Consider the following 144,179-nt stretch of genomic DNA (forward strand, 5'->3'; position numbering starts at 1 on the left):
TAATTCTGAGAGATGATGGGCAGAGTGGGAGTGGGGAAGGGGAAATCAGTCAATGTTCCATGGAGTTTCCCTGGAAATGCTGAATGATACCTTGGGAAGAAAACCTTGTGGCCCTTGTGGTCGTAACACAATGACACACAGATGAGGGATGCTCACCCACAATGGGTAATTCCACAGACCTCAGGCAGAATGACTCACACGGGGGCCAAACAGAGAAAATATCTCCATTATAGTATTTTATGATGGTTACACATTACAAATGTATTTAACTAACTGTAAATGTCATACGATGGCTCCCAAAAGGAATTCTTTGCTTTTAGAAAAATGAATATACTTTTCTGTTTTTCTGAAGAGGTCAAAAGGTAGAATCTGAGTAATCAACTTAAGACAGAATGCTATGGCTTGAATGTGTCCCCCAAAATTCATCTCTTGAAGCCCTGATTGCCAATGTGATGGTATATGGAGAGGGGCCTTTGAGAGGTAATGGGTCATGAGGAAGGGGCCCTTATGATGGGACTAGTGCCCTGTAAAGAAGAGACACCAGATGACTTACTCTCTCCACCATGTAGGGCAAAGAGAGAAGGTGGCCACACGCAAGCCAGGAAGCTCGCCCTCACCAGGAGCCAAATCTGTGCAATCTTGGACTTCCAGTCTCTAGGACTGTGGGAAATAAATGCTGGTTGTTCAAGCCACCCAGTCTGTGGTATTTTATTATGGCAGCCTGAGCTGACTAAGAAACGGAACTACTGCAGTTAATTCTTGGAAGAGTGAAAATGGAATAATCTCCAAACATCACAGCCCAACCAAGCTACAGAGAAGACAAAGTGACAAAGGGAGATAAGTGCTCTAGCTGTGACTCTCCAACTAACGTAACATGTGATTTTAGGCCAGGCTTCCCTTTTCTGGCTCTTACTGTATTCAGCTATAATATAAGTGGTTGGACTTAACTGCCTTGAGCCCCTCTAGTTCCTTCAGACTTCCCTTCTGTTTATTGTTGGTGGAGTTGTTATGAACTATACCTTTACCTAGCCTAAAAGGGCGAATTATATTTGTCCAAAGAGACTGAACAATTAAACTTGGAAAAAAACTTATTTTTCTGATTGATCCATAATTATACATATTTAGGGGGTACACAGTGATGTTTTGATACATATAATATATAGTATGACCAGATCAAGGTATTTAGCACATCCATTATCTCAAATATTTATCATTTCTTTGTGTTGGAAACATTTAATATCCTCCTTCTAGATATTTAAAACTATATATTATTGTTAACTATAATCATCCTACAGTGGGATAGAACACTATAACTTACTTCTCCTATCTAGCTGTAACTTTGTATCCTGTAACAAATATCTTCCTATCCTTATTCCCCTACTTTTCCCAGCCTCTACTATCCTCTGTTCTACTTTTGACACGAAAGTAAGTTCTTTCTTGAAAGTATGTTCTTTCTAAGAAATGTTGTGAGATTAACATTTTCTTGGCTTCCACGTATGAGTGAGAGCATGTGGTGCTTAATTTTGTTCCTGGCTTAATTTCACTTAACATAATGTCCTCTAATTCCATCCACGTTGTGTGAATGACAGGATTTCCTTCTTTTTTTATGGCTGAATAGTATTCCACTGTATATTTCACATATTCTTTATTCATTAATCTGTTGTTGGATACCTAGGTTGCTTCCACGTTTTGGCTATTGTGAACACTGCTGCAATAAACATGGGGGTGCAAATGTCTCTTCAAAATACTGATTTCTTTTCCTTTGGCTAGATTCCCAGTAATGGGATTGCTGGAGTATCTGGTAGTTCTATTTGTAGTTTTTGAGGAACTTCCATATTGTTCTCCACAGGGGCTGTTCTAGTTTACATTTCCATCAGTAATGTATGAGTTCCCTTTTCTCCATATTCTCACCAGCATTTGTTATTTTTTGTCTTTTTGATAATAGCCATCCTAACTGGGGTGAGATGTTACCTCATTGTGGTTTTGGCTTGCATTTCCCTGATGATTAGGGATGTTGAACATTTTTTCATATATTTATTGGCCATCTGTATGTCATCTTTTGAGAAATGTTTGTTCAGATCATTTGTCCATTTTACAATCACATTGTTTTTTGCTGTTGAGGTGTTTGAGTTCCTTGTACATTCTGGATATTAATGCCCTGCTGGATAAATAGTTTGCAAATCTGTAGGTTGGTCTTTTCACTTTGTTGATTGTTTCCTTTGTTATGTAGAAGCTTTATAGCTTTATATAAACACATGTCTTTATTTTTTTGGTTTTGTTGCCTGTGCTTTTGATATCTTATTTGTAAAACTTTTTCTCAGGCCAATGTTTTGAAGTATTTCCCCTATGTTTTCTTCTAGTAATTTTTTAGTTTTGGATCTTACATTTGGGTCTTTAATCCATTTTGAGTTGGTTTTTGTATAGAGGGACAGGTGGGAGTCCAGTTTCAGTCTTCTGCACGTGGATGTCCAGTTTTCCCAGCACCATTGACTGAAGAGATTCTCCTTTCCCAGCGAGTGTTCTTGGCACCACTGCCAAAAATTAGCTGACTGTAGGATATGTGGATTAATTTCTGGGTTCTCTATTCTGTTCCATTGGTCTATGTGCCTATTTTTATCCCAGTACCATGCTGTTTTGGATTCTCTATTTCTAAACAGTTCTCATTTATCTGCAAGCTATGCTATTTCTTAATTTCAATAACAAATTTTCCTAAACTTGGGGCTGACTGCAAGAGGTTTCTGGGGCTTTGGCACAATCATGAGTGGTTAATTGTTAAGTGCCTGAGGGCAGGTTTGGTTGCCAGACAGCCAGTTTTAAGTTTTTAAAGAACTGAAACGTTAGGGCTGGTTCAGCAGCACCTGTATCTCTCTCGTCATTTAGCGCTGCTTGTGGTGAGCTTGTGCCAGCAACAGGTGTTCAGGCTCAATTGTCATCGCAGGTAGGTGGGCAAGACCAATTAGGCAGTGCAGAATCATTAGTGTGTGTAATTATTCCAGCTTCCCTATGAAAGGCTGGCCGTGGGAGAGATAGATGGACAGTAGAGGGGTCTGGCTGTCTGGGTGGGTGGAGGAAGGTGGGAGTGTTTCACGGAATTTCACAGTCCCCTTGGCAAACATAACTTGAGCCATTAGACTGATCTCATCCATCTTGATGTTATTTCCCTCAGCAAGCAATAACCTCAGCTTTCCATGGCCTGTGGTTTCTGTGAGTCGGGAATGAATTCCCTCACTCTGAGTGAAGGTGTCCAACTGGAAACAGAAAAAGAAGAAGTATTTAGCCCATAAAGGCTTTTTGTCATCAGGGAGTGGCCAGAATTTGGAGGAGTCCCATGGATAAAGGTCACTTTGGACACCAGTATAGGCTGGAGGGGCAATGAATCAGTCAGTCAGGCATTCTTATAACCAACACTTATTAAGCATCTGCTGTGTACCAGGCCCTATACTAACTGTTTCATATACTGGAGATGCACAACGGTGGTTCTTGTGTTCCAGGAATTTATATATTAACAAGAAGGATGAAAGCAGAAACTATTAGACTTAATAACATGGATTGCAGGTATTCAACCACCTTGGCTTATTTAAAGAAAACGGCAATTTCTTAAGAGTCAGCCATGTGCTGTGACTTAAATATCAACATGCTTTGGGCATCCAGAGGAAAAAGTGACCAATTTAAATGTTAAGAGAGTTGTGAAAAAGGGTTTACTAAGGAGATGACATTTAACTTTGGCCTTGAAGAGATAATAAGATTTTGAAAATATTTTAAGAAGTGAGTTGAAAAGGAAGGACATTGCATGTATCCCATGAACAGTTATGGAGCATCTCCTCGGTGCAGCATGGCATAATATGCTTGAGAGACAATGTTCGGCCTATATAACTGATAGTCTCTGTCTTCTGGGAATTTACATTCCAAAGAGGGAGGTAGATCCTACGGAATAAATATCCAATTAATCATTTGACTGCAGTTCTGAGAGGTGCTACAAAGAAGCAAAGTCTGCTGTGAGAGAAAATAACTGGGGGCCTGACTTGGTCCGTGTGGCCCGGATAAACCTTAGGTGGATTCTCCAGGATAAGGAGGAATTAACCAGAATAAGATACTAGTCGTAGACAGCATTCCAAACAGAGAAGTTAGCATTTGCAAAGGCCCACCGTAGGCCAAGGAGGCAGCATTTTACCTCTTTGGGATTTTAAGATTCTGAAGAGTATGTTTCTCTCTGATACAATCACATTTCTAGGGCTCTGCCTCTCCCTAAATATACCCTAGGAGACCTGGATTCTAGATGCAGCCAAATCACTAAGTAGGTGATAAGCAAAGATATTTAAGCTAGGAGTCACTAATCATAAAATGACTGAAATAGATCATTCCCACAGCAGCTTATAATGTTGTAGATCTAAAATGGTTTTATAAACAGATGCCTGAGGAAGGATAGCTCCAAGTGCTTAGGCTGGGGCTTGCATTTTATGAAATTCCTATTTTCAGATAAAAATTTTAAGTGGAATTTCTTTTTGTTTCCTAGCTTGACTCAGCAATAGGAAACATTTTCAAGAATGCTTATGGTCATAAACTTTGCTTTGGTCTGGTGATGTTAGTAGTGCTCCTATGTTCTGCTCCATCATTCCTTCCCTTCACCTGCAATCTAATGGTCATCTTAGTTTATTCTTAGACCTCCCAGATGTTCACCACTGCCCCCCTCCAAAAGACCTCCAGAAAAACTTGCTCATTAGAAAAAAACTGAGTTTGTTAGACTTACTGCAATATGAAAGAACACCATCTTTTTTTTTTTAAGATGGAGTCTTGCTCTGCATCTCAGGTTGGAGTGCAGTGGTGTGATCTCAGCTTACTGCAACCTCTGCCTTCTGGGTTCAAGCGATTCTCCTGCCTCAGCCTCCTGAGTAGCTGGGATTACAGGCGCCTGCCACCACACCCAGCTAATATTTGTATTTTAAGTAGAGATGGGGTTTCACCATGTTGGTCAGTCTGGTCTCAAACTCCTGACCGCATGATTTTCCCCACCTTGGCCTCCCAAAGTGCTGGGATTATAGGCATGGGCCACTGTGCCCAGTCTGGAAGAATGCCATCTTGACAGAGTGTTGGCAGTATCTCTAAAAGGATAAGTATGTTACAGGGTTTTAGAACTTGGACAGGGGGACGTTAAAATCATGTCCTGAAAGGTAGAGAACAAGTTGAGATTGGGTAGAGTTGATGACATGTTAGCTTTGGGTTAATGAGACCAGTGAGGAGAGATCTTGAGGTATGTCTTACTGAATGAGCTCTTAGTCTTGTTAAGTAAGCTATTTTATTGGTTCGCCATCTTATCTTTCAGGAACAAATATTTTCTGGAGCAAGTCACTAAGATTTGTTTTGTCCAGACACAGTCTTGTTTATTGATAAAGAGGAGCATTTATTTAGTCCCAGAACTGTTTAGCATAAGTGTGAGAAAACATGTTGGTTTCATTTCTCACAGGCCAGTCAGCTAAAGGGGACACACGTCTGGTAGAAGGAAAATTATTTAATAAAATGAAAACTGAATAAAAATGAAAGTAAAGTAAAGTAATTAAGGCTGTTGGTTTTTTCCAATCGTTCTAAGATTTTCAGCCTCCTTTTCGGATTCTTGCTGATTCTCCTTAGGCCTTACGCCCAGGAAGCCCTAGGGGAAATGGGCTGAAAACTGTTGGGAGCTCTTACCTGAGTGAGTACCAGAGTCACCCACAGTTGTGGGGCACAGGCACTTTGCAAGTGTCTCCCCTCCCAGACACGTGTGGATCACCTCCGCAGGGCTCAGCATGCTGGTGGAGGAGCTCCCAATGGGCTCCCGATGGAGAAACAGTGCCCAGAGTCTGCTAGCTGAGGTCAAAATGGAGACAGGGCCGGGAGCAGTGGCTCATGCCTGGAGTCCCAGTACTTTGGGCAGCCACTGCTGGAGAATCACTTGTTGCCCAGGATTACCCGGCAATATAGCAAGACCCTGTCTCCACTAAATAAAAACAAAAACCTGAGTGAGACTGGTCTGGGTTGCTGGAGAGGTGAATGGATTTGGGAGGGAAATAAGAGGCTGGACAGCTGGTGCAGCCCGAAAGTCTCTGTGCCTCTTTCACAGATTCTTTGCTTCTTGTAAACCAAAAATAAAATTCTAATCTCCCACCCCCAACCATCTGAATGCCCTCTTTAGCCAGGGCACCCTAAGATTTAACCTGAAAGACTGGTTGAGGCTGTGACGGGAAGTGAGGTTTGGAAATGCCTCATTAAACCTCTCTAGCATTAAAGCGGACCTTCAGTCTGGCAAGCAACATGTATAATCTGTTCTCTCTGAAGCCTGCTACCTGGAGGCTTCATCTACGTGACAAAACTGTGGTCTCTATAACCTCTTATCAAAACCCAGACATTCCTTTCTATTGATTCCAGCTCTTTGGATAAACTCTTTCAACTAATTGCCAATCAGAGAAATTTTAAATCTACCTATAACCTGGAAGCCCGCACCCGCACCTTCAAGTTGTCCTACCTTTCTGGACCAAACCAATGTAAGTCTTAAATGTATTTTATTGATGTCTCATGTCTCCCCAAAATGTATAAAATCAAGCTGCACCCCACTCGCATTGGGCACATGTTGTCAGGATCTCCTGATGGCTGTGTCACGGGTCATGACCATTTATATTTGGCTCAGAATAAATCTCTTCAAATATTTTACAGAGTCTGACACTTTTCATCCACACTCTTCTTCATGTCTAGCCACTTGCAGTCTTCAGTGAAGGACCGGATGCCATCACCTTAAAAATGAGGTGGTCGGCCGAGTGTGGTGGCTCACGCCTGTAATCTCAACACTTTGGGAGGCTGAGGCGGGCTGGTCACCTGAAGTTGGGAGTTCAAGACCAGCCTGACCAACATGGAGAAACCCCATTTCTACTAAAAATACAAAATTAGCCAGACATGGAGGTGCATGCTTGTAATCCCAGCTACTTGGGAGGCTTAGGTAGGAGAATCACCTGAACCCAGGAGGCGGAGGTTGCGGTGAGCCGAGATCATGCTATTGCACTCCAGCCTGGGAAACAAGAGTGAAACTCGGTCTCAAAAAAAATAAAAAATAAAAAATAAATAAAAAATAATGAGGTGGTCACCCTCCATGGATAATAGAAATGAGTCTGCAGGTTACAAGACCATTGTACTCCACAGTCATGCTCTGACTATAAGATCTTCAACTAAAAACAAAATTCCATGGATTGATTGGTTCACTCATTTATTTAACAAATACTTTGCACACCCAAAGCAGCTAGCTGTATACCAGGCTCTGGGAACTTACAGTGAGTAGCACCAGCCGTCCTGCCTCAGGAGGCCTGGTCTAGGGGCTGCGCATAAGGACAAGGACAATGTGGCTTGAGAAGTTTGTTGAAAAGAAGCACGGAGGTCAGAACTCATGGGAACAGCATTTGACACAGACATGGGGCTAATGGGACCAGGGGTGGGAAGAAGCCATATCAGACTATTTATTTCAGAAAAAGTTGGACTTCAGTTTTGAAATCTAACAAGTTCACTGGCATCCTTGTGACAATTGTCTCACTTCTGAATCCAAATTCTTAGCTAAGGCATAAATAGCCTTAGCCTGGGCTTGTCACCAGATGAAGTCCAATACCTTCACCTCCAGTATTTTCTAAGGAAAATATGTCCTTATGTCTCTCTCGGGGGAATCTCCTTCAGGACAGACGTGTTCTAGAGCTGTCCCTGTGGGTGGCACCCAGGTTTTCACAGTGCAAGTAACGCACCCTCGGGAGATTCAGGATGGGTGAGAGGCACCCAGTGTTTTCATAAAGCAGAAGTTGGCTGGGGGAAGAAAAGAGTTCGGAAATGTGAACTACAGAAGCAGGTATATTATGAGGCAGAAGGAATACACATCTAAGTTGAGAATCTGAACATTAATTCCCTTAAAACAGTCAATGCTTGGCTAGTCCCTAGAAAAATGTTCATGGACCCCTATTTAAAGAATATTCATTTTAAAAGAACTCTCATTTGCAAACTTAGCTGGGAAGCACTCCATTCATTCCTTATTTAGAATGCAGGAGTCATCCCTCTTCCAAGTTTAAGGACCTGCCTTCTCTCCTTTTAAAAGAACATACATGTTTAGCCCAAAGAGTGGGCTGGGGTAAAGATGCCAAAGCCCACAGGCTGAATTCCCATTTCTCTCCTCCCACCCTGCGCAGCTTCCCTCACCTGAACTGTGGAGACTTCTAAAGCAGGGGCACCACTCTGCCTCAGGTCAGTCCTTTGGGGAAATTGGTAAGGTTAATTGAGCCTCAGGCTGTTTCCATGACAGCACAACAAATGGTGTGGTTCATAGAATCACAGTTCTGCTACAGCTGAAAGAATTTCAACCTGTCCAACACTTATTTTATAGGTATAGAAACTGAAGCCAGAGACATGGGTGACTGATGTTCCCCACATGTCGCAGCTTGTCATTGGCAGAACTGGGGCTGCGAGACAAGGCTCCTGATTTTCAAAACTGGGGCTGCACCTGCAGAAATGAGTTATTTGACACACAGGGAAAGAACAAATGGGTGGACTGACTGTATTGTTCACTTTTCACCTAACTGCCCCGCTGTTCTTTAGAGAAGCTTGTGATTTCTTCATCTGGGAAACCAGATGACCATGTACATCTCAGGGATTTTCAGAGGAACTGCAGCTGCAGATGACTGAATAACTCTCCTAAGAGTCAGTTTTTCACAACCTTGATCGCCCCTCAAGTGGCCTCAGAGTCCCCAGGATTTCTACTGGACTAGAGCTGGACAAGAGTCTGAAATGCTTCTAATTATTCCAAATTACAGATGCTTCAAAATGAAAACCCTGAGCAAAATCAGCTGCTTCTCTGGAGCTTTTTCATTTAATTTGGACTTAACTGCTCATTCCCCAGTTTGTACCTGCTGTAAATTCCAGAGGATCAGAGCAGGCCAGCCATGACCAATTCCCAATTAAAGACCCCCATCAGCTGCACCTGACTCAGACGTAAAACAGCCCTCCATGATTCTGGGAGAGGCCAATACCTGTTGTCTCAGTCTGCTTATGCTGCTATAGCAAAATACCTTAGACTGGGCAATTTGTAGGTAACATACATTTATTGCTGACAGTTCTGGAGGCGGGAAAGCCCAAGATCAAGGAGCTGGCAGGTTCGGTGTCTGCTTTTGTCTCTGCTTCCAAGATGGCACCTTGTTGCTGTGTCCTCACGTGGCCACAAGCAAAAGGGTAAAAGGACTTAGACAGTTTTCCCAGCCCTTTCTTTTTTTGTTTTTTAATTTTTATTTTACTTTAAGTTCCAGCCCATTCATAAGGTCACTAATCCCATTCACAAGGGATCCACCCTCAGGATTTAATCAACTCCTAAAGGCCCCACTCTTAATACTATCACATTGGTGTTCAGGTTTCAGCATGAATTCTGGAGAGGACACGCGCATTCAGACCACAGCCTCTTGTTGAGTGGGACTTCAGAATTGGAGAAAAACACATCCCCCTTGCTTGGACATCATCGACTTCCCATTCCTCTGCCTGAAAGGATCCTGAGATGTGCCTACAGACATCAGCATGATGGCTCATCTGAAACAGCCTCCGTGGAGCGTGCAGATGAATCAAATCTAAAGAGCGAGGAAAAAACAGAAATGAGTAATTGGTGAATTTAGGAAGAATGGAGAGTTCATCAGGGTAATCAGAAACAGTTTTAACTTCAAAATTAGCAATCTCGTTTCCTGAATCCATGGGTAATGATGTCTCATCATTTTAGAAATGCCTATAATAAATCCTTTAAAAATAAATTCCAGTAACTTTGAAGAAAAATAAGAACCCAAATGAATATGACAATTATCTAGAGTTTAAAAATATTAGGATGAGAAGCAATTTTTAGAAATCATCTGTAAAATGCAGATAATACACATACCAGTTAGAATTTTGGTGAAGATGAAATGTTAGAATGAATGTAACTCACTTAGCCAGAGCCTTGCATATACTATTATTATTTCAGCAAATATGATCTGATCACTTTATGGGCCAAGGAAAGATGTGAGGTCTGGAGAGATTGACTTGTCTGTGGTCAGAAAGCTGCCACTGAACAACCCAAGATTAACATCCTTTACGGCGATGCCCAGTATGGAATCCTTTCTGCTTTGCACAGTTCCAACACCCAGCAAGTTTACATCAACATATTTTAACTCAACCCCAAAACTCTAGAAAATGCTAAGGAAGATGAGACTTTCTCAAAGACGCCTGGTACATTTCAGTCACTACACATTGTTTAAAGTTGCTGGAGGAATCATGGAAGACTTTGTTTCCACCAGAGCCTTGGGCATTCACATTGGCGAGGGGGCTGCTCAGGAGGGCCTTTGGGAAGGAGAATTGGGAAGAAGGTGGTTAAGGCTTATATGGTAGGTGATGCCGTTCGAAAAGGACGTGATGAAGCCTTCTCTTTTACCCCAAATTTCCAGAAAACTCACCTACAGTGGATATTTACTTTGGCCTCCCTCAGAATCACTGGAGTGTGCTTCATATCAGAATTCTGAGGAGCCGATTAGGGAGAGAATGTGAGTTGGCAAAGCATGGGGTTGGCTGGCCAGGTTTGTCCTACCAGAATCTCCACAAGGGGCTCTTTAATGGAGAGAAGCAGAGGTAGACCATGCAACTCATGCACCTATTAAAACTTTCCTAATAACATATAAGTCCTCTAACTTTTTTTTAGCTTGGAAAAAAAGCTTTTAAATACATTTTTACTAAGATATTCTATTAAATTCAATCTTTTAAATATGGGTATATCTTTCCCCCTCATATTCATCGGATTTGGCTATTTTTTTATAGCTTTAGATCCTTTCTATTCAAGTTTATGTTTAGCTGCTATTTAAAATTTTTTTTTATTCTTGTTTTTCCCTCCTCCCATCCTCCCCGGTACTGTGGTGGATTTTAAAGAACACACTTTTGGGGAGGATTGGAAGAAAAGGCTGAGGCTAGAGCTTGCTCAGTCATACTTACCTAATCACAGCCATTCATCCTTCACAGCATTCCATTCCCTTGTGTGTGTGTGTCTGTGTGTGTGTATGTGTGTCTATCTATACATGAAGGCTGAGATATGTCAACTTTCGAAAAAAAGATGGGTAAATTGCATGTATTTACAATTTTGCATTGTGTTTCTTTGTTTTCTAAATGTCAGCTGAGGCCTCTCTGCCTCTCTTGAGATTAGGCAAAATTAGCAAGAATTTCCCACCACTATTGCCAATGGATTTCTGAAGTTCCACTAATATTTCTTTGAATTCATGGGGAGGGGGCAGAGTGAAGCTGTGTTCTTAAGGCCTCTTCTGTGTCCTGGGCTACTTCTTTCCTGCTTGTCACTTTGGCTCCATTTATATCCCATAAAACTCTTATCCATTGTAGAAATTAAAGAAACCAAAATACTCTCACATAAAAAATTAAGGTGAACAGAGAAGACATTTCTACAGCTTTTAGGAGGAGGGAAAGGGGTATTAAAATGGATGCGTGACATAGAAACACAAACAGCCGCACATAGAAGAGTAGGCCTTACCATTCTTCAAATGTGCTTTGGCCACACTGTCGCCAGAACATTCCACCGGTCTTCCTGCCCTGGTACAAACCCTTACTATTTCCTTGGCTCTTCTCTTATCCTTCCTTTTAAAAACAAATGCTGAAAATGTCTCATTTCACGCAGAGCCCCCTCTCCTTTCTCCGGTGTGTTAGCTCTTAGCGAAGGAGCCTTACACATGTTCTTGCCCAAAATCTCTAACCAAGGGGAATTCTAGGCTGCCCCTGTGAAGGTAGCTGTCTTTTGACTAATATTATTTTTGTGTTTACTTCATGTTTAGTCCACATACTGGCTATTTTGTATAGCTTTAGATGAAAACTATATACTATATATCTATAAAATAGCAGAAAGCATTCGGATTGCGAGTGCTTTTGGATTCAGCATTGTTCCTCTGATTATCTGGTAGGTGTTGTTAACATACTGTCTGTTTTCTCTCTCTAAACCCCCACAGGAAACAGGGTAGGCCTCTTGGGGTGTCTGGCAAACGGGGAAGTGGCAGGATTCAGGTCCACAGAAGTAGAAATGAGGGTTTCCCCACAGGTGATCAAGAAAGGCAAAAGCCCAGTGGCTCATCTGAGCCAATAGCTCTTGCAGAGCACCAAGGATTATGCTGGGGAACCAAGGTTAGTTGAGAAATTCAAAGATCAGGAATAGTGTTTAAAAAGAAACAAAAAAGTGTGCCTGCGTGTGTGTGTGCGCGCGCGCGCGTGTGTGTGTGTGTGTTGGGGAAGGGGCTTGGAGGCAAAGCCGAGGATTAGAGGCCAGGCAGAGCTAGAATAGCCTGGAAGGACATAGGAACATCTATAACTTGCCGTTTTAGACAACATGCAAGCAGAGGGCTGCTCCATCCCTCACAGGGACGTACAGGTACTCCTGGGCACCCTTTTGTCCATAGGAAGCCACGGCTCCTGTTCGAGTTTCCTGTTGTCAGGATTCACTGGCATTGTGTTCCTTTCTCAGCATCAGTCACACCTTTATGATTGTTGTTGTTGGGGCAATATTAAATGTTTGGAGACTCCCAAGGGACTTTTACGGGGAGCAAGTTGTATTTTGAAATCTAAGGAGTATACTCTGACTTGAAGACTAGTTGTAAAGGCAGTTTTATACCAGCAGATGTGTCTTGTGATGCCGAATCATTCATCACTATAAAATTTGTAAATTACAGAACTCATTTATTAGTTTCTAGCTGAACCCTTATATTCAGGCATTTCTTAAAAGATTCTCTTGCCTTTGTATTTTAATTAAAGAGTTTCTACATTTTGTTTTTGAAATATTTGTTTTTCTGATTATAAAGGTAATATATGTTCATCTGCATTCAAATAATATAAAAATAGATAACTTAAAAAGTTGAAATTTCTCTATAGTCCTATATCTCTAGAGAAGGTTGTAAGCAGTTGGGCATATTTATGTAACTATATCAAAATTTATATTTTATATGTCAATATATTTATATTTATTTAGCAATGTAACTTTATATAAATATGCTCATATAAATATAAATATATTGTCTAAATATATCTATATTAATGTAAATATATATCTATCTTTATAAATCAATCAGTTCTACATGAATTTCTAAACTCAATGATATATATTAGATATCTTCACATTGATGCTGATAGATCTACCTTATTTCATTAGTAGTTGAATATTCCATTGTGTGATAATTTTAACATAAATTAACCATGATTTTATATGCAGTCCATTCTTATTGAATATTTGTATTATATTCAATCCTGCACTAAATATATTTTCACCCATTCATTACGAATTCATGAAGTATTTCCATAGAGAAAATGGAATTGCCAGGTTAACAAGTATACATCTTTAAATTTTTATTTTATTTTATTTATTTGTTTTTTATTTTTGAGACAGGATCTCACTCTGCTGCCTAAGCTGGAGTGCAGTGGCACAATCATGGCTCACTGCAGCCTCAGCCCCCTGGGCTCAAGCAATCCTCCTGCCTCAGCCTCCTAACTAGCTGGGATTTCAGGTGTGCACCACCACACCTGGCTAATTTGTTTATTTTGTGGAGAGCCAGTGTTTTGCTCTGTTGCTCAGGCTGGTCTTAAACTCCTCAGCCCAAGTAATCCTCTCGCCCCAGCCTCCCAAAATGTTGAGATTACAGGCATGAGCCACTGATCCTGGCCCTAAAATTTAAATATGTACTACAAAACTGCTCTACACCAGTGTTACGCCAGTTGATACTCTCATGAAATGATTGTTTCTTCACCTCTGACCAATATGGACTGTTTTTCAACCTTGTAATTGTTTGCCATTGATATCCAAAATGTGGAATGTTTTAAAATTCTTTTTTATTATAATGAAAATAAATATTTTTCATATATTTACCAGTCATTTGTACTTTTATTCTATTAATTTCTTGTTTATGTACTTTGCTTGTGTTTCTACTGGAGTTTCTGTTATTTTTGTATGTATTTGTAAGACTTTTTTCATTATTGTACATATTCGCCCATTCAATCATTTAACAAACATGGAGATTCCATTATAATCCAGATATTGTGGTGATTTCTGGGTATTCAGTGGTGAATAAAATACTCGTTGTCCCTGGCTGTATGTAGGAAGGGACAGACTTAAGGCAAATAAACAAATACATATCTTATTATAAAGTGTGATTTATTCATTCGTTCAATGAATTATCGAATGTCTGCTAAGTGGCGGCATGGCAGAGCACAGGAGCAGTTCTCACCACTGAGTAGTTTACAGTACAATTGTTATGAATTCTACATGATGATATGAGAGTATTTATTAGGAAGATTGCACCAACTCTGATAATCCAAGAAGGCATCTCTGATAAAATTGTATTTGAGCTGAGAAATGGATGAGAGGCCTCAGGGAGGAAAGAGAGCATGTGAAGAGACCCGTGCCAGAAAGAAGCACAAATACAGCTAAAGAGTAGGAGGAAGGCCAGCAGAGCTGTAGCACAGAAATTAAAGAAGAGAATGACTAAAGGGAAGATTGATCTGTGAATTGGGGCTCGAGCAGGCAGGCCCTCCGGGGCTGTGATAACATTTTAAGAAACACAAGTTGAAAAAACCGCAAATGTCCTAATATTTATGACAAAAACCACAAGTCTGCACACACATTTTGTATTCACATATATGCATATAGATGCATCTGCAGAGCCTGGGATTGGGTGGGCTTGTCAAGGGAGACTTAACTCTTACCTTCTTTTTATTTTTTAAATTTTATTTTAAAGTAAATACAGTGTAAACATATAATTGAAAATACATCATTTTAAGGGGAAAATTTTCCATAATGTTTTAAAAAGGCACCAATCACAGACAATTGAAGGGGCTCCAGATGGGCTTTACGTAGGAGGCTGCATTTTTGCAAGGACTTGAAAGCAAAAATGGGTAGAGGCCAGTCGCGAGCGAGTGTGTGGGGATGGAGATGTCAGGACATTGTCGGGATATGGTGGGTAAGCCAGGATTTAGATGCGTGAAGGGATATGGCTGGAGAGGATATGGCTGGAGAGGCAGCTTGAGGAGACCTTGGATTCAAGTTGTTTTTAGTGTATTCCATGAACAAGAGTTTATTGAAGACTTTTGACCAAGACAGTGACATTGTCATAGTTATGATTTGTGAATTCCAACCTGGCACAGGCATCTGAGATGATGTAAAAAGAAGCAAAACTCTAAATGGGAGAACTAGTGAAAGGTGAATGTAGCAATTTGGCTCAGATTTCCTGATGTCTTGCTCTCCACAGTACCAGTAAAAATAAGAAAGCAAGAGAGACATTTGCAAATGGAGTTTGACAGTGAAGCAAATTTGGAAATAATAATTTTTTTTTCTTTATGGAGTAATAAAACAGCCCCTTTGTACCTCGTATATTGATAAGTCCACAGAGCCTGACTGTACCAATCAGCTGATAGAATTTTTCTTAGTCCATTTGGGCTGCTATGACTAAATACCTTATACTGAGTAATTTATATACAATGGATATTTGTTTCTCACAGTTCTAGAGGGTGGGAAGTCTCAGATCAAGGCACTGGCAGATACTTTGTGTATGGTGAGGCCTTATTGTCTGCTTCCAGGATGGTGCCTTCTTGCTGTGTCCTCACGTGGTGGAAGTTGAACAGCAGAAGGGGTGAGCTCACTCCCTCAAGCCCTTTTATAAGGGTACTAATTTTGCTCACGGGGCAGAGCCCCCATGGCCTAATTGAAGTGGTGTCATTGTCTGGGGTAAATACCCAAGATTTGTTGTGTCATGGCCACAGAAAACCGGATGCGGACACACCAGAGTGAGGTTAAGAGTTCAAGTTCAATGCACAAAAGAAAGAGAAGAGCTCTCTGTGGCAGAGGGGGCCCGGAGAAAATGCGTTGCCAGTTCTGCAGTGAGATGCAGAAGGTTTTATAGATGGGCTTGAGGAGGCGGTGTCTGATTTACATGGGACACGAAAGATTGGTTGGACCAGGTGTGCCATTTACATAGTGTGTGAAAAGCTGGCCACCCCACTCTAATCTTTTATTATGCAGATGGGTTCTCTACCAGGCCAGTGCCATGTTGCATACTTCTTTACTGTCTGGTGGCAAAGAAAAGGGAAGATGGAGCCTCCATGTTGAACCTACTTGGCTTCCAGGTAGCCCTTTTCTATTGGCACAGTTGTCAGCATCCACCTGTGCAAGCTTCCAGCTTGCTTATCTATGTCTGCAGCTCAATTTTTCAGGCTGCTCTTTGCTAGAAGAGAAATGATTCGGAGGCTGCTTTTTGTTAAAGGGGAAACCTTGCTGAGGATGCATTTGCCCTCACTATCTGGGTAAATAATGTATTTATTGTATCATAATCACCCCCTACACGACCCAACTTTTATGACCATCACTTTGGGATTTAAGTTTCAACATATGAATTTTGAAGGACACATACATTCAAACCATGTCAGAATTGTAAAACCAAGATAATGTGGCCTCAAGTATGGGCCACATTTTAAAATCGCATGTATGTTATATCCACAAGGTCCAGCAGCATTATAGGAAGAAGCAAAGGAATCAAACTACTACATTATTGAAAGCAAGAGGTAGCATTTCATATGCTTAGAGGTTCACCTTAAAACCAAAGCATCATACATAAAGGCATCTGGTTATGCGAGGTGAGGCTGAAGTTCGATTTCACCAGGTCTGCTTCTGGGGCCGTCCATCCACATGAACAGGGTGCCAAAAACTCCAAAAGAAGGCGAGTGAAAAACAACTGGGCAGAGCCTTATCTCCAATCAGTTGTGAAGATGAGACCAAAGAGATCGTTTTCTCTGGATGCCTCTCTACCCTTCCGTAAGATTTAGGTCATCAAAGCCTTAGAGCTCCTTGTAGTGTCTGCTAAGAAATCCTTTGTGTGTGTGTGTGTGTGTGTGTGTGTGTGTGTGTGTGTGTGTGCACCAATGTTAAGAAATACTTATGCGAAAATTGTATAAGGTAGGTCCGTGAGAGATTGTATATCAGTCACTGAATATTTTAAATAGAGGGAATTTTAAGCAGGGAATAGGCTCACAGGGGCTGGATGAGCTGAGAAACCAAATAGGTGTCAAGGAGGTAACCCAGAGATTACAGCAGCAGGAAACCACTATCACTTATGGGGCTGGACGTAGAAAGAAAAAGGATGGCGCTCTTAGATCCAGAGAAGAGTCACCTCAAAGAAGCTGAAACCACTGCAAACCAGGAGCCAGGGAGGAAACACAGCCTGTGTCAGAGATTCCAGCCAAGGCAGAGAGGAAGGAGGAGGGATACCACCTCCTTCTCTCCTCCTGCCCTCCAGTCTCCTGCCAGTGTCCTCATGGCTGGACCGTCAGAGCCCAGCTGACAAGGGAGTTTGGGAAATATAGGCTGCAGGAGTTGGCCGTGTGATACAGTGAAGATGGGGAACAGGGAAGAAAGGTGAGCTGGCAAACAGCCCCAGTACTGACATGGTATCATTATTTCATCTTGTTTAGCACAGTTTCACTAATTTGAGTTTTCCGTAGATTATTACTCTATCATTTCCTTCATCGTTGGGCTCTTCCTTTCTTTGCTTTGTTTTCCTTCTACTTCTATTCATTTCATAATTTCTTAGCTAATGAGGAAGCAAAATCCTAGTTGTCTGGGATACAGGCTCATTTCTCCGTTTCTAGAGAGAACCACTTTGTCTTAAAGTAGAGAATGGATTAGAGGTAGAAAGGGTGAGAGTGTCCGCTCCATGGAGCCTGCGCTCACCCACTAACTAGGTGTATATTGTATCAGGAGGTGAATGTAGACAATGAACCAGGGCAGGTTAGGAAGGAAAACGGATTAAGTAGAGGTGACTCACTAAAAGTTGTTAAGATGAGACTGGCCTTCCCATTGGCTGCTCCTTCTCTAAGTATCAGGTGTCCTGTGCTCTTCTCTACTCTACAGCCTCCTCCACAATCCCACAACAGAAACTCCGTTACCAAACACGCAAGCAAACAGATACAAGCAGTGTCTATGCCTTGAGCAAAGACTACAAGCTTTTTATACTGTCCTGTGGGTCTAGTTGAGTAGTCCTCTTCCAGAGGTACTTGCATTTAAAATTTTATCACAAGTTATGCAGTGAAATACCTCTCAAAGCATATCAGCTGCTGGTCTGCTATTCTGCAGGGCAGGCCCTGGTTCTGAAGGAGGTTCTGGGAGGACAGAGTGAGAGGGAGGCTAGGGTGGACTATTGGGGAGCCGAGAGTCAGACAGCCAGGAGAGCTGTGCCGGGTGCTCAGAACACCACATTTGTCATGGTTAATGTTAGGTGTCAACTTGACTGGATTAAGGGGATGCCCAGATAGCTGGTAAAGCATCACTTCTGGTGTGTCTGTGAATGTGATTCCAGTAGATACTGGCATTTGAATCAGTGGACCAAGTAAGGAAGATCTGTCCCCAACCATTGTGGGTGGGCATCATCCAATCAGCTGAGGGTCCGGATAAAACCGGTGGAGGCAGAAGCCAAATCTTCACTGTCTGTCTCTTGTGAAGCTGGGACACCCTCTTCTTCTCCTATCTTTGGACATCAGAACTCCAGTTCTCTAGCCTCTGGATTCCAGAATTGCGTTAGCAGCCATTTGTGTCCTCAGGCCTTCAACCTGAGAGTAACACCATTGACTACCCTGGTTCTGAGGCCTTGGACTTGAACTCAACCATGCTACAGGACTCCCTGGTTCTTCAGCATGCAGACAGCCTATGGTAGGACTTCTCAGCCTCTATAATCATAAAAGCCAGTCCCCTGATAAATCTTCTATTTATTATCTATCTATCTATCTATCTATCTATCTATCTATCTATCTACCTACCTACCTACCTATCTATCTGATCTATCTGTCTGTCTATCTAATCTATGTATCCTATTGGCACCCTACTCTCTCTGGCCTCTTGGATTGTAAGTCACATGTCTTAAGAACTGAAATTCTTGGTGGAGTAGATTTTCTGCATTGGATAAGAAAATGAGGTTAGTAAAGCCCCTTAATGAGATTTACCAGATGCGGTTAGAGGGAGAGTGGTTAGAAACCATACCACTGAAAGCTGCCCAGCTAGCTGAGTCTATCCTGCAGAATCAGGGTGGGCTCAGTGCCAAGGAAGGCAGAGGGAAAGAAGTAAAAGAGACTAAGTGATAAGGTTATATAAATAAAAATAGAAGGGAAAACACTGCCTTATCCAAAAAGAACACACTTACATTTTGATTTTATGTAATATACCTCCTGATCCACAAAGAGAATTCCCTAACCTCCCAATGCTATGTGATACCAGGCAAGACTAATCCCTGAGCCCTGGTCAGAACAGCACTCAGAAAAACATCTGTATGGATTTGCTGGCTTTCCTTAACGGAGGGCCAGCTCAACCCCTTCAGGGCCTTGTGAAGCTAAATTGCTATCAGGCTGTGTGGGGAAATGAAAGAAGGTTCTTCCTCTATTACAAATGGGCTCTGTTCTTCCAGACTAGGGCTGCAGAGTATTGGCTGAGGATAACAGCAGTTCAGGTTAGGAGTGAGGACTTGGGTACAGAAGATCTTAAACTGGACTCTGCCCTAGAGAGAGAATCCATGAAGCACCAAGGACTTGTCCCACTCTTGGATGCCCCCACAGGAAAATGGCCCGAGCAGTTCTTTTTGCAGACAGTGGATACGCGGGGAGGAGTCAGTGAGGCCAACCCTGTTGTCTTGGTCACAGTTGGGTCAAGAAACAAATTTCGCTCAACAGGAACAACAAGGAAGTAATGATAGACCAATCAAATTATCTCTTGGGAAGTGAGAATGTGTGATGTGCCTGAAGAGGAGGGCCCATCAGGCTTAGACTCTGCTGGAAAAAGGACATCAATGGGTCTTTTTTCCAGCTCCTCGTGCAGCTCCTCCTGGCTTGTCTCCAGCATGGGAAGACTGAATCCTAGTGTGCTGTCCAGATGCTCTGAGGCTTTCTCAGCTGCTCCAGTTCCCCGTGTAGCTGGACAATGACCCTCGGCCCCAGAGCTAATCTGGGCATGAAGTGTTCCTGTGATTCCAAGTCCACTAGTAGGATTTTAAAACATTTTCCACTGGAAGATGATGATTAGCCACTGTCGCTTCTCATGATCACCCTCCCTCCTCCGTGCATATATCCCTAGCTTCTTAATGATCTATAAAGCTTCTAAAATGCCATCTTAGCTTAAACATCTTAAACCTTTTCGGAAATCTAATGACTACAAGGGACTACAGCAGAGTCTCTGTGGAACATTTGAGGTCATCCTCTCCAATCAGTGGCATTTTTCAGAGGACCTGCACCTTCCTGACATGGACCCCCAAAGCTATAGGTACCTGGCCCTGAGTGAGAGGCGGAGCAAGTTTCTCCCTGAGCCTTACATCACCCACCCCCACCCCACCATGGCAGTGAGCAGGAGGGTGTGACAATCTGAGGGCCTAGGTGGTTATCATCTTGACCTAAGTTTCCCTTGATATGACTTAGCTACACGGGCTTTGGAAAAAAATGAAAACAAAAACAAGGCAACCTGGTGAGAAAGTCTGAGACGGGATTGCTTCTCGGCCTTTTGGATAAGTCAGGTGGAGAAAGCCTGTAATGGGAACTGGAACAAGTCACTCTGGGGACTTGTCTGGTGAGGTTTGTCGCTGGCTCCTGTGCGGGTGGACCCTGGAGCTCTGCTCCCTGCCTGCTTAATCCTACTTCCATCACTGAGGAAAACAAACATTTTGGCCATATTTACACAGCATTTGAATCACATTTGAAGTAATAATTCCAGGTCATATGACTAGAAGACTAGTGATAGCAAAGAAACAAGCACAACCAGTAGATTATGGGTGTGGCCATGCAACGGGCTCCTGAAGGTCATTTCATTCACCCCCAAGTCTCTACCTGTCCTAAGATTCCCAGAAAGAGGGAAGGACTGGAAGGAAGCACATTATTTTTAAGTGTCAATTTTTTAAACGGAGAATCTAATTTTCTGGAAGCATTATTGGTTAGACTTTAAAGGAAGGATTTATGTTCCTATGAATTGTGTAGAAAGGAATTTTAATAACAGAGAGGCAGTGTGAGGCAACATGGGCTGAGATCGTAATTCAGGGACGAAAAGGCTTTCCAGGAGGGATTAGCAGGCACTGCAAACTCTCTCTGTCACAAGAAAGCACTTCTATGTGCTGGAGTTCTGTAGTGAATACAGTTACAGGCATTTATTCACACAGTTAATAAATAACCCATTGCTTGCCCTTGCATCAGTAATAACCAAGATCTGAATGCTAGGAATCCATACCTTGCTGGGTGCAATTTGATTATGTGGAGCAGGGTTTCTCCACTTCAGCCTCAGCACTAGTCATATTTTGAGCTGGGTCATCCATTGTTGGGGTGGGAGCAGGGGTGTTGACTTGTGCACTATCCAATGGTTAGCAGCGTCCCTGGTCACTCTCTAATACCACTGGTACCCCTGCTCTACAGTTGTGAAAACCGAAATGTTTCCCAACATTGCCAAATGTCCCCTCAGGGACAAGTCCCTCTCCTCCCCCCATGTTGAGAACCACTCATGTAGAGGAATGACATCTTTTTCTCCAATGCTCCCCAACAAGTAAGTTAGCTCTTTGGGGAGTTGCAGAGGGGCAGACGACGTCATTCCCAATAATGCTGATCCCCAGCAGGCTAATGGGAGTGGGACGTGCTAACCACGTGCCTGCCTGAGTTAATGATTCCAGTCTGGACAGGAGGAGTGGAAGGTCACTATGGCAGCAGTCAGTTTCACTCCCATCGCAAGCACCTGGGTTTCCCATGAACAGTCCTGATCAAGTGCTGAGTGGGCCAGATCCTGCTGAGGCTGAGAAAATATGAATTCTGGATTCAAAACATTAAAACAACTCATTGGCAACAGGCAGTGGCTAGAACAGAGATGAATAATGACACCACCTCCCTAGAAGAGCCCTCTTATTTTTGCAGGAAAGAAAGCTCCGTGTGCCGAAGCAGAGGAATGGAGAAATGTCCACATTTAAAAATGTTCCCCAAACATGTGACATTACCCCCAAGGGCTCTGAACAGAGGCATAGAACATTAAAAACAGACAAACAAATACCTCTTGGCTCTATACAGTGGATGCTTGCTCTACATTTGAAAAAAAAAATGTTTCTGTGGTCAGCAACATCTGAGTGCTGTTGGATGAGGTAACCCTGGGGTTGCCATGGAGACACATTTCCTAGTGGTGCCTGCATCATGAAGCTGCATGATGTTGCTTCTCATCTGCAGCTGAACGCCTCGATATTGAGGGAAAAGAGTCATTTGCAAACCAAGACATACCACAAAGAGAACAAAGCTGTTGCAACAGGGGAACTCCCCAAGCCCTTTCCATCAACAGATCTCAGAGATCAATGTGGACTCAAGGAGACTGATGTGGGGACAGCAGTAGTTTCTGAGTATGCAGCAAAGGTGAGACAGAGGCAGAGTAGAATAGAATATGCGTGAAACAGACATGCGAGTCTCCACCAAGCTAGCAGCCCACATCCAAAGAGGCATCTGCTTTGAGCACCCCTTTTTTGAAGTAGAACCTGCCCCCTATGGTCTGTCTTGCATTTTGGATTCACAAAAGAGGAAACATTTCTATGGCCACAAATAGACTAGAAAAACACTTTTAAAATCCACATCCTTGTCAACACTTAATATTTTCCATTTTCTTAAATCATAGCCATCCCAGTAGGTATAAAGAGGAATCTCAGGCAGGGCGCGGTGGCTCATGCCTGTAATCCCAGCACTTTGGGAGGCCGAGGCAGGAGGATCATGAGGTCAAGAGATTGAGAACATCCTGGCCAACATGGTGAAACTCTGTCTCTACTAAAAATACAAAAAATTAGCTGGGCGTGGTGGCATGCACCTGTAGTCCCAGTTACTTGGGATGCTGAGGCAGGAGAATTGCTTGAACCTGGGAGGCAGGGGTTGCAGTGAGCCGAGATCATGCCACTGAACTCCAGCCTGGCGACAGACCAAGACTCTATCTCAAAAAAAAAAAAAAGAAGAAGAAGAAGAAGAATAATCTCATTGTGGCTTTTATTTGCATTTTTCTAATGGCCATGATGTTGAACATTTTTATATGTTTATCACCATTTATACATTTTCTTTGAGGAAATGTCTACACATTCTTTAATTGGGTAGTTTCTTTTTATGTTGTTGAGTTAGGAGTTCTTTATATATTCCTGAATATTAGACACTTACCAGATATATGATTTCCAAATATTTCCTTTCATCCCACAGGTTGTCTTTCATTTTCTTAATAATGTCCTTTAATGCACAAAAGTTTTACATTTTGATGAAATCCAATTTACTTTTTTTTCATTTGTTGCTTGTGTTTTGTTGGCATATCTAAGAATCCATTGCCAAATCCGAGGTCATGAAAATTTACCCCTATATTTTCTTTTAAGGGGTTCATGGTTTTTTACTCTTTAAAAAAATTCAACTTTTATTTTAGATACAGGGGGTGCATGTGCAGGTTTGTTACATGGGTACATTGTACTGCATTCATGGGGTCTGAATTCTGCTAAGGTACATTTCATAAGCGGTCAGGCCGTGGTGCCTAACTCACACATATGCAAGTGGTGACAGGACACTGCGGCATGGGTGTTTCTCACAAGGAGCAAAGTTGAGGGGGTCCAAGACAGGTGCATGAACGTTTCTAGAAGAAACTCAGGACACTGCCAGGCCCAGTGGCTTTCTCTCCAAGGATGAACTCACACCCAGGGAAGACTGGAATCAGCCTTCAACAAGTGGTGCCTTATGGTTGATGTATCTGTTTCCAATAAGCCAAGTTTCACAGTCTGTCAGTGGGCTGACTGCAAAGTTATAAACGTTGATCTCATAAAAAAGAAACATGAGTGGTTGACACATCACGTTGTATCTGTGTCGTTCTGTGCTCTGGCAGCTAGACGAGCCCTCACTTACAGCAGCGGAGGTGACATAAAAGCAGAGTAATCGGATTTTAATTATAATGGGGATTTCTCCACCCCGTGGGGCTCTGGAGGGCAGGACTATTGTGACTTCTGGTATCCAGGGAAATTTATTTTCCTGCGCCACTGGTGAGATGCACCTTGTAAATGCCTCCCAAAGAAATACTGCAGAATAGATGCTTTCTGGCTCTTAATAACCAGAGTGAGAACTGATAAAATATTTGAAAGCAATGATGACTGAAGATATACATAGACTCTAAAAATAACATTTTTAAGCTCTCAAGACTTTACCAAATCAAAGGATTTGTCTGCAAATACGATGGCTTCGGTCTCCACTCTATGGTATGTCTAGTTGCTAGAAGAGGCAGAGAAGGAAGAGCTCATCTGAAGAACAACTCCTCCCCTGAATGCCCCCTACATTTGAGGCTCTGCCTAACTTTGCTTCCTGGCAAGATATACTTCCATCCCTGGTCTCCCTGTTGCTTTCAAGATTTTATCCCAACCAATGTTCTAGCCAGGGATGCAAGGGAGAGAATCTCCCATCTCTGATGCAGGGAACAGAACTGTCCACAACCTAAGGGGACAGAACCACTCATCACCTGGTGCAGGAGACAGGACTGTCCGTCATCTGAAACAGGGATGGAATTACCCATCACATGAAATGCAACACAATCTTCCATCACTAGATGCAGAGGACAGAACCACCTATCAATCACCTGATGCAGGGGACGGAATCACCAATCACGTGATGCAGAGGACAGACCCATCCACTACCTGATGCAGGGACAAGGCCATTCAAAACCTGAGGATACAGAGAATTACCCTTAAACCTCTGCCTGGATGGGGAAATCCTTAGGACCTGAGGCCGCTCCAGGGACCTATCTTCTCTCTGTGTCTGCTTCTCTCTTTTCATCTGCTCCTTCTCTGCTCTCTGCCAGCTGACCTCCTCACCCTCAGCTCCGATATAGCCAATTTGAACAGGGTTTTGATGCCCTGTCTGTCACTGAACCTCAATGCGCCCTTCACCTTCACCTCTGCTGCTCATGCCTGCATCTCCCAGATTCCTTTTCCCGGCTTACCATTCTCCCAGCTCACCTTTTCAGGACAGGCCATAGTAGGTCTTTGGAAGCCTGTAGACTGGCTACCACAGGTCCTTTGACTGTTGAGTCAATGGTGGTGGCACTGCAGAAACAGGAGGAACAGGAGGAAACAGGCAGAGCTGCAGGTGGAGCAGGTTCTTTTGGGAAGGCTGTGCCCTTACAAGTGGAGGTCAACCTCTTAGAAGGCCATTGGAGACTATCCAAGTTCTTAAAGACAACACTCCATCTCCTCCATAACTGTGTTCCAACTTACTTTCCCAACCTTCCACTAGCCCAGAGGAAGCATTCGCTGGTCCTTGCAAACCCCTAGGCTATCTTGCCTCTGCGGATTTTCTCTCCATGTATGGGAAATCTGTCACATGTCCCAGCCCTAGCCATCTTTCAAGCCCCTTCCTTTCTGTAAAGCTTTCTCTGATTCTGACTTACTGGAAAAACAACAACAACAACAACAACAACAAAACGCTATACCTATACATCTTTCTCATTCCTCTGAGGTCTCTTTGCATGTGACATTGCATCTCTTCCCGCCAAAAGGTAGACTCTGTTTCTCTATGCTTTGAATCTTGGGCTTGACCATGTGGCTTGTTTTGGCCAATGGACATTAGCAAAGGGGACACAGGCAGGAGCTTAGAAGTGTGTGCTCAGGGCTTGCTCTCTCTCTTGCTGATAGAAATCTTCTTTCATGAGAGGAAACTAGACCAGACTTCTGGAGGATAAGAGGCCGTATACAGAGAGGTCACATCTTTCCCAGTCATCCTAGACGTGTGAATGAGACCATGCTCGATCTTCCAGCCCTACTGAGCCAAACCTGAGCAGAACTGCCCAGCCCATTGCAGAACTGTGAGAAGTAATAAGTAGGTGTTGCTTTAAGCCACTAAATCTTGGAGTGGTCTGTTATGTGGCAAAAACAAACTGATGTGCCATTCCTCCCCAGTCCCCATGCTGGAATCTCTCTCCCTTCTGGAACCCCATAGTATTCATCAGTATCTTTCATTAAGTACCTGTCACCTTCTACATTTTCTCATGGTCATTTGTGGAAATACTTAGCATGTATGGGAGAATAAACTACTTGAGGGCCGAGTGCATTCTCAATTCATTTTTGTATTTTTTGCAAGCTCCAGTCTCACAGCATCTGATTGACCCCTGACACGAAGCAAGCCCCGCAATGTATATGCAGGAATGAGAAGCAATGTGGAACAGTGATTGAGAACACCAGTGTTGGAATTTCTGAGTTAAAACCCCAGTTCTGCTACTTACTAACTGTGTCTTCTTGGGCAAATTATTAAACCATTTTATTTCGCCACAGTTTCCTCATCTCTAAAAAGGGCATAATACTGCAACCTACATCGTGGAATTACTATGAGGATTACTTGAGTTGATGTAAGTTGTTTGTTAAATATGAATAAATGAGAGCCACCTAGTGCTGCCTTTGGCCCACCCAGCATGACGAGGCCACACCGTGGTCCTCTTGGTTCTCTACAGCCACCAAATGTCATCTTGTCTCTCATCTACTGAGTGACAGGATCTACTGGCAACCCAATGAACTGATAATCCAGCATGAAGAGAGATGGACGGACTCTCCCCAGGCTCTTCTCCCTCTAAGGAGCAGAGGGGTATTTATTTAAAAGGCAGCCTTCAGGAGTAGGTGGTAAATGCAGGCCTTTCAAGCCATTAGGACAAGCTGCAGGTGTCTGCTCTATCTTGCATGACTTCAGTGATACTGGGAAGATTATGGTACCTCTCTCCGTCTCCATTCCTTCCTCTGTAAAATAGGGGTAACAATATCTACTTCACAGGACTGGCATGGGGCATAAGTGTGCACGGCTCAATGAAGAACAGCCTTTACTACTCGTTTTCCTCCCCTCTTATCTCAGACACTTGCATATCCACTGCAATGGTCCTGGCTATGTGGTCTTGCCTGAAGGAGACATTAATTAATGCTGGACATCTGCCAAAGACCCCATTATAAATTCACCTAAATTTAGGACAGTCTGGAAATACCTTAATCTCCTGTGACCTTATTTTTGACTTCCGCCTCCCTATATGATGGCCATTTTCACAGCTGTAAAACAGGGCTGTGGCACTTGACCATGTCTCCTCCATCCTGGACTTGCCATGAGCTGCAGACCTGCAGTGAATGTCAATCAGAACATGAAAGAGAGTGGTATTGGAGAACACGGCTGCAGCAGACTCGATCTAACCTTCTAAACATCTTTCCGAACTCTTCATTGCTACGGCTACCACTGCGGTCAAAGCTCCTATCATGTCTTACCCAAACAACTACCACTGATTCCATCTCACTCTAAGATACCTTTGGAAAGCAGAGCCTACAACAAGGGTTTCTGAGCTGGTTGCTTACTGAGGAGCAGCTCCAGGAATCAGAAGTGAGGGGCAGGCAGAGTGGGAAAGGAGGGACAGACAATACTGGGTGTGTAAGTGAGGTCACTGGTTGGGTTCCTAGGGCTTACCTAGGACCTTCTGAGCCTTCACCGTCCCTGCACCTTGCTGAGGGTTGCTCCTGGAAGCATGAATTCCCCTGCACTTCCAGATTGTGCCTATACATGGGCCAACAGAGCTCATGTGATTGGAAGCCCTGGGGAAGAAAGCATTTGAGGCTGGGGTTGTTAGTGTGAGGTGGGGTGAAGCAAATGTGGAAGTTTCCCCCATGGCTGCAGCTGGACTCAAAGGTGAGACTGAGTGGACATGGGCCAGGGCATTGCTCGTCCCTTGCTTTTCTCTGCCCTGGAGCTACGGTGACTGTTTTTTCAAAATGTAAAATGTATCTGTCACATATGCTTTCTCAACTGTCGGGATCCAATTCTAACACGGCCTGGGAGACCCTGACCCACGCTTTGCCCAGCTCTGCCCACCACTCCTGCCTTTTCTCCTCCCACCACTACCTCACTGTCTGCAACTGGGCCGTGCTGCTGCTCATCATTTCAACAAAAGTGCTGTTTCTACACCGACCACAGGGCCTCTGTACATGCAACGTCCTCTTTAACTAGCGAAGCCCTGTTTGTTCTTCACTTTTCAGCTCAGGCATCACTTCTACAGAGGAGCCTTTCTAACTCCATCTCTAGGATGGGCCAGGATCCCTTGTAAGCCTCTTTCAGAATCTTCCTTTACACACAAGGAGCTGGTGTCAGCAGCTCCTCCCCTTACCTGGGGTGAAGGGAGGGGAACGGTAGCGGGGACAACAACTCATTTCTCACTGCACACCTCTGGGATCTTTGGCCACTTACACTATGTTCTTGCGTTGCCAACTAAAAATATTAGGTGATTAAAAATTAATCAAACTAATAAGACAAGCTCAAATGGTTATCTGAGCTTTCTGGTGGCTGTACGCATGAAAGACCCTCCTTCTAGATTGCTGCCTTTTCCAGGTTTCCTCCTCTTCTCCTGTGTCCTCTCATTGCACAGCTGGCATCTCCCTTTCTGTGGCACCTGTGCTATTCTCTTCCTGAGACTGGCTGGGTCCAGGAGAACATACCTTTCTTGTTCTTTGAGTGCATGTCACCCTTTGTCCAAGCCTTGGGGTCTATCACTCCTTAAGGGCTTGCGGGAGAGAGCCTGCAGTAAGTAGTGTTGGGAGGAGACAACTTGCAGGAACCTCTCAAGGAAGCAGATGGAGATGTTTCAGCCACCTGGTTTAATCAGATCACAAAACTTCAGCAATAAATGTGACTTTAAAGCTCTCTGGCAACTATGACCAAAAGAAAGAAAGAAAGAAAGAAAGAAGGAAAGAAAGAAAGAAAGAAAGAAAGAAAGAAAGAAAGAAAGAAAGAAAGAAAGAAAGAAAGAAAGAAAGAAAGAAAGAAAGAAAGAAAGAAAGGAAGGAAGGAAGGAAGGAAGGAAGGAAGGAAGGAAGGAAGGAAGGAAAGAAGGAAAGAAGGAAAGAAGGAAGGAAGGAAAGAAAGAAAGAAAGAGAAAGAAAGAAAGGAAGGAAGGAAGGAAGGAAAGAAAGAAAGAAAGAGAAAAAGAAAGAAAGGAAGAAAGGAAGGAAGGAAGGAAGAAAGGAAGAAAGGAAGAAAGGAAGAAAGAAAGAAAGGAAAGAAGGAAAGAAGGAAAGAAGGAAGGAAGGAAGGAAAGAAAGAAAGAAAGAGAAAGAAAGAAAGAAAGAAAGAAAGGAAGGAGGAAGGAAGGAAGGAAGGAAGGAGGAAGGAAGGAAGGAAGGAAGGAAGGAAGGAAGGAAGGAGGAAGGAAGGAAGGAAGGAAGGAAGGAAGGAAGGAGGGAAGGAGGGAAGGAGGGAAGGAAGGAAGGAGGAAGGAAGGAAGGAAGGAAGGAAAGGAAGGAAGGAAGGAAGGAAGGAAGGAAGGAAGGAAGGAGGAAGGAAGGAAGGAAGGAAGGAGGAAGGAAGGAAGGAAGGAAGGAAGGAAGGAAGGAAGGAAGGAGGAAGGAAGGAAGGAAGGAAGGAAGGAAGGAAGGAAGGAAGGAAGGAAGGAAGGAAGGAAGGAAGGAAGGAAGGAAGGAAGGAAGGAAGGAAGGAAGGGGAGGAAGGAGGAAGGAAGGAAGGAAGGAAGGAAGGAGGAAGGAAGGAAGGAAGGAAGGAAGGAAGGAAGGAAGGGGAAGGAGGGAAGGAAGGAAGGAAGGAAGGAGGGAAGGAGGGAAGGAAGGGAAGGAGGGAAGGAGGGAAGGGGGAAGGAGGGAAGGAGGGAAGGAAGGAGGGAAGGAGGGAAGGAGGGAAGGAGGGAAGGAGGGAAGGAAGGAGGGAAGGAGGGAAGGAAGGAGGGAAGGAGGGAAGGAGGGAAGGAAGGAAGGAAGGAAGAAGGAAGGAAGGAAGGAAGGAAGGAAGGAAGGAGGAAGGAAGGAAGGAAGGAAGGAAGGAAGGAAGGAAGGAAGGAAGGAAGGGCTTCAGGGGAAGTTTTCTGATTTGGAGAAATTACACCCCGGAGTACCTGTTTTGTAGGTTTGGGAGAAGTTGCCAATTTTGAACCTTTCTTTCAAAAGAATCAGCCTGTCCCCCCGAGTCACTTGTTTTTTTTCTTCATTACTCATTCCTGGTTGTAAGCTCTTCCCCCTGGAGACACCTGACTCGTTTCTTTGTCTCCCTCATTCTCTTCTGCCTTGGTGCACCCCCTTATTTCCCTCTTCCATTGCCTTCCTCTGTGTTCCTCCTCCTTTTCTTCTCTCCATTCTCTTTCCTCCCCACCTTCCTTAATGCTCTCCTCTGTCTTTATCTCCAAACCCTTCTCACACACCTCCCACAGGCTTCCTATTCCAGGGGCTTCTGACAATTTGAAAGTCTTGAGAGAACAAAAGAGAACTCAGCTGTCACTAAATATTCCTCCCCGCCTCCCCTCAGTCCCTTTCCCCAAGGGCTTTGGAATAGTTCAGGCCCCAGCTTTCTCCCTTTCTGTAAATGAGCCTCTGCCACATTTTCCTTATAAATAAGAGCCATTCAGAGCAGTTTTCTCTTGAGCTGCTTGGGGGACAGGAAGTGTCCATCCCATCTGCATCCCCCAGCCCACCATGCTGTGCTGTCAGACACCTTCCAGTCACTACACCTGAGGCCCAAAGGCAACCTACGGTTCCTGCCCAGCAAGCCCAGGGTGAATGTGGCATCTCCCACTGCCCTTGCACCCAGCTTCAGCAGCCCTGCCCACCAAGAGCACATGGCTCATGGAGCCTCTGCCAGGGAAATCTGCCTCAGGCTTGGTCAGTGTTTTAGGCAGAGGAGTCACTCCTGAATGCAGTTTAAATGTCTTTGGCAGCAACAGAACATGAAGGTCTTTTAAAGCAAGTTGTCCTCTATCTGTCAGAACAGGGGAGCCAGTTAAGATTTTATTACAGTTTATCTCCAGAGGTGGGGGTGGTGAGGGAGAGCTCGGGAGTTATTTTCCATGTGTGAGATAGACTGTCCTGAGGCTTGCTAAGTTTATAGATCACCAGTTGCCAGAGTTCCTTTTGCTTTTTACCCTGGAGGGGAAAAATAAAAAAATAAAACATCCACTTACAGATCAATTGCATTGTCTGCTGCTCAACAATATATGGGCCTAGAGCAGGAGGCTGTGAGCCAGGCCTCATTACTAAAGATCCCTGCAAAAATGGGTGCAACCAGACAGTCTCTCCCTCCAAACTCCTGACCCAGGATTGCTGTCCATGCAGCTGGAACAATGAGCACTTGTGGGGGTCCTCCCCACATCAGTCTAGGGCCAAAGGATATCAGCTAGGGCCCTGAAAGCAATACAAGGTCTTATACCACTTTTTTATTTTTCTTGCTTGGCTTTCTTTGAAATTTACATCCCAGAAGAATGTCCTGGAACTTGTATAGATAAGGGAGTTCCTTGGGAGAGATGGAAAGGGGAGGAAGAGGAAATGGGAAGAGATTGGCGTGGGTGCAAGGAGGAGGAGGCAATGATCGTTTAAAGGAACCATGGAGGATGGAAGTGGGGTGGTGTGCAGAGCTGTGGTGGAGCTCAGCCTCGGAGCTGGGCTCGCCAGGTTTGGACAGGCCCTGGGCTGCAAGCAGGGGATCCCGTACATTTGAGGTCCAGACTTTCAATCCACAGAAGTGTGTGTGTATCGCCCCACTTGATCCCAGCTTGCTTTCCTTCATTCTTTTATTCATTCATCTGAAAGTCCTTATGAGCATTTGCTTTGTGCCTGTTACTGGGGACACGGCAGAGTACAAGACAGGCACGTTTCTTCTCTTGGAGCTTTTGACTTGGCATCAGCCTGTTTGCCTCTGTGAGGAAAGACAGTCGGAGCACCCATGAGTCGTTCTACTCTCAGAATCCAGCTCTGCCCATGGTCTGATGAAGGCTGAGCCCCAGAGCTGCCATGTGAGAGGCTGCTTGTCCACAGGCACAACTCCTGCAGGGCACAGCGGAAAGCAAGGAGGCACGCTGCTGGAGAAGGCCGAGCGGCAGTCACCGCCACCCTGCCAAAACCTGCCCTAACATGGAAAAGACCCGGGCAGCCAGCGGCCTCCTGAATTAGGTTGTTTGCCAAAGCAATGCATGTAGCCCGGAGAGAAGCAGGCTGGGACTGCAGGGCATGCTACAGCTATCTTCAAAGATCTGAAGGAGGTCACAGAGCGGGCATGGTGGAGGTATGTATCGCGGCTCCAGAGGACACAGTTTGCAATGCTTGCTGGAGGTTACAGAAAAAGGAATTTGGGCTTAATCTAAGAAAAAATTATATAAAACATAGTAATGAGCTCCCTGTTCTTGGTGACAGACAAGCAGTGTGTGCACCAGCCTGCTAGTGATGGCACAGAAGGGGTGGCTGCACTGCATGAAGCTGGCCCTGCACGGTATCCCACGCTCCTCCCAATCTGAATACTTTATGATTCTGTAAAACACTGAGAAACTTTATTTTTAAAGCCACAAACCACTTATTTTTAATTGGGGTGTTCCTTTCCCATATTGTTATTATATTTTGTGGAGTGGGAAAAAAATGTTTCCAAGGCCCTTCCTTTTTTGCTGCCTCACAGAAGCCAGACCTGGGCACCTTTTCACATGAGTATTTTACCCTAGAAACTCTAGGCAAACAGGGCCCAGTGCCTTATACACTGGAAAATTACACAGCTCTGAGATCCTGAAAAGTGCATAGTGTTATCTCCAGTTTATTGTTCATTCTTAGAAGGTATTCTGACGATTATTTTCCTGTCTTGGTTTGAAGAGGCAGGAATTAAATGCCAGTGAGTGTGTGTAACAAGAACTGTATAACGCTGCCCTTTGGGAAGGGTGCATGGATCAAAGGGGAAGCTAAAATTACTCAGATCATGTAGGGCTGCACTTTGAGGTTCTCTGGAGCAAGGCTTGTGATGCCTGGGACAGCAGTGCTGGCAACAGCAGGCCTGGTGCCCTGAAGCCCCTGCTTCCTGCCTGTTTCTCTGGAAGTCTGCTGAGCTTCATGGCCACTCTAGAGCACAGCCTTGGAGCCCTGTCCGCACACATGGGTGTGCTGCCTGTCTTGGGTTAGCCACGGCCCATGAAGCTATCGCTGACTCCTGGGCAGCCAGAGGTGGGGGGGCGCGGCAGGGTGGGAAACCTCCCAGTCACCAACAGTGACCTTGGTGAGGCGCTGGGGGTGAGTCAGATCCTCCTCACAGACTACACACGGCTGCCACCTCCTGGAACTTGCCATAACCCAGGCAACTCAGATCCTGGGCCTTCACTTGTGATGGCAGGGACAAGGGCACTGCAAAGGAGGGAGGCGGGGGCAACAGCTGGGTGTTACCTGCCTTCTACTCTGGAAACCCAAAGCTGGAGGCTGCTGCAGCTCTGGGCACCCTGCGGGCTTCTGCCAGCCCCGCCTGGCTTCCCTCCTAGAATACAGTGGAATCCTCATGGGTTTATAAAACCAAGCCTGATTTCAGGAAAGGGGGTGTCCTTTGGGTCACCTTTGATTTATCCTGCCCTCCTCATCCACATCATGCCCCATGTTGGTAAAACCATGGCATATTTTACAAGAAGCCCTTTCTCTCTCTCTGAGCCGAGGTGCTGTTACAAGCTGTTCAGAGGCCCCCGTGCCCTAGTATCTCTGACATAGGCAGTTGCTGTGGCAAAAGAGAGGCACCAAACAAAGCCATTGGCCCTCTCTGAAGACTCTTGGTGACTCTAGAGCCAGAAGTAAACAGTGGGATGGACAGATCATCTTCTCCAACTCCTGTCTTCAAAATGCACCCGTGTTTTAATGGCTCCCCAGGGAAGGAGATCCAGTCACCGGTTAACATTCTGCGATGGTGTCTGATAGCGCGCACTAGCTCCAGAATGTTCCTATCCCTCTTGGGCTTTCTTTGTGTGTCTTCATCACTCCGACACTGGGGTCCTTCAGGCCCTGTTTGCTGCAACCCTGACTGGAGCCTTCACATTTAAGTTCCTAATGAAATCTTCTCTTTGACTTTTGCTCATTTATAACACTTTGTGCTAGCTCTTGGGGTCCCAGAGAAATCAGTTTCTAGACCAAATGCCAAGTGCCATCCCCCAGATATGCAGGTGAGGGTTGTCACTAAAATGCCAAGTGACCTGTTGGCAAGCGGACAGCTGAGGGTGGCCTTGCTGGCTGGGCTAGGCCAAATGGGCTCTGGCAGTTCAATGTGTTTCATTTCTCTGCTGTTTGACCTGGTTCATATTTGGCTGGGGAGATTGTGCCCAGGCAGTGGGCCCAACTCAGCTGTGTCCTCTGGCCTCTGCACAAGATCTTTATCATGAAGCTAGGCGAGGGCTGTATAATCCTTTCTGTAACTTCAGGGTAATGGTCAAGGTAGGAAGGAGCTCTGGCTGACCTGTCTGGAAGAACAGGTTGAGGTTTATAAGGTGGATTTCAGTAGCTGCGGGGGGTTAATGGGTAGGGAAAGGAGAGGGGCTGGCCGATGATGGCCTGGCTGTAGCACTGAAGCCCAAAGACCCAAGGTATACAGAGGTCAAAGCTTCAGGTTGGGCAGGAAATTTGTGCAGGCCAGCATGGAGAGCCTTCTTAAGTCTTGAGGATGGTACATTCCCCAAGGGCAGTGGCCACATCGTAAATGTATTTTCACTCCCTTACAAAACTCAGCACAGTACTTTCACATAGTATACAGACAATGGTCAAGAGCACTGAGTTCCAAGGCCTGCTCTAGGATTTAGCCTTGTGACTAGGGTGAGTTAATTAAATTATCTTCTCTGTGCCTCAGTGGGCTCATCTGTTAAATGGAGATAATAATAGTACTTGCCTTACACGACTGTTACAAGGATTAAATGAGAGGATAAGCAATTACAGCAGTGTCTGGCAAATTTGCTAATCTTCCTAGGCACACAGCGGGTATTGATTGAGTGAATGGCTAGAATTCAGATGGAATTATATTGTAGGAGGACTAAATTCCTAGTTTGAGACTCTTTATCTCCAGTGCTTAATTTTATCCTGGTATTTGTCACCTATTTTATATGCTAGAGAGTTTTATAATTACTTAAATCATGCCACCAAGACAGCCTGGAAGAAACTAGCACATGTATTGAAATCCCTTCCACCTCAAGGCTGCTTGCTGGGGACAGCCGTGTACTGCCGCCATGCTCTCCACACACGTTTAAGCTCAGGGGCTGAAATGTGCAATTCTTTGCTGCTGATGGAGCTACAGCTGCCCGGACAGAGCTAGGTTACACTGTTCAGCCCCATGCTGCAGCTGGTTCCTCTCATGACCAGAGGCCAACATGTATCCCATGGTTTGTTAGGGTCAGGGCAGCCACCTGGGGCCACAGACCAGAATGCTGCTCACTTATCTCCTTGGGGATTTGTATTTACCCCTTGGCCTTGCTGGCTCTCTGCTCCGGCCACCTGAGAAAGCTGGCACAAGACAACAGGAAATTGGAAGCTATGTCACAGGTCAGGTGTCCAGGGAAGGGTCTGAAGGTGACCACCCTGGGTGTCATGTGGAGGGAAGGGAGGACACCCTGGCAGGAAAGCCTGGACTCAGCTTGGGCTGTAGCCAACCCCTCTCTCTTCAAAGCACCCACCATAAAAGCTGTAACAGAGCAGAATGGCTGGGCCTCTCTCACCCCTTCCTTTCCCGCACTTGTGCACCGGCCTCATGACTCCCTTGCCAAGTCCCTTGGCTTCCCTCCGCAGTCTGTGGAATCTGAGCAGGATGATCCCTGGCCCAGCTGTTAGGAATCATTTTGAGGATGAAAACAATTAAGCTGGGCAAGAAGCCCACCACCGAATCCTGTCCCCGTTTTTGTACCCTTGCCTTTTGTTCTCCTTCACCCCTTTCCGGGTCACCTTTTCTATCTATCCATGAACCTGCTGAGAACATTCACTGACAGTGTGCTGGCTCTGGAGGCACCCGCCCAACCCTGTGGATTTGGAGATCCTGGGGTGTGGAAGGAAGGGGTAACTGGATTCTGGAAGCATCTCCCCCTACAAGAGGCTGGGCCAGATTCAGCCAAAGTGCCGGCCATCTGTGTAACATTGCTAAGCAGTGTCCTTTCCTGGACTTGTCCTCCCTGCCCTCTGGGCATCAGAACTCTTGGTGCTGAAGTAACAGATGTGCACACTGAGGCATGGCTAAGGAAGGCTGTGAGCCGTTTGTCCATCCACCCCAGGCAGCCCTTCAGGCTCTACAGGCCAGGGAGCTCACTGCTGCATCTGAAGAAGTTCCTCAGATATTTTGAACCCTCCCTGCAAGGGCAGGACTAGCTGAAGGAAGTGCTAGACAGGGCCCTGGGGCTCTGGACTCTAGCCTGCGAGCCAGGCAAGGGGATGACGGCAGCATCTTTGGTCTCTGGTGCTCTACATGGCTCCTGAACTCCTCTGGACAGTGTGTGTGTCCCCTGCCCCCCAGGCCACAGTGTTCTTCCCGCTGCTGTGTCCTGATATCTAGGACCGTGCCTGGCACACAGTAGGCTCTCAGCAAGTTTGTCTCACTAAGGCTGGCAATGCCCACTTTCTGCAGCACAGCCAGCCTCCTTTCTTCACTTTAAGGCATTGCTAGTCCTTCTTCACCTGGGTTGTTTGCCTTAAGTATCAAAGTCCTAAGCTAAAGAAATGAAATGCGAAGGTGGCTGATTTCAGGCATCGACAAGGGAGAAGGTCTGTCTGGGGAAGGAGGCGACAATGGGAGCGTCCGGAAGACAGAGAATGCCTGTGAGGCTCAGCTCCCCACCTATCCCTAGAACTTCCTCATTATCTCTGTGGCCCCAGGAAAGGGACCCAGAGGCTGGCTCATGCCCAGTGTGAAAGCTGGCAGCAGGAATGCAGGAGGAGCTGGGAAAAGCAGCCTGAAGTGCATTTCTCAGTGCATTTCTCAGTGTATCACCTTACTCTGATCCACCCTGTTGGTGAGGGCGGCTGCCCCGCCCACCTTCACAGCTGCCGGGGTGTGGCTGGGGAGGGGAGCCTGGGCTGTGAGAACAGATGATTTCAATTTAAGCAGCATTTGGGGAGAGTCCTGTTCCACTTGCTCATTTTTCTTAGCACTCCCCCCACCCCTGCCCCGAAACTTGATTCAATCAGTGGTGGATGGGAAAGGCCCGTTTCCATGACAACCCTACCGTGAGAAAGAAAAATCAGCCAGAGAGCAGGCTAGAGTTTTATCTGGAAGAGGGCACTTGGGTGGGTTTAGAAATGGAGGTCCAGCAAACAGTGAGACGGGCTCTCATCCCATGGTGGGACCTCAGACCCTGGAGAAGGCACGGAACATGGGGTACCATCAAGGATGTTTATGCTCAGAGAGACACACCTGCTCGTTGCCTGGTTTCCATTAAACCTGCCTGATCTCTCTGGGCTCCAGGCCTACTGCTTGGGTTTATTTTCATGGCTGATGTAACCCAACCAGACTGATGAGTCTGGATCTTTCCCTTTTTCGTACAGTGCTTCCTGTTTAGTTGAGCGTGTTCAATATTTCTGTGCACATTCATTTCCCATCTGATGTTTCCAAAGAGGACTGTGGTCTCAATTTCATCTTCCAAGGTGAATGCTCTGGAGCCCAAGGACCCAGATGTGTTGATAGAAAGCATGGTGTGGACGTTGTTCACAAAGGTTCAATCCAAAGGGAGGGGATCTTTGGGAAAGATTAAGGGTTTCGGTTCAACCTCTATACCCTTTTAGGGTTGTGGAAGTTGAGTTTCTAAGGAGAAATTATTGGCTGGACTTGGTGTCCCAGCCTGTGTCCAGAATGAGATGTTCAGCAAAGGTGTTTCTAGGAGGCACGTTGCTTTGAAAATGTCCATGTCTGGGCTTGAGGACTCAGGATACATCAACCCCTATCATTCTCTGAGGTTCTCAGTCTGCTGGTTTCCTTGGAGATCCATATGCCAGCCTAGCTCTGAGCCTGGCAGAACTCATGGCCCTGGGTTTGGAAAACTCTCCAAATGTAATCTCCTCCAAGGGTTTTGCCCTTTACTCTGAACTCTGTGGGGCCTTTTAAAGTAGATTGAATCCATATGTTTCTGATTCATTTACACTTAACTCATCAGAACGTTCCCTTTTTTTAAATGAGTGATTTGTTGTCTTAAGATGTCTTTGCAATCTTATTTATAAGAGCTTCTTTCCCCTTTAGAAACAAGATACCATGTCTTGTCAAGGGATGTGTTAGGGGGTGGCTGTGGTAGACACCTTCTAGTTTCAGGTCTGAGTCTTGTTTTGGTTCCTAAGAGGAAATGCACTATTTTTGCAGAGCTGCTTGGTTTGAGTGTTAAAAGATTTTGTTTTTGCTCTGAGCATGGGTTTGAGAGCAGATATTTATACTCCTTCTCTTTGGTGGAAACTCAGTAAATGCTGCTTCTGAGTAGCAAAGTAACCTTGGGAAAATTACTTAATCCTTGTGGTCCTCCAGTCTTTCCTCTGTAAACTGGGGATGAAAATACCCCCTACATCACATGGCTGTCATGGTAATAACGTATTTCAAGATGTTATAAAAACATGAGTCATAGAATTAGCTGGGGTTCCTCTAAACAAGCTCATGCATTGCTCTGGCCTTTCCTTCATATGTCATCCCTTGGGTCCACTTTATTCCAATTAATACATCAAGACTCAGCCCAAACATCACATATTCTAAGACCTTCCTTATATATCAGTCTTGATCCCCCAAGAACAGTCCATCAGTCTCTCCTCTGTGTCCGTGCAACATCTTACCCATGTCTCGATCCTCCGACTCATCACTTGTTAGCCATCTGTTTATATAGCCCTATTTTCCCTTTATAAAACTGAGATCTCCTTGAGGGCAGGAAAATTATATTCATCTTGGTATTTCCAAAGACCTGGACAGAGTCTGGCTCATGGAGGGGCTCGATAATAGCTGAAATTAAGAAAAAGAGACAGCAAAGGGAATACAAGGCTATAAATTCTTTTGGGATTCAGGATAAATCCAGTTAACTCCACCTGGATTTGTAAGAAGTGAGGCTAAGGAGAAAGTAATTAGTAAGATTTCTCCTTTTTTCTGTAAGAACTGTTAATGCCAATTAGAGGGCAGCTTCCAAAAACCACCAGTAGCAGCAGCATACTTCTTCACTAACTATATCAGATCCTTTAGTCACGCCCAAGATTTTGAGACAAAACTAGAGATACCCAACCCATAGGGTCATATGTAATAATAAATATCAAAGTCCTACAGTAGAATTCCAAGCTATTTCCTTCTTTAAGGTATATCATATGTAATGGGAAAGAGGAAAGTCGTTTCCTATTTTATGAAGGATTTTATTGTCAACACTGGTCCTCTCTCTCAATCCATAACCTATGAGCATAGCCTTGGAGAAATAAAAAAGAGGTCCATATAAATTCAACATTCAGAGTCATTGAATGTTAGATATGTAAAAAGCAAAGTGTGACTGCTAGTCACTGTAGGTCTTGGGGCAACAAAGAAGCATTGAAAAGATCCCTGCCTTTGAGTACTGGTTGTAGATAAAGATGCACAGCCAACTGTAGGGCAAAGAAGATTTTGATAATTGCTAAAACAAAGGAACAAAGCATGGGTACAGAGGAGGGAAAAAGTACCTATGACCAGTTTGATCTTGGAAGGCTTCATGGGGGAAAGGTGGTAACATTTGACCTGAACTTTCAAATACAGCTAGAATTTGACAGATGGTAACAGAGAGAGCTTCCAGACAAAGAGAATAACCGCCTGAACATAGTTCATAAGGTGGACATGTGCAGAGCATATTTTATGAACATCAAACAGACCAGGCTGGAGTGTATAGTTACTGGAAGGAACAATGAGAAATTAGGACAGAAAGATAGGCTTAAGCTTGAAGTTAAGGACTTAAGACTTTATATGCAATGGGGACCACTTTTTTTTTATGATGGAATGACTTTATCAGAACTGTGGTATAGAAAGATAATCCATGCCACAATCTAATAATAATAGTCATCCTTTATTGAATACCTGCTATATTCAAGCAACCATTCTAACAGATTTATATGAATTAATTCCTTTCATTGTCATTTCAATCTATGAGGTAGATTATATCTCATTTTACAGATGAGTAAAATGAGGCACAGATAGGCTGGGTGACCTTCCTGAGTCCAAACTGCCAGAAATAAAATTTTTGGCGCAGACCCCATGCCCTTAACACTTAACACTCATAGCAAAGAAGCAGAAAGTAGGCAATTAGAAGCTATTTCAGTATCTAGTAACAAGTTCTGAGGGCTGAATGGAAACAGTGGTTTAGAAATAGAAAGAAAGCAGGTATGAATGACACAGTAGAGGCACTGCCCCCAATTTGCTGTGGAGTGGAGGATAGTGGAGGAGAGCAGAGTCAGAGAAGACTTTGTGGCTTGGGATTTGAACCACAAAAGGCAAAGTAAATTTCAATGGGAAGGTGAAGAGTTCAGTTTTGAACATGTGGAACATAATACACATGTGAAACTATCTTGCAAGACGTTGGAAGTGTGGGCTGCAGAAAGTTTGCAGCTACAGATGTTGAAACATTGTGGGAATCACTGAAGCCAGAGTAGGTCAGGCCATCAGGAGCAGCACAATCTCTTTGATTCCTTGTAACATAAACTCTCACTCATTTTTCTTTTTCTAGTTACTTAAGGTATAAAATTCAGTTGTTGATTTGAGATCTTTCTTTTTTTAAATGTAAATACTTATGGCTACACATTTTTTTTCTTTGCACTGCTTTCATGGCATCCTATAAGTTTTGGTATGTTGTATTTTCATTTTCATTTATCTCAAGGTATTTTCTAATTTCCCTTGTGATTTCGTCTTTAACACATAGGTTGTTTAAGAGTGTGTGTTAAATTTCCACATATTTGTAACTTTCCAGTTTTCCTTCTACTGTTGATTTCTAGTTTTATCTTATTGTGGTTAAAAAAGATACTTTGTGTGACTTCAATAATTTTAAATTTGTTAAGACTTGTTTTGTGGACTAGCACATCCTGAAGAATGTTCCAGGTAACACTTGAGAAAATATGTATCCTGCTGGTGTTGAGTGAAGTGTCCTCTATATGCACGCTAGTTATAATTGGTTTGTAGTTGTTCAAGTTCTCTATTTCCTTATTGATCTTCTGTCTGGTTGTCTTACCAATTTTTGAAAGTAGGGTATTGAAATCTTCTACTACTATTGTAGGCCTGTGTACTTCTCCCTTCAAGTCTGTCAATGTTTGCTTCATATGTTTTGGAACTCTGATATCTGGTGCATACATGTTTATATTTGCTGTATCTTCTTGGTAAATTAACCCTTTGATCAATATATCATAACCTTCTTTGTCTCTTGTAAAGGTTCTAATAGTATGTTGTCTGGTTTTAGTATAGCCACTCTTAACTGTTTTTTGCTGATATTTGCATAGAATACCTTTTACAATCCATTTTCTTTCAACCTATGTGTGTCTTTAGATCTAAAGTGAGTGTCTTATAGGCAGCATATAATTGGATTATGCTTTTTAAAAAATACATTCTAGCAACCTGTGCCTTTTGTTTGGGAAATTTAAGCCATTTGCTTTGAAAGTAATTAGTAATAGGGAAGAACTTTCTTATTCCATTTTGTTATTTTTCTGTAAGTAAGTCTTATAGCTTTTTTGTTCCTTATTTCCTCCATTCATTCTTTGGGTTTAGTTGATTTTCTTGTAGTGACAAGTTTTGGTTTCTTTCTATTTTCCTTTTGTGTATATTCTATACATATTTTCTTTGGGGTTACATGGGGATTACAGATAGTATCCTAAAATTATAACATTCTATTGTGAATTGATACAAAATTAACTTCAATTGTATATAAAAACTATACTTCTTTGAAACTACTCCCAATACTTTATGTTATTGAGGTCACAAATTATATATAGTATACACATTAACATAGGTTTATAGTTATTTGTATGCATTTGTTTTTTAAATCCTACAGAAAATAAAAAGTGGAGTTATAAATCAGAATTACAATGCCAGACTTTACATTTGTCCATATCTTTACTTTTACCAGAGATCTTCATATCTTCTTTGAGTTACTTTATAGCAACCTTTCTATTTGTTTTTTTTTTTTTTTTTTTGAGACGGAGTCTCGCTCTGTCGCCCGGGCTGGAGTGCAGTGGCCGGATCTCAGCTCACTGCAAGCTCCGCCTCCCGGGTTTATGCCATTCTCCTGCCTCAGCCTCCCGAGTAGCTGGGACTACAGGCGCCCGCCACCTCGCCCGGCTAGTTTTTTGTATTTTTTTTAGTAGAGACGGGGTTTCACTGTGTTAGCCAGGATGGTCTCGATCTCCTGACCTCGTGATCCGCCCGCCTCGGCCTCCCAGAGTGCTGGGATTACAGGCTTGAGCCACCGCCGGCCGCAACCTTTCTATTTGACCTGAAGGACTCACGTTAGCATTTCTTTTTTTTTTTTTTTTTTTTGAGACGGAGTCTGGCTCTGTTGCCCGGGCTGGAGTGCAGTGGCCGGATCTCAGCTCACTGCAAGCTCCGCCTCCCGGGTTCCCGCCATTCTCCTGCCTCAGCCTCCCGAGTAGCTGGGACTACAGGTGCCGCCACCACGCCCAGCTAATTTTTTTGTATTTTTAGTGGAGACGGGGTTTCATTGTGTTAGCCAGGATGGTCTCGATCTCCTGACCTCGTGATCCGCCCGCCTCGGCCTCCCAAAGTGCTGGGATTACAGGCTTGAGCCACCACGCCCGGCCACGTTAGCATTTCTTGTAGGGCAGAACTAGAAGTAATGCATTTTCTCAGTTTTTGTTTTGTCTTTATTTCTCCCTCATTTTTGAAAGGCAGTTTTGCTAGATACAGTTGTTTGTATGTGTGTGTGTTTGTTTTATTTTGGGATTTTAAATATTGTCCAACTGCCTTCTGGTCTCTAAGGTTCCTGATAAGAAACTAATCTTACTGAGGATCTACCGTATATAGTAACTTTTCTCTTGATCTTTCAAGATTTTCTTTGTTTTAGCCTTTCAGCAGTTTGTCTTCAATGTGTCTCAGCATGGGTGCTTTTGGTTTTATCCTACTTGAAATTCATTGAGATTCTCGAATTTGTAGATTCATGTCTTTCCTCAAATTTGGGAAGCTTTCAGCCATTACTTCTTCATGTAAGCTCTCTTACCCTTTCTCTCTTCTCTTTCTGGGACTTCCACAGGCATATATTGATCCTCTTGATAGTATCTCTAAATCCCTTAGGCTCTGTTCACTTTTCTTTATTCTCTTTTCTTTCTGCTCCTCAGACTTGATAATTTCAAATGTCCTATCTTCATGTTTACTGATAGTTTCTTCTACCTGTTCAAGTCTGCTATTGAAACCTTCTAATTCATTTTTCAATTCAGTTTTTATATTTTTCAGCTCCATCATTTCTGTTTGGCTTATTTTATAATTTCTATCTTTTTGTTGATACATTTCTTTTGTTCATACATTGTTTTTCTGATTTTCTTTCTTTCTTTTTTTGAGACAGGGTCTGATTCTGTTGCCCATGCTGGGATGCAGTGGCAGGATCATGGCTCACTGAAGCCTTGATTTTCTAGGCTCAAGCGATCCTGCCACTTCAGCCTCCTGAGTAGCTGGAACTACAGACACATGCAACCATGCAGAGCTATTTTTTTTTAACAGAGACAGGGGTGTCACCATATTGTCCAGGCTGAGCTCAAGTGATCCTCCTACCACAGCCTCCCAAAGTGCTGGGATTACAGGCATAAGCCACTGGGCCCAGCCTCCCTTCATTCTTTATCTATGTTTTTCTTTAGCTCTTTGAGCATATTTAAGATCGTTGTTTTAAATTCTTTGTCTTATGTCTGATCCTGTGTTTCCTCAGGGACGGTTTCTGTCTTTTTATTTTATTTCTTTGAATGGGCTATGTTTTCTGATTTTTTGTGTACCTTGTGATGTTTTGTTGAAAATTGAGTGCTTGAAAAAAACAGAACAAAACAAAACAAAACCATAAACTTCTCTCAGTCTTCACAGGCTGGCTTTGTGCCAGGGTCATCCTCATCTAATTAGCCAGGTATGTTCTGAGCCTTTGGATCTGTCTGAGGAGAAAGGTTAAAGTCGTCTCAGGTCTTTTCTGAGCATGCATCTTGCCCAGATGTGCATGGCATTTCTATCACCCCATATACACAGCTGCTTATACATGTCTTAATTCCACAGAGTCTTACCTCAGTTTCTCCTCAGGGACTTAAATGGTCTATTCTACGCTTCCATCTGTCAGCCCAGGTATCTACAAGTCTTAGTCTCTCTGCAGCTTCCCAGATAGTGCTGCTACTTCTCACTGCCTCAGCTCTGAGTTAGGTGCAAGAGACCAATCTTCAGGAAGCCCCCAGGTAAGTTAGGACATTGTGAATAAGGTCCACTCTGCTCCCTCCAATTCAAGTGATGGGATTGAGAACTGCCATCTCCTTCAGACCAAGATGGTGGCATGTCAGAGAAAGGAGGGGAAGGGTGAGTAAAAATGCCACAAAATTTTCTACCATTTTAAATTTTACTTATTTTTGATTGGGCATTTTCTTGACTGCTATAGACCTTTGACTGTTTTTCATAGCTCATATTAGAATACTTTATCCTGTTTTTGGTTTTTTGTTTGTTTGTTTGGTTTTTGTTGTTGTTGTTGTTGTGTCTCTGTGAGGGAACAAGGCTTGATACTCCCCAGTGTGCCATTTTGCTAATGTCACTCTCCATTACCATTTTTATGACTCCTTCTGGCTGCTGGATACCCTTGACAGACCAAAATGAAGGCAGACAGGAGAGTAAAAAACTATGTCTCTTTTCATGTGCCATAACAGATGAATTTTTCCTATGAACAGTATCTATGCTACTCAGGAATGACAAGCTATAAAGAATGAGCATATATAAACAGAGGCCTTGGAAAGCCCCAACTCTTTAAATCTTAACCACTATTCCAAAACATCAAACAACCCTATCCTTTTATAACCCTAATGTGAACTTTGATTTTGCCATGGTTGAGGTGATTTTGCCATGGTTGGTCCCAAAGCATATCTTGTTCTGGATAGGCAGCTGTGAAAATACTGACCTTCTTAGCTTGGGTTCCCCTGAAAGCAAAGTCGTTTATCTGGGAGGTGATTCTAAGTTGCAGAAATGAGGGATGAGAGAATGAGAAAAAGAAGAAGAGGAGGCCAACATAAGAAGGTTGCACTGATGCTGCTGCCATGCACATTGAGAGCTCAATTTTGCTGATTTTCCTGAGAAGCATACAGAATCATCAACCCCCAGGAATTGCCCACAGAACAGATGGGAAGCCAGAGTATTTATTGACTGTCAAGGGTGTCCCTTGGGGAAATTAACTCCTTCTCTGATTTTCCTCGGAGCTGCACATGTACCTGGGTCTGTCTCTGAGGTATTATACTGCAGGTGGGACAGTAGTGGAGTCTGCTGGTCAAGGGTGTGTGGTACTCCGTGGCTAAAGTGGTACTCCATGGCAACTGGGGATGCTGATGTGTGTTGGGAGGAGTCAAGATGTCCACAGAATGGCAGTCATGTGACAGCCTCATAAGTATAGATGAGGTGCTCTACCAAACAGAACTCAACAGTGTAAATGTAGAATCTCATCTTTTCTTTTTCTCCTGTTTCCCTTCTCTCTTTTTTCCTTGTCAAATTTCATCTATTTATTAAGAATATTAGTGCCATAATAATATAGAACTGAATTCCATGCTTTTCCAAGTCACTGCAGTTACACAAGTTGGCCCCCCACCACCTTGTTTTCTTAGTTTCCCGGTGACTATTAACCAGAGACATGTATTTCAATCCCAGAGAGCAGTCCTTAGCACATTCTTGGCTTTTCAGGGTAACTTTCTGTATGTGGAGGAAGCAAGAACTCAGGGTTTTCCAAAAAGCTGTGGGTTCGAGTGGTTAATCTGCAGTGGTTTGCATTAGCTTACGTGTGGGAAATGCAACACAAAGGAGGTGCCCAGCAACCCTGCACATAACGTGCAACCACTCATTCCGACTCTTTTCCCTGAGGATTTCTTTTGGCTGAACAGCAAGCTCTCTGGGCTCTGCAACTAGAGAACATCTCTAACATAACATAAACGTTGGGCAGCTGCTGGGAGCTGGAGAGGGCTCGGTCTGAACAGCTGTGTGAGGTTTGACCTTGGGGAAAACAACACCAAATCCCACTACCATAGGCTGGTTTCCATTTGGACTTAGTGCAAATGAGGCATAATAACAATTAAACAGATATACTTGGAAGGGAAGGAAATTAAAAAGGCATTTTATGTGGGGTAAGGAGAGTGGGTAAAGAGAAGAAATTTCATGGATGATAGCTGAGAGAAGCTTTTTTGGAACTGACAGAGGTAAAAACTATTACGGGTTGTTAGCTTTATGAGAGTAGGAACTTTCACTTTTACTTTATGTGATTCTGTACTGTTTAAGTACATTTGTTTATTACAAACATGCCCAATTTTCTAACTCATCCCCCTAGAACACAGAGAGACCCACCAATTATAGAAGTGTAGACATGAGAAAGGAGAGGGGTTGAGGGGTGAAGCTGTGTTTTAAGGTAGCCGCAGACACTGATTAGACAGTTTGGGATGCTTCTTTGACTTGGATACTCAGTGGTAAACATCTTGGCTAAAAGATGTCCTGGGAAAGATTATATGAGGACTTGGGGCTTTAAATCTTGGGAGAAGACTTTTGTAAGATCACTTTAAATTCCCTAGGAATTGCTTACAGCACTATCATAAAAGGAACAAAAAAATCCATGTGAAAATATTAATCATAGGAGGCTGGAAAGGCAAAGACATTTGTGGCTGTGGACAATTTCAAATAAATTTTGTTGCCTTCCTTAAGCAATGCCAGCTGTGGGCCTGCTTTTTCAAACCAAGATGAACTGTAAGAGAAGAAAGGGGAGGAAAGGTCCGTCCCCCATAAAGACTGCAAGTGTGTCTGAATTAAGGCAGCTAAATTCTATTATTTTCATGTTCCTCAAATCACTATTGTAGGGAGGGGTTCATAAAGACATAATAAATGTTTGTTCAACTAAATATTTCAATGACCTAAAGTCTATGTGGATTAAGAAAATTAAAATTATGTTCAATTTTCCTATTGAATTTGAATCCTGAGACTTTACTAAGCTTAAAAACCATTGTGTTTTTAAGTGGCTTCTTAAACAAGTTTACCCAAAGGCTTGAGTCATTTGATGAATGTGTTTGCTTTATGGCATAGCTTAGCATGAGCTTTGCTGTCAGATGTGAGTTCTGGCTCCACCATTTACTAGTAATTTGACTGTGGGAAAATGGTTTGGCCTATTTAAAAGCTAAGTTTCTTCAGTTATAAAGTGAGTTTAATAACGGTACCTAATGTATGGAAGTTTGGTGATTAAGTGAGATAATACTTACAGAGTACCTACCTCAGCATTTTTCAGAGACAAAGCACTCAATGTTAATTGTAGTTGGTCACCAACATCTTCCTCCTCTTCTCCCTCATTCTCTAGAAGAGGGGTGGGTAAACTGGGGACCCACTGCTAGGTTTTGTAAATAAGTTTTATCAGAACAGCGTCATGTCCATTTGTTTATGTACTTTCTATAGTGGCTTTCATTCTAGAGGGCAGAGTTGAGTACTTGTGATAGAGACCATGTGACCCGCAAAGCCTAAAATATTTACTCTTTGGCCCTTTACAGAAAAAATTTGCTGATCCCTATTCTAGAAGGAAGAAAATCTAGGGATGTGTTTGTACTTTTCCTGAGCTTAAATTACCAGGAACTCATAGCTTTGATTAGAAGAAACTAGACGAAGAGTTTGAATAAACCCTTAAGGCATGGAACATTACGTTTTCTTCATAGATTTTAAAAATATGCTTAGAGGCAGAGATGATCACATGCTAAGAAAGACATGGGGGAATCTTTAAACCTAAACATTCCACCTTAAGAAAAAGAACAGTTAGAATCTTTTGGCTTAATAGAAAAGCCACAGAAGCAAGCAGAGAAATCCTAATGAGTTAGAGGACAATCATTTCCAAGGATTTTGAGTGTGTCTTAAGTTATTTTATTGAAATAAAAATTTATTTTTTCTGAGTTCAGAGGCATAATCTGGAGGTCAGAGAGCACTTATAGCCAGGAAATGTTTGCACATAATAACAGATATGCTATTTGTTCCCAGGAATTTTTTTTCTTTAAACCTCAGAGTCAACACAGTCAAATACAAAGCAAGTGGAATTTCTGCTCTGTAATTCTAAAATTGTCTTTTTAGACTCATAGCAGAGAAAATAATCAGAAAAAAGCCACTTGGAAGAAAGAGTGACTAAAGTTGATGACAACAGATTGGAAAGATAATTAAAAAGCATCAAAAAACCACAACACTTTCAAGATTAGAAAAAAACTGCTCTGGGCAGATGAGCTGGAGAGGGTAAGAAAAGGAGAGGACCTGCCTAAGGAGAAAGGTTGGTATGGCTCAACACGAGGCCAGGGGAACCATAAGGACAAGGTTAGTGATAACATTAGAAGTTGGCTGGCCTCAGGCCACAAGTGCCACCCTACACGGGGGCTTGGCGAGCCACACAAGAGTTGAGTTATAGGGTCCCATCACCCTTTCATGAACACATGACATGTGTCTCTTGGCCTATGGGACTATGTTAGATGATCTTGTCCAGAAGGAATGATAGACGGCCCTCGGTGCCCTTAAACTTAGCTCATCTCTTTTCAAACTACCGCATATAATTCTCACGTTAAGGGCTAAGGGTGTGTGTGCATAAACAGAGAGTGGGACCTGGGCTACTGCAGGGTTGAAGTAAGGTAGAAATAACAGTTCCCAGCCTCCATCCTGGGGCTGGAAGACAGTGCAGGGTTGATGTTAGCTGTGTATATCCCCCAAACCAAGACTGGTGGGATCCACCCTGTGGAACATAGTAATGGTTAAGAGGCTGTTAAGAAATTGATATGCAGAAGGTCCCAAGCATTTCTCATTTGTCCTAAGCTTGTCCTAAGGTGTATAATAGTGATCATGTAAAGCACTGGAAACACTGCTTGCAGGGCAATTGCTCAATGCATGATTGCTAGTTGGTTTTTTTCAGGAAAACAGAACAAATATGTTAGATCTAGATATATACAAGGGGGGATTTACCATGGGAATTGGCTCACACAATTCTGAAGGCTGAGGAGTCCCATGACAGGCTTGTCTGTAGGCTGGAGAACCAGAGAAGCTGGTGGTATGATTCAATCGGAGTCCAAAGGTCAGAGAACCCTGGTGGGGGATGAAAAGAGGAGGTGCTTATATAATTCCTAGAGTTCAAAGGCTCAAGAACTTGGAGTTCTGATATTCAAGGGCAGAGAAAGTGGATGTACCAGCCCCAAAAGAGAGGGAAAACGCACCCTTCCTCTACCATGTTGTTGTCCTCAGTGGATTGGATGATACCTACCCAATACTGGTGAAGGCAGATTTTACTTGCTCCGTCTATTGACTCAAATGCTAATCTCTTCCAGAGACACCCTCACAGACACACTCAGAAATAATGTTTCACCAGCTATCTGGGCATCCCTTAGCTCAGTCAGGCTGACAAATAAATTAACAAACACATTGCTATTATTTTTATGGTTGAAACCAAACTGAAAACTTTGGTTTTTGCTGTTTAGCAAAGAAATTCTATTTGTTTTTTAAAAACAAACAAGCAAAAAGCACCTAACCTGAGAAGTCAGCACAGCCTTCAGATCCTCACCCCTAGAAAGCTCTTGTCTTGGCTGCTCCCTCCTCCTCGCGAGAAATTCCTTATGCAGTACGTGCAGGAACTGCCTGCGTGGGATGATCTGTGAGCTACATGTGGACTACCCCAATCTGCTTTTTGTTCCTAATTCCTGAATGAGCAACTGAAAATTCCCCATGTGATCACTCCCTCTACCAGCTCCGGCTTTCCCAGAAACGCTAGGCTTGCTGTTTTGTACATTTGCAGGATAAAAGAAATGTAAACATTTAAATAATAATGTATTTTTAAAGGCATAATGGGGTTAGTTAGGTAAAACAACCCATCTCACATCATCTGCAGAAGAAATCTAATAAGTTTTGGGGTTCATTGGGGAACCAGAGAATATTCCATTTTATGAGAGGATTAAGTTTTTATTGAATTACGTCTTTATTCAAGGCTCTTTGGTTCATCTACTAAAATAGGGAGTTTAAACTCAGTGATCTTTGGACTAGTAAAATGAAAATCATGATAAGAATCTTTTCATAAATCAGTTCTTTCTTTCTTTTGTTTCTTTTTTTTGAGACAGAGTCTTGCTCTGTCACTCAGGCTGGAGTGCAGTGGTGTGATCTCGGCTCACTGCAACCTCCTCCCCCTGGGTTCAAGCAATTCTCCTGCCTCAGCCTCCTGAGTGGCTGGGATTACAGGTGTGCCCCACCACGCCCAGTTAATTTTTGTATTTTTTTTAGTAGAGTCGGGGTTTCATCATGTTGGTCAGGCTGGTCTCAAACTGCTGACCTTGTGATCTGCCCGCCTCGGCCTCCCAAAGTGCTGGGACTACAGGTGCCTGCCACCACACCCAGCTATATATATATATATATTTGTGTGTATATATATATACACAAAATTTGTATTTTTAGTAGAGATGGGGTTTCACTGTGTTAGCCAGGATGGTCTCGATCTCCTGACCTCGTGATCTGCCCGCTTCAGCCTCCCAAAGTGCTAGAATTACAGGCGTGAGCCACCGCGCCCGGTCTATGAATCAGTTCTTTCAACAAAGACTCTACTGGGGCTGAGGGCTGCCAGATATTGGGTGTCCCTGGAGATGAAGCCAGTTGTGTCTATTGGCCTCTTCTCCAAATAGCCAAAGCAAGTGTGCTCAGTGCCCTGGAGTGACCCAAGGGCAGTGGAATGAATAGCAAAAAATGTCTCAGGAAAACTGAGTTCTAGTTATGGTTTTTCCATTAATAGTTGAGGCTCCCAAGCTTCTCTGGGCTTCAATTTTATCATCTGTAAAAATAAAGGCATAAGACTATTGGTGATTTCGAAATACTGATCTCATGTCAGGCTAGTGACTTAAAATCCCTCCAGGAGAGGTTGTTAAAGGTACACATTTCTTAGCACAAATCTGGAAACAACCCAAGTGCCCATGAGTAGGGGAGTGGTTAAAATAAGTCATGGTATACCCAACCATAATTGCCCTTTGAAAACTATGAATTAGATCTGCATGTGCTGATATAGAAAGATCTCTAAGGAATATCGACTGAAAAAAGTAAAGTACAGAGCAATATATATGGCAAAATTCCTCTTGTGTAATGGAAAATGTGCATGTGTGTGTGTATGTGTGTGTAACTGAAAAGGAATATATATTCATATATAAATGCACACATATATATGGCACAAACTTGCTTTCAGTTATTGTTTATGTGGGCGTATACAGGAAACTGTTAAGAGTGTTTATCTTAATAAAGTCTAACAGCTGTATGGGCAGGGTAGTATTTAAGGTATTGCTAATAACAATAGTAATGTTAATAGCTAAGGGCTGATTCACCCCACCTATTTCTGATGTCTTCTTTTTTTGTACCCGTCAACATTTATCTACTAATGGGTTATAACAAGAAGGGGACTTTGTACTGTGGGGATAATACTGAATGGGCAGTAAGTGGATCTGAGTTTAAATCGTATTCTAGTTGAACATTCTTCTGCAAGTAACTTAACTTCCCTGGATCTCAATGTCCTCATCTTTTAAATGCGGTAATAGAACTGGCAATAAAACGTGGTGGTTCTATTTTAATTTGCAGGTAGTGTTTATAAGTAATCTGGGGAGACACACAGGAACACATACACACACTCAAATACAGAAAAAATGAGTAAAGAGCATTGCTAACTCTCAACAAATACTTTAAAGTTCTTTCTTAACACTATGGGCTATGGAGGAGAAATAACCTTTATCCTTGGGGAATTTTATGATCTTGTAAGGGAGACAAAACAAATTTGTGTGAACCAACTAGAGAACAATATAAAGCCACATATGACAACCTTGGATTAACCTTATTCTTACGGAGCTCCCTTTAAAATATGACTCACCTGAAACTCAAGAAAACCAGACTCAGCAATAAATGTAAAACCCAAGTCCCTCGGTCACATTTGCACTGAAATGTAAAATAAAGGGTTAGACAGGTACAATTTCCTTTGTAGTGATAAGATCCTCTGATTCTATTATATAATCTCCAAAAGGAGGTCCAAATTGAATACTTTTTTTCTCCTGAAACTAGATTCCTCTCTGTTTAGTAGAGTCCCCATTTCCAATTTAGGGCTTTGCCAACCCCGTATAACTTCTTTGCACAAAATTCCCCAAGATAAGGTCAAGGAGAAGGCCTTACATTATGTCAGCCCCATTATCTGAGCTCGAGAGCCTCCCTTGGCTCCACCCTGTCTGGGCAATGCAGTGGGAGAGGGGATTGGACTGGGGGTGGCCAGGTGGCTGTCTGGCCAGCCTGGTCACAAAGACCCCAGTGAGTGTGAGATGAGCACATGACAGGGGCTCTGGGCAGGTCAGACTTGACGCCTAACTTGACCCCACTGACAGCCAGAGTTTGATAAAGACATGATTGAGTTGGAGATTTCTTTCTGACAGTTTAATGGATAGCTATAATTAGGGGCCCGCTCTGAGGGTGTGGAAACACATAGACCCCATTGTAGGGAGGCTAAATGCTACAAAGGTCAAGGCCAAAATATGGTATGAAAGAAACTCAACGTTTTCCAGCATGCAGGAGAAGTGAGTCAGTAGTGAAACGCGTTTAACGAGCATGATCAAGCATACCCAGTTCTTTTTGGTTCTTGAGCCTAATGGTTGTCATTAGTGGTGGCTCTCAGAAGCAGAGTTTCAGTCCTTGTGGCTCCAGAGACTAGCACTCTGAAGGTGGAGCTGACGGGATAAACTTCCCACCTGATCTCAGAAAGCAACTGACTTTCTTTTCTTCTGGAACCATCTCCCTGACTAAAAATAATAATGACAACCACAATAACTGAGACACACATATCGAATTTTAATGTTAAATTTAAACAGTATTTGTCAGTTTGTTTATACTTCTTTGTCAAAATAATGATTAATGAAAGTGGCTTTCAGCCCTAGATAGTTTCTGGGACTTCTTAAAAGCCTTTTTCTTAGAATAAAGGAGTCATGATGTGCCAGCCATAATAAGATCCAACTAACAATGATAAAAAAAAAAAAATACAGTGAGTAATGGCAATAATGTTCTCATTAAAGGAAAACAGTTCACAACTTAGACAGAAACAGAGGGAATTAGTGAAACTCCATCCACCGAGGGCTCATAGGCTGCCCTTGGAAATACTCTTACCTGGTCACAGTACTAGTGAATTCATTTCCTGGTTAAGTTGGTAAGGTAGGCATCTTGAAAGACATTCATTAATCGAAGAATCAGATAATCCCAGGGCTGAAAAAGGATTTTGGAGGCCCTAGAGTGCCAAGAGGCTGACCCACCTCTGCCATATGGATTCTGATGAACAGAAGCTCTGACTCCTTTACACTGCCTATCCCAATCTGGGTAGCTGTGAGTATTAACAAACTTGTCCTGATACAGTAGTCTCCCTTATCTGCAGTTTCACTTTCTACAGTTTTAGTTACCTGTGGTTAACCGCAGTCCAGAAATAGTAAATGGCAAATCTCAGAAATACACATAAGTTTTAAATTGCCTGCCCTCCTGAATGGCATGATAAAAATCTCATGCAGTCCTACTCCATCTCACCCAGGACATGAATCATCCTATTGTCTGGCGTATCCATGCTGTCTGTGCTACTCACCCATGAGTCACATAGGAGCCGTCTTGGTTATCAGATTGACTGTCATTTGTTTTGCAGTGCTTGTGTTCAAGTGACCCTTATTTTACTTAACAGTGGCTCCAAAGAACAAAAGTGGTGATGCTGGCCATTTGAACATGCCTAAAAGAAGCTGGGAAGTGCTTCTGTTAAGTGAAAAGGTGAGAGCTCTTGACTTAATAAGGAAAGAATAAAAATTACAATATTAAAGTTGCTGAGATCTACAGTGAGAATGAATTTTTTACCGGTGAAATTGTGAAGAAAAAAAAATTCATGTAGTTTTGCTGTTGCACCTCAAACTTTATTATAGGTATGTATGTATAGGAAAAAAACATAGTTGGGATTGGTACTATCCTAGGTTTCAGGCATCCATTGGGTGTCTTGGAACATATTCCCTGTGGATAAGTGGGGACTACTGTATTGAGCTAAAATCTGTTTTTTTTCCTACCTCCCACTGATTGGTTCCATTCTATCAATTGGGGTCATATAGAACAGGGCTAAGTCCCTGTTATATATGTAACTAGGACTGGTTATGTAATTTGCAGGGCCCAGTGCAAAATGAGAATGTGGGGCCCATGTTAAAAACTACTAAGAATTTCAAGATGGCAACAGAGCATTAAGCCAAGGGTGGAACCCTTCTAACTGCAGAGCTCTGCGGCTTTACAGGTAAGCACACCCAGAAAGTTGGCTGTATAGGGATCAGTGTTAATAGAAGGAAACTTTATTTTTCCTCCACTTTGTGTTATAACTTTTTTCAATTCCTTCTTCCTTCCTGCAGATCCCATGGAATATTCTGGTCTTTTGCAGATATTAAAAGCCCAGTTCAATATTTTATTAAACTCCAAGCTCTCAATCACTACCTTTGCCCTGGCTGGGGCTGGGAAACTTGCAGAGACTTGCCTCTTCTCTTTGTCCTCCTGGCTGGTCTACTTCCCACTCTTCATGTTGCTGTTGGCTCCTTCAGGGCTAGCGAGGGGTAGAAGGAGAAGGGCAGTGGATGGGAAAGGTCTTCCTTATTTGGCAGGCCCAGGTAGGTGCTCTCTGAGTTGAGCACCCAAGTGCTCCTCCTTTCTTTCATGGGTATGTCTCTGGGTTCTTCTAAGCTCCTCCTTTGCAGACTTCCAACTGCAGTTTTCTGGTGCAGGGATGTCTCCTTTGGCTAGAAATTAATGACATTCTCCCAGCCCATGGCTGGTGGTTCACTGCAGTTTCCTTCTGCTGGGGTCGTCCACCCTGCACTCCCTAATTCCTGTGGTCCTCTTGGATAGAGTTTTCAATCTGCCTCATGCTGGTTTCTTCCTCAGGTTCGCATGTGGACCTTAGGAAATGTGTTTTTGCCCTGCCATTCGCATAGCTCCCTTCAGTCTGCCAGCACAGCTTCTACTCCCTGCCCACAGCCAGAGACTCCCTCCTTCAGATTTTCTTCCAAGTAAGTGTGACTCAGATACTAGTTCCAGAATCTGCCCCAATTCCAAGGAATATATGGCAAGCCTGTTAGAGATTATTTGAAACTCATCTCAGTTGGCCTGAATAGTGGAGGATTAGGAGGGCATTTCAGCATACAACTTTCTTTTCTTTTCTTTTCTTTTTTTTTCAGGCAGAATTTTGCTCTGTTGCCCAAGCTGGAGTGCAATGGTGCAAGCAAGGCTCAGTGCAGCTTCAATCTTCTAGACTCAAGCAGTCTTCCCATCTCAGATCCTGAGTAGCTAGGACCAAAGGCATGTACTACCACACCTGGCTGATTTTTTTTTTTTTTTTTTTTTTTTTTGAGAAATGGGGTCTCACTTTGTTGCCCAGGCTACAACTTTCTTTCTGAAGAAAGCTTACCATTTGTTGCTCCTCCCTAATGGATATTTAGTCTTTTCTTATATCATCTGGAGATGAGTGATAGATCAGTGCAAGCGGAACAAATTATTGGTGTTGCCCCTTTCTCTAAATTTGAAGGTAGTTGGCACTTATTGTGCTTAGTGTTAGGGCTTTAGCAGACAGTGAGACAATAAAGAGAAGTCCCACTTGAACATCCTGTTACACAAGTAATGGACTAAGAAACATTTGAGGATAACTACAGCTATGGATTCAATGTTTGTGTCCCCCACAAATTCCTGTGTTGAATTCCTAACTTCCAATGTGGCTATGTTTGGAGATAGGGCCTTTATGCAGGTAATTAAGGTTAAATTAGGCCATAAGGGTAGGGACCTGATCTGGTAGAATTTGCACCCTTATTCTTAATTCCCTTTCTCTCTCATGTGCCCTTCTCTCTCCACCATGTGAGGACACAGTGAGAAGGAGGATATCTGCAAGCTAGGAAGAGGGCCCTCAACAGAACTAAACTGGCTGGCACCTGGATCTTGGACTTCCCAACCTTTAGAATTGTGAGAAAGTAAATGTGTGTTGTTAAAGCCAGTCTGTCTATGGCATTTTGTTAGTCAGCCCGGGTTGAGTAAGATGACTACTCTGCACTTTGGTGAGTGTTGCCTTTCTAAATGTGAGCACCTGCCATTCCTTTAATCTTCCCCAGCAGACCAAAATCTCTTTGCTCACCTCTCTGGACAGGCTCTCATTTGTTACATATTGGAGTCACATTTTTCAAAGGAATTGTTCTCTGTGGAGAACAATGAGCATAAGAGAAAATTGTGTTAAGTCACTTCACTCTTGAAAACCCATTTGGTTGTTCTTAAAATGTAAATATAAAATATGAGATTAGTAGGATAAAGAAGGGTTGGATGCACAAACATATAACGAGGATTACTCTCTTGTAAACACAATTTAGATGGTTGTCTTTCTCTTTTGCCGAAGTTGCATGGTAGCATTTGGGTAACGTAAATGCACTTTTGATTCAATGTGACTGTATTTAACTTCAAGGATGGTGCCCGGATCTAAACATGCTATCCCAGGGTGGTCTCCTGAGCAAAAGGAAGAGGACTCTCAACCCCAGGACCCAGAAGCTATAATTCTCTGAATGAGACTGAAAGTGCAGCGATGCTGGTGGCCTAAATCCATCCTGCTGTCTCATTTGGTATCTCATTTTCTCTATTTTATCCTTACTGTATGCTTTTAAAATGCAGGTACAGAACTCATACTTATATTTTTAATTGTCTTTCTTTCGGATTCTGCCCTTTGATGTATTAAAATATATTTATCAATTTTAAAGTATCTCCTCACATGATGCTTATTAATTGCAAAGGGAAAGACAGTTAACTTTACAGAGGGGAAACCTGACAGCCTTCCCCACAAGCAAATGACCAGCGTAAGACACAGGGGCATCATGTGCCTCTGGATACCATGCACTGAGAAGGACATAACACCACTGTGCGTATTGCTAAAAAGGCACAACCTCCATCGAACCTTGAGAAAACACCAGACACACACCCAGATGGTGGAACATTCTATAAAATAAAATTATATCAATGTCATTAAAGACAAGAAAGACTGAGGACCTAGCTCACAGATTGGAGGAGATTAAGAAGACATACTGATTAAATGCAATGCGGATAAGAAAAAGGCCACTGGTGGGAAAATTGGTGAAATTCAAATAAGGTTTGTAGTTTAGCTAAGAGTATTGTATAAATGATAATTCCCTGGTTTTAATAGTTTTACTAAGGTTTTATAAGATGTGAATGTAAGAGAAAGCTAGGAAAGGTTTTTGCAATTTTTCTTTGAGTCTATCATCATTACTTTAAACTAGAAGTTTACAAATTGTATTTATTGGGTCTCTCCTCTATGCTATTCTCTGTGCTGCGAGGACGGCAGTAAACAAGACACAAGCTCTGCTCACAGAGGCTCACAGTAGAGTTTGCAGAAGCCCAAGCAGTCATGCACTACTTGTTATGGTGGGTGCATGCACACAGTGCCGCAAAGAGCAAACAGCTGAGTGTGAAAGAAAGTGTGCCACAAATCTGAATGAGAAATAGCCGTTGGCTGGAGAAAACTGGAAGTGACATGGAAACTGAATCCCAAAGATGGATTACAGCTATCCAAATAGACAAATGGCATGTGGAAGAGAGATAGGGGAAGCTGTTCAGGCACAGGGGCAAATTGTGCAAAGGGAGAGCCTGTTGGGGAACTGTAGGAATAGATGTGCGTGCCTCCTCAGTGTGCTGGAGGGCAGGAAGGGTGCGTTTGAAGTCTGTGAGCCTGAACGGGAGCAAGATGCAGGGGCCAGCCCAGGAAGGTCTCCCGAAGGCCTGCTGAAGGCCTGCAAAAGAGCTGGGAACGTGAAGTCATTGAAGGATTCCAAACAGAGATTTGAAATGAGATTTATGATGTAGTGCATGCACTCTGGTCACTGAGTAGCTAATTGACGAGAGCTAGCAGTCAACGGTTCGTCTCTGATTCCAGTCACAGTCCGTGTGGCCAGACAAGGATATTGAGGTCATCCAGATGAGAGGACAGTGGCCTGAGTGGGTGTAGAAATCAGTAAATGCCTCAGTGTCTTTGTGAATCTCACCTCTCTCCTAAGGAGAAAGGAATCAATGTGAATACCTACCATGAGCTGAGTTCTACACTGGACATTTCACTCTCGTCATTCCTTGATGTGCCTATCAAAGCCTGATGTTAGAGTGATAGTCATCTTCATTTTAATTGTAGGTAATTGAGGCTCTATAAGGTTCAGTGGTTGAATCCACTCCCTGTATCACAGAGGGGTGAAGGACAGAGCTGAGATTCAAGTCCAGGTCTGCATGGCTCCAGAGCTCATCCTCTGTTTACTGTAAAATATCACATATAATCTAATATTATACCCATCAGCCTCATGTCATTGGCCAGTTATCATGTGTAAGGTTTACAACTGAGAGAAAATAGTCTCCAGTGGCTCCTGTTTTAGGTCAGACAGACTGTAGGCACACACTGAGCAGGAATCTGCCTGCCTGATCCAGCACTGGGCCTGCACAGTCCCCGTGGCGAGTTCTCACCACAGCAGGCAGAGTTCTGCCCCGTACCCTCCCCGACCCCTCTGTACCCCAGGCTGGCAGGTGAGTGGAGGTGTGAAAGTTTGCTCCGCGCCCTTCACATAGTGTTCCAGTTAGGGATTTATTGAATGATCTTAAGTTATTTCTCATTCAGATTTGTGGCACACTTACTTTCTTTCACACTCAGCTGTGTTTCATGTTCAACTTAGATCCAGGTTCAAACTATTTCACAAGATGATTTTAGATTATAAACTAAAGAGGCCGAAAAGGCAGGAACATTCAAAACAAATTAGGCCTCAAATTATACAATTTCATAACTAAGTCTGCAAATGTAATCTTGTGTTGCCTCTCCTCTCTGCTCGGGGCCACCGTGATATCTTCCTGGTGTTTTCAAGTGAGGTTCTGGATATTTATTCTGAAGACCATTTGCTCCGACTTCTTATGTCTTACCTCCCTTTGCCCACAAAGAAACCTCTTTCCCCCGGTCACGTAATGTTCCCTCTAAGACTATATCACTTTCCACACCTTTCCATTGCCAACACTTCCAGAGGTCTGTCACATTCTCTCTTCACAGATGTGCCCAACATGGTTCCTACCCCTCCACCTTCCACCCACTTCTAGAAAGAAATACACTTCTCACAGAACACTTTAAGTCCAGGCTTAGGGAAGCCACTTAGCTCCCAGAACCCATGGTAGATACAGTTGCAGGTAATCTGGGTTCTAACGAGCACAGCACAAATTCTTACCAACTTAGTCTTCATGAGCAGATGGGACGCAGTCCTCCTCCTAGCCGAATTGTTAGCAAAAAAATAATAGCAAAGCCTTTGCTTGGGGTCTTTTGGGACCAAACCACTTAATAGAATATCCCAGAGAACATTTTAATCCTTATAATTGAGGTATTTATCATCTAGAAATAGAGCCATTTCTATGTTGCCAGGTACCTTAGGCTATTTGAGCAAGACCTCAATGCTGGGGTGATTGCTATGAATGCTAAGCCAGTCACCTGGGTGAATAGCAAAATAAGATTTTAAACAATAGTCTGGGCAGGTTCTATGCAAGGGAGAAATTTGGCTTAACCCAAAAGAATAGATTTTTAATGGTGGAAACTATGGGTAGCATATTAGCAGCAGGTGAAAAATGTTGTGCGGGAGGCTTCTGCCTTCCAAGCATTCCTGTTTGTCTGCCTGTGATCCAGACCTTCAGAATTTGCTCTCATGTCCAGGTAGTTCGGTGCTGGTGGGAATATCTCAAGTAATGTTTAATATTTAGTAGTGAATAATTTACGCGTAGTTTTCTCAAACTTCCTTTGCTCCTTTGTTTATTCATTCATATAATCAGAAAATTATATGAACCAGAGATTCAAATATGAGATTATTACTTTTAAACAGTTTACACTGTGTCAGAGAGAAAGACATTTTAGTGGGAAACAGCATATGATTAGTAAGCGCTATTGTTGAGTTATGTAAAAGGCCCCGTGGAACACAGAGATAAGAACCAGTTCTGCTTGAGGATCGTGGAACGCTCTGTGGAGGAGATTGTGTTTAAAGTCGCAGCTGGACACCTTCATTAAGAGGTGAGGTGAGAGGGGTGGCATGGGAGGAGGACATTTCAGGCAGGGGTGGGGTGACCTACCATCCTAGTTTGCTTGGGCCTGAGGGAATTCCTGGGGATCCAAGACTTTCACTGCTAAAACCAAAACAGTTCCCAAACAAACTCAGATGGTCAATCGCCTTAGAGAGGGGGAAATTTATGCTCAGCATGAGAATGGTTTGGCCCTTCCCATTTCTACAATAATGGTCTGTTCTATGTAGGTCAACGTCTCTTTTCTCTTTAGATACCTTTTTTTCTTGCCTAGCAAAAGTTTTACTTATTATGGGTTATTTACAGTAAGAGCTTTAAGATCCACTTTCTATAACACGTCACACCTCATTTGCTCTCCTAAACCAATGCAATGCCTCAATGAGTCCTCAAGCAGAAATGAAGAACTGAGATCTGTTCTTACCTCTTGCTTTTAGCTCCCCTTCTCTCTTTCTTGTGCCTCTTTCTTCTTTCTGCCGACTTCCTTCTCCTTCCCAGTCTCTGTCTCCTTCTCTTTCTTCAGCACCAAATGCCTTCTCTGTTTCTGAGGAAGCAGCAGAGGAGCCTATGTGATCCAGAAAACTTGTTCTTGGGTTCTGGAAGCAGAGATGCAGGAATGGACCAATAAGGCACTAAACAAACCCATTTAGAATCTCAAGAAAGAAATATCTAACAGCATAATCATAACAACAACAATTTGATTTCTTCAGAAGCACTCCAATAGCTTCACTGGCATTAGCTAATCTTGTGCAGTGAGGAGGTGCAATTCCCTCTAGCCTGGCAGATTCTGTTTGGTTATAGTATTTATAGTGGCTCCTTTTCAGAATCTGATTCTCTGCCCTTTTCTCCTAATGAATCTCCATGTTGGTGGAAATACATTTATATCTTCCCTCCTTTAAAAACGGAATATGAGACTAGAGACAGACGGTATCCTACCCCCAATCCTCCAGGTTCACATATGTAACATATCTCTGTATTGTGTATTCAGAGGCGCTTTCCCATCTCTATACCTAACAACCACATGAACAAGTAGAACTCTGGGTGCACAAGGAATAGAACCACACAGAAGTTTAAAAGCTTAAAGCAGAAGTGGGGGTCAACAGAAAAGCCTGCAGGTCCTTTAAAGTGGGGTTGTGAGCGCTGGGCCCATCAAGATGCCCTCAGCACACTGCACACCCAAAGGAAGAGCTCACTCTGTGTGTTGACTTCCTGACTGATGCATGTGCAGTGAGAAAGAATCAAACCAAAGACCAAGGAGACTTTTATATATATACTTTTTTAAAAAATTATACTTTAAGTTCTAGGGTACATGTGCACAATGTGCAGGTTTGTTACATATGTATACATGTGCCATATTGGTTTCCTGCACCCATTAACTCGTCATTTACATTAGGTATTTCTCCTAATGCTATCCCTCCTCCAGCTCCCCAGCCCCTGACAGGCCCTGGCGTGTGATGTTCCCCACCCTGTGTCCAGGTGTTCTCATTGTTCAATTCCCACCTATGAGTGAGAACATGCGGTGTTTGGTTTTCTGTCCTTGTGATAGTTTGTTCAGAATGACGGTTTCCAACTTCATTCATGTCCCTACAAATGACATGAACTCATCCTTTTTTATGGCTGCATAGAATTCCATGGTGTATATGTGCCACATTTTCTTAATCCAGTCTATCATTGATGGACATTTGGGTTGGTTCCAAGTCTTTGCTATTGTGAATAGTGCCACAATAAACATACGTGTGCATGTGTCTTTATAGTAGCATGATTTATAATCCTTTGGGTATATACCCAGTAATGGGATTGCTGGGTCAAATGGTATTTCTAGTTCTAGATCCCTGAGGAATCGCCACACTGTCTTCCACAATAGTTGAACCAGTTTACAGTCCCACCAACAGTGTAAAAGCATCCCTATTTCTCCACATCCTCCCCATCATCTGTTGTTTCCTGACTTTTTAATGATCACCATTCTAACTGGTGTGAGATGGTATCTCATTGTGGTTTTGATTTGCATTTCTCTGATGACCAGTTATGATGAGCATTTTTTCATGTGTCTGTTGGCTGCATAAATGTCTTCTCTTGAGAAGCGTCTGTTCATATCCTTTGCCCACTTTTTGATGGGGTTGTTTGATTTCTTTTCTTGTAAATTTGTTTAAGTTCTTTGTAGATTCTGGATATTAGCCCTTTGTCAGATGGGTAGATTGCAAAAATTTTCTCCCATTCTGTAGGTTGCCTGTTCACTCTGATGGTAGTTTCTTTTGCTATGCAGAGGCTCTTTAGTTTAGTTAGATCCCATTTGTCAATTTTGGCTTTTGTTGCCATTGCTTTTGGTGTTTTAGTAATGAAATCCTTGTCTATGCCTATGTCCTGAATGATATCGCCTAGGTTTTCTTCTAGGGTTTTTATGGTTTTAGGTCTAATATTTAAGTCTTTAGTCCATCTTGAATTAATTTTTGCATAAGGTGTAAGGAAGGGATCCAGTTTCAGCTTTCTACTTATGGTTAGCCAGTTTTCCCAGCACCATTTATTAAATACGGAATCCTTTCCCCATTTCTTGTTTTTGTCAGGTTTGTCAAAGATCAGATGGCTGTAGATGTGTGGTGTTATTTCTGAGGCCTCTGTTCTGTTCCATTGGTCTATATCTCTGTTTTGGTACCAGTACCATGCTATTTTGGTTATCGTAGCCTTGGAGTATAGTTTGAAGTCAGGTAGCGTGATGCCTCCAGCTTTATTCTTTTCGCTTAGGATTGCCTTGGCAATGCGGGCTCTTTTTTGGTTCCATATGAACTTTAGTTTTTTCCAATTCTGTGAAGAAACTCATTGGTAGCTTGATGGGGTAGTCTAAAAATCACCTTGGGCAGTATGGCTATTTTCATGATATTGACTCTTCCTATCCATGAGCATGGAATGTTCTTCCATTTGTTTGTGTCCTCTTTTATTTCGTTGAGCAGTGGTTTGTAGTTCTCCTTGAAGAGGTCCTTCACATCCCTTGTAAGTTGTATTCCTAGGTATTTTATTCTCTTTGCAGCAATTGTGAATGGGAATTCATTCATGATTTGGCTTTCTGTCTGTTATTGGTGTATAAGAATGCTTGCGATTTTTGCACATTGATTTTGCATCCTGAGACTTTGCTGAAGTTGCTTATCAGCTTAAGGAGATTTTGGCCTGAGATGATGGGGTTTTCTAAATATACAATCGTGACATCTGCAAACAGAGGCAATTTGACTTCCTCTTTTCTTAATTGAATATCCTTTCTTTCTCTTGCCTGATCGCCCTGGCCAGAACTTCCAACACCATGTTGAACAGGAGTGGTGAGAGAGGGCATCCCTGTCTCATGCCAGTTTTCAAAGGGAATGCTTCCAGTTTTTGCCCATTCACTATGATATTGGCTGTGGGTCTGTCATAAATAGCTCTTATTTTGAGATACGTTCCATCAATACCTGGTTTATTGAGAATTTTTAGCATGAAGGGCTGTTGAATTTTGTTGAAGGCCTTTTCTGCATCTATTGAGATAATCATGTAGTTTTTGTCTACCAAAGACCAAGGATTCTAATTCTCCAACAAACAAAAATACAAACTGGGAGAATGTTGTCAGTGGCACTTCCTGCCCTACACCACTCGCTTTTATAATTATTTCCCATGATCCCAGTGTCCTATTGACTCTTCTTAACCCCCAATAGCCCAAAGCTGTGGTGCCCAAACAAAGCTTCTGTTTTCCAGGAAACAGCTGATATTCCCATTGTCGTATTCCTTATTTTTATTCTGTAAGATTGGGAGAGAGAATACAAGTAGGTAAAAGTTACAGGTTCTAGCATCAGACCTGTCCTCCACTCCTGGCTGTTGCTTACTACCTGTGTGACTTGGGCAAATCACTTCTTATCTCGGAGCCCTTTCCTTTATCTGTAGAATGAAGATAGCACAGATTACCTCAAAAGATTGCTGTGCAGTTTAGCTGGAATAAGAGTGGAGACATGGGGGTCTTCAGGGACTCAGGCTGACTGAGCAGCCCCGTAACCACTTTTTTGAAGGTTACTGGTTGACTAAGCCAAAAGGAAAAGAGAGCTCTGAAGGATGTCTCATTAGCACTTTAAAGTGAATAGCAGGTTTGCTCATGTCTGATTGGCTAGAACTGGTCACATGGTATCTATCACTCAACCAGGAAGAGTTTGGGAAGTACAATTCTCACAGGTGCCAGGAAGGCACAAAGCTGGGAATATTTAGCAATTAGTACAGCATGCAAAGTACCTAGCACCATGACTGGCATGTTCTTTGTGCCACTCCATGCCAGCTGTATTTTAGTTCAGATCTGTTATCTATAAAATGTTGTACATGTATTGTTTAATATATTCAAAAGTGTTAATTGCTGGTAATTGATATATTACATCCTCCCTTTCAGAAGTTCCTACAGCTTAATAGAAAATTCCTGGAGTGACTCAGCTCTCAGTAACTCAGTGAGTGGAAATATTTGGAGGATTTCCTGAAGGAGGTAGAATTTGAACTGGATTTGGATGTTTGCATAGCATCTCAGTAACAAGCTATCAAGTAGGACTTCTGACCCATGGCACGGAGTGCCTGAGTTCTTTGCTTTGCACATGCAATTTATTTATTTATGATTTGCCCATTTCTTTATTCATTTAGTTATTCATTAAATGTTTACCAAACGTTTATATGTGCCAGGCACTGGAGATATTAGCATGGAAGAAGGCAAAGATGTTTCTCTTTGTGAAGCTTGCATTTTAGTAGGAGAAGACACTAAACCAAAAAAAAAAAAAAAAAAAAAAAAAAAAAGTAAATATAGTAATAGTATAGTAGGTGGTGAAATGGTTACCAGTGAATGAAGCAGAGTAGCGAGTAGACATGCCAGGGTTACAGAGAGTGGGAGGGTGTTGCTATTTTGTTGGGGGTGGTCAGAAAAGCAATTGAAGGGGCAGGCTCTTTGCAAATCTAAGAGGGGAGCATTCAGACAGAGGGACCAGCAAGGGCCACTGCTCTGAGGAGAGAGTCTTCTGGACCTATTTGGGGAAAGAGTGAAATGGTGGAAAGAACAGAAACTAGGAGCTGGGTCATTATCAGAGTTTTAATCTTGGCTCCGTTGTTGATTTGCTGCTGTACTTGGAGCTAGCAATAAATAAATTGGTTGCGAGGATCCACTGGGAGCTAGGCTGCCTGGGTTTGAATCCCAGCTCTGCCCTTTACTAACTGGGTAAGTGGGGTGAGTTACTTCTCTCTCCAAGTTTCAACTCCTCCATCTGTACATGGGGTGGGGATCCTCACACTTCATGCAGTCTTCGGGAGAATTAAGTGAGTGAATCCACACAGAGCATTGAAACCAGGCCTTGACGTGCTGTGAGCCATCTCTGATGTTAGCTATTGCTATTAGAGCAAGTTATTTCCCCTCTTTGGGATTTAATATCATCGTCCAGCGATTGTGAGCTTTGGAGACATGGTCTCTTTAGCTTCTCTCAGGAAGTCTGAGGCTAATTTATATGTTATTCTGTGGACCATTTGCTTGTCATTTGCTCTCTCCTCAGGAACTGTGTTTTTTCACAGTCCTCATGCTGGATTTAGCTTCTTTCCAGTGAAGCCGAGCATGGGGTACTTCATTTGTCTTTGCTAGACTTCCACTTCTCTCTGCCTCATTGGTGGGCTTTATTCCTTCCTGGAACTTTGCACATCACTTCAGTACATTTTGTTGATTAAAAACATTCTCTCCACAAACTTCAATACACTGGCAAAGGATCTCTGTAGCTGAAACTTTAAAACATGAAACTGCAGGCTGCTTTCTGTTTGGAGACTGAGCATCTGGGAAAGATGCCATTTGAACTGAGGGTGCACCAAGTCATAGACACTCTTGGATGGCCCTTCCTGCAACATAGTCACAAATGCCAACAAGCATCTTACTGCTCTAGCCACGTGCTGTGGTTGCTAATCATATAAAGTAGTACATTTGAGAACCCATCCTATCCTTGGTCTGAACGTTTGTGTCCCCCCAAAATTTACACATTGAAATCCTAAACACCAAGGTGATGATATTAGGAGGTTGAGCCTTTGGGAGGTGATTTGGTCTTGAGGGTAGAGCCCACATGAATGGGATGAGTGCCCTTATAAAAGGGGCGTAAGGGAGCTTGTTTATCTTTTCTGACATGTGAGGTTACAGTGAGAAGATAGGATCTATGAGGAAACGGGCTATCATTTGACATTGAACCTTGGTCTCCAGATTGTGAGAAAGGTTTTTTTTTTTTTTTTTTTTTCTTATCAGCCACTTGATATGGTATTCTGTTGTGGCAGCTCAGACACAGTCCTGTGTCTTTAGAACTCAGGTACATGGTACGCTCCATCAATGCTCATGACCATTTGGTACTCACGCTGGAGTGTGGGGGTTCAGAATGAACAACTGAGACCAGCCGTGCAGCATCTGTCCTCTTTCTGTGAACAGTGCCATTCTGTATGTGACATGGACTCTTAGCTTTAGACCCTACAGATCACGGTGCCGTGTCTTTCACAGAATGAGTGTGCTCAGTACTAGTGATACTAAGCTGGGCGATAAACCCTGCTAGGCCCCAGAGAGGTGCGGCCTGCATGGAGTGGAGAGTGTGTGGCCAGGTGAAGCAGCCCAGACAGAAGTGCCAGCACCACCATCCCCGAATTGGGTGACCTCAGCCATGCACCTGAGCTCTGGGCCTCATCTTTCCCATCTATACCATGTGGGCATGTAGCTTTGTTTTGACAAATAAATGACAATATATGCTTTCAGAAGCTGGCGGCTAGTAATCTTATGTAAAGAATGTGTGTATTTATCTTGCCAAATAAATATATGGTTGCTCTTCAATTTCAGATCATGACAAGTCGATATCATAATGAATTTGGTGTATTTCTTGGTCAGGGAAGAAGGAGAGAGAAAAAAACCCAGTGCCTAGTGATGACGCCAAGTCAAGGTAAAACCTGGCCAAGGGTGGACCTGGCTCCAGTGTCTCTTCCAGTTCTCCTTCACCCTGAGGATTACTCATTCATCTCTATGAATGCAGATTTATGGACCTATAAATGAATGTATGTGTTAGGGCCACCATTGCTTGTTGTAACTCCACAAAGCATGTTGATCACAAAACCCATAGAGGGCCATGGAGGCCCAGCCTGCAACCCAGCCCATCTGCTCCCTGCATCCTCATCCACTGCCTTCCTTACCACCACCCACCCACATGCCAGCACTGCCGCGCTGCCTCTGCTCCGGCCGTCGCCTGGCCTACACTGCCTTTTCCTCATCGTTCCCAAGGCGACGCCTAACACCTAAAACTGCCTAGAACCACCAGGAAGGCCTCGCTGGCCCAGCCCTGCCAGCCCGGCTTCCCCAGGCGCGGGGAAGTCCTTCTTCTGGGGCTGCTGTGTGCACCTCTGTGCCGCCACGTCTCTCCTCACACGGTGACTTTCGGATGATGCGCCTGCCTCCCCTTTCCATTCACCAGGACAGGGTTTTGTCTTTTCATTCCTGAATCCAAAGCTCACCTGCCACCAGAGAGTGTGTGAATTTCCGCCGAGCACACGGAAGGCCTAGGACGCTGTGGGGGAGGAAGAGTGAATGACTTCCTTCAAGGCCTCCGGGCAAAGCAGCAGAGCAGCGGGAATCGGAGCCGGAGGAGGCTGGCTCCTCACCCAGAGCCCTCCCTTGAGTCAGGTGGCTCTTCTCTCCCATACCCCGCGTCCGGCGCTTGGCTTTGCTCCCCGGAGTGGGTGGCACCGCGTGGCCGCCACAGGCACAGCATCGCCTCTAGGTATCACCCTCCGCACCCAGGGACGTCCCCATCCCGGTGTTCACAGCTTTGCCTTTCTTGATGGCTAAAGCAACAGCGCCACCTTCCGGCCTCAAGGCCACAGGTGTGGCCAGACCTGGGAGCCCTTGGGCGCCCTCTTGTGGAATTTCAGAAGTTGGGCTGCAGAAATGACTCCGTTATCCCCAACTGACCACGAGGACCGCTGGGCACTTCCACCTCTGAGGTTTGAGTGGTTCAGTGGGCCTGTGCAGGGAAACCCAGCCTAGAAAGCAAGTCTTTACAGCTACCTTGGCGTAGAAGACCAGGCATGTGAGGTCATAAGTTGTCAGGCACAGGTGACATATCATGATTCCTGGAGACAAAATGTCCAGAAAGCTCCTCTAGGCAGCAAATAAAGAAGTTATGGAAAGGAACCGTGGAGAAAAGAGAGGTGAAGGGAAAAGAAAGGGAATGTTATTCTGACCCACATGCCTCACTGCTAGGGTTGAAGTCACTAAAAAGGCCATTTAGGAAGAGCAGGCTGGAGTTGACAGCCTTTCCCCAGGAGTCCCCTGGTGTTTCCAGGTCCCCCAGTTTGAAGCACTCAGGAACACACTCAGCCCCTGAATCTTCACTCAGCTCCGTGGTGTTACTGGCAATCGTTGGATGTCCCTGGCTGGGGCTCAGCCTCGGCTCCTGTGTCAGCCACATAAGAATCTCAGCATCTTGGGAACGTGAGCTCAACTTGAAATACACTTCCCTGAAAGGATTACTTTGTTTTGGGACAAGGCTCATATCAATCTGTCCTGCCAAGAGATTACTGCTGTTAAACTGTTGGTTTTCATTGCTGTCAAACATAATCTTACAAGGAGAGAGAGGGGCAATCACTCTCAATGCCCAGCTACAAGACGACTTTTGACTGGGCAGGACTTTTCCTGGCACTCTCTGGAGAATAAAAAAGGAATATGTAGAATGACTGTTGTGTGATTAATGTTTACACCCACAGTGCGGCTGAGCCATTCCTAGGGGTGCACTGAGTGGGACCCCTCCACCAGCAATGACCCTGCTGGCATTTCGCAGGTGCCTGGGGAGAAGGCCCATTGAAGACCTGGGGCTGAAAGGGCAGCTCAGCTTTGCACATATGCTTGGATTTCTTCTCTGTTCCAAGGCAGACAGTCCTCAGGGTTCGGCCCAACACAGTAAGGATGGGAAGAATAAAGAAACAATGTTCCAACAGTATTTCTGCAGCTCTAAGCTTCTAAAGGGATGCTGGACCAACTAGCATAGATGCTTCCTTTTCTGTAATGCCTCGAAAAACACTTGGGAGTGTGAAGGAGTGAAATTTTATGCTATTGGCCTTGTTCTCGTTTGCTTTTATAAAATTATTCTAATGCAAAACCTACAGAAAATTGGTAACTCAGAATCTCGCCAGATGAACTGTTACATCGGACTATGCTCTAGGAAGAAGTATTAGAAATCAAAGATATTAACTTTCCAAGTGTTCATTTCCATCTGAGTCCCTCTCTGGGACTCAGTTTCCTACTCTGTACAATTGGGAAGGTGACCTACTTTCAAGGACCTTTATAGTTCAAATACTCTTCGGTTCTGTGAAAACAAGCCTTATATCATCCTGTGGTGGGCTGCATGTCACATTATCACACAGAGTGGTCCTTGATTTACAGAAAAATATTCATTTGCTCATTCATTCACCTATCCACTCATTCAACAAATAGTGAGCACCTACGATATTCCTCACATTGCTGAAGGCAGAGCTGTAGGGTGAGCTGTGAATAAAGCAAGGTGTTGGCCCTCATGGGGCTTGCATTCTTATGGGAACCACACACAATGAAAGATTTAAACATATATAGTGTAACCTGAAGTGATGTAAGCCAGGCACAGAAAGACAAACACTGCATGGTCTCACTTAAATGTGAACTCTAAAGAGCTGGATTCACAGAACCACCGAGTAAAACGGTGGCTGACAGGCTGAAGGGTTGGAGGATTGGGGAGATGCTGGTCAAAGGACACAAAATTTCAGTTCGACAGGAGGAATAAGTTCAAGAGACCTATTGTACAACATGGTGATTACAGTTAACAATATATTGTATATTTGAAAATTGCTCAGAGAGATTTTAAGTGTTCTCACCACAAAAAATGATGTGAGATAAAACATATGTTAAATAACTTGATTTAGCCATTCCATAATGTATACATATATCAAAATGTCATGTTGTACCCAATAAATCTATACAGTTTTGTCAATTAAAACAATTAAATGTAGCGTAATGTAATATAGTATAACAACAGAAAATAAATCAATAGTAAGTGCTATGAAGAAAAATCAGCAGGATAGGCATTACAGGATAAGGAATGCTATTTTTTAGACAGGGTGGTCAGGAAAGCCTGAGAAGGTGGCATTTGTGTAGAGACACTGGAGTAGGGGAGTGAACCATGCCAGGTAGAGGAAAGAGCAAATGAGAGGCTTCACATTCAGGCATGTGCTTGGTGTGTAAGGACACTGGGAGACGGGGGAACGAGGCTGTATTCCTGGATGTGGTCTTAGGTTTTGATTCTAAGATGCCTTCAGAGTTTAAGAGCATTCTCAAGAGTCAGTGTTGTGTGCAAGGCTCATTGCTAGGCTCTGGGAGTACCCAAAGATAAAACACAGTCTGTGCTAGAGGACACTCCTAAGGGACACGCACTCATCTACACAAGAGAAGGTACTGATGGTGGAAGGAGGTGTGTGCCAAGAATCCAATGCATGGCGCAGATACTGGTTCTGAAGGAGCTCCAGAAATGGGGACTCAGGCACTCAGAGATGCCTGGGCGAGCAGGGGGAGTTTAATGTGGACCTTGAGCAAAGGACCAGGCAAAATGAGAGAGGCAGACTGTTTAGGCAAGGAAAGAGCGAGCAGAGGGAGTCGGCAGGGGTGGGCATGGCCTAATTGGCAATGGCTTGGTTGGAACAAAAGCATCTCACAGAAAAGCCATGGGAAATAAGGGGTGTGAAGAGGCTAATCAAGAAGGAAGGAAGTGGCCTGATTCCTCAAGGCTGGATAAGAAGGTGCTCCTCTGAATTCAAATGAGATTTCATGATCAACTTGGTTAGGACTTTGATGCTATTACTCTAGGAAAGGGTTAATGGTTTCCCCTTGAGGTCTCATTCTCTAAGCGCTGAAAGGGCTGTTTACCTCACAGGCCACTAGGCCCCACCTGCCCCAGAGGCCCAGTTAAGGAAGGATGGCTTCCAGCGCTGCCTCCAGGGTGGAGCCTTCTCATGTGAATGGCTGCTGTCTGCACTCTGCCTAAGCCCTCCAGGTGCTCAAGGGCCCTGTGACCAGGAATCACGTTTCTGAAAACCAACTGGACTGGCCCAGAAGTAAGCCCATCTCCATCCCAGCCTCTGTCTTCCTGTCCCTACTCCTGAGCATGAAGATGTGCAAGACCCTAACTTACTGGAGCACGGCTTGGAGCCTGGGGCATCAGACCCTGTGTCCACTGAGAACTGTGGATGTGGAATATGCCCAGGGCTGCATTCTGAGCTGTGCCTGCCAGCCACACACTGGTGCCCGACTGCTGCACCATCTATGAGATAATGTCTCTCCATTTTGGGATTGTGACATAGTTACATCAGACCTCAATGGCCAGTGCTTGCATTCCAGGCCTGAGATCAGTGTGACAGCAGAGAAACCTGAGCTGCGAGGGACATTCTCAGGCTCAAAAATCACAAACCCGACAGGGAAAGGAATTTGATCAGAAAACGACACCATTTAGGTTATTTTAATGCCTGGATTTGAGCTGCCCTTTAAGCAGAGCCCCTTCTGTCGCAGGACTTTATTACCAAGTGACCCCAGCAGATGACTTTCACTTGTTTTTAACTGTAGAACAAGGTCATGTTTGGTTCAGGCATACTACATGGAGTGGACTTTGGGTGACAGGGTAAGCCCTGGCTCAGGCCTGTTTTTCCATGCACACAGCATGCAGGTTGACAAGGCAGAAGCCAGGTTCTGAGGCTTTGTAGCAAACGACCTCCTCTGGGTGCAGAGAGAACTTCTTTCACTCTTGCACGTACAGCTCCTAAAACTTCTACCTTTACTGAGGCACTGTACTGTTGAATGCCACCTAGGCATTCTTTGATCATCTGAAACTTGCAACTAAGAGATGGGAAGAGACAACTGTTAACCACTTAGAGGTGACCATTAGTGCATCAAACAGTCAATCAATTTATGAATCAAGAAACATTTGTATATCTATTTACGAAGCATTTTTGATGTGCAGGAGAGAGTACAAACCAACATACAACATAGTCTTCATTCTTAAAAAGTACCTAATAAAGGTATGGAAAACAAGATTTGTACTCAGAGAACTCTAAGACAAATGGTCAAATATTCAAATGGCCTGGCACTAGTGGTAATTCCAGTGGACAAACAGCATGAGAAAAGGCTGGGAGACAGTAATAAATATGTGCCCACTGCAGTGAGTTACCCAATCAAGCCATTTTCTCTCCTTAAGATGGCAGATTAGAAGACCCCCTTCCCCAGAAGAGTGGGAGCGTCTGCCTTCAGGCCGTCAGTGATATTAAATAAGAGTGCTTGGTTTATAAATTTTAAAAACGTAAGGTTTGACATTCTGCCGAGAGCAACGGAGGGCAGCGTGGTTTAACAGCAAAAGGACTGAACAGAGTGCCAGGAGCCCTTAGCTCTAGACTTACTGAACAGAAAGACCTTGGGTGAACTTTTCATTGAAGCACTGAAGGCTTTAGGTTCACACCTGTATACAAAGGATAGTCCTGGTGTAGGGCAGCAGAAATGCCACTGAGCTAGAAGTTGGAAGACCCAGGTCCTGGCTTTGCTAATAATAATGACATTTATCATGCACTGTGTGCTAGAGGTTGTTCTTAAATATATTAGCTCATTTAGCTCCCTTGCCCACCCAATCTCTGTGAGGAAAGCACTACTCTTATGAGCATTTAATGGACAAGAAAAACTAAGCCACAGAAGTGTGAAATAACTTTCCTAAGGACACAGAGCTAACTACTGGCAGAGCTGGGATTCTACCTGGTTGGTTGTCAGCATAGCCCATGTTCTTAATCCCTGTGCTGCTGCCTCCCAATAAACTGGGCGAGTGATCTTGGGCAGAAGACAAATTCTCTGCATTTCAGTTTCCTCTTCAGCAAAATGAGGACATGAGTATTAATAACTTGCCAAATTACCTTAAACAGTGATTGTCAAGATCTAAATAAGACATTGGAAATGAAATACTTTGTGATATAAAAAGTCCTATACATGTGTGAAGTCTGTTCCTCAGAGCAATGATGAAAAGATGAAATGAGATGGCTGATGGGAAACGCTGTGGGACATGAACATAAGAGTGTGACTTGGATGATCAGTGCCACCACCATCCTGGGAAAGGCTAACTGGTGGTGAGCAGGCTCTTGGACTCCATGAAAATTTAAGGATGCAGCTTCTTTTACATATCTCTATAGTATCTTTAGTCAACTTGATTTTGGCAGGTTTAAAGAGGAAAAATGAAGGATAGGAAGTTTTTATCCTAGAAGCCTAGAGAAAGTCAAGTATATTCCTTTCAAGAAGAGAATCCCAAGGTTTCTTTCCTTTCTTCCTTCCTTAAATTGAGACCCAAATGAGGTGGAAGAAATCTCTACTGAGATGAGATTCATTTTTAGGAGAAACATGGAGACCATCATCGTTGTTCCGGAATCTGGCCATGCACTAAGAGACAGCTTCCGCTCCCTATCTGATATTACCAAGCTGGACAGCGACTTTTCTATGATCCAGTTCAACTTCTTTGTACGGAAGAAACTGAGGTCCAGGGAAGTGAAGAGATTGGTCCGAGATCACTAGAACCCATGACTACAAGGCAGTTCTTCTGAGGCCAGGCAAATGTGTGTTCCTCCCCATTTCACTGCCTTTCTTTTGGGTGGGTTTCGGGTGAGGGAAATTTTTATGAGAACCCACATCATAATCCTGTGACAATTCCAAAGAACAAAATGATTAAAAAAAAAAAATCTCTTCTCTGAAATGGCTCCATCTCTGCCTTCCTATTGCCTGAAGAGTTAGACACAATCTGGCTGAGTCTCGAAGATACTCTGAATCACCTTTTTCTTGTGGTAAGAAGGTGCTTCCAGAAGGCTGATTTTTCCCTTTTCATGCCTTCCCTTTTCACGTACTGGGGGCACAGACTCTCTCCTACTGACAGGAAGAGAATTAGCCTCCTTTGGTGTTACTGCTCCTTCCCACTTTAGCTCAGCATTATACACACAAAACGGGTGGGTGTGGAGCCCTTTCACCAGGGACTGGGTTGCAGAGTCTGTTAGTGGAAAAAAAACAACACCCTTTCTGAGCCCAGAATTCATCAGATTTTTTTCCTGTGGCGATACGGAGGCCCCTTCACCCTGGCAACCAAGAGGCTACAGCTGGATATGTGCTTATGAGATGGGTCATAGTTAAGAGCTGCCAGCCTGGGGTCTGTTTCTGGGACATTTCCACCTTAGATTAGACAGGCATTGGAGTCAGGAGCTAGCTGGTTACTGTAGCAACAGGCCTTCAAAGCTTCACATTTCAGATGGGAGCTGCTATGCTATGAAACTTGCTCAGGACATCCTTTTTCTCAGTTTGAGGTTAAGTACTCCCCCACCCCCCACCCCCAGTATATTTTCACAGCAGAGAGGAGGTCTGGAGGAGACAAGAGCCTAAGGCTTCACCCTTGCTCACTTGGAACTAGGCATTCTTGCTGTCATCTGGTTTAGTCAAGGGGGTTGTGAGGGGTGTGGGCTCCACTGTGAGTGTAGAAAAGATAGAAAATTGCCAGATGGGGATGAGGATTCCAAGCCTATCGGGAGGAAAGAAATATGTTACTCACTGCCACAAGAAGGTTGCCAACTTCATTTATGGCTCAGCAACCACTTGCAGGCAAAATCTGTTACATGCCTGTCACTAGGCTATGCACCCGAGGATGGAGGCACTAGATGAGGCTTACGAGATAGAGTAGATAAGGAGAAAATTGTCTGCCATGGTATATGTTGGAAAAACTCTGGGAAACAAGACAATCTGCCTCCAAGGGATTAACAGTCCAGTAGGGAAGACAGACCAACAGGCAAACGCTAAGGGCAGGTTAGAAAGAAGCTTGACTAGGGTAGGTGCTTCAAAATGAAGACAGCTGTTTACGTCTCAATCAAGTTGTGTGGGTCCAGCCAATTTAAGATAAGCTTTGTTTAATTACATTTTATGTTTGAAAAGGAAACTTCATTACATTGCCTATCAGTGCAGGTGAGTAAAAAGGCACATGGAACTATATGAACAGATGCCATCAACAGGTTTTTGCTTTTACTTACCATCTTTCCCATTTCAGCATTAATTACTCAGTATTTTCTCATCAGTTTTCAGAAACTTTCTCATGGATAAACCTGTAGAGGGATTTGGGGAGAGGAAGCTTTATCAGGATCTCTGGGGGCTATTTTATATTTTCCAATGTCTGAACTGTTTTTACAACAGATTTTCCACAGAAAGTTCAAGGGACTAAACTTTCTGAGTCTCAGAAGCTGGGACTTAAAACCAGGGGAAGAGATGTGAATGGCTAAACTTTCTAGTTGTGTGAATAGTTTGCAACATATAAAGAATTGGTCAAAATGTTGATTCTTAGGGTCGGTGGTTATTCTGACTTCACAGAAGAGAATATTTGGCCAACTTCCCTCACACAATATCAATTGTGGAATCAAGTACAGGGAATATGATGCATTTAAGGCTCACATATGGCCTTAAGTTGGTGTCCATATTGATTAAACTATCAAAAAGACAATTAGATTAGTGGGGTAGCCAAGTCACCTACAAAGACTGATGAGCTGATATAGAAAAAAAAAAAAAGGAATAAAGAAAAAGCAATTTTGAAGTTCTGTGAGAACAGGAGAAATGACAGATATAAGAGTTTTTTGAGAAAGTTTCTTCTCTGTTGCTATTTAGTTTTGTTTTTAACAAAGGAGTTTCAGAAATGAACATAGAGATGTAATTGGGTGAGGCTGCCTGCTAGATGAAGAAAATTTCTATCACTTGGGAAAAATCCACAGAAATCCTAATCCTATTAAAAACTTAAGTCATTCCACCCCAAGAGTACTCTTTCTTCCATGTCCAAAACCATACGTGGAGCTTGCTTGTGTTTCAATACAAGCTCTTGCCTCAGTCCTCTCCAGATTTCGAATAGGAGGTATATAACCCTGCTCTTCAGCAGAAAGACCGCAGCTATTCCTGCTGCATCCACATATGCATGCTTACTTCCCTTTGATCTGTGGCGATGAGCTCTGGCGCTGCAAATGTCATATGCCATCCACAAACCCACATGGATGCAGGGTACACACCTGAACAGGGGGTAGCCTCTGATGAAAACATTTGAGCAACAGATTTCTTTGTCTCATCCAAATAGATTCACTGAAAAGGAAACTTTTTGGGTCCCCACCCACATGCAAGATGTACAAAACTGTCTGGGGCAGGTCTGGTACAAATTAGCCAGTGCCCTCCACTGAAATAAGTGGTTAATCTCAAAGAGGTTTACAGTGGTTTCTCCACGTTATCTTCACCCTTCAAGCCTTACCTGCAAGCATTTCCATAAAAGTCACCAGCACACTATCTTTGGGATGTGGAAGGTCGGGAGAAAGGAATAAACGAAATGAAAGGAACAGTATCAAGATCCAGACTTATTCACAAATTTTGCCTCTTAAATAAACAATCTTTAATTAAGTAAACTTTAATATTTATTTTGTACCTATCATGCACTAGGTATATACATATAGTTGGGGGGCATAAGGACATAATAGGACTAAAAAAGATAAAAGTTATGTTTGTTGCCCTTCAAGAATTATAATCTCTTACTGAGGACTTCATATACATGCACATTTACTAGAGAGGCAGTGTAAATAACTAAAAAGAAAGTGGGGAGAGTTTTGGCTGGTGCAATAAGACAGTGCTTCTTGAAAAGGGAACTTGAATTGGTCCTTATGGGCAGAGGTAGCCTACCTGCCCAGCCGGAGGAGAGCAGGTAATCTACCACGTGGAAGGAAGGGCATGAACAAAAAAAATGAAAGCAGGAAGGAACATGGTGGTTTGGGCAGAATAAAAAATCCCTAGATTTTTGTGGAACTTTCTCATCTAACCTCCTGCCTAAATCATCTATAATACATTCTGTCCCCAAGAAAATGTTCTATTGCCAACCAAGCCCATATGATTCTCCTAGAGATGCACAAGTCCTTAATGAAAGCTGCCCTTGCTATTCTTGAATAAGCCACTTGCATTTATAGATAACAGAGGGTCAACTTTATAAAGTGGCAAGGAACTGGCCTGCCGTCAGCTCACTGAATTTGGATTCTATGCAAGCTGCATGTGTAAAGGAGGTAAACTCCAAAAGTGTTTTTCCTTCCTTAATAAGGTCTATTCTCCTTAGTGTCAAGGCATGAAAAGCAGGTATTTCATATCAACATTCATGGTTAATCTTTTTGATAGTTTCAGGAGTAGAATGATTCTTCACCCAGGGGTGCGGGCAAAAGGGCTGATTACCTATGCTCACAAGTCACCACATCCAGTTGAACACAGTATAAACAAATCATTGCTTTTGTTGGTATTTGAGTCCTTTTGTCTGCAATCAGGGACTTCTGTGTTTATCGAGCTAGGTCTTTACTCTCATGGGTTAATCAAAGTTTCTGGAAGTAATCACAGTCAACTCTGCTTGTAACAGGGTGCAGCATGGAACATAAGGTGGGAAAAAAGACAAAAGTGTGGATGACTCATACATTATTCACAAACTTACCTTCTTAATCACTACAACATTTTAATATTAAAATTAGCTTATACTTCCTAAACAAACACTGGTGACAAAGGGATGGGGTTAAAAGGAGCAGATAATGTCACTTCAAGAAATGTTTTCTAAGTTTGGATCTTGATACTGTTACCTTCGTTTTGTTTTTTTAATTCTTCCCTCCTAACCTTCTGCATCCCAGAGATGGTGCGGTGGTGGCTTTCATGGACGCGCTTGCAGGTAAGGCTTAGAGAGTAAAGACAGGTGGAGAAACCAGGTTTTGTCAAGCTGGTGAAGAGACATCAGAGCCAGGAGTAATTCTCTGCAGCCTGTCACATGCTTGTTTCTGCCTCCAAGAAAGCAGAGTTAAAATGGACTTTCAGACCAGAGACAGGTGAGGATGACAGGGAGGCAGTGCAAAGGCTCCACAAGTCTGAAAATAGCATCGTGTGTCTGCCAAGGTGACTGTGGGTGCCCAAATTTCTCCTACCACTTCACGGTGGCCTTGGCTTTACAGACTGTTGCCACCAAGTCACAGAAGGAAAAAGATTCTGATGATTTTCACTTGTTTCATGCTTGATAATTAAAACATTCTTCTGGATTTCCTTTTTTTTTTTTTTTCTCTTAAACCAGTCAATGTTGTCTTTGTGTAACATGAAATATCAGGCAAGTCTTAGGATGTGGACATCATGTTTGGGGCAATGTCTCCCTCACCGCCTCTCTCATCCTTTATACCATAAAAGAGTGATGGCAATAGGCTAGCTGAAATTCACCCTTTGATGGTTTCATTTTCTTGTCTACAAAGGCAGGTGAGCGACTGCTGCCCTGCGATTTCTGGCACTTCCAGTGGAAAGGAGGCAGAGGGGCCAAGTTATGGCAAAGCGCGCCCAGTTAGGCCTTCAACTACAAAAGTATCATGGTTTCCCTTCCTCCCCAGTTACCATTCTTTCCCTGGTTCCCATTCCCTTCCACATCCAGCAGCGTGGGCTAACCTTCCTCTCCTCATCTTGGGAAAACACATCTTGCTCCGGTGCAAAGTTAGATTGGACAAACAGCCGGTGTGGAGGGAGCTGTGGGAGGTATGGTTTGCCAGGACAGCTTGGCTGAATGGGTTCCTGCAACAAGGCATCTCCAAATGCTCCCTACCCCTCAAACAGCAGAGGAGGGTGATAATCATGCTCTCGACATTTTTAGAGCATAGCACTTACACTTTTACTAGGCCTTACTCCGGACGTATTGAATCAAAATTTGCATTTTAAACTGATCCTACGTGAATCACACAAACATTAAAATTTGGTAAGCAGTATTCTAACTCACTAGACCTCAGGTCCACAAACTATGCTTCATGAGACAAATCTGGTCAGCTGACTATTTTTGTAAATCAAGTTTTACTGGAACACAGCCACACTTGTTTATGACTTGTCTACGACTGTTTTTATACTACAATGGAAAAGCTGAGTAGTTACAATGGAGACCACACTGCTGCAAAACCTAACATGTAGTCTCCAGACCTTTACAGAGAAAGTTTGCTGGCTCCTATACTAGACTGTAGACTCCTTGAAAGTGAGAACCTGGTCTTGTTCTGCTTTGTAAGGCAGACGGCAGTTTAGTATAGTGGCTATACATGTAGGCTCAGAGGCAGACTGACATGATTTGTATCTAGGCTCTATCACTCCCTTGCAAATGACTGTGGGTAAGACATAACCACTCTGTGCCTCATGTTCCCCATTTATAAAATGGGGATATATTAGATTGGTGTAAAAGTAATTGCATTAAAATGGCAAAACTGCAATGACTTTTGCATCAACCCACTACATCAGAACCTACCTTTAAAGGTTGATTTGTGGGTTAAATAAGTGAACATATGTAAACTCTAAGTAATGCTCTCAGAAAACGTTAACTATTAGCTGGTACCAGGCATTTTGAGAGTAGACAGAGGATTTGCTGAATGTTGGTAGAATGACCCATCCCTAGAGCAGACACTGTCTATTAACACCCATTCTCTGCTTCTTTCTTGCTACCATCAATTATTTCTGTAGATATCTGACCTTCACGGAAGATGACCTCATCTCTGGGGGCAAATACTATTGAAAGCCAATCACAATGCCATTCTCAGTGTCAGTGGATTGGCATGAGGTGGGTAGTTCTAGCCAATGAGTCATTTAAGAGTTTTTTTTTTTTTTCTTTGATTTGGGGTCTCACTCTGTCACTTAGGCAAGAATGCAATGGTGTGATCATAGCTAACTGCAGCCTCAAATTCCTGGGCTCAAGTGATCCTCCTGCCTCAGCCTCCCTAGCAGATGGAACCACAGGTGAGAGCCACCATGCCCCACTCATTTTTTATATTTTTTGTAGAGACAGGGTCTTGATGTGTTCCAGGCTGGTCTTCAACTCCTGCCCTCAAACAATCCCCCTACCTTGGCCTCCCAAAGTGTTGAGATTGTAGGTGTGAGCCACTGTGCCCGGCCTAGAAGAGGATTCTTGAAGGACTTCTGGGAAGTGGTTCCTTCATTCCTTAGAAGAAAACACAGAAGAGATGCTCCTGTTCTTTTATGAATGTTATCTCTGGGAGTGATGCCTGAAACTACAGCACCAGGAAGGCAGGCAGTCTGAGAACAGAGCTGACCTAATTAATGGCAAGGAAGAAAGATGGAAAGAATTCAGGCCCCTTAAGAGGTCTCAGAGTTGCTGAATCACCAAACTCCTGGGCTTACCTACTCACATACCAATGTTATGAAAGAAAATAAATTTTCCTCATAATTTCATTCCTGTCCAGAGCATCCTGATTCATATAGCCAGGCACCATAGTTACACATATTTTTACTTCATCCAGGACCTAACAATTGGTGTTGGGTGCTAAGAGCAAAGGAAGAGCAGTAGCTGGAAATGAATAACCTGGGTAGGACACAGGAAGACTAAAAAATGTTCCAGGCTATGTAAATCAAAACCACGAGATACTAATATCACCTAATACCTTTTAAGATGCCATTATGAAAAAAACAAAACATTACAAGTGTTGGATGGGATGTGAAGAAATTGGAACCCTTGTACATTGTTGGTGGGAATGTAAAATGGTCTAGTCAGTATGGAAAACAGTATGAAGGTCTTCAAAAAATTAAAAACAGAATGATATATGATCCAGCAATCCTACTTCTGGGTATTTATCTAAAATAATTAAAAGCAGGGCCTCAAAGAAATATTCATACTCCCATGTTCACTGCAGCATTATTCTTAATAACCAAGGCGTGGAGCCAACCCAAATGTCCCTCAATGAATGAACAAAGAAAATGTGGCATAGCCATACAATGGAAGGTTTTCAGCCTTAAAAACAAAATTCTGTCACATGTTATAACACAGATGAACCTGGAAGACATTATGCTAAGTGAAATAAGTCAGTCAAAGGACGACAAACACTGCATGATTCCACTTATATGAGGCGTCGTCAAACTCACAGAAGCAGAAAGTAGAATAGTGACTGCCAGAAGTTGGTGGGAGGGGAAATGAGGAGATGCTGTTCAATGGGTATAAACTTTTAGTTATGCAAGATGAAAAACCTGTAGCAGTCTGCTACAAAATAGTGTGCTGCTTCTAGTTAATAATGTACTATCTCAAAATAAACAAATAATGTTCTGTACACTTAAGAAGGCAGATCTCACATTATGTGTTTCTTTACAACAATAAGAAAATCACCTTGTAAACTGGAAATTTCCAAAATGGAAATAGGAGTAGCCTGTATTGTTTTTAAAACTTATACATGCTCCTAGGCTCAGGTTTAGGAATTTACTTTCCATTTAGGTTTTATTAAGTCTAATCCAAAAATGTGAAAATGAAACTGTGAGTTATATGTGATGAAAAAGTACAGCTTTCTTGAATTCAAATAATCAATGGCAAGGATCACATTTAGAATTGGACAGAAAGAACACAGCATCCCTGCCTCGTCTTTTTTATAGATATTAAGAAAAGGGAAAGTAGTCTTATTTCAAATATCAAAATTCTGACTTAAATGAATAAAATTTAGTCACGAGTAAATACAAGAAACAAGCAAACAAAACAACCTTCCTGGATTAGCACAGGCCCAATTCTTCCCTGCCTTTTCTCACCCTGCCAGCTGGGAGCATCTTTTCCAGAACCTGTGGCTCTCTACCAGTTGTTACTCTCTTGTTGTCTGAACCTGCTACCCAAAATTGGCAGGTCATTTTCAAAGTTTTGATTGTTCCCTTGGCAATATCCATTATTTCCCTCCTGGGTAGAAGGAGGATCTGAGGACAGCTTATCTTTTTGGGGTACATGGAGTAGAGGTGGGGACTCTTATATAATATGAAATAAAAATAAGTTCTTTGGGCTGGAAGTGTCAAAAGATTCCTTAGAATTTACAGCCACAGGGATTTCATGGTGTGTCTGATGTACTGATTTTGTGCCACATTTGAGCCAGAACTGGCAGCAGATTCAAAGCAACACAGGTGGCTAAGTACACATGAAAGGAAGGTATGGGGAGAGAAAAGTGGCATAAAACAGGGCTGCCCCCTATGCCCATCGAGAATAGGATCTTAGCCCTCACTGAAGGAGCTGAATGATCAGCTCTAATACATTGGCTGGACTCCTGTAGGTACTCATGGAAGGTAGAGATGCTGAGCAACCTTGTCCTGTCAAAGTCTAGGGCTGGAGATGCTTCAAGAACTTTGGAGCCATAAAGTCACTGTAATGGTCAACTTTTAAGGCTAGAAGGAGCCATGAGACATCTCATTCATCTCCTTGCCTTTGGGCAAGAATTGCACACCTAAGCCTCCCAAATAAATCAGACACAATTTAGGGTTAAAAGCCTCCAGAGGAGCAAAAAAGTAAAAAGATTTTACAAGTTTCTCTCACAAACCACTTTGTGTGCTCATCACCTACTTCAGAATCTAAGAGAACTTTGATACTTGTTTTTGACACCCCATTGCCTTCTCATCAGTCTAACTCCAAGACCTTCCTTCCAGTGGCAGGCTCTGGTAATTCAGTGAAAGCAAGGCGCTAACAGGCAAGTGTGAAGCCAAAGGGCTCCCAGTGACATCCTTGACACCTTTTTGCCAGCTATTCACATGTGTTTAATATACAGCACTTCCCTGTGACTGTCTGCATCCTTTTCCATCACCGTTTATCCTTCTCCAGCAATTCCCAATTGCTTTGCCTTGCTAATAGATGTTGCAGTCTGACAAAACACCTTTGCCTTCATGCTGGTGTTGTTAAAAGACTAATTATAACCATAAGGAACGGGAAATAAGAAGCTATTCCTTGTAAGTTTGCTAATCTTATCTGTTCAGAATAATAAAAGTTCTCTGTCAAAGACTTATAAAGGGAGGTTTCATCCCCCAGGCTTGCTAGTCCTACTCTTTCTGCATTCTTAAGACAGGAGGCAAGTGCTTTACCTTCTCCTTGGAAAAACAGGCTGAATATGCAGCTTGTCATGCAATTTTGCTGAAGATATAGAGAGGGTCACCAATTCAAAAACTCCATTGCTCTAGGGCAGGGGGTTGGGAGAAAAGCCAATAAATGAAATGTGTGGTACAAATGCCTTTCAGGAAAGGGTGTGAAGGGTGGGGTGGATTTACCAGAAGCTTTGGCAGTCAGCTTCGAAGTCTTCTGGAAAGGAGAAGTGTAGCCTCCCAGGGAAGCAGCCTCATGACATCTTCCATAAGGCTGATGTGTTGGGAAACAGCAACACATGAGCAAGAAGTTCCTTGAAAAATTTTCTTCCCTCCTCCTTCTTCTGGAACTGTTGGGAAACTAGATTAGACCCAGGAGTCTGGTTTGTGAGAATGGCCCTGAATGAATTTTTAGTTTCCGGTTAGGAACAGAGAGCTCAGAAGGTTGTTTTCTCCTCCAAGGAAATCTGGCCACGGTTTTTTTCCTGTTCTATCCAGAGCTTGTGTGCTGGTGGATTAAGCACATGTGTGCACAGGGCCAGGATTCTGGCAAACAATCTCAGGGAGGATGGCAAAAAGAGAAGCAAAAGGGGCTCATTCCTCTACCTCACAGCTTCTTTTCCTAAAGGAAACAGGATCTACTCACATTTGGAACAATCCCAATGTTCCAAAAGAAACATGGAAATAAATGTGCATGCAACTGGGACACATATACCCCTTCCACCTGCTACAAATGGAGAAGTGGGAGAGAAGTGAGCCACTGAGAACTTAGGCCTTCTTAGCTGTAGAGGGCACAGGCTTCCTGACTGGTCTTTGGTGCTGAGTAACTCTACTTCCCTGAACTGGGAAGAATGTGTGAATAACCAGCTAAGAGGAGACACCCATCCTCTTGGAGTTGCCTGGGGTATCTGAGGCAGAGGTGGTAGCAGCAGACTTCTCAACAGAGGCACTGAGATCCAAGAATTCCAGGATGATGTCCCCAAGACAGTAAATCAAATGCCTGAAACAAATGGGCAAAAAACTTACGGTTTGGCTCAGTGAGGAAACACAAGATCCTGTTTATGACATTTATTTTCTCCTCCCCCATCACCGATATGCTAAACTTCAATAGCTTGATGAAACTTCTGCTAAGAAATTAATGTTTTTTGAACTAATAAAGCCTCTGGCCCTAATAAAGGCAAAAACAGTTTTATATAAGACTAGTTTTACATAAGACTAAGTTTTATAAAATTCCATTTCTCTTTACGTAGTTACATTAGCACTGCGCTGAGGAACTGTGATAACAAATCCTTGAGATGTCAGGTTCCTAGACACTTTCAGAGCTCCTGACTATTGCTGTTTCTCATAATTAATTACCTTAAATTTATAGGCTGCCTTACAGGCAGTGAGGCAAAGCCAGGATCCTTGAGGAAGTTAACAAACACAGTCTGCTTTGGGGTAGGGTTTGAATGTAAGATTACTCAATACTTCCAGAAGAGTAACAGCCCACGGGATGGAATCTACCTCTTCTGGATTATTCTAGGACTCCTCACCCAGCATTTCTGGTCCCTTTATGAAATTCCAACCTTACTATCTTGTCTACCTGATATGAAGCAAAGACAACTCCTGGTCCTGACATGAATCACAGCTTTGCTATGACGCCAGGGGCTTATGGTGAACATCTTTACGTGGTCTATGACACACAGGCCAGGGTACGCTCTTGGAGCATTCACAGCGGCTGGCAGATGTTGGAAAGAGCACTGAGCAAGTATGCTGAACAAGCCTGGAGGATAAGAGGTCATTTTCAGCAGCTCATGTGGGGGCCTGCATAGGGTTCTTCCAAACACAAATGGTGGTTTGTCCAAGAGTGACTTCCTAGCACATGAAGATCTGCTCAGAAGCCTGATGGTGTGGGTTTTACTTAGTGTGTGGATCTGGACATCAAACTCTGTAGTCAGTGCCCAGACCAAGTAAAGACTACAATCCTATTCTTCGGAATGTGGGCTTTTCACTCAGAAACCTTGGATACCTCTAAGATCAGAGACGGCTTTAACTATGCTGATGTTGGAATAACATTTTTCCACTTACCTGTTGATAAGCGGTTGTTGTAGTGACTCCAAGACTAGACCCCAGCTCACCTGGCATTTGTTCACCCCAAGAATTTCTACTACGAGATCTGAGGAGGAAAAAACAGATGGAATGTGTGTGTTACCACTGAAGTTTTAGATTCTAAGGACAGTCTCTCCCCAGGATCTCTGCCGTTTTTACATAGGTTCAGTATTTCGGGCATACCTCTAAACCACACAGCCAAACTAAAATCCTCACAAAACAGGGAAAACCTGAGAAAAATTTGTTTCTTAAGTTAGGTGTCTACATAAGAATGGGCTTCAAAAATTATTTTGTAACCTGTCACTCAAATGCAGGTACTCCTTCCAATGTAACAGTTTAGGTTGGTAAACACAGTTATAATGATAAGGGTAAATAAAATTGATTGTCCAGAGCTAAGTTCACAACTGTTTCCTAGTTATCACAGTCACAGGCAACAAACTGCCTTCCTGGCCCTCTAAAAATACAACGCAAGGAAAAACAACCCTCTCAGATTTTGTTTTTACTTATTGCTAAAGGCCATGTACCATACTCAATGGCTGCAATTTATTAAGTTGGAGCTTCTGTGGGATGTGTGATTTTCTTCCTTGGTCCCAGAATGCTATGAATTGTCAGAGAATCTGAAGTCTTCATCTCCTGGAAATGGCTCTGAGACCTGTCCCTGCAGGCAGACTTCCCCAGACCTGCCTGCAGGTAGAAAGTTATTAATCTAAATATCTGCAGGATTGTCACCTAGTATTTAGGGTGCAGCCATAGAGTTCTTTTCCATTCCCTTGGCATCAGCTGAGCAAGGGATAAAAGAAATGCAGCCCTGTTTATTTTCCTATTAGCCTGAGAAATGATGGGTCAACAGAGTTTTGAATGTAGCCACATGCAGGGCCCTTTTACAAACAGGAAAAGGTGAAGGGGTAATGGTGGCAAAGCAGAATGGAAGGGAACTGTGACTGGTATAATTGATCTCATTGGTCCACTTACCTGGGAGGACTCCCATCAGGCTCTGCAAAGCCTGTTTCTCAGCAGCCAGTTTCTGCTCCTGGGTCCTTACAGGCCGTGGAAACTTAGGCAAAACTCCACCAGGCCAGATGGACTCCTGAAGAAGCCTGAGGTACTGCACCCAGCGCTGTGGACTTGTTAAATTAGCTACCTGCACCTCTAGCCACCTGTGGTAGAAGAGAGACGAAAGCTTAGATAAAGCTAAAGGAAAGGAAATAGTAAGGCAGCGGACTGACTGTTTATGTTCCCCTGCAGATTTGTATGTCAAAATCCTAACCCTCAAGGTGATGGTAGGAGGAGGTGGGGCCTTTGGGGAGGTGATCAGGTCATGGGGGCAAAGGTAAATGCCCTTATAATAAGAAACCTGAGAGAGACTTCTCACCCCTTTTGCCATATGAGGACACAGGGAGAAGACAGCTGTCTATGAACCAGGAAAAGGGCCCTCAGCAGACACCAATTCTGCTGGTACTTTGATCTTGAACCTCCTGGCCTTTAGAACTGTGAGAAACAAATTTCTGTTGTTTATAAGCCATTCAGTTTACGGTATTTTGTTATAGCAGCCCAAACAGACAAAGATACCATCAGTTACATAAGCTATCAGAACAGGACAAAGTCAGCACTGATTCTTGTAATGGAAACCAAGCCAATTCAACAACCTGGGATAACAGAATTTGAATAATGGGTAACAATAAGAATCGTGTTATTTACTGAGTGTTCACTATGTGCCACCTACTGTACAAGCGGTTTTACAGAAGAGAACACTAAAAGGGCCCTGGTCTCTGGGCAAGGCTGCACCTACACCTTCTCAGCTCTCCTCTGATGGGAAGCATCATAACCTTCTTGGTAACATGTACACACAGCCTTTAGAACTAAGGGTCTGGCGATCTTTATACAAATTCTTCTCTCTATCCTCCCTAGCCATATCCCCTGGACTTCAAGTCCTCATGACTGTCTTAGGGATTTCCTACATCTGCCCTTTGTTCGTAACAGTTCTCTCACTAACAAGGGCCTCTTCTCGCCTTGCCTGAAGAACAAGTCTCAAGTCTGCTTCCGGCAAGACCTTTTTCAACCCCACCTCCTCCATGAAATCCTTGACCACCACAGCTGGAAGTGCTCTCCTTCTCCATAGACCTCCTTTGGCAGGTAGTTCTGGAACAATTGCTTTTTAAAGGTGTTTATAGCTTTACTTCTTCAACTAAATTATAAGCTCTAAGAGTTCTGTGTCTTGTACTTAAAAAAATATTTCCCACAGGGCTTGGTGCTCAAGAAACAGTTGACTGACTAACTGTTCTTATTTCAATGAAAAATTTTCCCTTTGTCTTACTTTCAAAAATGAGTCAATTACTCTGAGGGGGAGGTATACCAAATCTGGAGTTCAGCTGGAAACTTAGAAAGTGGTTCAACACTATTCTTTATCTGTTCCTGCATTTTTTTCAAAGTGATATGGTCAGAAGCTGAGGTTCAAGGCTGTTGAGGCCTCCCCTTCACCCACCTCAGTTAAGACTGACATAGCTGTGTTGGTCATGGATGGACAATCAACCACTTCTATTCATGCGTGGAAGACTTGTTTGATCCTGCACCACATGGCAGCTCATGCCATCGCTCCTCGCTCCTATACTCGAGTCACTTGTCACTCATCCAAGAGCAGAGGGGGCTGCCAAGGCAAACTTTATTTAACCTCCACTCTGCCAGACAGTCTGCATTCCACTCAAGCTGGGCATTCCAGCCATGGGGGCTGCAATCCCCCAAGCCCAAGGCTCACAACTGATTCTAAGAATAGGAAGTGTGTAAGGTAATAGCAGGGCAAGAATGGCAGCCATCGATGGAGATCAAGAGTGGCACAAAGCTGTTCTTGTCCAAAATAGCCATCACGATCGTATTTGTTATTATTAGGGCCACATCTCCTTTTTATAGGGCTTTTCATTCAGCGAGCCTAAGATGCCTGATGAAAGGGATCCAGTAGCAAGAATTCCTGTTCCGGCTTATATAAGAGGGTCACCAGAGGGAGGTGGCTGCAATGACCTGATCGGCTTCTCTGCAGGGAATTAAGTGACCCAAGGTCTCCCTTCTTCACCTCAAGACATGTATACTTCTGCAACTTTTGCTGAGGAGAATGACTTGTCTTAGGGTCTCATCTAAGTGTCTTGAGGGAGAGGGGCAAAGTCTTGCAAACTAAAATCTTCAGCCACACAATCCTCCCTAGACTGAACATATTACACACCAGCAAACCTGCGTACCTCAGCCATCTTCTGGGCGTGTCTTACAAAGCAAGAGTTAAGATTCTTCTGAATGAACATTAATTTATTTGATGGGACAGGACCTCACATGACATTATGACAAGGATATCCTCCTTGTTCTCTTGCATGCTGATTAAGTGTCTCATGTACATGTGTTGGGTGCAAAATGAATTTTATCATGTGGCAAAATATAAATTTATAAACTTATATGAAGCTATAAGACAGTTTTTCAAACTCTAAATGGAAATGTTGGGGAGACACATAAAAGTATGAAAAGGTAAAAATAAGCACCTGATGATAAGGATGAGTCTATGAGTCAAATAAATTTGTGGGAGCTAATAAGCACAACTCACTGACGAAAAGGACTGCCACCTCTGAGTAAGTATCAACTGCTGACGAGACAAATACACTGTCAAGCACTGTACACACAAGGCACAGAACTGGCCAACAGGAGGCCCTGGAAAAAGTCAGGCCCAGGAATGTAAGAAACAGGACTTCTATAAACTAGCAGAAATAAACTCCCTCCAGGCCTACAAAGAGGGACAGAGTTTAGAAAGTGGCTTCTAGTCCCTGGGAGCTGCAGAGTGCCAGCTTTCCTTATTCTTCTCCATACTCTGAAGATAAAAGACACAAACCACACACTTGCACCACACACAATTTAAACATTTGCTCTCTTTCCTGGATTCTCCTCTTGCCTACGTTCTGCCCACCCTTCCCCCTGTTGGCAAACAGAAGCTTTATCCTAGGCCTCTGGGCTCACATGGTCTTATTTCCTAGCCCCAGGAAGCCTGTAGAAGCGTGTAGAAGACCAAGTGCAACACATCTTTCTTGTTCGCAGAACTTCTGAGCGACGGTGTCTCGTTAAAAATGATGAGCATGCCAATCTGGAAGGAAAACATGATAAAGCCCAAACCAAAAACATCACCACCACTACTGCCACTGTCCTCACACAATACAATCTCAACATTTTTTAAGCTCTAATTCAACTTCTAAGACATACTTTATTATCACCCACAATGCCTTTCTCAAGTTGTAAATGGCCATATTCAGGAATTTGGTAGGCTCTGCCTTGCCCAACACCTGGATGGAACCAGCTGCCATAGGTTCTTGAGAGCAATGAAGAAGGTGGAGATCTCTTCATCCAAAGATCTCTCCTCTCCCTTCCATCCCCACTTTCCCTTCCTTTGGTTCTGTCATCCTTCTCTAAGGTGAAACTCCATACACACCACCATTTCATTATCTAGCTTTATTAACTCCCCTAATCATGCTTGGTGTATTTGGAAACTGGCTACAACATGGAAGACAAAGAGATTAGGTGTAGGATCGTTAAAAGGGACAGACGTCGCAACACCTCTCCATTAACTCTCTTCATCTCACTATTCTACATTGCATCTTTCTATTCTTATCATAGGAGTGGGAAGGTTAAAAGGAGATTTGTATCCCTATAGAGCTCTCTTTAAATGGACAGGATGGAATTTATGTGTCTGAAATCTAATACATCATAGGAGCTTTTCCAGCATCAGTTTCTGGAATTTGCTGGTACCACTTACTATTAGGCTGACAGAAATCTAAAGCTTCAAGGTCAAAACACACACATGTTCCTCTTACTATTCATTAGAAATTACTTATAATAGGCTGGGCACAGTGGCTCACGCCTGTAATCCCAGCACTTTGGGAGGCTGAGGCGGGCAGATAACCTGAGGTCAAGAGTTGGAGACCAGCCTGGCCAACATGGTGAAGCCTCGTCTCTACTAAAAATACAAAAAAAAATTAGCTGGGCATGGTGGTGCACACCTGTAGTCCCAGCTACTCAGGAAGGCTGAGGCAGGAGAATCCCTTGAACCCAGAGGCAGAAGTTGCAGTGAACCAAGATTGCGCCACTGCACTCCAGCCTGGACGACAGAGGGAGATTCCATCTCAAAAAAAAAAAAAAAAAAAAGAAAAAGAAACTACTTATAATAAATCATTTACTAAATACAAATGCTATTGTTTATGTAATACAAGATGCATGAAGTAAATACGCTAAAATAAATATGGTAGGGAATAGCCTCAGATAGCACTGGTTTTATTTTTCCACTACTACTCCAGGTCTGATACTTGATTTAGAGATACCTCTTTCTATTATCCTGCCTTCATCCCAAAGAAGAGAAGAAAAAAGAACCCAAACCAGGTCTCTCTCTAAGCCACCTCTGAATGATTCAGAGCCTTACCAGGGGGCCTAGAAATAGCCAATAAAATGGCAAGAAAACCCCACCATACAACACCATTTTGACCCCAAGACATTCAAAAGCTTCACTTATGCCAGGCAGGGGAGAAGAGAGGATGTGGAGATCAGGGCTTATCAGTACGCTGGGACTGCACATCTACTCCATGTTCAAGGGAACCTGGTCTGAAATAGCCACAGATACAGGAATGAAGCAATGACTAAAAAGGAGACAGTTTAATACTAGGGCTTAAGATGGCACTTCAAGGTTAGCAGAAGGTCATTTCCCATCAAAACAGCAGAATCAAATCTCATGAGTAAGAGGAGAAGGCTTTAGAGACCATGTCTAATCCAATTAGCCAAATCCCCTTCACTTCTTTTCTAAGACAGCAGCTATAGCTGAGTGAGAAAGGGTCTTGAATCAGTACGGCTTAATGAAGAGGAGAAAGGGAAGAAGATACTAAAATCATGAAACAGAAAATATTCATAAGATCCACAACAATATTCTAAATGAAAATGCCTGGTGCAGTCTAAATACAAGAAAAATAACAGGTCCATTCCTTCCAGCCTATTTATCTATTGGCTGTACCTCTATAGACAATCCAAGGGCAATTATGCTCCAACCTTATCTTAAGATACCAAATATAGTTCAAAGGAAAAGAGACAGAAAAGGAAGATCAAGTTAAAACTTCTGTCATCCTAAATACATCTTCAATAAATTAGAATTATTGACTTATTTCATTACCCTTAGAGCAGGGTTTTCAACCTTGGTACTACTGATATTTCGGACTGCAAAATCTTTGTCATAGGGGCTTTCCTGTGCATTATAAAACATTCCACAACATCCCTGCCCCTCCTCCCCTCAAACTAGATGCTAGTTGTGCCAACCAAACATGTCTCCAAACATTGCCGCATGTCCCCTGAGGACAAAGTTGCTCCAGTTGAGAATCCTGCCTTAGACTTAGGGACTTTTGGATACAATTGTATCAGGCTACTTTCATAGCCATTTTAAACCCGATGGCTATAGCGCAGTGTTTTTCGAACTGTGGGCTGGACATCATTAGAGGTCATATAATCTGTTTTGCTATTTGTGATAACATAAAGATGCATCTCATGTTTGCAGACACTTTTTTCGTATGTATGTACATATATATGTATACATCAGATATGCGTGCATGCATATGTGTGTATGTGCCTGTGCCTATGTGTATGCTCATAGTCGGCTGCAATGTACAATGCATTTTTTACTGTAGGTTGAAGTTTTTTAAAAAGTTTGAAAAACACTCATATAGAGTCAAGAATTAGGAGTTCCGTTCAGAGGAGAAGCCCAAGCCATATTTTTTGCTTCCTGGAAACGCTCCCCATCTCCACCCACCAAGCACCCAGTAAAATGTTTGCAGGGGCCTCAACCACGAACACTGCGTTCTGTACTGCCAGTCCTAGCACAGAAGTGTGAGTATTGGCTCATCCAATCAGTAGCAGCAATCTATAGGGTGGGAGAGAAGGGAGGTCTTGGAGGTGATGGTGTAGATTCGGGACATTCTCCATTAAACAAACTGTTTTTGCCAATTTCACACCTGATAAAAGTTACACTTCTTTTCTCTCTGATGCCATTCCCAGGCCTCTGTCTTCCTGCCATGGCCCCTTCTTGTGTTTACAGACAGTTCCCCCTGTCAGCTCTCAGCTCTAGGCTTCTGTCCTGTAACTATCCAGACCCAAGTTACTCAGCTGTGTCTGAGAAAGTTCAACACTGCTGCCCTCTGACTGTGTATCTAGGTCACCATCCTTTCCTGCCCGGTGCTGGGGAAGAATGAGGAGGAAATGAACCCTGAGGGCAAGAAACTACTTCTTTCTCCCAATGACTACTGTGAAATCTAAAATGGCTCAGAGTTTGCACAATTTCTTCCCTGATTTTCGCTTTCATGTTTTAAATCATGGATCTACACCTTTGAATCATGTATTCAAGGGAAGACTTGACACTCTCCTAAATACCACAGTATAAGAATCTGAGTTTCATACATTTATATCTAGCCACAGTTTTTATTTTTGATTAGTAAAGTACACATCACAGATATGAAATTAATACGTATTAAAAAATGGAAGGATTCTTAAGGAAGGAATTTCAAAAAATCATCTGTTCAACCTTAGTGGTTTTTCCAATCTCACCAACTCCAAATATGGAAATACTGGGCCCCAAAAGGAAATATTTTACATCAAGTGGCTTATATGAACATACAACTTGAGAGTTGAAAGGAAACTTAGAGGTTATTTTATCCAGTCTCCTCCCAAAGCAGAAACTTCCTCTGTCATATAATGGCATAGACAAGGGTTGGGTCCTGTGAATTCAGAAACTTGGGCTTTTATCTTAGTTCTGCTACCCAATTAGCAATGTGACCTCGGGGAAGTGGCTTAATTCCTTCAAAGCATAATCGAAATTCGTTGAAGATGCTCCTTAAACTTTGCCAACCCAAATCTGCCTCCTTGTGTTAATAAATTCCAGTCATTGGTCCTAGTTCTACTCTCTGGAGTTACCAGATACTAGGTTAAATCTCTTCCAAAAGACAACATTTTGCATTTTAAAATTCAGCTATTATTTCTCCCCTACCTCCATTTTACCACCTATACATCCTTGATTTTGCCAACCTCAAACACACTCAATAAATGTCTGATGAATGAAGGAGAGAATGAACCACTGCTTATCCTGGCTCTATCCTCTGGGTATGCTGCTTTGTTTTTCTTTTAAAATGACGTGCCCAGAACCAAACAGCTCTGAGATGTGACCTGACCAGCAAAGAATATAGGGGATTGATGCCTTCCTTGATTTAGACGCTATACTTCTTATATAGCCGAAGATTGTGTTAGCTTTTTGGCACACACGTCAAAAGCACTGACTCATACTGAGTTTTCAGTCAACCAAAATTCTAAGTCCACATATGAACATTTAAAAAAAAAAATCGTGTGCCCCTCTGTTAAGTATAGTCTTGTCCTTCTTTGTGAAATTAAAAAAAAAATCTAAATTATAGCTTACAATATTTATTTCTATCAAATTCCATCTTGTTGGCTTTAGATTATCATTCTAAGTTTTCTAAATGTTTTTGAATCTTAATTTTTGTCATCCAGAGTATTAACTACTCCTCTAAGATTAGAATTACTTGCAAATTTTCTGATAAAAAAATTGATCAGAATAAGATGAAGAGCAGTGCTCTATCACTAGAAATTTCCCTCTAGGATGGCATCAGTTTATGATATTATTTAATACTCTTGGGCTAAAGACACTCGACTAGCCACAAATTACTTAAAAGTACTATAGTGCAGGCAACATACTCCATTCTGTCCATATGGATATTATGGCAAAAGTTTGTTGAAATCCATATACAATGTAACTACAACTGCATACTAATCAGGCAGGGCACATTTCTACTGAACCATAATGGTTTCTAGGGTTCCCCATTTCCCTTCCCAAATGCTAACATCTACTTCATCATCTGCTTCAGAACTTTCCAGAGATAAATGTTGGGGTCAAGAACCTGTAACCATTTTTTTAAAAAGGCAAGATACCTGTGCATCTCTAACCCATATGGACAAATGGCAATGTTTCTTAATGACCTTAGGTCTTTAATGTTAAATATAAATTTGTTAAGTTTCATGGGATATAATTCATTTAGGCCATGTACAGGTTTAAATGTACAAACTTTAAAATAGGTTACACGCTCTGTTATTTTCATTTCTATTTTGGTCATCAATTCTACTTTAATCATGTCTGTTCAATTCTTCTTGCTAGGGCATTTTCCTTGACAAAGAAAATAGAAAACAGCCTAGCAAATAATAGACCCATTCATTCATTGCTGAGTGAATGAATAAATGCTTTTACCATGTAATCAGTTAATACTACAGCATCTGTCCCAAACCATTACCTATATATATTTTTTCTTGTTAGTAACATGTGACACGTGTGTTTTTCACCTAAGTCTTTTCCCTTAATATTTATCTACAACCTCAGCTCCTTCTGAGTTGAAGCTTACTAGACCCTGTTCTTGTTAGTTCTATTACTACTATTTTTGCATTATTCAGTATGTGTCCCCTCTTTCTATTTTTTAAATATGTTCACCTAGAATCTGATCGCAGTTTAACTACCCTGGTTTCATTTGATGTTGATTCTTTTTCTTCCTCATTGGAAATATGTGTTTAATTTGTTCATTCATTTACTCAAAGCATTGGCTGAGCTTCTTGTAAATGCCCCCCAACCCCCCAAAAAAGACTATTAAGGTTTTGAAGTCAGAAATCTTATATAATTCATTTTGACATCTCCTTTAGCATTTAATAGTGTCATTCACAAATAAACAATCAAATATTTACTGAATGAATCAATCCCGTTGCAAAACTTTCAGTGATACCTTCTGATGTGAATTTTAAGTTAATCTGTTCTTACAGCACGTAAAACAGTTTTTATCTCATTCTGTTATGCTCCTATGAATTCCAGTACCCCTCATCTATCTCTGCTTTCCTTTGTCAGCTGTTTTTCACAATATCCAGTTTTAACTTTATCTGAATTTTTTTGTCAATGTCTTACTCTTCACTGGGTTGATGGTCTGCTGACAAATACATTCTTTCTGCTGTTTTTGAGTTGTATTCTGTCTGTAGTCAAAAGTCCACCATGTGAATAATCACGTCATGGCACAGAAAATTTAAAAACCTTGCCTTGGTACCAGCTACATAGTTAGCTACTCATTCCATGTTTTCTTTTTTCTTCTAAAGAAACTTACAGATAGAAAAAAAGTTGAAAATATAATCCGGGCCTTAAGTTTTCTATTATAAAGAATCTCAAAATTATTAGAAATACAGTATAGGCTTCTTCGGGTGTCATCATTTATTTTTATATAAATCAGAGTAGATACTAATCTATCACTTTAGTAAGCAATAGGATTTTAACCACAACCCAGATATGCTGTTCAGAAAGATATTACCGCATCTTTTTAGTTATCTTCTCAGTCTGCAAGGCGGAAAATTATGTGTGAGTCATTCTTGATTTCTCTTTTTCTCAACTTTAAATAGTCACTAAATATAGGTGATCCTACCTCCTTAATATCTCATGAATCTATTACCCCTTTACCATCTCTATAGCAATGATCTTAGTTGAATGCCTCATCACCTTTTCTATCAATGAAACCCCTTCCTAATTTGTCTTTCTAACTTTGGCCCCTTCAATTAATTATTCCTCCACAGCACTATTTAACTAATTGTTCTCAATTGCAAATTTGCTCATGTCATCATCTGTTTATGTTTTGTAAATTGTTTCCTATCAAATGAGTGACAAATGTTTTGTTCTTGGAATGACTCACGGGACTCTGAATGAGCAGACTCCCATTAAACTCTTCACCGTTATTATCAGCCATTATTCTTGCATATCATATATTCCTAATCAATCATACTCAACTTCTTTGAGTACCACAAATACACTGTATTGTTTTACCGCTCTGCCTTGAATGCTGTCTCTCTCTCTCTCACTGTCTGCTGGCAACTCCCCTCATTCTTTAAATCTCATCTCTGATGTCATCTACTATAAGCCTTCTCTGGACCTCTCATAATCGATAAATCCCTTCTCTGAATCACATATAGAGTTATTTTCAAAGCACTGATTTTATACTGCAACTCCTATTTATAAGTTTGCACCTCCAATTGATATAAAACTTCCTATCGTAGGGGTTTTGGGTCTTTTTCTGTATTTTGATCACTTAACAAAGTGCCTGCCACAGAGAAGGCAATCAATAAATATTGGTTACTGAGTGAATTCATGCTGTATACGGGACAAACACTAGTCTTAAAGCATGGCACACTGTTCAAAATAGGTTCTGCAGAAAGCACACATCCCAATACTTAAAACAGCAAAAACACTGAGCTCTTAATTATTCATGCTTACGGAGGAAGACAACGATAGATTTTTAAAAATCATGGACAATATAAAAATCCTTTGTATGTGGCATCCCATAAGTGTTTATATACACATCTGGCAGATTTGCTTTCCTAATAATCTTTTGTTTAGGCTAATAATAAAATTAAACTGTGGGCCAATACACCAGTGATAGAGCTGATGTTGTAAGGGGTATGCTAGGTAACAAGTCAGGTGATCTAGAGCTAAGTAATCCATGAAATGGGCATTCACATCTGGCTATGCATTCCTCTGGAAGGGAAGAGAGCTGGATGGCAAGGGAGTGGGTCAGCCATGCTTCTTATCTCACACTATAAATCCTGGAGGAGAGAGACAGCTGCCAGTAGCCTATGTTTGGTCAGTTTTCCTGGGAAATAGGCCCAGAAGATAGAAGAGATTGAAAGTCAAACCAAAGCGAAGGGGGTTTATGAGGACTATGAGTCACACTTGTATTTTGGGAAGTGCCTCTGATGGTGGAGCAGCATCAAATTGATGCCCCCATTATCTGAAACTAGTAAGAAGAGAGGAAGGTAGCCGAATGGGGGAGGAAAGACCAAAAGCAAAGCTCAGGTTACCTTTCTAACAAATGCAGAAGGAGAAAAAGACACTTGGGGATTGTGTATTTTTAGGGTAAATAAGACTGATAGGAAAGGGAAAGCTCCAAAAATCTCTTCTATATTTGAGTATTGTGACATGTTTAAGATTTCAGTCTGAAAGTTTTCTTTTCTTTCTTTCTTTTTTTTTTTTTTTTGAGACAGTCTCATTCTGTTGTCCAGGCTGGAGTGCAGTGGCACAATCTTGGCTCACTAAAATCTCTACCTCCTGGGTTCAAGCGATTCTCATGCCTCAGACTCCCAAGTAGCTGGGACTAAGGGCATGCGCCACCATGCCCGGCAAATTTTTTTTGTATTTTTAGTAGAGACAGGGTTTCACCATGTTGGTCAGGTTGGTCTCAAACTCCTGACCTCAAATGATCTGCCCACCTTGGCCTCCCAAAGTGCTGGGATTACAGGCAATAAGCCACCGTGCCCAGTCAATCTGAAAGTTTTCTATACACACATCTAGTGTGCCTCTAAAGTCTTTCAAGTCAACCTTTTTTTGGCCTCATACTATGTTGCTATTGACTTACTATAATCCAGTTCTGAGAAAATCAGGACTGACAGACTTTAAAAATAACACTGAAAAGCTACAGACAGGTTTGAACCTGGCTTAACCACATAAAAGTTTAACGAACTCTCTGAGCTCTGGTTTCCTTCATTATAAAATGGGCAAATTCTTGCCTTGCCTTTTTCACAAAGTTATCATCAAGATGAAATAAGAAAAATAAAAAGCATTTCTAAAGTGCTTGTGCGTTTGCACATGTAAAAGAGAAAAAGACTCCTTTAGACCTTCTTTAAAAATTCAACCAGGTCCAGGGAACTAATGACAGCTGGATCTGGAGTAAGTTTTGCATTTCGTGCCTCAGTTTTCTCCCTGTAAAGCTTATTCTCCTGGCAGGCTCAGGGAAGTAAATACTGAAACCGGTAAAGCATTTGGTACTGAGTGGTTAAGAAAATTGGGAAGAGGCCCCAGGGGGTTTTGGATAATATGAAAACTCTATCTCTGAATCCTTGCGACAACCAGACCTCTATATACTAAACAATAAAACTTTCACTGCAGAGACTACAGGATCCAAAATGTCTCTGTCTCTTCTTTCCTTGTCCCCGTGTGAACAGCAAGCCTGGCTCATTCTCAGTCCCCAGGTAGTTATCCTGACCCTGCCTTTCTCAGCAGCAAGGGCAAGGGCAGAGAGGTGGGGTGGGGAAGGGGGAAGGTAATTAAAATGGCCACCCATTCAGAAGAAAATTGAGTCCGTGGAGGGGAAAGGGCAGGGAGAGGGACCAAAACCCTTAGTGCTGAAGCACCAGGAAGAAAGGCAAGACACAAAAGAGGGAAGAAGGCAGTAATTTAGTGGTCGTCTTGACAACCAGAGCTCCTATTGTTCATGGGGGCTTTACCTCACAGGGAGATCTCCCTGTTCTGCTCCGCACATAGAACTCCCACCACAGGAAAGGAGGATGGGAAGGGAACGGTTGGAGGAGGCAGAAGTGATAAGTAATTATGTGCTCGCAGAAGGGGCTGACCTCCAAATTTCCATAAATATTACAGATAACAGATTTAGAGTATGCTCAGCCATGATTTGGAAGAAAATTATTAGGAATTTATTTAAATCAGCAGACATTGTAGGACTTCAAATTATGCTGTGAAAATGGCCAGAGGAGGCTGGAAAAGACCAGCCTTGAGGAGAATAAAGAATACATATGAGAAGCAGATGCCCAAGATAAACAGAGAAAAAACACTGAGGGGGTGTAGAGGAGAAGGAAAGTGACTATCATTAACACCATCACCTTGGTGTAGAAGAGCTCCCCAACAGTATTTCCAGTTTCCTGTCTACAGCCTGAATTGTAAAACCTTTCCAAGTAGAAGGCCATCTATCCTGATATGAAGGATGTAGGGACACCGAAGTGGTAACTCCAGAATCTCCACAGAATAAGAACTTTGGGAGCACTGACTATGGGCAGAAAACACAGAGGAGTAATAAATAAAACTGGAAAAACAACAAAAAGGAAACCTGGGGGAGAGAGGAGGTGGGTGTTGAGAAACTCATCTTGATGCTGCATTTGCACACCAGCCTCCCTCCCAAGAAGGCTGACTTCCCCCCGAGAAATCAGGGCCAGCATTATATTAGAGCTAAAGTATATTTTCCACCAATTAATCCAACTGTCTCCCTGCTCCAGTACCAAATAGCTCTGCTTCTCCAAAGGGCACTTGGAAAAGCCTGCAAGGACAGAGGTAAAGATCAAAAGTAAGCATTAACATATGGTTGCTTCTCCAAAACCAAATTAATGGGAGAGAGTCAAACAGTCTCCATCCATGGCCTAAAGCAATAGGAAACGTCCTTGAATATGTAACAGGTTGATAAGATCCTAATATCAGGGCTATTCAGCACTGACAATCTCCACCTTAGTGAATACATAATGTATAAGATTTTAGGATCACAAGAGACCCTGAATATAGGTCCAAGTAGTTTATAGAGAATATTGACAAAATTCTTTCAATTCAGATGTCTAGCTGGTCTCATCACCACAGACTCTGTTCTGCTCACTCTGTTCTGAATGAATCAGCTTCAACATTGAATTTTTAATGGTGGGATCCACTCAAAGGGGCAACTTCTGGTCATCCACACCGCTCAGAGAAGCAAGCACATGCTGAAGACACATTAGAGCAGAAGGAAGAAGGGTGAAAGATGAAAGAAACAGGGCTTATCTAAAAGTCACTGGCACTAAGGAGTAGGCAGATAAGTGGCCTCTAAATCATGGAGCAAGCCAGGGAATGGCTTCAATACTGCTGTATGAACATCAGGGCAGGGGACCTGTAACTGCAAAACAAACAGGTCTTCCTCAAAGGACAGTGAATGGTATTGTTTAACCTGCAGCGCCACCTGGTGCCCAGAGGGAGAATTCCTGTACCCATGCCATGCAGCAGGAGTTAGGTAGGCTTTTTGTCACCTATTTGAAACAACAAAAGCAACACACATTCAGAAAGAAGCTGGCTAAAAATATTCCAGATTACTTTTTATTTGAAAGTAGAAATAATGCCCCTCCACTTGCTTTAAAAATGTCATAGTGTATAGAATATTATTTAGTCTAAACCAGTCTAAACGACACCTATCTCACAAGATCTAGCTTTGTTATACCTTCCTCTATAAAGCCTCCCGAACATTTATCTCTACATTCTCTCTTACACCCCCAAAAAACTGCATGCACTAGGCTATGATTCCCATTTGGACAGTAACAGGCAAAGGTGGTTGGGTGGTGTGTTCTAAGTCACATAGCCTCAAAGCAAGATCTGAATTCAGTTCTGACTTCAAAGTCCATGTTCTTGCTTTCCATGTGGAAGGAAAGAGGTGGAGAAGGCACAACGGCAGGAGATGCTTCCAGAGAGGGCAGGCTTGGTGGGGCTTCATACTGGGAGGCCCAGGTTGGGGAGGGGCGCCGTACTCTTTGGAAAGGAGAGAGCCATTAGAATGGGAGATGGCCTGAAGGGCCCCCAAACCTCTTTGCTTAGGCTGTACCATGGCTCTGGGAATCAGAATTCCCCAACTAATTGAAGAGCTGGGTATGCCCTGTGTGGAGGGAATGAAAGATTCAGTTTCCATTTTGCTTCTGGTCCCCCAGCACTATTGACGAACTCTTAAGATTCTTAATAGTGAAAAGCAGAGGGACTGCCTCCAGTAGAACGATGTGTGATCTTCTGTGTTCATTTATTTGACACAAATTTATTAAGTGCCTTCTATGTATGGGGCTGGGTGTTGAAGATATGATGGTAAATAAGACACAGTCCCTGCCCTCAGGATGCTGACATACATTCTAAAGCTGTCATCAAAATGTCAAAATCTTAGGCTCCTGGTGCAGTCACAGATGGGCAAGAGACACCAAGAACCCGACTTCGAAAAAAAGGCTCTGAGGTTTAAATACCTCATGATATTCTGTTTTTTGTTAACTTTTACAATGAGCAATTTTGTACCTCTATTTGAGTATACGAGACTTCAAGAGCACACACACAGAAATGCAAACACAATGCACAAGCACACGGCTGTCAGCTGCCATCCACCTGCTACAATCTCAAAGATACATTCCAGTAGAGACTGTCACTATGTGACAGGGAAGGCATGATGTCTTTATCCTAAGATGGGTGTAGAATAAGCGACACCCAAGAAATACGACAGGCAGACCACTCATGTGACAGGGGAAACTGCTAGGGCCCATCCTGACCCAGTCTACAGCAGTCAAGAGCTTCCCTTTGGCATGGCCTAATGAAAGAGGCCTGGGACAAGCAGCACTCCTTCCCAAGGAGCCACAATACAATCTGAGCAAAGTCATCAATGAGAACAATTAATTTCAGCACCTCTAAAAACAGCCCAAGCCAATGATTAGAGAGCCAGAAAATAACTGAGAATTCTGAAGACTTAGCTTGAGTTAATTTTGTATTTGGGGGTCTTGCAAAAGTGTGCGTATTTCTAGAAAAGCTGTGCATGGGAAGAGATCGGGTATAAGACATAGCCAGGCACCAGAGCTGAACTGGAAGAAAAAGTTACACAGCAAAGGAAAAAATTGTAATCTATGTTTCCTGAGAAACTCTGAGTCTTAACGTTAATAATCTTTTCCTGATTGTGAATAGGATGTAAATAGAGATACCTAAGAGGCAATCTCTGGCTCAGAAGTACTTTAAAAATAAAATCAGAATATGCAGACAAAAATAATTTATATGCTACCATCAGATGCATGTGTCCCTGAAACCAGCCAGATAGAAAGCAAGAGAGGCGAGATGGGAGTAAGGCAAGGGAACTTTCAGGTGAACCCAGCTCTACTGAACACTGCTTTGTGGGGAAGCTTGCATGGAGGGGAGGCAGGGCAGAGCAGTGGGAAACACATGAGCTCTGAGGCTAGGATGACTTAAGTCGAATCTTAAGGTGTGGTTGTTAACGACTTTTATGATTTTGGGAACGTTATTTTACCTGAATGTAATTTTCTTCACTTATAAAATGTAGAACTATATGTCTATCTCATAGAACTGAACATTAATACAAACAGTACATAGCTGCTTTCCTGGTATTAACATTGTAATAAACGTCAGTTCCTTTCCCATTGCAATTACTTGTGCCCTTTTGGTGGCAGACCTGGAGGTTCTCTTAAAAAATAACCAATGTCACAAAGAACTGTAATCCACCTGCTACTTAGACATGCCCAACCAAGAAGGAGGCCCTGGAAGCAGAGTTCCACTCAGAAAGCACCTTGATTCTGGAGCATCCTAAGAGAATAGTGGAAGCAAGAGGGTTCATGGTCAACTTTTCCCAACTGTCCTTAAGGGAGATGGACGTTGTGCCTTGCAGCACAGCACTCTCCAGTTCTCCCAGACTCTGCCACAACTCTCCTGACCTTTTCTAGGAGATGGTTTATAGAGCGACATCTTCTCTAAGAAAGTGATTCCAAGGTCTGGTATAAGGTCCAGAGCTTGCCATCAAGTTTCTCCTGGGTCCCCTGCTTGTTGGACCCTCAAACCTGCACATCCTTTCTTTTCTTCTTCCTCTCTGTATACTTCCTAACTTTACACACTTTACACTCCCCTCTGCCAGAACCCCCCCCCCCCCCGCTTTCTGCCAAGCCATTCCATTCCCACATGCCCCAAACACTCACACTCTCTGTCTCTATCTTAGACACACACACACATACACTCCCTCTTTAACTGAGAAATCCTGACGCAGATGCCAGGAATGTGTCTGCTGCCCTTTTGACACAGGTCAGATGCCATCGTCGGGGCCATGGGGAGGGCAGCGCCATGGACGTGGCATTCACGCATTCTGTTGCTGGCGTGGTTCCTATTTTTATCGTGGCATTACTCTGGGTGTCCAGGCAGGGCGCCGGTCCAGCTTCTTCTCATTCCTTCACTCTCCATCAGGGCTCCACACCAATCCTACCCCTTACCTTGGCTGGATCTTCCTGCCCCAAACGCCCTAACATCAATGGAGCACAGTATATCTTTCCTCTTTCCCTCCAACCCAGTCTAGCTCTGAGGACTTGCCCAATTTGCTGAATCTGATTCTGATGTTCGTAGAGATATTTACAAGTTTCTTCTGTTTTCGGGCATGAGCAGAGTTTGCACAAGGCGGATTTGCTCCTTGGCTCAGACTGCCACCCGCTCTCCCCTTCCCCTCCCTTTGTCTCTCATTCCAAATAAGGAGTGCTTCTTGTTACATAATTGGATGTTCCCAGCACAGAAGCTGACACAAGAGGTTAGGCGCACATGCATGCAAGACTTCCCTTTGACTTAACAATGCCTTTTTTGGGCATCTAACTTCTCTTCAGCTCCCCTCCCACTTCTCTCCACATCATCAACAATCAAGGGAGATTTACAAGCCTGGCTCAGATCAGAGCTCTTCCAACTTTGGCTTAGAAGGAGGGGTTATGAGGTCGAACTTACTCTGGGTTTTTGTTTTTTTTTTCCCTTTGCAGGATAGAGTGTGCTTATAATTTGACAGAAGTCTATGGTGTCCAAGGCAGTAATGTATATAGGTCTTTTGAAGATGCAAGGAGGGTACACAAAGTTGGAAGCAGAGGAAATAAACTTGCCTGCTTGGGGATAATAATACTGGAGGCTGGAAAATGAGGACATTTTAAGGAGGAGATGCACTCAAATCTGGTGACTTTAGCATCCCTAATGGTCAAACTGCAGTGTGTTCCAAATAACTAGAGAAGTGGCAGTACCACCTGTGGCACCAACACCAATTATCCTGCTCTTTTAAGCACGGAACTTAAAGGAAGAGAACCCAAGTACCCTGCAAAAGCATGTGGCTCAGCTATCTATGGTTTCAGGGAGGGCAAAGATGTAGCCTCCTAGGCAGCAGTCATGGAGATGGAAGACAACGGGACCTCATATCATGCCTCTTGTGGGAGAGGCAGGGGATGCAGTGAAGAGGTGCTGCAGCTCTGGAGATGTTAAGTTTCCAGCACACTGGCTTACCAAAGCAAATAAAGCTGAAGCATGTAGCAATGCATACACCACTTTTAAAAATTAAAACCTGCAACTGTCCTGGGGACAGTAACATGGGCTGCCTTTGGACTGCAGCAGTGCCCTTATGTTAGATGCAAGTGTGTAGATACGGAGATGCAGTTTGGATTCTACAAACTGCCTGATAATCTCCAGTACTTGGAGACAAAGATTTTTGGGTTGGCTTTTATCCTGCTGAATTGCAGGGCAAAGATCTGATCCTGAAATTTAGACAATCATCACAGCTATAAATCAGAAAAACCTGGGTTCAAATTCTGCCTGTGATATTTACTAACCCTGTGATTTTGATTAGATAACCCACATTCTTTATAAGCTTTAGTTTCCTCGTCTTTAAAATGAGGGTCATAATACCTCTTTTGCAGGACTTTTGGAGGAATTAAATATTAGGTTGGTACAAAAGTAACTGTGGCTTTTGAACAGCATGTGCATGTAGTGTTCAGTACAGTATTTGCACTAAGTAAACTCTCGATAAATATTTGCTGGACAGTAAATACGCTGATGCTGATGAGATTATCAATGTGTACACTCTGAACGCTAAAATGAGTTAGTCCCATGTCTACAATGCACAGGGCGCTTGCAGGTGTGAGACCATGGGCCACTGATGCCAGATCTTTGGAAGCTCTGGTGGAAGAACCGGTTCTTTCTTTAGATACCATGACTTCTAGCTTCCTATCTTAAGGAGGCTTCAGGAAAACTGTGAAATCAGCTATAAGGTACTTCAGAAGAGGGCCAAAAATGTCATTAAAAAGATGGCAAAAATGATTTATAGGGATACATGATTGGCTTCAAACAGAGAAGTATGAGATTCTTCATTTAATTCTAGTCTGTGGAAGCTTGGGTGAGGAGACTGCTGACCAGATGTGGTCCTATTTTCATTGCAGCTAATACAAAACCAAATGGGTTACGGATAAAGTTGGATACTTAGATATAAGTAAGAACTTGTTGACAGGAAGGGATATGAGATAACTGAACATGTATAAAACATCTTCACCCAGAAATATGTATGATGAACAAAGATAATAGGCCACAGTTACACGTTTTTCAAAAGTAGCTGCAAAATTCTGTTCTTGCACAATATTCAGTGGCTTCATTCAAATTCACCAAATATATTCAGAGTTCTCCCACTTTTCCCATCACAATAGTGATGCTTTTCCATAAAATAGAATAAGACAAAACAAAAAACCAAAAACTCCGAATGTGAAAAGAGGAGAAAGTCAAGGGAAATTCAGCTGTAAGCCCTCTCCCTGATTTCCTTTATGGCATGAACTACACTTGGGTTTTGCTAGTCTTCATTCACCAGACTTTACCCAGCTAACTGGAGTTGTGGTTGTAGTTGGGGAGTGTCAGGGATAGGAATGGAAAGACGAGGAACCTGCCTGGGCAACATAGTCTCAACCGAAAACTTAAAATAATTAGCCAAGTATGGGGGTGGTGCCTGTAGTCCTAGCTACCTGGGAGGCTGAGGTGGGAGGATGGCTTGAGCCCAGGAGGAGTGAGCCCAGTGAGCTACGATTGCAGTGCCACTGCACTCCACCTTGGCGACAGAATGAAATCTCATCTCACTGGTATTTCATATATTGACATTTTATCCTCAATATATGAAAAATGAAAAAGAAAGAAGTCTCACAGTCTCTGCTCTGAACTCTAAAATGAGCCCTGTCTTTTCCATGTCTGCCATGCACCTGGAGCTTGCTTCCTTCGTATTTAACTTTTCTGCCTTAGATCTCCCAGGACCCTGGCTACATGAAATAGTATTTCTGTGATCATTCTCTAACTCCCAGAATATAGGTATCTCTCCTCTATGTGGACTAGCCCAAGCCCTTGAATATTCTGAGTTATTCAAACTTCAGGTAAACTTTTTCCTACCTCTTTTATATATGGATCTCAATCTTCTTTGAATTTCTCCTAACTCATCTATACTTTCATCCTCATACTGAATAATTTCTTGTGTTCTGAAACCAATTTGTCATGTAAATGACCTCAAGGAGAAGGGGTCATTAATGATCACATACTAGCTAGTTTTGGGATCTTCTCTCTCTCTTTTTTTTTTTTTTTTTCTTTAAACCACTTAGAAGATTAACAAAGGGAAATCCAAAAGAAGAAGAAAAATGAAGGCCTAATTAGTGACATACAGAGGTGACAGAATACAACTAAAGAGACTATACTTTCAAGTGTAAAGGTACTGGGAAGGGAAATGTTTATTTCTTTATTAAATATTTAATGAGTACCTACTATGTCCAGGCCCTGTATAAGCTGCTGGGGACACAAAGCTAGTTCTGGTCCTTAAAGAACTAATAGTCTACACAGGGTTTCTCAAGCTCAGTAATACTGACATTTTGGGCAGGATAATTCGTTTGGCACGGTAGACTGCCCTGTGTAGCTGAAGGATGTCTGGCAGCGCGCCTGGCCTACACCCACTAGATGCCAGTAGGCATCCCACATCCCCTTCCCAGTTGTGACAACCAAAAATATCTCCCGATACTGGCAAATGTCCCCTGGGGGACAAAAGCGTCCCCCAGTTGACAACCACTAGTGTAGGAAAAGCAGATCATTTATATAACACACTGTGATAAGCACTATTATCAAAACTTTGCGAGTTAGGGAAGAGGACTCCTTAATTCTGGGAGAAAGAGAGCAGATGCTACAGAAGGTTTCACAGAATAAATGACATTTTATGCTTAATATATGAAAAATGTTTTGCAGTAGGCCAAGCAGACAAGAAGAGGGAAAGTTAGGAACACATGGAAGGAACAGGGAAAGAATAGGTAGAGAAAGACCATTCGAAGTCAGATACAGGAAGATGAGCAAAGGCCTGGGGGTAAAAGACCACAGAATATTTAGGCAATGATGGACAGTTTACATGGTGGAAAATGAAAAATAAGACTCAAACCAGATCATGCCAAGTAAGAAAGGAGGTGGAATTTTAATATAAATTTAATATAAATAAAGAAATAAGTGCATACTTTAAACAGAGTGGAGCCCTTTTCCAAACAAAGCCTTACCTAGATCCCCAGTATATGAAACTGATCGAAGTGGAGCTTCTGTGGTTGGGTCATGGTCCACTCAGTTTTCCCTTAGCTTCTAAGTTAGCTTCTGAAGCACTTCTGCAGAACCCTAGCACCCTAGGACACATACTGGAAAAACCACTTTGGTAGGGAATAGGATACTACTGAAAGATTCTAAGTGCAGAATATATGTTCAGATTTGTTTTTCAGAAAAAGGCACTCTAGTGGCAGAGCTGAATATTGAGCAGGTACAAGGGGAAAAGCGTAAAGGGACAAAGACCAGTCAGCATTTTATATGCAGGTTTCACTTGGAGATCAGTCTTAAGGCTACAAGATACATGAAAAAAGCACACTGGGGTTGAAGTTGTACAAATCTGGCTTAAAATTCTAAGTGTGCTACTAATGAAGACCTTGGGCGTGTTAGTTGACTTTGCCAAGCTCTATTTTCTCATTCTGTAAAATGGGGCTACCTACCTCACTTGACCACTATAAAAAAATACATGTAAATGGAGATTGGGTGCTGGCATACATAAGCACTTAGCAAATATAGATGTGCATCATCTTCTTTCACTTGGCCTCTTTATGATTCAAGTTTATTAAACCTCCCTGATCCTATGCAACTTAGAAAAGGGGGATTTAATTGCTTGCTGTTAATAACTTTTCAACTTGGTAAAGAATAGACACATAATTTTTTTTTATAAGGATATATTTTTTGAGTGACCTGTTACCATGAGCCTCATGCTAAGAGAAGGTCAGCATTTGGCTTCCTCTTACTTTGGGATGTGCCAGGATGTCTCATAAGAGGGAGTTCAAAACAAGAGTAGCCAAAACCCAAGCACTACGTGTGTCTGCCTCGCTCAGAGAGAGTGTTTCTGGCCTACTTCAGATTAGCTAAGCTTACATCAGTTCCACAGTTAGAAAGTCAGCAGCTAAAAACTCCACCTGTGTACAAATCTTTCAGGAGATCAAATGGTGTGAGGATTACAAAGCCTGGATTAGAAAAGCCAACTTGCAAATCCAAATTTCCCTCTATTCTTTACCATCCTGTGTCAGTAAGTACTTCAGCTGTGAATATTTATGCCCCTCTCAGAGAAAACAATCTTTATTTCAAGAGCACTGATGTTTTCTCCTTTTCTTTCCCACTGTTTATCATCACACTGGTGACATAATGTCAGTTAAGACAAATGTCCACCATAACCAAGTGAAAGGTGCGGGGCTGGAGGATAAAACTGGGTGGAAAATTGAGAGGAGGACGAGTTCAGCTAAGTATTTTAGGATCACACACAGTGTCTGCAACTCAGTACACTATGCCAGAAGTCTTACAGAACTGGATACTTTCAAATTGTAGACAACTAGGTAGTTAATAAAAGCTTTCTGATACTCTCAAGGCATTTTTGATTCCTGTAACCCCTGTAACAGAGAATCTATCTTCTCTTACGACTACAGATTCCCTGGACACTATTCAGCATCGCATCCACCTTTTCTGCAATTTGAGATTCTGATTTGAGGGAGAATTCAGCAGTCTTACCTTTGAACTAGGGTCCCAAAGATAAGACGAAGAAACTTCTGCATGTTTTCGGTACACAGCCATTTCCACTGTTCTGTTAGTAGCAAGAGGAGCAGATCTAGGGCTGTGTCAGCTAACTCTGTCTCTGTTCCTGAGGGATAAAATGGCATCAAGAGTAACTCAGAAGAGACCCATACTTGAGGAACATCTTTCAAGGTACTGGGTGGCACCTGTGTCTCTCTACCTTCATGCCGATCATCTGGTATTTCTGCAATCCCTCTCCACTCAAATCAAGAGATGTTTAACTCTTATCTAGAAGGCTCAGTGACAGGCTCAGCATTTCTTCACATTTTTAATTAATGTTTCTGATATTGTTACCTAATGAATGTTTCTATGTTTTTAAAAGATATATATATATCTTCTAATCATATATATACACACACGTATACACACACACACACACACACACACACACACACATGCACTTATTTTGCCTACTTAGTTTCTATTTCTTCTATATTTCCCCAGGATGCTGAATACTTTCTGTTCCAAATAAAAGCTCACAACTAGTGACTAAGTGCAACTGGCAAGGCCTCCTCTCTTTCCAACCTTGCATTCCACTCACCCCCACAAAGCATTATGGAAACACCAGGGGCAGAAGTGGGGAAAGATTTGGCATTCACTTTCCTGAAAAACCTCCATTACACAGAGCTGTAGGGTTAGGATTCAGGAGGCTTCAGCCTGATTTTGAGATAACATTTGGTTCTAGGAAGAACACCACACCTCTGGTAAAATGCCATAACAATTACTACATTCTTCCTGTTTCAAAGACTGGAAGGGCCACACATGAGCTTATACCCATGCTAAACTAAGGTTTCCTGAACAAATGTATTTTGTGGAAGGAAGCATGTGTTGTTTAAACCTGTCCTGGGGTTCCAATGTCACTTCTGATTTGTCTCCAAGTATGTGATGTTACAGAATGAATCTGAGATATCTGGTGCTACTACTGTGATTAATATTATAAGTAGTATCAACAAGGACTTTGTTAGTGTAGGACCAATGGGTATTCTCTGGGTCACCTTGCCCCAGCTCTCCTTCAACACGAATGACTTCTGATTTGGACAGATCTACTAGAACTGAATCATACTTCCCTCTTAACCCCATATAATATATATTTTCTTTTCTGTTTGTATTGCCAAGATTGGGAGCTGACATGTTGTTTGATTTATAATCATCTTCTCAAAGATGGGATATTGCATTCCTTGTGAGACAGCATCATCCTGAGCCCTAGTCCTCAATTGTATGATTCTCTCAGGTTTTGCATTTGCCTGGAGCTGCCACCATGTGGTAACAATTAGTTATAGCAGTGAAAAATAAGAAAGCAAACAAGGTACCACCAAGCCAGTTCTCTTAAAGAAAATGACGGATTTTTTTTTTTTTTAATCATACGAGCATTTTGAGTCTCTCAGAGATAGAAGAAGGGTTTCAGGCCTAAATCATCCCTCTAGAGATACTATGTTCAACATGTACAGGCTGGACTTTGCCTAGAATGATATTCTTACCCCACTGCCTCCGCCCCCCCGCCATCTTTACGGTCTCTTAGAGTTCTCTGATGCTTTCACTGTCATATTACTTTATTTACTTAATTGTGAGATATGTGTGAAGGGATGGGGCTGTCAATCCCATTTTTCACAGACTTAAATTGAGGCCCTCAGAAGAGATGTCAGGTGATTTGTTCACGGGCACCTGAGAAAGAATAAGCTTTTTCCCCATTTTTGAATACAAGATTTTGCGATCTTTTACTCTCAACAGAGGGCTTTATCTTGATGGAACTGATATACTTATTTTAAGTTCTAGTTCAGTAAACATGCTAATTAATATCTAGAGCTTTGAATTTTTCTTCTACAGAGTACACATCTGCTCTTCTCCTGGAAGGTGAACTTGCTCTGCCTCCAATGCAATAAGGAAGAAGTAGAGCTTTCATCTCTTCTCCCTCCCTACTTTATGTTGGGTAACTAGATGGTATCATCTGCCATGGCAGTAAATACAGAAAAAAGAATAGATCTGGGGAAATAAGACAATTTCCATCTTGAACACATCATATTTCAGTTGCCCTATGGTATATCCAAGTGAAGATGTACAATATTCAATATTTAAGGCATCACCACACATGCGTTACAGCTGAAGCCAAGAGTACAGCTGGGGTCACCCTGGAAGAGTATGTAGAATAGAAACAGTGAGCCAAAAATCAAGCGCTGGCAGGCGGATCATGGGGCCAAGAGACTGGACTAAGAAGCCACAAGAAGGGCATGAAGGAAACCAGGAAACCGGGACACTAAAGGAAGAAGTTTCTAAAGAAATCCAAGAGTCTGATATGCCAAAAATAAGTTCAATGAGCTATCAATATTATCAGCATGATCTCATCCTGCTGGATTAGAACTCCCTGTGTTTGTGCCCTGCTCTGCTGCTTGATTCCGCTCTGGCAACTGTGTCCTACTCATCTCTGTGCCCCAACACAGCACCTCCAACACTGGAGTTCAACACATAGCATGCTCAGCTGAATGGAACAGAAATCAAAGTTACAAACTTCAACTATCCCAAGTCCCAAGTGAATGCCACCCTGGCTCCCTTCTCCATGGGAGCAGAGACCTCGCCACTCACCTGGATCGCTGTTGCTGGGGTCTTGGGCTGGCACAGCTGCATCTGACAAGCAACTGTCCACATGTCCTCTAGGGGGCTGTTCAGGATCTTTTTCTGGGGCTTTTGTTGGCTGCATTTCCAGTAACTTTGTCTGTTTTTCAACAAAAGATTCCATCCCAGACATGGATAGGGTCTCGGACTCCTAAGAAATAGCCAGTGGCATATCACATATGGAATGCTGACAGTAGGGGAGCAAATGTGGCACTCTAGGTTTCCCTGCCTCTCCCCTGCATAAGTACCTTGGGTATAAAAGCCAACTGATGCTATGACTACTTTAGGAAAGATTTTATTTTTTTACCCAAGTTGCAGGTAATACAGGCCTGCCCTGGGATTATCAAATCTGCACACATTTTTGGTCATCCATTTTTTTCCAGGAACTAGCTTTCTTTCTCATCTTGTCATCCACTATCCCAAACCCACCATGGTTGAGAAGCCAACCTGCCAAGCCAGAACTGGTAGGAATTCCAAACCACTCAGAGAAAATACTTTTAGCATAAAAGTTGGAGATCCAAAGGCTGATGAAGTCATTTAGCAGGACATTTCTGACTTAGAGAATATCTCAACTGCCTATAACTGTAGGACCAATATCTCAGATATTTTTGCCCCACATTCTTTGGGTTTTGGTTCTTACCACATTGCCTTCCTGGAGACAATAAAGAATCTTGTCTTGTGCTTCAGTCACACTTAGCGCTGGAGAAATTTTACTGGATGAGAACCTCAGCCTGGACCTGGTACAGAAACAAACAGCAGAAACAGGATGTAATTTATGGTCTTGAGCCCCAAACAAAGGGCTGGCAAGTACTGATAATAAATGACAACAAGAATATCCATACGTATTCTGGGGACCTTACTGTGGTCAGATGGTCAGAGCTGCCAGGAAAGCCTTGGCCCTGCAATCTCCCAAACAGTGTATATTCTCGCAATTCTTAATAGATAATGTAACGCATACACTAAGCTAGGTCTACAGTGCACTTGTGAAATGGCTTCTGCTAAGTAAAACTGGCATCAGTCTGCATCATGGTTATATTCCCACAGGAAAGATTAGCTAACACATACCGGGCACTCATTAAAAATTTGCTGAAGATTAAACAGACAGGTGGCATAGACCAAGTTTTTATTATTGCAGTTCACGGAGTATCCTTTTTGGACATCCATTTATTCCCCGTGTTCCAAATAAAACTAGAGAAGGAACTGCAAGTGATAACATCAATGTTTCAAGGGACAGAGACTCATAAGCACAGGTATCATGGTCATCCTTCAATAGATGGGCCCAGTTAAGAAAAGGTTAGGTGCTGTGAGTCTGTTATTGCTGGCCCACGAAACATAAGCACAGAGACAAAGAGTCAGACACTCAGACACACACACACACACACACACACACACACAGAGATGCTCTTTCTTCATAAGGACCAGACACAGATGAAATTTGCAGTAAGGGTACATGTGGTGCCCTTGCTTGCCACATGTTGGCTTTGAATGCTGCCAGGAAACAGCTGGGGCCCTAGTGCAGGAGAGAGTAGCAGGAGTCAACCAGTTACTAAAATAGGCCCTGTGGGTTTCCATTCTAGCCCTTTCCTGTTTATTGCTAATATATGCAACTTCTGAGCCAAGATTTCCAGAAATGATGGCAAACAGAGATCAGTTATAAGCCTTAATTCTTAGTAGGAAAGAAACATCTCAATTTTCCAGGAAAAGAGAAAAGAGAATATCCTATTCAAAAGAGAGTATTCTTCCTAGTCAAACATCCCTGGTCAGTTGGGCCCCAGGTTCCCATGGCAAAACCAAACATTCAGCAGTGCTGCCTCTGCAGCACCACAGGCTCCTCCAGGTGGAGCACTGAGGAGCCTGGGGTCTAGCTTCGCCTAAAAACTGGTATGTCTGACCCACCTCCTCTCCTCTAGGGCTTGAGAATAGGGTGAGCGTTGGCTGAGGATTGGGGATCAATCTGGGAACTGGGGAAAGGTCCCTGGGTGACTGAGGGCTTCTCACTTGCCAGCCTTCTTGCCTTCTGTCTGGGACTTGCTTTCGGTCTCGGCCTCACTCAGCTCCTCTGTGGGGCTCTGGGGTTCAGAGCGAGGAAACGCTGTCTTCAAGGTGTCCACAATGGCACTCACCACCATCTGCAGGGGTCAGAGGTGCAGGGTCAGTAAGGCCATCCACATCCACAGATGGAAACTGCCAAGCAAGCAGTCGCCTCACAGCACTTTATGCAACAGGATGAGGAGAGGGGCCAGGCTCTCTAGCAAAGCCTTATCCAGTAGCAAGGTCGAATACCAGCTAATGACTTAGTGACAACTATCTTTCCTTTTTTCCATGGCCATAAATATCTTTTTCCTTGAGGAGTAAAACAAACAATGCCATGGGAAAAGAAGCCAAAACCAACAGTGACAGAAATAAAAACCTAGGAGTTATGCGGGCTGATGATGTATCTTTCAATTTCTTTCTTTGTATATAAAAAAGTGATTTCTAGTTTCCAAATTGATAACAACTTCATCAGCATGTGCACCAGTGGAAGTACATAGGTAGGAGTATAAAGAGAAAGGAAGAGTGAAGAAGATGATCAAAAATAAAAATACAGTTTAGGGGCATAGGTAATATTAACATGCTTAGAGTAACTTACACAGAGCAAACAATCAGTTTTTCTAGTCAATTCTAACAATTTCTTTCTTTAAGTACAGAAAAAAATAACAAAAATCACTCAGCTCAAAACTCAGATATCTGGAGTTGAGTTGTTGTAACTTTTCTACTCATAAAGACCAAATAAAATAATCCTCACTGAAGATTAAGAATAACCTCTATTTCTTCAGAATGGCAAGATGACATACAGATATTTGCTAAAAAGGACAATGTACAAACGAAACCTTAAACCATCAAAGAAACAGAATGAAACATTTACTCTTCCTCTGGTGCTTCCTGCTAATTAACACTGCTGGCTCAGAGCAGCACCATGCCTTCTTTGACTCATTCTTTTCGTATTCCTCCACAAGGAGTAAGCTAGCATAGCCAAGACGAGGCTGAAGAGAGTGGTCAGCAGACTACAGTAAAGACTGGGGGAGAACAAACCAGGGAAAGAACACTGAGGATGCATGAATTTAGATAATGCAGCTTAGAAAATACAACTTGTTCTCCAGGATCACAGAATTGTAGTCTGTGAGGGTGGGGAGGTCCTCATCTGTCTCATTCACTGATGTATGAACAGCAACTAGTAGAGTGCCTGGCTCAAAACAGGCATCCAATAAGTAGATGTGGAAATAATGGATGAATGATATCTGCATGGAACTCTGGGCATTTACCCAGTTGATCCCTTTTTAGTTTGTAGTTTTTTCCATAGCAGTGGATATCCCCTAACACCTACTACATCAAATTCTATTTTATTTGTCACTGTAAGCCTAGATGAGATGAGGGAGGCTCCTCTTCCGCCAATGCGTGTTTCCCAACCTGATAAAATACACATCACTTTTGACAAACTTAAGCCTCAGACTTCTGCCCCAGAGACGCTCATATCAGTTGGGAATCACTGCTTACAAGCTCCGACATGTTACACAAACGTCCTTCTTCCTACCATCTCCATAGGTGCTGAGACAACTTCTTGAAGAAGGTACAATTCTCTCCATACTGTGTTCTCTAGCGGAGAACCATGACACCACTTTAAATCCAGCCTCGTGTCCTGTCTTACGGCTCTCTTTCCTGGGTGACCCAACACTGGAAATGACCTTTACCCTCTGAAAGACCATCCCTCCTGCCAGCTATCTGTGAAGACATAGATTGATCTTTACATGACTCCAACAGTGTAACAATACAGTAATACCCCCAGGAGATACGTGTACACTTAAGAGTGTTGGGGTACTGTTTCCCACCAGCTGTTCCCTGTGATTCAGTGAGCTGATGATTCACCCAATATTTGGCAACAGGTCTTGACAATTTGAGTCCGTGTTCTATTGACGCCTCTGTGCTGCCCCTTCCCACACCCTACTGCTCTTATTTTTCAAGCACTGCCTCCATTCTGATGAATCCTCCTCATTTATAGATCAAAACTAAAGCTGAGCACAGTGGCCCTGCTGGTACCTTGTCTATTCTAGAGACCATAAATGGTTTCTTGACAAAGGCAATACGAGCATCTGTGTTCAGAGCAAGGAACTCCTGCACCTCCTCACTGTTAGCGATCTCCGGAATGGCACAGAGTTGCTGCAAAAATAAAACACACACAAAAATTTTAAAGAGAAATTCCAGTCCCCAGATCTCTCCGCTTTGGCTTGGGTGTTCTGGGGTTAGACACCCAGGTTAAAATGAGAACAAGGCCAAAAGAGAAGGATGCTGACCTTTAGGAATGATTCTAGGAGGCTCTTACGGGCTTCTACTCTGTCACTGTCCATATTTCCAAATGGAAGATCTGGAAAGAGCTTTTTAGGACCCTTCACATCTAAAAAAAACCCAAAATATTCACTCATTTAACATTCACAGAGAGCTATTCCATATAAAACATATAAAGAAAACAGAACTATTGAATATATTTCCTTGGATTAAAAAAAATTTCAGGAGTTCCAAATATGCATATGATCCATATGATCCACACAACACTAACTTGTTACAAGAGAGGGTTCTAAAGTGCAGAGACCCAAGTTTAAATTTGGGCTAAATCCCTACTATAATAACGATCTTAGACCATTTGTGTTATCTTTCTGACTTTGTTTCTCTTCTGTAAGATGAGGACAATGAGGGTACCTATCTCATAGGCTGATGGGAGCATTAAAAGAGCTAACATGTGTAAAGTGCTTAGGAGAGAACCTGGCACACATTTTCAAGCTTGGCTCAGTATTAGCTATTATATTAAGAAAGAAAATGCATAATTTATGCCCAAACTTATTAAACTGTTTATTTGGGTAATCACCACTATTTTTAAAAAACAAAGTAACCAGTTACTAGCTAATTCTTAGAGTGAAATTTTATTACATTAAAAAAATATTTAGAGAGGGGTGGTGGCTCACGTCTATAATCCTAGCACTTTGGGAGGCCGAGGCGGGTGGACTGCTTGAGGTCAGGAGTTCAAGACCATCCTGACCAATATGAGGAAACCCCATCTCTACTAAAACAAAAATTAGCCAGACATAATGGCAGGCTCCTGTAATCCTAGCTACTCTGAAGGCTGAGGCAGGAGAATCGCCTGAACCTGGGAGGCGGAGGTTGCAGTGAGCCGAGATCGTGACATTGCACTCCAGCCTGGGTGATGAGAGCAAGACTCCGTCTTAAAAAAAAAAAAAAAGTCCCCCGTGCCTGAGAGTTGTCAAACAGCACACAAAAGATCTGGGTATTAAAGGAAAGAGGGTGGCAACAACTTCTGTGTAATATTTTAATATTTAAGAACCACCTATCTATGAATCTGGAAAAGTTAATTTAACTCCTGACACTAACTTACAGGCACAGGTGGAAATGTGAACACTTATTTTTTAATCTTAAGCTAGATGGGGCTCCAGAACAAAGCAGTTGGCAGTAAAGGACTACCTCTGAAAGAATGTGATTGCTGCTGCCCAGCACTAAACCTCAGAACTCCTGAAGCAAACCCGGGGAGCAGAGAACCTTGAAACGGCATTCTCCTCCCCAGTCCCTCCCGTGAACCAACAGGCCAGCCAGGGTGGCTTGACGTGGGAAGCAAGCGGCAGTAGGGGTTGGGGAAACTCCTGACTTTTGATGAACTTTCGTAGATCTGATTTCTCCTCCAGACGGGTCTGCAGATTCAAGAACTCTCGATAGCGACGATTCACGGTGTGGTAGGCCAGCTGCTGCAGCCCGCTGCTGTTTTCACCATCAAGGGCTGTCTCGTACTGTTCAATGAACAAATTGATTGATGGAATCAGCCGGGTTTCAGCAATCTTCTATTCTGGCTTTACTGACTACTTGGTCAATGGCCACATAGCAAGAGTAAGAAACTAAGAACAAAGGGAGGGAGATGTTCCTATTCTGTTCCAGAACCTCCTATATCTAATTGCTCAGAAAGTCAGAAATGAGTTTCACTCCTCCACACTACTTTCATCTGAAAGCTCCCTCTCCCAGATACTTCCTTTACTTACAAAAATGGCTACATAACTATTTTTCAAATGAATATCTGAATAGAAGGCATAACATCCATAAAAATGATACTGCCTCTATCACCTTTAAATTACAGGGCTAAACATTATAAGGGGAAAACCACTTTTCCATTATACTCCCCCGTGATTATTTATATTAGTTAAGGGAAGAACAAGTAATCCAAACAGGAGATAAAAATTTGTTTATCTGGAATAAATTAAAGGGTATTTGTTTTGTTTCAGGCAGATTAATTTTCCTGATTGTTACTCTTAGAGCTAAACCGAATTTTTCCTAAGTACCTATCATCTGTATCATAGAAGTCACATGAAAATTGGAGATGTGATAAGGGGTCAAAGTCCACTGTCTTCCTAAGCTTAGAGGGGTTGGTATGTGGAAAAGATGACTTACACCTCATGTTCCCCAAAGAGTGAACACCACGGATAGCATGGAATCTGCAACTCAGCTTGGGGGCGCGCTTCTTGACGGGGTAGTTAAGACACAATGAAACGTTGTGGGAGAAGTATATATGTGCACCCTCTCATTAGGAATAGGTTATTATTTTTTGGTTGAGGTATACTGTGGGCAAGAGATGGAAAAAATGAACTCCTTGTTGGTGGGACTTGTGGCTGGTGCTTTACAATTTTTTGGCGACAGAGAGGGTATTCATTATGAGCTGATGTGAGCAAAGCAGTCTCTCAGAACAGTACTGAGGCGGAAAAGACCAGATAAGAGAGACAGGTGACATTCAGGGTGGGGCTCTCAAGCCTAGAGCATTTGGGAACTATGAGGCTTTCTGCGGAATATGTTGCTCCTCGAGGGCCAATTTTCAACACTGTTATGGTTACTTCCATCACATAAACTGAAAACTATTTACTATCAGAAAGTATAATAATATTGATATACAATTTAAAATCAGTTATATGTCCATATAAAAATCTGAAACCAATTTCAAACTACTCATAATTGGCTATATTACTTTGTTCTCATTTTTTACTTTACTCTTTTCTAATGCTTAATTGAAGTAGTAGCAGATGTCAAAAACTAGCAACGACAAAAAAGAACAAATAATGGGAGAAAGACTGTGAACTTAAACATTCTATTCACCAACTTAATTTTTCTGCTAATGAGGAGGAAAAAAAATCTGCTGTTTAATGTCAGTATAGGAATAGTCATTAAAAAAAGATGAAATAACCAGAGCCAACACTTAAATGTGAGAAAGGTGCATGGCATAGGGACATCCAGAATTACAACAAAAAGGCAGGAAAATGTTAACAAAGTTATACCAGTCATTTGAGGCTAGTCTCAGTTATTTTATGACCAGTACTGATCTGTACTTCTACAATTTGCCTACAAGGAGTGTGAGTGTGTTTGTGTGTTCACATATAGGCATTTCTAATTACTTCCATTCTGTCTTACTTGAAAATGTCATAATGTTACTTTCTAAAATGCTATGTCATGATGCAGCTGTGTTGAGCAGATCAAGGAAGGCCTTCTCCCTCTCACCTGGATTGGGAGTTCTTGGGGAGGAGTGAAGCAAGCAGGCTGTGCCTGGTGGTAGCTTCTGGACTCAAATGAGAGAAATTCAAGTGGAAGGCAAGGAAAATCCAATGGGTAGGATCTTGCCCAAGAATTTTCTAAACTTCTTCCCTGCTCATTTCTTTTTCAAAATACTAGTATATTTTGTACTTTGTTTTAGGAAGGTAGGTTATTTACCTATATCTATCTCAGAAGATAGCAAGTTTTTGACTCTTGGAGGTGTTTAAGCACAGACTTGGGAGGAACTTGACAACAGATAATATGAAGAGGGTTGGCTGGATTAGAGAGGCAATTCTCCCAAAATGGCCATAGGACAGGCTGACTCCATGTTATCTGGAGAGTTCTATTTGAAATATAAAATAAATAAATAAAGAGAGAATCCAGGGACCCCTCCTTAGAAATTCTCATCTGAACCCATCAATGTGTGTCAGAATCTGTATATATGCAAGGCAGCTCAAGTGATTTTGAGGTGCAGCCAAGTTTGGGAACCACTGAAAATATAACCCTCAGCACTCTAGCAGCTCTGAAGTTCCAGGATTGTTTGTGTGAGTACAGGATAAATACTACTCTGCTTTACACATTAGCTTCAGACCATTCACAGAGATAGATGCCTATTGAGAGAAACACTTCAAACTAAGAGCATCTCTCCCCAGAGAACATTTGCTTCACTGACTGCTTTCCAAACCCACTCCTAGCCCGGGTGAGCACCCACAGTTTTAATCCTGTTACCTTCACAGTATAGAGTGTATATGGGTGGAATCCAGTGCCACTGTGCTCTCGGGCTGTAATGGTGCCAGTGATACGAAGGTTCTGGATGATAACTGGGCCATCTGGACTGCTTAGGGGCTCAAAGCTGAAGGTGGCTGAGCTGAGAGGACCAGGTGGAGAGGAGGAAAGCAGAACTGGTGGCAGAGTAGGATCAAGGGAGCTCATATCATGGGTGAGATCCTTCTCTAAGCATGAGGGCCGTGAGTGGCAGGTCTTTTCTGGCCCCTCCAGCAAAGCTGTAACAGAGGTGGTAACGTCTCCTTGTTCTATCTCCTTGTCTGCTGTGTCGATCTGGATCTCTGGGTAGGAATTCAGTGTGGAGACCGGCAGGCCTGTCTCTGTTTCAGTCCCTGGACCCTCCTCAGCCTCTGCTCCTTCAGATGCCTCACCATCTTTGGGTTCCAGAGCCTGGGAACCCTCTAGGGCACACAGGGCATCCTGAATCCTGTCAGAGAGAAAGTTGCCTGGAGTCATGAGCATGATGGTTTCTTTGCCCAGTTCAGACAGCGGAGACTCCAGCTCTGAGTCTTCACATAAGAACAGGGGACCTCGAAGATTTGGCTGTAGGAAATGAGATGAGTTGTTTCCTACTTTTCTTTCTTCACACATCCCACCCAAATCTCCCTCTACAGCTTCGTGGCCTTCTTCAACCTCTGGGGAGGGGCCTGCAGGACCCTCTGGCTCACTGTAACTTAGAAATACTGGGGCTGCTACTGGAGAAGTTCTCCCTTCTGGAAGCTGCTCTACCTCAGCAATCAGTGGCAGAGATGTGGGCACTGAGGGCTGTTCGGGGGCACTGGCTGGGCAAGGTGCTGGATCTCTGGCCTTGGAAAAGATACCCACGAGTACAAGGTGGATCCAGTCAGGATCTGACAGCCTGCTGATCAGTGGTAAGATTACATTGCATGTGATGAGTTCGACCACTACATGGCGTCCGGTACGAGTCTCCAAGTGGGGCTTGGGCACCAGCCCTTGAAGCAACAAATTCACAACGCCACGTGTGTAGGTGACTTCAGCACTGGGGCTGTGCACAGCAGGATGTGGGGCAGTAGCCCGACAGTAAGCCTCCCAGAGGTGAGAAGGCTCAACTGGACCATTCTTCCCTGCAGTGGCCTCCTTTGCCTGAATGTAGCTCTGCAGGTGACAACCGCAGAGAGTCAGAACACTCTGGGCAAGAGCATGACAGTCCATCATGCTCATCCTTCTCCGAAGCTCCTGGACCAACCCTTTCATGGCTGCCTCCATTTCCTCCTCAAAGGCTGGCTCCTGGCTCACGGAACGGTACCAGGATAACACAAAATCTCGAATAATCATCTGGATGGTGCGGTTGATCTCCTGTTCCAGCTGCCTTTCTGCCTCAGGGCATGGAGGACAGGTGGCCAATGGGATGAAGCGTTCCAGATGCAGTCGACCCGAAGCCGCTCCAGCGACGCTGGAGCCCAGCCATCCTCCCAGCACCACTAGCAATGCAGACAGAAGGCACAGCAGCCACACATTGACCAGAAGGTGTATGACCAGGAGCCAGCCGAGCAAGACCCCCACAGCCATCAGCTTCCGGCTACTCAACAGGTTACTGAGGTGACAGCTGGATCCAGCTGGAGTCTCCTGGAACGGTGGTACTGTTTCTGTCTTCATGGCTGATTGGACAAGGTGGCTTCCCCAGATGACAGCCCTCAAGATTTTACTTCAGAGTTAGGGAGGGGGGCATGAACTGTGTCTCATGTGGGGCGATCTGGGTGTTCTTCAGGGCACCGGGGCTCCGGGCCCTCAAAGTCCTACAGGCACTGCAAAGCGACAGCGGCAGCTCCGCGTCTCCCCATTGCTAACACTAACAGAGCCCTCGAACTCGCCCCTTCCAGCCGAGGTGCGGCTTTGGAGGAAAACTCTGCGGCCTTCATACTGCCCCAGGCGGAGGGCCTCTTCGCGGCCTCGGGGCGGGCGGTGCAGGGCCCTGGGGCCCACGGACACTTACACACGCAGAGAGCAGCGGCCGGCAGAGACTGGGTCCCACGCCGCCGGGAACCGCGCGCCCACACTCAGCCCCGACCTGAAGTGGGCTCATCCAGGTCCTCTCCGCTGGCCTCGGCCCGCTGCCGCCGCAAACCTCGGCGACCGCGCTCCGCAGCCCGGCCTGTGTTAAGCCTGACCGCCGGCCGGCCGCCGGCGACAGCTTCCGGGTCGACGTCGACGGGAGTGAGGCATGCTGGGAGAGCGGCCGCGCGGGCCCTGAGGAGCGGCGCTGCCCGGCGCCCTCTGCTGGAGAGGAGCCGCCCTGACGGCAGCTGCGCGCGGTAGTCTCTGAGCCTGAGCCGGAGCCTGAGCGCGCACAGGGCGCATGCTCGGCAAGAGCGGGCGCGGATTCCTGAAGCGCCACGGAACAGCCGCCTGCAGCAGTCACCGCTAAGACCCAGACTTCCAGACGCTTTAAAACGCTTCCTAGTTCTGGTAATTAAATGAAGCCTGTCCGTTACTGCTTAGGCACGCCGTCAATAATCCGGTTTATTTTAATTTCATGGAGGCGTAGTTTCATTGGCCTGGTGTGTCTTAACATTTACCCGGTTTCCCCTAGAGCCAGGACCCCGCGTCCCCAGTACACAGCTTACCTCATTTGTTGTCAGGAATTGCAGAATATAAGGCATGAAACAATACAGAGATAGGTTTATGTTTTAAATTTCGTATACTGTATCACAAAAGCAAATTTGTGATTGAGGGTTATTTGCTGGTGGCATGACACAAACAATCAAATATTTTGAGCATCAGCTGTCTTCAATGTGAGAGGCAGGGTGGACGAACAGAAGCAGACCTTGTCCTCTAGGATCCCCTGCCAACGGGGAGGCCAGCGCTTTGAATGCGATTGGCTATCTAATAATGCCAGTCAGCGTGCGATATAGTAAAACAAAAAATCTGACAGGAATTCAGGGGAAGGAAAGATCACTGTGGGTTGCAATGGTTAAGGAGACGCTCACAGAGAAGCTGCCTTTATGCTGAGTCTTCAAGGATGAGGGTTTCTATTCACCTCTATCTCTTCTCACTTTATCCTCCCCAAAAACATAGGAAAGGAAAGCAGAAATAGAGGTGTTCTTTCAGATAATCCTATAATATATTTGCTTTGGAATATGCTCTATGTTGGATTGTTTTTAGTTTTAGCAAATTTGACTTCAGTTATCTACACAGGAACTTATCGGAAGACAAAGTACTGGAAGCACTGACCAGGTGTAAAAAGTGTTAGTGTCAGTTTTGCGTGAAGCTAGCTTCCATATCCACCTTGGGCCCTAGGAGCCGTGCCTGCAATGTGGGTCTCCTTTCCATTTAGGCATAGGATGCACATCGTTTGCACAGAGCTGCTCATGGTTGCTCCTTGTCCATCTTCTCTGTGCTGTAAGCAGTCTTTCATCATCAGGGACTACTCCCTAGATGTTTAAAGGAATCTTCAAACAAATCCCAACCCAAAACTCTGCCAACAAGAAGTGCGTTGCAGCTTCCCATCTCTTCCATTGCTACTTTTGGGGCAGAGACTTCCTTTGAATACAAAAGAAGCCATCATTTAGATGTGACCCATAGTTAATGATTAACCACTTCTAAAGCAAATGGTTTGATTTAGGATCAGTGTCCACTAAGCAGACTGGGCACTCCCCTGAGATGGCAGAATGTGAGTCCATGTTTTCATGGTCCATACCTTTTCACTGCTGCCTGCCTTCCCACAGAAAAGGAACCCGAGAAGTGGGCTCTGCCCCTCTCTACCTTCCCAGACCATTCTAATGTCCTCAGGAACACTTAGAAAATGGCAACAATGCTCTGGAAAATGTCCCTGCCACCTAGATGGGAGCTAAAACAGAAATGTGAATGATGAAGGGACTAACGACAGTGCTGAAGACTTTCTGTGGCAGTTCAAAGAGAAAGTTTACTTGGCAGCATAATCTGGAGTGTTCAGGGCAGTAAGGAAGTGACCTTGCAAGTGGGCGCTATGCCACCTGACCAGATGGTCTGGAGCATCAAGGTAGCCAACAGTGCCTTCCTGATTCTGAAGCGGGTTTGATGGACATGCCCATGCACTTGTCATTTGGACGGGTGTGAGCTCCTGCCTGGGGGTCTGGGCAGGCCTCGGTCTCCAAACAGATTAATCACCGGGAGGAGGCGCGAATCAGGACTGATGTGCCCTGGTGTGTGTATGTGGGGTGGGGAGACTTGGCCACACTACTCACCATCTGGAGACGTCCTTCCTTCTTTCCTTTTCCCTATTTCTCAAAACATTAAAGGCATAGTGCTCGAGTGTTGGAGAAAACAAGACAAATAAGATACAATACTTCTCCTCAAGGGACTCTCAGTCTAGTTAAAGGAGAGACACATAAATATATAAATGTAATGAAACATGACCACGTATGTAATGTGATGTGTTCTGATGTGTTTTAATAGAAGTGCATATAATAAAATTGAAACACAAAGGGGGTGGTCAGCTGTGGAAGGGGGTGGCTCATAGACAGTTTTCCCTTAAGTTGGGAGATGAAAAAGAATTGATTGTATTTTAGGAAATGTAGGGTAGCGAGAGCAAGGGGCAAACAGAGGAAAGGTCTTTCAGGCAGAGGCCTGCTCGTAAGAAACAGGCAAGGACCATGAGAGCAAGGGGCCCCATGACACAGGCCCTGCCGAAGCCAGCCCGCACCCCACTTCAATTTTCTCTCAAAATAGAAGGCCAGGTGGCTTCCTAAAGAGAAGCTCAGTGATGGGGCAGGTAAGTGAGAAGAGGTGATGGTATGGAATTATTGCTGTGGGATATAGAAAGGGAGCTATTGAAGGTCAGGTAAAAAGATAAAGTTGGGGCTGGGCGCGGTGACTCACGCCTATAATCCCAGCACTCTGGAAAGCTGAGGCAGGCAGATCACAAGGTCAGGAGTTCAAGATCAGTCTGGCTAACACAGTGAAACCCCGTCTTTACTAAAAATACAAAAAATTAGCCAGGTGTGATGGTGTGCACCTGTAATCCCAGCTACTCCCTTGCGTGAATCCAGGGGTCGGAGGTTGCAGTGATCCAAGATTGTGACATTGCACTCCAGCAGCCCGGGCAACAGTGCGAGACTCCGTCTGAAGAAAAAAAAAAAAAAGAGAGAAAGCAGGGCTGAGGGACCTATTTGTAGTGACACCAATACATATGGTTGAGTTATTTTCTCTGGAGGTGTTTAGTATTGTATTAGTCCATTTTCATGCTGCTGATAAAGACACACTGGAGACTGGGCAATTTACAAAAGAAAGAGGCTTAATTGGATTTGCAGTTCCACGTGGCTGGAGAAGCCTCACAATTATGGTGAAAGGCAAGGAGGAGCAAGTCACATCTTCCATGAATGGCAGCAGGCAAAAAGAGAAATGAACTTGTGTGGGAGAACTCTTCTTTATAAAACCATCAGATCTCATGAGACTTATTCACTATGATGAGAATACAATGGGAAAGACTTGCCCCCATGATTCAATTATCCCTCACCGGGTTCCTCCCATGACACATGGGAATTGTGGGAGTTACATTTCATGATGAGATTTGGGTGAGGACACAGCCAAACCATATCATTCTACCCCTGGCCCCTCCCAAATCTCATATCCTCACATTTCAAAACCAATCATTCCTTCCCAACAGTCCCTCAAAGTCTTAACTCATTTCAGCATTAATTCAGAATTCCACAGTCCACAGTCTCATCCAAAACAAGGCAAGTCCCTTCTGCCTATGAACTTCCAAAATCAAAAGCAAGTTAGTTACTTCTTAGATACTATGGGAGTACAGGATTGGGTAAATACAGCCATTTCAAATGGGATAAATGGCCAAAACAAAGGGGCTACAGGCCCCATGAAAGTCCGAAATCCAGTGGGGCAGTCAAATCTTAACACTCCAAAATTGATTCAAAAAGTGGGTTCCTATGGTCTTGGGTAGCTCCACTCCTGTGACTTTGCAGGGTAGAGCCTCTCTTCCAGCTACTTTCATGAGCTGGCATTGAGTGTCTGGCTTTTCAAGGTGAATGGTGCAAGCTGTTGGTCAGTCTACCGTTCTGCGGTCTGGAGGACAGTGGCCCTCTTCTCACAGATCCACTAGGTGGTGCCCAAGTAGGGACTCTGTGTAGGGGCTTTCACCCACATTTCCCTTCCTCACTGACCTAGCAGAGGTTCTCCATGAGGGCCATGCCCCTGAAGCAAACTTCTGCCTGGGCATCTAGGCATTTCCATACATCCTTTGAAATCTAGATGGAGTTTTCCAAACCATAGTTCTTGACTTTTGTGCACTCACAGGCTCAACATCATGTGGAAGCTGCCAAGGCTTGAGGCTTGCACCCTCTGAAGCCACAGCCTAAGCTCTACATTGGCCCCTTTCAGCCATGGCTGGAGCAGCTGGGATGCAGGGCAGCAAGTCCCTAGACCACACACAACACTGGGACCCTGGCCCCTGGCCTATGAAACTATATTTTCCTTCTAGACCTCTAGGCCTGTGATGGGATGGGCTGCTACAAAGGTATCTGACATGCCCTGGATACATTTTCCTCATTGTCTTAGGGATTAACATTTGGCTCCTCGTTACTTATGCAAATTTCTGCAGCTGGCTTGAATTTCTCCTCAGAAAATGGGATTTTCTTTTCTATTGCATTGTCTGGCTGCACATCTTCCAAACTTTTATGCTATGCTTCCCTTATGAAACTGAATGCTTTTAACAGCACCCAAGTCACCTCTTGAATGCTTTGCTACTTAGAAATTTTTTTCTGCCAGATATCCTAAGTCATCTCTCTCAAGTTCAAAGTTCCACAAATCTCTAGAACAGGGACAAAATGTCACCAGTCTCTTTGCTAAAACATAACGAGGGTCACCTTTGCTCCAGTTCCCAATAAGTTCCTCATCTCCATCTGAGAACACCTCAGTCTGGATTTCATTGTCCATATCATTGGCAGTATTTTGGTCAAAACCTTTCTACAAGTCTCTAGGGAGTTCCAAACTTTCCCACATTTTCCTGTCTTCTTCTGAGCCCTCCAAACTGTTCCAACCTGTGCCTGTTACCCAGTCCCAAAGCTGCTTCCACATTTTCAGGTATCTTTTCAGCAGCCCCACTCTACTGGTACCAATTTACTGTATTAGTTCCTTTTCATGCTGCTAATAAAGACATACCTGAGACTGGGCAATTTACAAAAGAAAGAGGTTTAATTGGACTTACAGTTCCATGTGGCTGGGGAAGCCTCACAATCACGGCAGAAGGCAAAGAAGAGCATGTCTTCCATAGATGGCAGCAGGCCAAAAGAGAAATGAACTTGTGGAGGGGAACTCTTCTTTATAAAACCATCAGATCTTGTGAGACTTATTCACTATCATGAGAACAGCATGGAAAAGACTTACCTCCATGATTCAATTACCTCCCACTGGGTCCCTCCCACAACATGTGGGAATTCAAGATGAGATTTGGGTGGGGACCCAGCCAAGCCATATCAAGTATCCTCAGTAGAGAAGCAAGCAGGAGGTATCGAGGTACATGAAGTGAAAGGAGAAAAGGTTAGGACCTTCACATCCTGGGAAGAGAGTGGTTACAGTGGGAAATCATGGTGTCTAGGTATCTGGGAAGGAAAACGAAGCCAGGAGAGAGACAAACAGCTGTGAGGAGAAGATGGGCTGTACCAGGAGGAAGTAAGAACCAGAAGAAAAAGGCCTGTGGCTCAAGATTGGTACATCAGAGCCTGTGTTGGTTCTTATAGCTGTTCTACCAAATTACCATCAACTTAGCAGCTTGCAGTACACATGTTTATTCTCTTACAGTTCTGAAAGTCAGGAGTCTAAAATGGATTGAGAGGGCTTGCTCCTATTGGAGGTTCTAAGGGGGAAATCTCTTTTTTGTCCTTTCCAGCTTCTACAGGCTGCCTGTGTTCTTTGGCTCATGGCACCAGATGCTCTAACCTCTGCTTCTGTGGTCACATCTCTTTCTCCCACCTTGACCCTCCTGCCTTCTTCTTAAAAGGGCCCTGTGATTACCTTGAGCCCTCCCCAGTTATCTGGGAGAATCTTCCCATCTCAAGACCCTTAACTTAGTCTTATCTTTTGTTTCTTTTGCCAAGTAAAACAACATACCCACAGGTTCTGGGTGTCTAGATGTGAACCTATTTTGGTGGAAGGGGGGATTGTGTGACCTACTACAGAGCCTACGCACCTAAAGATGAAAATGTTTGTGTGACCTACTACAGAGCCTATGTACCTAAAGATGAAAACATTTTTGTGGCCAGATGAGTTACTGAAGTAGGGTCTGGATAACCCAGGGCTAGGGTTGAGTCTATGTTTTGGAGAAGGATGATCTACATGGCAAGGAAGTCACTAATGTTAGGGTAGAGAGGACCAGGATCTTGGTACAAATGTTCTCAATAAATGAGAAGAATGACCAGGAAGTTGGAAGGTGATGTAATACGAGGAGTGATATGGTTTGACTCTGTGTCCCCACCCAAATCTCATGTAGCACTGTGATCCTGAGTGTTGGAGGTGGGGCCTGCTGGGAGGTGATTGGATCATGGGAGTGGTTTCTAATGGTTTAGCACCATCACCCTAGTGCTGTTTCGTGATAGAGTTCTCATGGGATCTGGTTGTTTAAAAGTGTATAGTGCCTCCCCCTTTACTCTCTCTCTCTCCTGCTGCCTTGTGAAGACACGCTTGCTTCCCCTTTGCCTTCTGCCATGATTTTAAGTTCCCTGAGGCCTCCCCAGCCATGCCGAACTGTGAGTCAATTAAATCTCTTTTCTTCATAAATTACCCAGTCTCAGGTAGTTCTTTATAGCAATGTGACAACAGACTAATACAAGGAGTAAAGAAAGTATGGTGATACCAAAATAAAAGAAGGAATTTGTGCATAATTTGAGAAAGAATCATCTAAAAGCATCCGTGAAGAACTAGGATATTGCCAGGACAATATCGCCTTAGGCGCAGTGATGGAGAAAAACAGCCACCAGAGGGCAGCAGAAAGTATGGCATCTTAAAGAGAAACTGCATCTCATTTATTCATTCGTCATTCACATGTCTATCCATTCACCCCAAGAGGATTAAGCCAGATATTGGGAATTCAAAAATGGTCTTTATATAGTTTATCTTCTTAAAGAAGTCACAATCTAATGCGAGAGATGGATATTGACACAATGTAAAAAGTGCTATAATCAAAATATGTCAAAATATGGGAAGGCAGAATATTAGGAACAGTTGCACACAAGAGATGACATTTGAGCTGGCCATAAAGGATGGGTTGAATTTCCCATAAAGACAAGAGTAACAGGTCATACTAGGAATAAAGGAGACATGAGAAATACTGAATAAGCTCCCATACTTGTTTGCTAGGACTCAGAACAAACTACTACAGACTGGGTGGCTTAAACAACAGAAATTTATTTCTCGCAGTTCTGGAGACTGGAAGTCTAAGATCAAGGTATTGGCAGATTTGGTTTCTCCTGAGGCCTCCCTTCTTGCCTAGCAGAAGGCCACCTTTTCACTGTCTTCCTTCTGTGCACACACATCCCTGGTGACTCTTCCTCTTCTTATAGGGACAGAGTCATATTCGATTAGGGCCCACCCATAAGACCTTATTTAATCCTAGTTACCTCTTTACATGCCTATCTCCAAATAGAGCCACATTCTGAGGTGTACTGGCTTCAACATATGAGTTTTGAAGGGACAGAGTTCAGTCCATACTACTTCTTTTCTGTGGGTTATGTGAATAATCTGTGGGTTATGTGAATGGTCATATTTTGATTATGAGGATACTAAAAAGGAAGATAATAATTTTGATAGTTCCCAATATTTTTTTTCATTTCATTCAAAAGTGGAAAAAGCACTGAACTACAAATTAAGGAGATCCAGGCTTAACTTCCTCGTCTAGCTGTATACAACACTAAATGCTCGAATAGCCCCTCCCTCTGCAGAACAACCAGGCCCTGAATAGGAAACAGTTTTTGATGAGTTAATGGGTTCAGATGAGGACATAAAGTAGGTGAGAAGTCCAAGGTACACTATCCCATCACACTCTAAAAACAAAACTATTAAATAAGTGCAAAATGAAACAGAAAACAACTCTGAGATGAGGGTGGAACCGTCAGTAGTGAGCAGATGAAAGGAGCAGGGTGGCCCCAGGGACAGATCCTTATCAGATCTGTAATTCAGGTTCTGAGCCCTGTTCCAGCAGGAGGAGGTGAAACTGAGCCCCTGACTCCACTTTGAGCCACAGTCCTTGAAGGGGTTTGAAGAAGTTCCAGATCAGTGGCATTTCTAAGCTTCTGGAAGACACAGAAGCAAATCCATTCTGGAAGAAAATATTCTCATGATAAGACCATGAAATAAGCACACATTTAATATAGAGTACTATAAACTCTAAATCCAAACCATCAATTACGAGAAGGAAGGCTAACATGAGTGAGAATCAGAAAAAATAAACAACAGATTGAGAACACAAGAACTGTGGATATGAGTATTATCTGCTGCTTAAGATAGAAGATCCATGTATGAGCTCAAAAGGAATGGAATACAAGCATGTTCTAGCAATAACAGATTGTCAAAGATGCCCATCCAGTTTCAAAACATAGCCAAATGAAACTTTTATAAATGAAAAATAGGACTACTGAAATAAAATCTTAATGTATGTGTTAAATAGTTGATTATATATAGCCAAAGAAAAAATTAATAATCTACAGTATTTGTTGAAAAAAATTACTTAGACTATAGCATAGAGAACTAGGGAATTGAATATATGAAAAAAAAATGAAGCGAAATGAATGCTAGAATAAAAATTCTAATATTTATATAATCAAGAGTTCCAGGAAGATAATAAAGAGAATAAAGAATGATACAAATTTAAAGAGATTTTAGCAGATAATGTTCTAAAACTGGATGAAAACATAGATTCAGGAAGCATCAATAATATAAAGTAGATCAAAAGGCCAAAAGTTGATTGTTTTAAAAGACCAGCAAAAAAGAAAAAAATTTAGGTTAAATTAATTGAGAATGAAACAGAGATAAATAGTAATTAATATGGAAACTGATAAAGGAGACATAATTATGTATGTAGTAGAGTTAAAGGCATAACTTAATGACAGCAAATTTAAACTCTAAAACAAAATGGAAGAAGTTTTAGAAAAATATAAATTACAAAATAATCTAAGAAGAAATAGGATGTTTGAATAAGTCTATACCTATTGAGAAATTAAGTAACATTTTAAGGTTTCTCTCAAAGCAAATACCAGATAATTTTATAGGCCAATTCTCCCAAACCTATTCCAAATAGAATAGGTCATTCCAAATTTATATAATCTTATATAAACTCCTTAAGATTTTTTTAAAGTACATACTTTGCAACTCACGAATATAGTGTAACCTTGAAATCAAGACTAGACAAGACAGAAAACGAAAGAAAATGTACAGGTTAACCTCTCCCATCAACTTTTTTATCTTCTTTTCTCTGTCTGTCTGTCTGTCTGCCTGTCTGTCTGTCTTTCTGTGTTTCTTTCTTGACAGAATCTTGCTCTGTCACCCAGGCTATATTGCAGTGGCATGATCTCAGCTCGCTGCTGCCTCCTCAACCTCCTAGGTTCAAGTGATCCTCCCACCCCAACCTCCCCAGTAGCTGGGGCTACAGGCACACACTACCATGCCCAGGGACTAATTTTTAAATATTTGATAGAGACAAAGGGGGTCTCGTCATGTTGCCCAGGCTGGCCTCAAACTCCTGGGCTCAAGCAATTCTCCTTCCTCAGCTTCCCAAAGAGCTGGGATTACATGTGTGAGCCACCACGTCCAGCTAGATGCAAACATTTCTTAAAGTATTAGGCAACTAAATCCAGCAGAGTACTTAGGTGAAACCCCGTCTCTACTAAAAATACAAAAAACTAGCCGGGCGAGGTGGCGGACGCCTGTAGTCCCAGCTACTCGGGAGGCTGAGGCAGGAGAATGGCGGGAACCCGGGAGGTGGAGCTTGCAGTGAGCTGAGATCTGGCCACTGCACTCCAGCCTGGGCGACAGAGGGAGACTCCGTCTCAAAAACAAACAAATAAAAAACAAAAAAACACGAGGGTGGTTTAATATTAAAAATTCTGTAATTGGCCAGGCATGGTGGCTCACGCCGGTAATTCCAGCACTTTGGGAGGCCGAGGCAGGCGGCTTTAGCTTGGGAGTTTGAGACCAGGCTGGGGAACATGGTGAAACCCCGTCTCAACCAAAAATGTAAAAATTAGCCAGGTGTGGTGGCGCATGCCTGTAATCTCAACTACTTGGGAGGCTGAGGGGGAGAATGGCTTGAACCCAGGAGGCAGAGGCTGCAGTGAGCCGAGATCACACCACTGCACTCCAGCCTGGGCGACGGAGCGAGACTCTCTCAAAAACAACAAAACAAAAAACCTCTGGAATCATCACCCGCTACATTAAATGAGAAAATCTTTACGTTGTCTCAGTAGATGTGGTAGAAACGTTTAACAGCATTCAATATTCGTTCATGATTTCAAGGAACAAACAGCTATAGGAAGGCATTTCCTTACCTCAAAATATTATTCTGAATGGGAAACATTAGAAGCATTTCCCCGGTTCAGTTATTTTCTTATATTTAAATATTTTAACAGCTCTATTGAGGTATAATTGACATAAGATAAATTGCAAATACTTAAAGTGCACACTTTGATAAGTTTTGACATAAATATATGCCAATGAAACCATCACCACAATAAAGGTAACTAAGACATCCATCATCTTCAAGTTCCTCCTGCTCTCCCAGCATCACCCTGCCGCCTTTCCCAGGCAACCACTGATTTGATTTCTGTCACTTTAGACTAGTTTATCTTTTCCAGAATTTTGCATACATGAAATCACATATAATGTACCTTTTTGTGTCTGACTTCTCTCACCCAGCATACATAATTATTTTAAGGTGCATCCACGTTGTTATATAAATCAGTAGTTTATTTTTTATAGCTGAGTAGTATTCCATAATATGGGTGTATGATAATGAGTTTATTCTTTACCTGTTGATGAATATTGTCTTGCTTTTTTGTTCTTGTTTATTATGGATAAGGCTGGTGTGAGCATTTCTGTGCAAGCCTTTGAAGATGTCCTTTCATTACTCTTGGGAAAATACAGGTTAAGCATTCCTGACTCAAAAATTCAAAATCTGAAATACTCCCAAATCCAAAACTTTTAAAGTACTGACATGATGCCACAAGTGGAAAATTCCAACGTGACCTCACATGACAGGTCTTAGAACACAGTCAAACTTTTGTTTTGTGTTTATAATCATTGAAAATATTGTATAAAATTACTTTAGGCTATGTGTATAAGGTGTATATGAAACACAAACGAATTTTGTATTTAGACTTGAATCCTATTCCAAAGATTTCTTATTATGTATATGCAAATATTATTCAAAAATTCAAAAAAATTCAAAATCCGAAACGCTTCTGGTCTCAAGCATTTTGAATAAGGGATACTTAACCTGTACCTATCAATAATGTGATAGGGTTGTGTGATAGGCATATGTTGAACTATTTAAGAGGAGGATAACCTGTTATCTAAGGTAATTATACCATTTTATATTCCCTCCAGGAGTATACGAGGCTCCCAGTTACTCCACAGCCTTTCACGTGCTTGGTATGGGACTTTTTTTTGTATGGTCTTTTTTATTTCAAACATTCTAATATGCAATTGTGTGTTTATATGCATTATTCTAATGAATAACAATGCTGAACATCCTACAATGTGCTTATTGATACCTGTATATATGTATTTTTTATGAAATGTGTTACAATCTTTTGCCTGTTTTTATTGAATTTTTAAAATTTTTGTTGTAAAAGTTATTTTTATATTATAGATGCAGGTGCTTTACCAGTACCTTCTCCCAGCCTATGGCTTGCTTTACATTATCTTTTGAAGAACAAAAGTTCTTAATTTTGAAGAAGCCCAATTTTTCATGCCTCTTCCCACACCTCTTTGTCACCAACTTTCCAATCATGGTCCACCCAAGTCCCTGACCATCTAGCCTCACCACTGGCCACAGCCTGTGAGTTGGTATATGATTGCACGACTGGCCACTTTCCTTCTGTGATGGTTACTTTTGGTTGTCAACTTGACTGGATGAAGGACTATGTAGAGAATTGGTAATGCATGATTTCTGGGTGTGTGAGTGGTGGTGTTCTCAGAGAAGACTGACATGTGAGTTGGTGAGCTGAGTTGGGAAGGTTCTCTCTCAATGTGGGCTGGTACCATCCAATCAGCTGGGGGCTCCAATAGAACAAATCGATGGTTTCTTCTCTCTGCTAGGGCTGGGGTGCACTTTTTTCCTCCTGTCCTTGGACATCAGAACTCCAGGCTCTCTGGACTTTGAACTCTAGGACTGACAACAGCACCCCGTCACCTCCCAGGTTCTCAGGCATTCATCCTTCTAGGACTGACAGTTACACCATGGGCTTTCCTGTGTTCTGAGGTTCTTGGACTTGGATTGAGGCGCGCTATCAAAGTCCCAGGATCGCCAGCTTGCAGATGAATTCTCATGAAACTTCTCAGTTTCTATAATCACATGAGCCAGTTCCCCAAATAAAGCCCCTCACATATATGTATATATGTAATACGTACATAGATATGTGTGTATACATATGGATTTTATCCTATTCATATATAATCATGTCTGGCCACTTTACTTCTGTGATGGTTAATTTTAGGTGTCAACTCTCTTTATATCCTATTGGTTCTGTCACTCTGGAAAACTCTAATATACCTTCCAAGCAAAATGAACAACTAGGTGCACTGCTTGAGTTCTGCTCCATGGAAAGATGTCCCCTCACCACCATTTTCAGGGGTGTCTCAGAAAGGGGCTCTGGTACTGCAGTTGTCCATTCTGCATGGTGCTTGTATATCAGGCAGAATCGTCTGGAAACCAAGCCTGAGTTTTCTCTTCCTCCATCAGCTGATAATGGGTAACTCCCCATGAGGCCATAAGTATAGGCTGGGAGAAAGAAGGCAGTGTGGCAGGAGAGAAACCATAGGCATTTGGGCCACTTCTTCATGTAACTTACTTGTACCTTCCACTTCAGGGGTCAATTATGTTTATACCACTGCTATTTGGTAATGCAGTACCACTGTGTCCACCCAGTTTTATGGCTTGTTAGTCTAGATAATACTCAGCTGATGATGGGCAACTCAGGTTGCAGGTGAATATGGCTAAGCATTCAGTCTCTACTAAGAACCAGTTTCAAGCCAAAAACTGTTCCTCAAAAGGAGACTAGTTATGTGTATATGATGGCAGGGCTTTGCTTTAAAATCCTGAGTCTGAACTGTGATACACCTTTGCTCTAAAATCCTGAGTCAACATTATGATACACCAGCCAAAGACTCCAAATAACATCTTTACCTGACACTGACTCCCCAGCCACCATTGGATCTGATGGATCTCTGGTCCTACCTTGCTGAGCAGTTTTCATGTCAGCCTGGATGTGTCGCAGAGCCTTCTCTTGTCCTAGGCCCCACTAAGAAATAGTAGCTGTTTGGGTGATTCAATAAATGGATTGGAGGAACACATCCATACGAGAAATAGTTTTCTTCTAAATCTAGGGGGTCACTAGGCATTGTGCATAGGATATTTAGGGATATTTTGACATGTGTTATACAACTAGACTCGCAGAAATTTCAAGGATACAGAAGACATCTGAATTTTTATCAGATTTATTTCTCATCCTCTGATATACAAATGTGTTTTAGCAATTAATCCACAGTAGCTGCCACTTCTAACTTACTAGATCCAATCCACATAATATAATCAAGCCATCACTGTAATGGACCTGAGCAATATCTCGGTGAAAGGAAAACTGATCAAGATCTCTGTGTACTAAATTGTGACATAGGACTGGAAAGGTGGTAACACTCCTGAAATAAGACAGTGAAGGTGTATTGCAAGTTGAAAGTAAATGACTGCTAGTGGTCTTTAGTAACAGGTATGGAGAAAAAAACATTTTCCAGCTTAATAATTGTATACCAGGTGTCAGGGTTTATGTCAATTTGTTCAAGCAATGAAATAACATCTGGAATAGCAGGTGCAATTGGAATCACCACCTGGTTGAGTTTATAATAACCCACTGCATTCTCCAAGATCTGTCGGTTTCAACTTTCCAAATAGAAGAGTGGGACTGTGGTGAACATCACCCCCCAGCCCCCAAACTCAAGTCCTTGGAGTGGCACCAATCTCTGAAATCCTTCAAGGGATGTGGTATTGCTTTTGTTTTACTATTTTCCCAGGGATTCTGCCTGTTGCTGAGATGTCCACACCAAGTATGCATTCCCGAACTGCAGAAATAACTACAGTGTGGACCCATGGTGAGATGTACCTTAGCTAAAACTTCATTGATTACCTGATCTCCATAAGACTCTACACTGATTGATGAGCCACAGTGACATTTTGGGTCTCCTGGAATTAGTGACAGTTTAGAGCCAGTGTTTAGTAATCCTCCAAAAGTCTGATCATTTCCTTTTCCCCAGTGCACAGTTACCTTGGTAAAACTGGGTCAAATTTGGGAATTGATTGAGGGGCCATAACTCTGTTCTGGTGATTGAAGTTAGACTTGTCTTCACTTGATATGGAACTCTTCCACTTAATTTAGTAGACCGCCCATCTATTTCATTTTATTTGTAAGGACAACAATCAGCTAGTGATACCATAGGTCTCTGTGAGTTAGACTATTCTGATTGCTGCTTTTACTCTGCTATCCATAATGGTAGCCACATGGACCTCATTTTTGGTGATTAAGTGCCACCACTTGGCCCCGTCTACCCTGTGAGCCAGTTCTTTCTGGATCTTGCAATCTCTTACATTGCATGTAAGTATCCTGCCTCTGAGGTAGCGGTTCCTACTGTTATTTCTGGCCTGCAGAGAAGAGTGACTACAGACCTCATGAAAGATGCCAGGGCTACCTTCACAATTTATTTCTCATAGCTGTGGTGAAAAGCATGCCCCTTGGACCTTCCCAGGGTGGGTAAGCAGGCCTTATTTGATAAATGCACTCTGACATTCTCATCTCCCCAAGCCTTTGGGTACCTTCCTGTACCATATAACAAGGAAGAAGTTCTTCACTTAGTGTTAACCCACTTTTGGCTCATGCTTCAGCCAACCAACCAAACAAACATTTAGAGCCTTTTCTAACCCCTTGAGCTATAGTTTTGAATCTAGATTCTGCTCAGAGAGCCCATATCAATAAATTTGTCCTGATGCAACTTTATGTTCCCGTTACTATTTTCCCACATGTTTAGTATTCATTCACACATGTATTCTGCAGGTTTCTGTGTGTATTAATTTAAAACACATCCACTTCATTTGGAGTGTAGCATACCACCTCATGGGTCACACCTTGCACCGCACCGTTTGAGGCCTGCTGGGACTTGAATCTAGCCAAAGGCCTAGAAGCAAAGGAGAATGGTGGGACGGTTCTGAGGAGAGTCAGCAGTGTCTTACAAGGCAATTACCTGGGGAGGACGTTAAGCTCCCTCAGGAAAAGCAGGGCTAACCTCCTTATACAAAGGTGGGAGGGCTGCTGCTTCTATTGGCAAAGGAGATTCAGGGGAATTTAAGGGTCAGATATCCCCACCTTCATGGGCCTGTTAGGAACCAGGCTGCACAGCAGGAGATGAGTGGGAGGCAAACCAGCAAAGCTTCATCTGTATTTATAGCCGCTCCCCATTGCTTGCATTACTGCCTGAGCTCCACCTGCTGTCAGTGGCATTAGATTCTCACAGGTCGTGAACCCTATTGTGAACTGCTCATGCAAGGAATCCAGGTTGAGCACACTTTTTTTTTTTTTTTTTGAGTATTTAAAAAAATGATATTATTGATTTTAAAATGTAAAATTTTGTTAACTTCTACAGTCCAAATTAATTAAATTTAGAGGTTCTTTAGAAGACAATTTTTAAAAATAATTTTTCTTTTTTTTTTCTTTTTTATTATACTTTAAGTTCTAGGGTACATATGCACAATGTGCAGGTTTGGTACATATGTATACTTGTGCCATGTTGGTGTGCTGCACCCATCAACTCGTCAGCACCCATCAACTCGTCATTTACATCAGGTATAACTCCCAATGCCATCCCTTCCCCCTCCCCACTCCCCATAATAGGCCCCAGTGTGTGATGTTCCCCTTCCAGAGTCCAAGTAATCTCATTGTTCAATTCCCAACTATGAGTGAGAACATGCGGTGTTTGGTTTTCTGTTCTTGCGATAGTTTGCTGAGAATGATGGTTTCCAGCTGCATCCATGTCCCTACAAAGGACACGAACTCATCCTTTTTTATGGCTGCATAGTATTCCATGGTGCATATGTGCCACATTTTCTTAATCCAGTCTGTCACTGATGGACATTTGGGTTGATTCCAAGTCTTTGCTATTGTGAATAGTGCCGCAATAAACATATGTGTGCATGTGTCTTTATAGCAGCATGATTTATAATCCTTTGGGTATATACCCAGTAATGGGATGGCTGGGTGTTGGGGTCCGCGTGTTTCCTAAACAAAGGAATGAACACACAAGACAACACAAGACAAGACAAACATGGCGGCCGCCCCGAATGGCGCGCTCTGCTTTATTTTATGCAGTCGTTTGTGGAATGTTACCAAGTCACAAGACACGTTGTTGTTTTTCTGACCTTTCCCTGACTTTGTTTGCAAGAGCAGGACTTATGGGGAACACTCTGCTTCGTTTGCAAGAGCAGGACTTAGGGGGAATGCCCTGCTTCGTTTGCAAGAGCAGGACTTACGGGGAACGCCCTGCTTCGTTTGCAAGAGCAGGACTTATCGGGAAAGCCCTGTTTGTGAGCATGTAGTCCTCTACACTGGGTCATATGGTATTTCTAGTTTTAGATCCTAGAGGAATTGCCATACTGTTTTCCACAATGGTTGAACCAGTTTAAAATCCCACCAACAGTGTAAAAGTGTTCGTATTTCTCCACATCCTCTCCAGCACCTGTTGTTTCCTGACTTTTTAATGATTGCCATTCTAACTGGTGTGAGATGGTATCTCATTGTGGTTTTGATTTGCATTTCTCTGATGGCCAGTGATGATGAGCATTTTTTCATGTGTCTGTTGGCTGTATGCATGTCTTCTTTGAGAAATGTCTGTTCCTATCCTTTTCCCACTTTTTGATGGGGTTGTTTTTTTCTCGTAAATTTGTTTGAGTTCTTTGTAGGTTCTGGATATTAGCCCTTTGTCAGATAAGTAGATTGCAAAAATGTTCTCCCATTCTGTAGGTTGCCTGTTCACTCTGATGGTAGTTTCTTTTTCTGTGCAGAAGCTCTTTAGTTTAATTAGATCCCATTTGTCAATTTTGGCTTTTGTTGCCGTTGCTTTTGGTGTTTTAGACATGAAGTCCTTGCCCATGCCTATGTCCTGAATGGTATTACCTAGGTTTTCTTCTAGGGTTTTTATGGCTCTAGGTCTAACATTTAAGTCTCTAATCCATCTTGAATTAATTTTCGTATAAGGAGTAAGGAAAGGATCCAGTTTCAGCTTTCTACTTATGGCTAGCCAATTTTCCCAGCACCATTTATTAAATAGGGAATCCTTTCCCCATTTCTTGTTTTTGTCAGGTTTGTCAAAGATCAGATGGCTGTAGATGTGTGGTATTATTTCTGAGGCCTCTGTTCTGTTCCATTGGTCTATATCTCTGTTTTGGTACCAGTACCATGCTGTTTTGGTTACTGTAGCCTTGTAGTATAGTTTGAATTCAGGTAGTGTGATGCCTCCAGCTTTGTTCTTTTGACTTAGGATTGTCTTGGCAATGCGGGCTTTTTTTTTTTTGGTTCCATATGAACTTTAAAGCAGTTTTTTCCAATTCATTGGTAGCTTGATGGGAATGGCATTGAATCTACAAATTACCTTGGGCAGTATGGTCATTTTCATGATAGTGATTCTTCCTATCCATGAGCATGGTATGTTCTTCCATTTGTTTGTGTCCTCTTTTATTTCACTGAGCAGTAGTTTGTAGTTCTCCTTGAAGAGGTCCTTTACATCCCTTGTAAGTTGTATTCCTAGGTATTTTATTCTCTTTGAAGCAATTGTGAATGGAAGTTCATTCATGATTTGCCTCTCTGTTTGTCTGTTACTAGTGTATAAGAATGCTTGTGATTTTTGCACATTAATTTTGTATCCTGAGACTTTGCTGAAGTTGCTTATCAGCTTAAGGAGATTTTGGGCTGAGATGATGGGGTTTTCTAAATATACAATCATGTCATCTGCAAACAGGGACAATTTGACTTCTTCTTTTCCTAACTGAATACCCTTTCTTTCTCTTGCCTGATTGCCCTAGCCAGAACTTCCAACACTATGTTGAATAGGAGTGGTGAGAGAGGGCATCCCTGTCTTGTGCCAGTTTTCAAAGGTAATGCTTCCAGTTTTTGCCCATTCAGTATGATATTGGCTGTGGGTTTGTCATAAGTAGCTCTTATTATTTTGAGATACGTTTCATCAATACTGAATTTATTGAGAGTTTTTAGCATGAAGGGCTGTTGAATTTTGTCAAAGGCCTTTTCTGCATCTATTGATATAATCATATGGTTTTTGTTTTTGGTTCTGTTTATATGCTGGATTATGTTTATTCATTTGTGTATGTTGAACCAGCCTTGCATCCCAGGGATGAAGCCCACTTGATCATGGTGGATAAGCTTTTTGATGTGCTGCTGGATTCGGTTTGCCAGTATTTTATTGAGGATTTTTGCATCGATGTTCATCAGGGATATTGGTCTAAAATTCTTTTTTGTTGTTGTATCTCCACCAGGCTTTGGTATCAGGATGATGTTGGCCTCATAAAATGAGTTAGGGAGGATTCCCTCTTTTTCTATTGATTGGAATAGTTTCAGAAGGAATGGTACCAGCTCCTTCTTGTACCTCTGGGAGAATTCGGCTGTGAATCCGTCTGGTCCTGGACTTCTTTTGGTTGGTAGGCCATTAATTACTGCCTCAATTTCAGAGCCTGCTATTAGTCTATTCAGGGATTCAACTTCTTCCTGGTTTAGTCTTGGGAGAGTGTAAGTGTCCAGGAAATTATCCATTTCTTCTAGGTTTTCTAGTTTATTTGCATAGAGGTGTTTATAGTATTCTCTGATGGTCGTTTGTATTTCTGTGGGGTCAGTGGTGATATCCCCTTTATCATTTTTTTATTGCGTCTATTTGATTCTTCTCTCTTTTCTTCTTTATTAGTCTTGCTAGTGGTCTATCAATTTTGTTGATCTTTTCAAAAAACCAGCTCCTGGATTCATTGATTTTTTTGGAGGGTTTTCTGTGTCTCTATCTCCTTCAGTTCTGCTCTGATCTTAGTTATTTCTTGCCTTCTGCTAGCTTTTGAATGTGTTTGCTCTTGCTTCTCTAGTTCCTTTAATTGTGATGTTAGGGTGTCCATTTTAGATCTTTCCTGCTTTCTCTTGTGGGCATTTAGTGCTATAAATTTCCCTCTACACACTGCTTTAAATGTGTCCCAGAGATTCTGGTATGTTGTATCTTTGTTCTCGTTGGTTTCAAAGAACATCTTTATTTTTGCCTTCATTTTGTTATGTACCCAGAAGTCATTCAGGAGCAGGTTGTTCAGTTTCCATGTAGTTGAGTGGTTTTGATTGATTTTCTTAGTCCTGAAATCTAGTTTGATTGCACTGTGGTCTGAGAAACAGTTTGTTATAATTTCTGTTCTTTTACATTTGCTGAGGAATGCTTTACTTCCAACTATGTGGTCAATTTTGGAATAAGTGCGATGTGGTGCTGAGAAGAATGTATATTCTGTTGATTGGGGGTGGAGAGTTCTGTAGATGTCTATTAGGTCCGCTTGGTGCAGAGTTGAGTTCAATTCCTGGATATCCTTGTTAACTTTCTGTCTCTTTGATCTGTCTAATGTTGACAGTGGGGTGTTGAAGTCTCTCATTATTATTGTATGGGAGTCTAAGTCTCTTTGTAAGTCTCTAAGGACTTGCTTTATGAATCTGGGTGCTCCTGTATTGTTTGCATATATATTTAGGATAGTTAGCTCTTCCTGTTGAATTGATCCCTTTATCATTATGTAATGGCCTTCTTTGTCTCTTTTGATCTTTGATGGTTTAAAGTCTGTTTTATCAGAGACTAGGATTGCAACCCCTGCTTTTTTTTGTTCTCCATTTGCTTGGTAGATCTTCCTCCATCCCTTTATTTTGAGCCTATGTGTGTCTCTGCAGGTGAGATGGGTCTCCTGAATACAGTAAACTGATGGGTCTTGACTCTTTATCCAATTTGCCAGTCTGTGTCTTTTAATTGGACCATTTAGTCCATTTACATTTAAGGTTAATATTGTTATGTGTGAACTTGATCCTGTCATTGTGATATTAGCTGGTTATTTTGCTCGTTAGTTGATGCAGTTTCTTCCTAGCATTGATGGTCTTTACATTTTGGCATGTTTTTGCAATGGCTGGTACCAGTTGTTCCTTTCCATGTTGAGTGCTTCCTTCAGGATCTCTTGTAGGGCAGGCCTGGTGGTGACAAAATCTCTAAGCATTTGCTTGTCTGTGAAGGATTTTATTTCTCCTTCACTTATGAAACTTATTTGGGTTGGATATGAAATTCTGGGTTGAAAATTCTTTTCTTTCAGAATGTTGAATATTGGCCCCCACTCTCTTCTGGCTTGGAGAGTTTCTGCTGAGAGATCTGCTGTTAGTCTGATGGGCTTCCCTTTGTGGATAACCCGACCTTTCTCTCTGGCTGCCCTTAACATTTTTTCCTTCATTTCAACTTTGGTGAATCTGACAATTATGTGTCTTGGAGTTGCTCTTCTCAAGGAGTATCTTTGTGGTATTCTTTGTATTTCCTGAATTTGAATGTTGGCCTGCCTTACTAGGTTGGGGAAGTTCTCCTGGATGATATCCTGAAGAGTGTTTTCCAACTTGGTTCCATTTTCCCCCTCACTTTCAGGCATACCAATCAGACGTAGATTTGGTCTTTTCACATAATCCCATATTTCTTGGAAGCTTTGTTCATTTCTTTTTCCTTTTTTTTCTCTAGACTTCTCTTCTCACTTCATTTCATTCATTTGATCTTTAATCAATGATACTCTTTCTTCTGGTTGATTGAGTCGGTTACTGAAGCTTGTGCATTTGTCACGTAGTTCTCATGTCATGGTTTTTATCTCTGTCAGTTCGTTTATGGCCTTCTCTGCTTCGATTATTCTAGTTATCCATTCTTCCATTCTTTTTTCAAGATTTTTAGTTTCTTTGTGCTGGGAATGTAGTTCCTCCTTTAGCTCTGAGAAGTTTGATCGACTGAAGCCTTCTCCTCTCAACTCATCAAAGTCATTCTCCATCCAGCTTTGATCCATTGCTAGTGATGAGCTGTGTTCCTTTGGAGGGGAAGATGTGCTCTGATTTTTTTGAATTTCCAGCTTTTCTGCCCTGCTTTTTCCCCATCTTTGTGGTTTTATCTGCCTTTGGTCTTTGATCTGGTGACGTACTGATGGGGTTTTGGTGTGGGTGTCCTTTCTGTTTGTTAGTTTTCTAATAGTCAGGACCCTCAGCTATAGGTCTATTGGAGATTGCTTGAGGTCCACTCCAGACCCTGTTTGCCTGGGCAGCAGAGGCTGCAGCAGAGGCTGCAGAAGATAGAATATTGCTGAACAGCGAGTGCTGCTGTCTGATTCTTGCTCTGGAAGCTTCGTCTCAGGGGTGTACCCCGCCATGTGAGGTGTGAGGTGTCGGTCTGCACCTAGTGGGGGATGTCTCCCAGTTAGGCTACTCAGGAGTCAGGGACCCACGTGAGCAGGCAGTCTGTCTGCTCTCAGATCTCAAGCTCCATGCTGGGAGATCCACTGCTCGCTTCAAAGCTGTCAGACAACTGTCAGACTCCACCCAGATGTGGAGGCCTCCTTGAGCTGCCCTGTGCTCCACCCAATTCGAGCTTCCCGGCAGCTTTGTTTACCTACTTAAGCCTCAGCAATGGTGGGCGCCCCTCCCCAGCCTTGCTGCCGCCTTGCAGTTAGATCTCAGACTGCTGTGCTAGCAATGAGGGAGGCTCCGGGGGTGTGGGACCCTCTGGGCTAGGTGTGGGATATAATCTCCTGGTGTGCCCTTTGCTAAGACCCTTGTAAAGTGCAGTAGTAGGGTGGGAGTTACCTGATTTTCCAGGTGTTGTGTGTCTCAGTTTCCCTTGGCTAGGAAAAGGGATTCCCTTCCCCCTTGCGCTTCCCAGGTGAGGTGATGCCTCGCCCTGCTTCAGCTCTTGCTGGTCGGGCTGCACCAGCTGACCAGCGCTGATTGTCCCGGCACTCCCCAGTGAGATGAACTGGGTACCTCAGTTGAAAATGCAGAAATCACCCGTCTTCTGTGTCACTGGTGCTGGGAGCTGGAGGCTGGAGCTGTTCCTATTTGGCCATCTTGCTCCCGACCGAGGACTTCTTATAAGAATCTAACTAATGCCTGATGATCTGTCACTGTCTCCAGTCATCCCCAATGGGACTGTCTGCTTTCAGGAAAACAAGCTCAGGGCTCCCACTGATTCTGCATTATGGTGAGTTGTGTAATT

The 144,179-nt window shown here is 42.9% G+C and overlaps 1 protein-coding gene and 1 long non-coding RNA gene across 10 annotated transcripts; one reads left to right on the plus strand and one right to left on the minus strand.

The window, feature by feature from the left end:
• The first annotated feature begins 31,806 nt into the window (after nucleotides 1–31,806).
• LOC126934993 (uncharacterized) lies at nucleotides 31,807–56,718 on the plus strand. The gene is made up of 4 exons (XR_007719177.1): nucleotides 31,807–32,094; nucleotides 53,687–53,769; nucleotides 54,913–55,037; nucleotides 55,206–56,718. It is a non-coding gene; the product is annotated as an uncharacterized LOC126934993 (long non-coding RNA).
• Nucleotides 56,719–72,069: 15,351 nt separating this feature from the next.
• On the minus strand, nucleotides 72,070–121,865 carry SNX19 (sorting nexin 19). Of its 9 annotated transcripts, XR_007719166.1 has the most exons (13): nucleotides 119,625–121,859; nucleotides 116,977–117,115; nucleotides 115,616–115,716; nucleotides 115,362–115,481; nucleotides 113,286–113,416; nucleotides 111,928–112,024; nucleotides 111,258–111,438; nucleotides 108,618–108,747; nucleotides 86,093–86,277; nucleotides 85,100–85,187; nucleotides 76,434–84,032; nucleotides 75,184–75,255; nucleotides 72,070–73,816 (listed from the first exon to the last, which is right to left on the minus strand). XR_007719166.1 is itself a non-coding variant. In XM_050755941.1 (11 exons), exons 1-11 carry the CDS (start codon nucleotides 121,296–121,298, stop codon nucleotides 83,900–83,902), a joined length of 2,979 nt encoding a protein of 992 aa, XP_050611898.1. In that variant the 5' UTR covers nucleotides 121,299–121,865; the 3' UTR covers nucleotides 72,070–83,899. The 9 variants fall into 9 exon arrangements, 4 of the variants coding, with proteins under 4 accessions (XP_050611898.1, XP_050611899.1, XP_050611901.1 ...); XR_007719162.1 differs by having other exon boundaries at nucleotides 72,070–75,255; XR_007719165.1 differs by having other exon boundaries at nucleotides 75,184–84,032.
• Between the last annotated feature and the right edge of the window lie 22,314 nt (nucleotides 121,866–144,179).

Source organism: Macaca thibetana, chromosome 14, assembly GCF_024542745.1.
Source record: "Macaca thibetana thibetana isolate TM-01 chromosome 14, ASM2454274v1, whole genome shotgun sequence".
Lineage (NCBI taxonomy): Eukaryota > Metazoa > Chordata > Mammalia > Primates > Cercopithecidae > Macaca > Macaca thibetana.

Coding starts and splice junctions, on each gene's coding strand:
- SNX19 (XM_050755941.1), bottom strand. CDS start 121,298: ATGAAGACAGAAACAGTACCACCGTTCCAGGAGACTCCAGCTGGATCC. Junction 86,278..108,617: donor TTTGGGACCCTAGTTCAAAG/GTAAGACTGCTG, acceptor CTTCTACCACAG/GTGGCTAGAGGTGCAGGTAG. Junction 84,033..85,099: donor CAACAACCGCTTATCAACAG/GTAAGTGGAAAA, acceptor CATTTGTTTCAG/GCATTTGATTTACTGTCTTG.